General features: G+C 47.8%; 2 protein-coding genes and 1 long non-coding RNA gene across 3 annotated transcripts; 1 reads left to right on the forward strand and 2 right to left on the reverse strand.

Annotated features, from left to right (window-relative positions):
* The first annotated feature begins 2,596 nt into the window (after window positions 1–2,596).
* LOC134983994 (uncharacterized) lies at window positions 2,597–7,046 on the forward strand. The gene is made up of 4 exons (XR_010191705.1): window positions 2,597–2,696; window positions 3,039–3,089; window positions 3,891–3,933; window positions 6,894–7,046. It is a non-coding gene; the product is annotated as an uncharacterized LOC134983994 (long non-coding RNA).
* A 10,498-nt stretch (window positions 7,047–17,544) lies between these two features.
* Window positions 17,545–55,826, reverse strand: LOC134983973 (gastrula zinc finger protein XlCGF26.1-like). Its single transcript, XM_063949619.1, has 2 exons — window positions 55,759–55,826; window positions 17,545–23,554 (listed from the first exon to the last, which is right to left on the reverse strand). The coding sequence occupies exon 2, from the start codon at window positions 23,312–23,314 to the stop codon at window positions 21,824–21,826; it is 1,491 nt and encodes a 496-aa protein (XP_063805689.1). The 5' UTR covers window positions 23,315–23,554; window positions 55,759–55,826; the 3' UTR covers window positions 17,545–21,823.
* Window positions 55,827–112,273: 56,447 nt separating this feature from the next.
* Window positions 112,274–113,299, reverse strand: LOC134984003 (oocyte zinc finger protein XlCOF22-like). Its single transcript, XM_063949662.1, has one exon. It carries the CDS (start codon window positions 113,297–113,299, stop codon window positions 112,274–112,276), a length of 1,026 nt encoding a protein of 341 aa, XP_063805732.1.
* Between the last annotated feature and the right edge of the window lie 14,743 nt (window positions 113,300–128,042).

The following is a 128,042-nucleotide window of genomic DNA, read 5'->3' on the forward strand; positions in this document are numbered from 1 at the left end:
CACAGCCTCCCTGCCTGAGGGAGTTGTTGGCAAGGCAGATTTGAGGAAACGGCGGGTGGTAAATGTCTCGAATTCCAGCCTGTACCCCTGAGATACCACTTGAAGGATCCAGGGATCTACTTGTGAGCGAGCCCACTGATTGCTGAAGTTTTTGAGACGGGCCCCCACCGTACCTGGCTCCGCCTGTTGAGCCCCAGCGTCATGCGGCGGACTTAGAAGAAGCGGGGGAGGACTTTTGTTCCTGGGAACTGGCTGTATGCTGCAGCTTTTTTCCCCTTCCTCTGCCTCTGGGCAGAAAGGACGCGCCTCTTCCCCGCCTGCCCTTTTGGGGACGAAAGGACTGTACCTGATAATACGGTGCTTTCTTTGGTTGTGAGGGGACATGTGGTAAAAATGCTGACTTCCCAGCCGTTGCTGTGGACACTAGGTCTGAAAGACCATCCCCGAACAACTCCTCACCCTTATAAGGCAAAACTTCCATGTGCCTTTTAGAATCTGCATCACCTGTCCACTGCCGAGTTCATAACCCTCTCCTGGCAGAAATGGACAGTGCACTTATTTTAGATGCCAGCCGGCAAATATCCCTCTGTGCATCTCTCATGTATAAGACTGCGTCTTTAATATGCTCTATGTTTAGCAATATAGTGTCCCTGTCTAGGGTATCAATGTTTTCTGACAGGGAATCTGACCACGCAGCTGCAGCACTGCACATCCATGCTGAAGCAATAGCTGGTCTCAGTATAATACCAGTGTGTGTATATATAGCCTTCAGGAGAGCCTCCTGCTTTCTATCAGCAGGTTCCTTTAAGGCGGCCGTATCCGGAGACGGTAGTGCCACCTTTTTTGATAAGCGTGTAAGCGCTTTATCCACCCTAGGGGGTGTTTCCCAACGTGACCTATCCTCTGGCGGGAAAGGGTACGCCATTAGCAACTTTTTAGAAATTACCAATTTCTTATCGGGGGAAGCCCACGCTACTTCACACACTTCATTTAATTCTTCAGAAGGGGGAAAAACTACTGGCAGTTTTTTCTCTCCAAACATAATACCCTTTTTTGTGGTACCTGGGGTAACATCAGAAATGTGTAAAACATTTTTTATTGCCTCAATCATGTAACGAGTGGCCCTATTGGACATTACATTAGTCTCTTCGTCGTTGACACTGGTATCAGTATCCGTGTCGACATCTGTGTCTGCCATCTGAGGTAGCGGGCGTTTTAGAGCCCATGATGGCCTTTGAGACGTCTGGGCAGGCACGAGCTGAGAAGCCGGCTGTCCCGCATTTGGCATGTCGTCAAATTTTTTATATAAGGAGTCGACCCTTTCACGTAATTCCTTCCACAAGTCCATCCACTCAGGTGTCTGCCCCGCAGGGGGTGACATCACATTTATAGGCATCTGCTCCGCCTCCACATAAGCCTCCTCCTCAAACATGTCGACACAGCCGTACCGACACACCGCACACACACAGGGAATGCTCTGACAGAAGACAGGACCCCACAAAGCCCTTTGGGGAGACAGAGAGAGAGTATGCCAGCACACACCAGAGCGCTATATAATACAGGGATTAACTAAATTATATCCCCTTATAGCTGCTATATATGTATATTGCGCCTAAATTTAGTTCCCCCCCCCCTCTCTTTTTTTACCCTTCTGTAGTGTAGACTGCAGGGGAGAGCCAGGGAGCTTCCTTCCAGCGGAGCTGTGGGGGAGAAATGGCGCCAGTGTGCTGAGGGAGATAGCACCGCCCCTTTTTCGGCGGACTTCTCCCGCTTTTTTCAGGAATTCTGGCAGGGGTAATTTATCACATATATAGCCTCTGGGGCTATATATTGTGATGATTTTGCCAGGCAAGGTGTTTATATTGCTGCTCAGGGCGCCCCCCCCCCCCCCCCCCAGCGCCCTGCACCCATCAGTGACCGCAGTGTGAGGTGTGCATGAGGAGCAATGGCGCACAGCTGCAGTGCTGTGCGCTACCTTGTTGAAGACAGAAGTCTTCTGCCGCCGATTTTCCGGATCACTTCTTGCTTCTGGCTCTGTAAGGGGGCCGGCGGCGCGGCTCCGGGACCGAACATCAAGGCCGGTTCCTGCGGTCGATCCCTCTGGAGCTAATGGTGTCCAGTAGCCTAAGAAGCCCAAGCTACCACCAGTTAGGTAGGTTCGCTTCTTCTCCCCTTAGTCCCTCGTAGCAGTGAGTCTGTTGCCAGCAGATCTCACTGTAAAATAAAAAACCTAAAATATACTTTCTTTCTAGGAGCTCAGGAGAGCCCCTAGTGTGCATCCAGCTTTGCCGGGCACAAGATTCTAACTGAGGTCTGGAGGAGGGTCATAGTGGGAGGAGCCAGTGCACACCAGGTAGTCCTAAAGCTTTCTTAGTTGTGCCCAGTCTCCTGCAGAGCCGCTATTCCCCATGGTCCTTACGGAGTCCCAGCATCCACTTAGGACGTCAGAGAAAGCTCAATAGATGTTAAAATAGAGTGCAATGTAGTCATGACACACAGTTAGTAATGAGTATGCTCAGTTTTTAATGTAAGCACGTTTTTAAATGTTTGTAACAAGAATTTTCACATCATGTTGTCAGGTTGCTAAGCAACAGAAAATGAATGGAACCCTAGCTTGGCGCCGCCTGGTGACGTCGGGAGCCAGTGACGTCATTGGTCTGCGCGCGGACCCGGCTGCATCGAGCGGCGTGGAGCAGGTGAGTGAGTTTACCAATTTGTGCACATGTTAGATAGGGTATAAATGTTTGTAATTTTGTATGTCATTTGTGTATGATTGTCCCTGACGACGGGCGAGAGCCCGAAGCGTAACGTAGGAATAAAGGACGCTATGGAAATTTGAAAAAGCCTGGAGAGTGCCGCCCGTTCATTTGCAAGCTATATATATATATATATATATATATATATATATATATATATATATATATATATATGTAACCCTTTTTGTAGTGCCTCCACCCAAACTTTTAGTAGGTATTATACTACTTATTAGGATATGTTTGGGAAACCTTATGTGTAATGCTTGGTATTTTTTCTTTCAGGTACATATATATACATTTATGATTCGGATCCAGTGATCTCCTATGATCAAGGTAAGTCAACGCCACACAGATAACATTCCCTTTGTTTTAAATAACCAGCTTTACTGAGCATTCATATATGTATAGATATTAAATTATACAATACAACAATTTTGTTTATGAACAAAGTATTGTACTATTACAGATACCTATCTAGATGTAGGTCTATAGCCCTTCCGTTACTCTCTAAAGACACATAGATTATACGATATAGAGGACTATAGAATTATACTAAATTTACCCTATATGCATTACTCATATTCTGACATATAACGCTTCAATAAATATTAAAACGAATTCTCAATATTCTTTACACTTTAATATCCCCAAAACTACACTTTACCATGTACATATTATAATAATATAATCATTCAAAATATTTATCTTTATATCATAAATATCATATATTAACTGTCTTTGTTTCAGATAGGGTCTATGTATGTATATATATGCATATACCGTATATCGGGATGGTATTCTTACTCCTTCCTTAGCAAACTGTGTAAAATAGGATATATATATATATATATCTCTTCACTTTAGAGCATCACCATTGGACTAAATTTGTGTCCTCTGTATTGAAATTGTAATCCTGGTTGGTGAATTGGAATAACCTGAAGGGTTTTAAATAGTAATAGTTACTTGTATCCCAAAAGCTTATTTGGACAGATAAGTTACAGTTTTGTATCCACTTTAAATAAATAAGCTGTTACTAAGTGTTTGCTGTCTGATGATATGACTGAAATATCTTCCAGATGTCCCTGTAGTTCTATTTCCTTTCCTGAGATTTATATAACCTTTACACTTTCATAGGAGGAATTTGATCTAATCAGGAATTGCACAGTCTATTCTGAAGGTAATAGTATATTCCTCTTTTTGTTAATTATATATATATATATATATATATATATATAATAAGGTAATTTCACTGTTGAATAAAGAAATTAGATAATATCTGTATCATTAGCCATCCACCTCCTTGGCGCGTTATTACTATGGACAGTCTCTGTTAATGTCACTATGTTTTCCTGGTGACAGTTATTGTAATGAATGTTCCTCAATGGTATAGTATCTGGTGAGGTTAAAGGAGGTCTCTATTTTATCCAATTACTATATGTCACCTTGTATTATAGGAGTGTTATGTTAGGTGCAAAGTGTCACAGACCTTAGATGTTTTCACTAGTGACACCTGTCACTAGCTGGAAGACTTGTAGTTAGTTGAACTCATCACCATTTGGACGTTCTCTTTGGCTCAGGGCTGACCTTATAGCTGAGGTCTCTCTGTACGGGCTGGTTCTGGGTATTGCTGCCGCTGCTGGAGCCGCTCCGTCGGCTATGGTTCTCCCCCAACCTGGCACTCAGATTGCAGCTCTGCTTCTCCGTACCTCCTCAGCGCTCCCCGGCCGGTCACTCTGTACGCCGCTCCGCCTCCTCTTCTAATGATGCCGCCGTCCTCGAAGTCCCAGCGCTCCCCCGGCCTGTCACTCTGGGCGCCGCTCCTCCTCGCCGGACGTGGTCAGCTTCAGGACGCCTCCTCCTCCCGATCTCCGCCTCTTGACTCGCCGGTGACGGATGGGGGACAGCGCTATTCAGTGCCCTACCACCAGTAGCAGCGGCACCCTCTCCTCTCACGCCCGCTGGTAACTACAGCTCCGATCAGCGGCGCAGAGGAGGGGAAACCACTCCCATGGCTGAGCACTCGAGTCCATCTCCCGAATGGTGCTGCTGCTCCTCTATTTATCCTCCTCCCTGCTGGGTCGCGTGGAACTGTTCTTCCCGCCGAGGTCTCGAGAGCCACCTGTCACAACATGTGTCCAGTGTTACCTCAGGTGGCACCCCGTCCAATCAGGTACTTTATCATTTCAAGTCAGTACCTGAGCTGAAGGTCCCCTCACTAACAGTTTTCTTGATGAGGCAGTACATACACTGTGCCCCTATATTACCGAGGTTACTCCATTCATTTCCAAGGCATATAAACCTATATACTGACGTGAATTGCCTCTATAAATAAAAATACATATATACATATATCTTTGACTCTGAACTAGCAATCCTTATTAAAATTGGTACTTATACACCTATATTCATATACTTAACATGGCTGGATTAGTAGAATATTATTACATTTATATATATATATATTAGTGTGGCAGAGACAGCATTTTTCCATTTGAAAGTAATGTGGGGGATCCAGACCAAGTTTTGGAAGCAGTAGCAGAATCCCCGGTGTATGATCAGCAGCACCTGGGATATAAGGGTTTCCAGGGCAGAGTCACCTTGTGATTGACGGTGGAATAGCTACCCAAGTGATAGACTGGGTTGTGTGGGTTAGACTAGGGACCACTGGAGCCTATCAAGAACCTGCTATGAGAGTGCCTGTATGCTACTGCCTGTAATACTGACTGCATATGGATTTAACTTGCCATGTGTAGACCTGCTGTTCAAAATAAACACCGAAAGTGTTCACCTGAGTCCCCGTGTATGTGATCCTTGTCACAATATATATATATATATATATATATATATATATATGACAGCACTTAGTGAAAGATATAACAAACAAAAATATGGTGAAGCAAGGTCAAAAAAGGGTTAATATTAACACTCACTTTTCCCAGGTAGTGAAAAAAGAGATACCAGCACTCACTTTTGGAGATGAAAAACGATTATTTAATCTTCATAAAGATTCCATTGCATGTGGACCGACAGCTGTTTCAACCAGCACAGAGTGGTTTTCTTCAGTTGGGGTTGAGGGGGGCAAGAGCATGTGGTAGTTTAGGGCAGGGACAGTGTAAGTGTCCAGGATATGAAACATCAAACACAGACCCCTGTAGGCTTTCTGGGTAGACCACCGGGATGTTATAAGTGCATCAAATGTACTACCTGCGAAAACATGATAACTGGTTCCAACTTTACCAACCCACACCGGGAGAAAAACTACAGGATCAACTTTGTGCTCACCTGCACCACCACACATATTGTGTATCTTATAAAGTGCCCATGTGGACTCCACTATGTGGGCAAATCAATAAGAACACTGAGAGAGAGGATGGCTCTCCATCGCTCGGCCATCAAACAGGCTCTTGCGGGTAAGGAATCAGAGCAACCGGTGGCAAGGCATTTTGCGGCAGCCCACCACACTATGAATGACCTGCGACATATGATCATCGATCATGTCCCCAAGCACATTAGGGGAGGGGACAGAGATGGCAGCCTCTTGCGATTAGAAGCTAAATGGATTTTTGAGTTAAATACCACCAGCCCCCACGGTCTGAACGAGAAACTAAGCTGGAACATCTTCAAATAAAACACCAGACGTTTAGAATAAGTGACTCTGTGATACCGTATAAAGCTAACACTGTATTGGAAGGTTTGAGTCCAGCCGGTCATATTTTAAATAGTAATTGTTTCCCCTTATTTTGATAAGGATGATGTCTGAAGCATCCTAGCCGACTTCAACCGGGATAAAACCTAGACAGCAACAGAATATATTCCCACTACTGTCTTTTTGATAGTCTAAAGATTTCTGTCACTACTGTATAACATTTTTTCATTTTCAGTTTCAATCATCATCTTCTTAAAAGCTAGGTTCATCTCAGCGAGGGCATGACCCCAGCAGATAAACAAGCTATGCCACTCTCCTCTTTATCTATATGTTTTTTCTTAAATCTCAGTTTTGTCTAGTTGCACTGTTTACTGCGGATGTATCTGCAGTCATCACTTTAATCAAATTTAACATTTATTTTCACCATTTATTAGTTTGGTGTGGGGTTCTGTAATGTTAATATTTGTGCACGATATGTCTTTGTTTATCAGCGCCGCAGCCCGGCCGCTTCCAGCGTCGGGTAACCAAGACGACGACGTATGCACGGAGCGCACTGTGCATGACGTCATCCAGTTGAGACGGAAGAAGGGACGGACCACAGACGGCCGGGCGGGCGTGATCAGGACACTTGGCGGGTTTTCTCTTCTGATATAAGGTATGAATTTTATCATGTATGTTATTGTTCACCTTGACAAAGGGGCGCTTGGACCCCGAAACGTCGGATCATGTTTTGTGTGTAATACACTTAAATCTTCAACAGACTTGGAGTGCCGCCTGATTTTGTTGTCCATTATATATATATATATATATATATATATGACAGCACTTAGTGAAAGATATAACAAACAAAAATATGGTGAAGCAAGGTCAAAAAAGGGTTAATATTAACACTCACTTTTCCCAGGTAGTGAAAAAAGAGATACCAGCACTCACTTTTGGAGATGAAAAACGATTATTTAATCTTCATAAAGATTCCATTGCATGTGGACCGACAGCTGTTTCAACCAGCACAGAGTGGTTTTCTTCAGTTGGGGTTGAGGGGGGCAAGAGCATGTGGTAGTTTAGGGCAGGGACAGTGTAAGGGTAGATTTCAGTTGGGGCTGTACTTATGGAAAGGAGGGGGTATCCCAGACCCTCCGTTACCGAACACCACACCACACCCCAATATTGTCAGAGCAGGGGTCATGGAATAATAGCCAAATATTGCCAAATGGGCAGGTGAAAGGTACCTGAATATTGTCAGGCCAGGATGAGGGTGGGGCACGTTATTGATACCCTAATACTGTCAAGTAAAGGGGCAGATATGTACCGCACTATTGACAGGCCAGGGGATAGGCCAATGTACAAGATATGGTGCTTCCCCCACGCCCGTCCCCCCCCCATTAATTTTTAAGATCAATCTATCTGTGTTCTTGACGAAGCCCTTATGCTATAGCACGTAAGTGCGACTTTTGGGATGTGTGCATATGCCGGGCAATGAGTGGGCATGGGAGTTCAAGTATGCTGGGCACTGCGTATGGGCTGTGTGTATGCTGGGCACTGTGCATGGGGTGTACATATGCTGGGCACCATGTGGGTATGAAGGACGTATATTGGGCACTGTGTGTGTCTGTGTGAGTGGGTATGGGGGTGTACATATGCTGGGTACAGTGTGGGTATGGGGGAGTGTATGATGGACATTTTTTGCATCGTCAAGCTGCCCTCCATGTGCCCTATTATTACTTACATGAATCCTCGAGGCCAGGGGCTGCTATTGAAGTCCAGCAATGCAAAGACCAGCTGTGGCTGCAGCGCTGACTACCTAGTGCAGGGGGTGGGGGGCGCGCTTAGCACATATAAATGTGTAGATATGTGTTATATATGTGCTGGCAGTGTATCTGGGATTGGCAGTGATGCTGTGTAGCGCAGCTATCGTGCAGAACCCGGGACTCGGCATTAGGCATCACTCTCATAAACCCGCCCCCAGACTCCTGTGAAACTAGCCAATGATAGTCTGGGGGTGGGTTTAGGAGAGCGAAGCCTAATGCTTGCTGAGTCCCAGGTTCTGCACAGTGGGTGTGATATACAGCACAGCTGCTGGTCCCGGATACACTGCCAGCACATATAGGGGGTAATTCTGAGTTGATCGCAGCAGGAACTTTGTTAGCAGTTGGGCAAAACCATGTGCACTGCAGGAGGGGCAGATATTAAACCTCCTAATGATAATGTGTGGACCCCTTATTCAAAAGTAAAGCATTCAGTACCTTTAATACCAAGAAATAATGACACGGAGACTTGAATTTGGCAGAAAATTGTTAGCTATTTATTGTACCCTAACCATTAGAAAACCTGTAAAATGAAAATTTTAGTTAACATGCCGATTCAGCCGGCATATGGTGGCAGAAAAAAGAACGGCTATGTTCAACTGACGATAACCTCAAAACATTAAATTTCCAAACGATCCTAATTTAACACAAACTATAAAATAGGTAATAGGTGCCCGACTCAGACCCCCACGGTGACTACCCACCCTGATGGGTGATGACGCTGCCCCCGGACAGGTGGTCAAGCGGCCTTAAAAGTCAATGGAGGCGAGTGCACCTAAACCACACCAAACTGTAAATCACTGCAACTAACAAGACAAACTACAACCTGCCGTTCTTTTCCGCCAACAGCGAAAGACTCCTCCCCAGAGTCTTCGCACCGCCACCATACCCTCAACCTAACTCCTGCAACACCAGAAACAGATCCTCCAGGAAAAGCATCATCCCCTCATTGGACAGATGCACACCATCAGGCCGAAAAAGGTGACTGTCACGAAACCGAATCCTAGGGTGGCGAACCACTTTGCCTCCGTGGGTCAACACCCACTTCGCCACCGCCCCATTCACCTTTTGCCTGGCCTCATCAATCAGGCGACCGTCCGCCACACCTCGCCACCTCAACCTTGGCACCATCATAGAGAACACCAAGACACAATTGGTCCACGCTGCGGCCACACTGGCCAGATCCTTCATCATGGCCCACCGCAGCTCCAAAGATGTCCTCTTCCCCAGGTCGTTGCCACCTAAATGGACAACCAGAACCCTAGGGACTCCATGCTCGCTGACCTGACTGACCAATCTATTCTTCAGATCTTTCCACATCATCCCCCGCCAACCAAGCCAACGAACGCCATGAGCCCTAGGAAACATCTGTGCCCCCTCCGAGGCCAAAAACCTGGCTGCCCAATACACATAAGAGTGGCCAACCACCCAGATTGCCAAATCATCTTCTACCCAACCTGAAGAGAAGGAAAGGGGTAAAAAATCGGTTAATAAGAATCTAAAGCAGAGTTTATCAAACGCATTAACCTGAAGGATCTGCCAAAAGAAAAAATGGGGTTTTCGTGTCTTGCAGAAGTCACGGCCTAGCCGATCTGCACAAGCTTCCAGCCAATTGAAGCAGAACATAAACACACAACGGGAAAAAGCAAAATAATATAAGGAAAATAAACGGGGGGGGGGGGGGGGGTATAAAATGGGAACAAACATGTAAGAACTCAGCTGGAGGTGAAAGCGTAAAAACCTGCTGAGGGACTTTGATTTGAACTGATCAGCCGAATTGTAGATTAGAATTCAGTCCGTCAAGTCAGGCAAAAAATCGCAAAAGAACTCCAGACCCCCACTGTCAGCAGCTGCGAGTAGCTAATCCCTGAGTAGGATAAACAGGGGAGACAAACAGACACACTACACAAGGACGTTCTGAACTTTACGACATGAACTTATACAACTACAGTTAAACAGAACCGTTAGTCAAACAAACAAATCATGTAACGGGGCGAATATATCGTCTGTAACTCGACGACTTCCATCGCCCCACGGCCTGGATTTCCGCCACGGAAAGCCCTGCCGTCACAGCCCCGATGCGGAAGGAATGTGTCCCGAAAGCAGCGGGTGGAAGCCCAAGCTCGCCAGACAGCGACCCAGCATCCAACAAAACTGATATTTCGTCAAGGGCAGACCGTCATAATGCAGCAACCACGACCCCCGCCCACCGGGCCGAACTGCCGCATATTTCGATGCCAACCTCACCGGGCAAATGCTCTCCTCCAGCGACGAAACCAAGGTGACCCATCGACCTCTACCTACTTGGTCCGTCTTAGAGCAACGCAATCTGCACAGCAAGGACCTCTCACCCACTACCACGTCCTCGAGAAGCATGCGCGAATCTGCCCGCTTAGATGGCGCTACCAGCTCCGAAACCCGAAAGGCTCCGTGGTAAGCCATGGAGAACGCCAACCGGAACAGAAGCGATTCAAAAATAGACGACGCGATACCGCCAACCGCCTTGATGTCAGCCGGTAGCAAGGCCGCATCGATGGGCCGCCGCCTATCAGGCGGCATTGGCGCCATGCGTGCCCACCCCTTCATCGCCTTAAGCAGAAGCCCGCTCTTAGTCACGTCAGGGACACCTTTGATTTTATTAAAGAACGAAATTCCGGCTAAGTACCGGGACACCACCGCTCTGGACCTACCCGTAACAAACAGCTGCCAAATAAAAGAAAGCATCATCCGATGCCCGCTCTTACCTGCTTGACTTCGTCCTCGGACAAACTCCTCCCACTCGCTCCAAGCTTGTCCGTAAGCCTTGAGCGTGTTCGGAGCCACTGACCGCATCGCTAGACCCTCCAGTCCGGTCCGATCACCTGCCAGACATAACCGGGACATTGAAACCCCTGCTCATCGGCCTCTAGTGCCAACAAACGAAATCTCTCCCACTGACCTCTGGACAACGCGTCGGCAATTCCGTTCTCCAGACCAGGCACATGCTGCACGCGGAACCATACATTCTTATGTAAGCATGTGAGCAGCAACCGCCCCAGCACCCTCAGAACCACCAGCGCCTTCGCCCTCTGGTTATTGATCGCATGCACCACGCCCAGATTGTCACATCTAAACAAGATGCTGCGATGAGCCAGACGATCGCCCCAAACCTCCAGCGCCACCATAATGGGGAAAAGCTCCAGCAGCAAAAGGTCCTTAGTTAAACCCTCGCGATGCCATTCCTCCGGCCACGAGGCTACGTCCCAAGATCCCTCAAGGTAGCAACCGAACCCAGAGGAACCCGCCGCGTCGGTAAACAGCTGCAGCCGAGCGCTGTCGACCGTTGGGGCCTGCCAGATATGCACCCCGTTGAAGTCCCCCAGGAACGAGGCCCATACGGCCAAATCCCTCTTAATCTCGGAAGACAAGCGAATGAAATGATGCGGCCTGGCACACCCCGCAGTTGCCCTCTCCAGCTTCCGGCAGAACACCCTGCCCATCGGGATTACCCGACAAGCAAAGTTCAAAAGGCCCAGCAAGGACTGCGCCTGCCGCAGCGTGACTTTGCGCGACCTTACGAACTGGCAGATAGCCTCGTGGAGCTTCGCAACCTTGGCCTGAGGCAGGCGACACGATCCCGCTACCGTGTCGATTTCGATCCCCAAGAATGACAAACGGGAAACCGGCCCCTCCGTTTTATCCTCGGCCACAGGAACGCCAAAGTGAAAAAACAGAGCTCGGATGCTGAACAGCAAGTCGCTGCAGCGTGGCGAATTCGCTGGACCCACACACAGGAAATCATCGAGGTAATGCGCAACTCCATGACCCCCTGACGAAGACTCCGCACACCAATGTAAAAATATGCTAAACCGTTCAAAAAACGAGCAGGAAACGGAACATCCCATCGGCAAACATTTGTCGATGAAATACTCCGCTCCGATCCGAAAACCCATAAAACGGAATGAGTCTGGATGCAACGGGAGCAACCGAAACGCGGATTCCACATCGATCTTAGCCATCAGGGCCCCAGGGCCGTAACTACGGACCAACTCTAGCGCCTCATCAAACGACTGGTACACCACCGAGCAATGAGCCGGTGGTATCGTGTCGTTGACCGATGACCCTGACGGGTAAGAAAGATGCTGAATGAGCCGAAAGGCACCTGGAGTCTTCTTGGGGACTACCCCCACTGGGGAGATGACCAAGTCATCCACCGGGGGTGAGCTAAACGGGCCCTCCATCCTACCCAGCCGTACCTCCTTATCCACTTTCTCGCACAGAACCGACGGCAAGGTGCGAGCAGACTGGAGGTTCCGGTGAGCCCGGACCGATACCTCGCTCACAACAGGCAAGCGAAAACCAAACTGAAAACCCTGAAACAAAAATTGAGCATCTGCACTATTTGGATACCAATCCAAATTAATTGGCGTTGGTGCCCTGCAGAGCGCTCGCGCCGGGTCTTGCGTAACTTTGGTTACCCCGCACAGCCTGGCAACTGCCTTTAAAACAGGTAGAGGCTGGGTGGGAGCCGCCACATTGCAAGCACAAATGTCGAAACCGACACTGCTTGCCGAAGGAACAGGACGCATTGTTAAATGCGAAGCACTTCCCCTTCGCGGCGGCCTCCCCCCCCCCACGGACGGCCAATCTACCTGTCTTGCCCGATCCGCCGTCCGCGCCGGTCCCTTGGGCGGACGATCCTGCGCGGTGCTCGTCCGCCCCCGGATTCCGGGGCTCCCTAGCGGGTTGAGAAGTCCGGGTGACCTGGAGCCAGACTTCCACATCCTTGCAACCAAAGTCAATCACCAGCAAGCAGTCCTGTTTCTCCCGGAATTTCTCGTCATATATCCGCCATTCGATGCCTGATGATGTGCGCTGCATATCGTGTATTAAGTGCAGGTATCTAATGACGTTCATATGTTCGTCAGGCCTATCTTCTAGGTAACAAGCCGCAAAGACGCAAAAACCGGCCAGCCAGTTGTCGAAGGTATGGAAGCCTCAGCTCCGATGCCCTTCTTAGCTGCCGCTGACTTATAGTCCTTCTTTGCGTCCTTCGTCAGGACGAACATATCAACGTAATCACCCCTGCAGATCTTCCTACGGCAGCTATCCCGCAACCCCCGCAGCACGGCAGTCTAATCGCAGTGGACTACCCCAGGCAAATCGCGACGCTTCTTGGCCCTGCGAGCGTCCTCGCTAAGCCGCTTACGTCTTTTCCACCTCTCCTGCTGCCCCGCCGCCCTCTTGGCGTATTTTGTTGCGCGCTTTTTCGCCCTAGTTGTGCTACTGACTTCGGATGCCGGCGACGACAGGGAAGAAGAAGAGGAAGAACTGAGAGAACTGGAGCGCGTGCTAGAGCCAGACACCGACTGCTCAACCTCACCTAATGCTGTCGACTACGTGGACTGGGAATCCTCCGGTGTGGAAACTGCGAAATCCTCCTCGTCGCTCCCAACCACCTCAACTTCACCGCGATCACCTGAAGAAGAAGACGGAGCAAAGGACGCAGAAACTACTCGGGGCGCATGCCTAGCACTCTGGGGCGAAGGTGTCCCCACCTTGCGCCCCCGCTCGTCCCGCACGGGACGGTGTCCCAGCTGCGCCGCGGCCGCCCCCGGATCACGGCAAGCGCAAGCAATTCGCTGAGCCGCCGACCCCGGCCGCGCACCGGACATGCCCACTACCGCGCGCGTGCCGGAACGCCTTGCCGCCCCCGGGGATGCGGCAGCGGCCAGCGGGCCCAATGCCGCCACCACCCCGTTGACAGGGCCGACGCCAACTCTCCGGAGGGGTCCTGACCCCCCCAAAAGTCACTGCCGGCACCCGCGGGAGCCCCCGCAGATGCCGGCGCGCGCCTCCTTGCCCGGCACCCGGCAGGCGCCAACACGGGGCTTGATGGCCAAAGCTCCGACTGGCCCCCTGGGGAACCGCTGGCGCCCCTGACCACAAGCGGCGCGGTCCCCCACCAGTCATTGCCCCCAACTTGTGCCTGCTGCTCGTAGCTAGCGCTGCTCCTGCCGCTATCGGCCCCCCCGCGCGCGCCCTCCCTCCGCAGGGAGGGCGCCTCGGCGGGGCTCCATGCTGCCTTGCTCGCCCCCGTTACGTCCCCCCCGCCGCCGCTCCCCGCCGGGCTCCGGCTGCAAGGGAGGCAGCAGGGGAGATGAGGATACCAGTGGCGCTGCTGCGCGCCCACGTGCGCGAACGGCGCCACCTGTTGAGAGCGCGGGCGTGCGCGCACCCTGTGTGCGCGGCCCGCCGCTTACCGCCACTAACCCTCCACTACTGGGCCCCGCTGAGAGGATCGTCGGACGAGACCCCGCGACAGGCCTCGTCCGACTCGCCGCCGCCGTCTGCCCGCTCCGCCCCCCTCGCCCGGCACCACCTCGCGGCCACGACAAGGGGGAACAGAGGGGAGGCGAACCGGCAGCGTCCCGAAACCAGCACCGGAGCCGCGAACACTGCACCCGGAGGTGAGGGCCGAAGCCCGGGCACCTCCGGGCGTCCTGCCCGTGCCCCCAGCCCTCCCCGTCGCCCGCGCCCGGCTGGTAACACCGGACCGGAAACCAGCGGCAAGGAAGACCGAGTCCGCCGAGCCACGGCCGCACTGGCGCCCGCATCGGCCCCGGAAGATGGGTAGCCGGCAGCAGGGCCAGCCAGCCCATCCTCGGGCCCAGCCCCACCGCCTGATGAGCGGTAGCGAGCTGGGGTCCCGGCGGCACAGCGAGGGCGAGAGGGTAAAAGAGAAAACAGTGCAATGCAAAGCTAAAGTAAAACTAGCTAAAAGTCTAGTGATTCTGCAATGCAGCACTCACCAGAGGCAATTCAGCAGCAAGAGAGACCAAGCTGGCCTAGCAGTCCCTATATATATACTGAACCCTCCCCTCTCTAACATGTGCTGTACTTTTCCTCACAGTTAGGTCCACCCCTCACAGGAGGTTTAACTCTCTCTATTCCTATGCAGTCATTTCGCTTTCCATCTGTATTTTGAAATTTTGGATATGGGAGACACAACCTGTATAGGCCTACCATAAAACATGCACATCTGGGTAAATCCAAGGAAATATTTAAAAAAAATAAGGGGGTAAATTTACTAACTGTTGGTTTGGTTTCTTAAGCTGTAAGCCACAATCAGATTTATAACAAATAAAGACTTGAAATATCTCATTTTGCATGGAATGAGTCTCTATATAATATATTAGTTTCACCTTTTAAGTTGAATTACTGAAATAAATTAACTATTGCACAATATTCTAATTTTCTGAGTTCCACCTGTATATAGGAGACTCAACCTGTATAATGTTTTATATATACAATATTTTATAATATGTGTTCCTAAAGCTGACGGTAGTATCCGCCTTTGTGTAGACTTCAACAAGAAACCCTGGTTTCCATGTTTAATGTATCTTCTATGCCACTGGTAGATAAACCTCATGATCAGCTGGGCTCTGGCAGATATACTCTCACCCTTGATCTTACAAAAAGCTAAAGGCAGATTGAATAGATTGGGAAGACCAAGTGTACTATGACGTGTTTTACTTTTTTACATTTGCAACTTAGCGCCTAATTCAGACCCCGTCACTGATGTGCGAAAATCACTATGAAGCGATTTATATACATCTGCGCATGTGCGTACGCCGGTACGTCATGTACAAAGTCCTAAACCTTGGAGGGGGGCAGGAACTGGGTGTTGACACTGCATTTTGTGTGTGTGTTGATGCTCTGTTTAAGTGGCGCAGTCCGGACAGCGGAGACTGTATGCACACCCCTTGGGATGCAGTCCCTGTGCAACTCTGTATACACACCCCGTGGGACGCAGTCCCCGTGCGACTCTGTATGCACACTCCATGGGACCCAGGCCCTGTGTGACTCTGTATGCACACCCCGTGGGACCCAGGCCCTGTGTGACTCTGTATGCACACCCCATGGGAAACAGGCCCTGTGTGACTCTGTTTGCACACCCCGTGGGACCCAGGCCCTGTGTGACTCTGTTTGCACACCCCGTGGGACCCAGGCCCTGTGTGACTCTGTATGCACACCCCGTGGGACCCAGGCCCTGTGTGACTCTGTATGCACACCCCATGGGACCCAGGCCCTGTGTGACTCTGTATGCACACCCCGTGGGACCCAGGGCCTGTGTGACTCTGTATACACACCCCGTGGGACGCAGTCCCCATGCGACTCTGTATGCACACTCCATGGGACCCAGGCCCTGTGTGACTCTGTATGCACACCCCGTGGGACCCAGGCCCTGTGTGACTCTGTATGCACACCCCATGGGAAACAGGCCCTGTGTGACTCTGTTTGCACACCCCGTGGGACCCAGGCCCTGTGTGACTCTGTTTGCACACCCCGTGGGACCCAGGCCCTGTGTGACTCTGTATGCACACCCCGTGGGACCCAGGCCCTGTGTGACTCTGTATGCACACCCCATGGGACCCAGGCCCTGTGTGACTCTGTATGCACACCCCGTGGGACCCAGGGCCTGTGTGACTCTGTATGCACACCCCGTGGGACCCAGGCCCTGTGTGACTCTGTATGCACACCCCATGGGACCCAGGCCCTGTGTTACTCTGTATGCACACCCCATGGGACCCAGGCCCTGTGTTACTCTGTATGCACACCCCGTGGGACCCAGGCCCTGTGTGACTCTGTATACTCACCCCGTGGGACCCAGGCCCTGTGTGACTCTGTATGCACACCCCGTGGGACCCAGGCCCTGTGTGACTCTGTATGCACACCCCGTGGGACCCAGGCCCTGTGTGACTCTGTATGCACACCCCGTGGGACCCAGGCCCTGTGTGACTCTGTATGCACACCCCATGGGACCCAGGCCCTGTGTGAAGTTTTAGCTGCTTATACACATGTGCACTTGAAAATCATTGATAATTTGCACAATTATTTGCATTGCGTCTGACCCAGAATCAGGCCCTGCAGATCGCCATTGCTTACTGCAAGTGATTGCTACGCCTCAGCTGGTGTCACAGTACCAGGTGCCGCTTCACCCAACAGTAGCACTGTGTCCTGTAGTAACGCCAAGCGATAAGTCAGGAATATTTGTGATGCCCAATACAAGGGTAACAGCAGTAGTAATGGCCAGTACAGTGCACAGTAGTAGTGGAGCTGAGTAATGTGTCAGTGATAACCGTAATAGATATAGAATATAGTCATCAGTGCCGCAGCTTCCCACTACCGGACTACGGACTTGATAAATCTGGGCCATAATGATATATAATTAAGGAGGTCACCCCCGATCCGATGATGATGATGAGTTGCTAAACAGACGACACATCCAGCAAGTCCAACACTTCCTCCTATCTGTTAGTGAAGGTTCTACGTCAGAGCTCAATGACAGAGTAGGTCAATGGTAAATACGTTTTATTAATTTTTTTTTCACAAAAGAAATAAATGGTGTGGCAATAGCAGCAACAGTAATAGAAGGTGAGTACACAAGCAGGTAATGGGGAACCACTGGTAACAGTAGAAAACAGAAGTAATATAACAGCAACATTTCTTTAATGCTATGTGTTAATGCTGGAGCACAGAACAGATGATATAGTATTACAAAAAACAAACAGAAATAAATAAAAAGGCACGTTCAATCAAGATGCCAGGGTTGAAGACAAAAAGACAGCAAGAATTAATATGAGCATCAAGCATATAGGTCAATGACCCAAAAATAGCGGCATAAACATGGTAACGCTAAAATAGAATGCTTCAGATTATCACTTTTTCCAAACATTTCTTATCAAGCAAACTAACGGGGGAAACCAAGGAACATATTGGTGCTTCATGACAACATAAGAGCACAAGGAGTAAATGGACAAGCATTAGCAATACATATGCACTAAAAGGCCCTCTAAGTGATGGAGAAAGGGAGGCAGGTGGATAAGTAGTTTATTGTCCTCTATGATCAGTCATATGAATGTGTACGGAACCTTGTCAGTGGCTGAGTATAGGTTAGGACGCCAGTCCTTTAGGATGCTAGGGTGTCTAGTATATGAAGTGTCTAGTTATAAAGGGCCAGTTTAAAGTCAATAGTAACGTGTTATTAATTAGATCTTCAACTGATTAGTTATATCTTCATCTGTTATCGATTCTGAATTGATTCCTCCTCTCTCCTTCTCATCAACAAGTAAACGTATTCAGATCACTATTGCAGACTATCTCACCTGCTCGTACTGAAGTATTACTAGGCATATGTATTCAGATTGCTGTCACAGACTATCTCACCTGCTTGTACTGGAGTATTACTAGGTGTTTTGATCAATTACTCCTTTCATTGGGTTTAAGTGATCTGTGCTTTTATAGCATAGCAGTGATTACATTACATAGGAAGCATTTTAGGAAGCTGTTATAAGCACAAGTATCAGTTTTCCCATGTATGCATTGGGCCGTTGTTTGACTCGCCTTCCACAGTGTATCCTTCGTAGTGCACCCAACATGGCTGCCTCATCTGGGTCGCTTGTGGATGGGATGAAAAATACATGGACCTGACTTTTGTTGACCCTGTTCTGAGCGTTAGGATGCTGCAACTACCCCATTTTGTACCATCTCTTCTAGGTGTAGACTGTTTCACCCAGGGTAATCCTACACAGTGCACCCAAGATGGCTGACTCACCTGGTGCCTTGTAAGGGTGAAAAACACAACTTGTGGAAGTTATTACCCAAAATTCCTACACCAAATACTGCATTATGCTTTCTGTGCGATCTAGGTTTACTTTTTAGGTCTGTGTGGCTTCCTCTATTGCTGTATTACATTGTTTTTGATGTCTGTAAAGCGCCTTGAGTCCTGTTGGAGAAAGAGCGCTATTTTAAATAAAACTATTATTAGTATTATTAGTCTAAAAATGTTGCACTCACAAGACAAAGTCTGCAATAGCCTGGCCTTCTCTCAATTGATTGGTAAAAAGCTTTGTAGTGCGCCTAGCTCAACAGGTAGTGCCAAGCTCATGTACGAAGTAGTATCAAAAAAGTCAAAAAGGATCTGACTTAAGATAATGTAAAAAAACAAAACCCTACAGTAAGTAAATTAGTACTGCTGAGGAAAGGGGACAATGCAGTCACAGGGGCGGCTACTTATCACTGGAAGTCCAACAGGCAATTTTCACTGATGGAGAAGAGAAATGCTATAGCTCTGGAACACCTCCAGGTCTTGAGCAGCTGGAAGAACCTCCCGTCAAAGCCCTTACATGAGCCGCCGCTCTGTCCATCTAGGACACAGGTTCTCAAACTCGGTCCTCAGGACCCCACGCGGTGCATGTTTTGCAGGTCTCACAGAATCACAAGTGACATAACTAGCTCCACCTGCAGACCTTTTAAAATGTGTCAGTGAGTAATTAATATGCCTGTGCACTTGCTGGGTTACCTGCAACACATGCACTGTGTGGGGTCCTGAGGACCGAGTTTGAGAACCACTGATCTAGGATATCTGCCCATCAATAGTCAACAACAATGTTTTTATGGGGAAAAAAAGTGTGTGGTGGGGGGAGCAGGAAGATTGTGTAATCAACTTTGAGGGGGAGATAGCTAGCTTACATTTGGTCATATTAAGTTTGAAGTTGAATTGGGTAAATCAGGTGGGGTGGCAGAGGAGCAGTTGGACACATGGCTGCAAGAGAAGGAGAAAGGGCAAGGTATAGTAATCAGGTGGTGTAGCAGTGACCCACCAAAACCATTGAGGCCCATTATATTCTGACTCTACTAATGGCACCAGTATCCGATAAGTATCAGTGGTCATTTTACTAAGAAATGGACACTATAATATGATCTTGCCATGTATTTCTAAAATAAGTGAAGGAACAAGAGTATAGAGCCTGGACATATTCGTGTTCAGACCGATCTCCCTTCCCAGGATGCGAAACTGGTAGTGATTCTCTCAGCGGTAGGCAGGAAAGCTATACTTCAACAATGGATCCACGACTCACGTCCCACATTACCTTTAGTGACCTCTAGGCTCCTTTTCCTGTTCACAATGGACTGGTTGGAAACATCTCTCAATAAGGAAATACTGACTCCTGCACTATTTCAATGCTGGGGTCGATTCATACACAAGCTACCTACTCTGACAAAATTAGCTATTCAGCAGTGTTTCAGCTGCACCGCATGGTATGGCCTACAACTCCTGACTGATGACCCCCCGATCTCTCTCCCATAGCCACCTCGCTCCCTCTGCTCTCCCATCTTTCCCCCTTCTTCTTATCAACTTCTTATCCCTTTCACGCACTGGTCTCCACTACCCACCGTTGCCGTATACACCCCTCTTCTCATCCCGTTTTCTGTTTCTCCGTCAACCTCATATTTTCTCTGGCTCTGATGATGTCTCCATGGATGGGTCGGCGGTCCCTTAGCCTAGGCAGGTACTATTTTATTTTATTTTAATTTTTCTGTTTGTTTACGGGTTGTTGTTTTTTTGTGTTCCCTGACGAGGACACATTAGAATGTTATACTGTTTGTATTTTTGTTCTATTCTTATATCTGATGGGCGATTGTTTATACTGCAAAGTAATTTTTATACGATTTTTATAATTTTATTGTCCACAATTTTGGTATGTTGTATCAGAAAATGGAAAATGTGAGGTTTTACCTCGGGCTCCACCATTTTTGCTTATGGTTAATCTATGGTGTAACTGGGATTGGTGTATTGACTGGACCCCATGCTATTTTTTGCTACTTCCTTTTTCTTTCTCTGTACTTTGCAAACCTCAATAAAATATATATTGGGGGAAAAAAAAAAAAAAGAGTATAGAGCCTGGATGAAGCTTCTTCTGAAGAGGCCGGGTGATAACCTTGGTCAGTGTATTAAGTCCTTCATCTGATTGAAAATAGCATGTCATTTGTTGGGCTATAATCATGTAGCCTGGAACAGACCACTGTGACTGTTGACATCTTGATCTGTAAGTCTATACATTATCCAAATAATCAGAGAGCCAGAAACCCCTGGGTGTTTTCAGATGAGGCTTCTTCTTTTCCTGGGACAATGGCAGAATCTTATTCCTGTCTCTGAAATTAGAGAGTAATAAGATTCTGGTGACCTGGATGATGTTCTCAGAGCAAAGATAAGCTGGCCACACTCAGCCCAAACCTGCCTCTCTGGACAGCTACAGTATCCAATGTGGCCCAACAAGTAGAACATCTGGTGGTTCGGCAGATGCAGAGAATGTTTCTCTGGTGACCACCTGAATTTTAGACATGAACATCACATCACCAGGTAAGTCTATGGGGTGTCTAATACGCGCAGATTTTTGGGAATCTTTTCATCTAAATTCATGGTAATAATTCAACAAGGCTCAATACAGAAACATCTACTTCTGCAGATTTTAACCTAATATGGGGAGAAAATTACCCAGATTCCATGTTAAATACGGGGAATACAATAGCCTCAGCCTCGCAGGACTTCAGACTGCAGTATATAGCTGATGTTTATTGTGTGACTAGCCAGATGTCAGAAGACAGCTAAGGCTCGCTGGGAACCACACCTTATTAAACAAAGCTGAATGAGATGTATTGTCTGAATAGTATATGTAGCTAAGTATTACTCTGCTTCTAAGAATACATAAAGTGTAAGCTGATTTTATTCATTACACTGGTCACATGTATCTCTATTCACTTCAATAAAGAAAGTCCCACCATTAACAAGATCACTCAACCTCTTCTCCAGAGTGAGTCTTCATGTGAGCCTTGAGAAAGCAATTCAGTCGGAAACTTTGACCACACTCAGAACATGGGAACGGCTTTTCCCCTGTGTGAAGTGTTTGGTGTAACTGAAGATTGAATTTATTGGCAAAATAATTCCCACACTCTAAACACAAGTAAGGTTTGTGCCCTATGTGCGTTTTCTGGTGCTGACGTAAACCTCTCTGATCGTGGAAGCATTTTCCACACTCAGAACAAGAAACCGGTTTCTCTCCAGTGTGGATTAATTTGTGACGACGTAGAGTTGAGTTGTCTGTAAAACATTTCCCACACTCAGGACATGAGTACGGTTTCTCACCAGTGTGGGTCTTTTTATGCCGGTTAAGATGGGACATAAATTGGAAAGCCTTGTTGCACTCCGAACACTCAAATGGTTTCTCTCCAGTGTGAGACCTCTCATGCCGAATGAGATTTGATGTCATACTGAAGGACTTTCCACATTCAGAGCATGAATACGGCTTCTCGCCTGTGTGAGTTTTTCTGTGAACACGAAGATTTGACCGAGAAGGGAATGATTTCCCACATTCTGAGCATATAATTGTGTTACCAGTATGAACTGCTTGATGTACTAAAAGCTGAGGACGGCTGGAAAATCGCTCCTCACACTCAGAGCATGGAAACGGCTTCTCACCTGTATGTGTTCTTAAATGTCTGTCAAGGTTTGGTCTAAGATTAAATGTTTTTCCACACTCAGAACATGAAAACAGATTTCTCCCAGTGTGATATGCATGATGTCTCGTGAGGGATTTTTTACTGGTAAAACACTTCCCACACTCAGAACATGGAAATGGCTTCTCTCCTGTGTGACTTCGTCCATGCTCCACCAATGTCTGATTACTAGTAAACTGTTTCCCACATTCCGCACAGGAGTAAGGCTTCTCGCCCGTGTGGCTTCTCTCATGCCGGATTAGAGAGCATTTCCTGGGAAAACACTTTTTGCATTCAGAGCACTGAAATGGCTTCTCTCCCGTGTGGGATCTCTGATGTCTTATTAGAAGGGCCTTACGGAGAAAACATCTCCCACATTCAGGGCATTTCATCTTTTTGTTGTGGTATCGCTCATGTGCAGTCAGCTTTGTTTTTGAATCAAAGCATTTCCCGCAGTAACTACACTTATTTGCACCTCCAGCTCTGTGCCTCTGCTTATGTCTGACAAGGTCGGAGTTGCTAGGAAACCTTACATCACAGTCAGGACACTCGTATCCTCTCTCTGTGCCCGGTCTTGCTTTAGCTGCAGTCCTCTTTCTCTGCTTAGTTACTGATGTGTTTTCGGTATCAGCATTTTGGCGGTTTCCTTCTTCAGAAGACTCTCCATCTGATGCTGTTGGACTTCCGCCTTCGTATGACCATTCCGTGTCCGAATCTGTGGGATTTTCATCTCCACATGACCTTTCTGTATCAGAGCCTGGGAGATTTTCATCTTCAGGAGAAGACATGTCTGTGAGATCTTCTACGTATGTTTCTGTGTCAGCAGAATCTCCACCGTCGATATGTGTTCTGAATCTGAGAGACCTGGGTCTTTGTGATATTGAATCCCTGTTTTTTTTATTTTCCACACACTTTCTTGTTCCTGGTTTATATTTACTATGTGATTTTGGATCAGGACTTTTGGATCAGACTATTTATAACACTCAGTGAAGGAAATGTTTCGGGTTTGTTTTTGACCTCCGATAAATCTGTTGGGAGAAGCAATCATAAAGCATTCATGTTAATGAATATATTCCATCACAGCAAAGTCACACAGCCTTCCCCTCACCTGTAACTCCTGTATCTGCTGTTACCCTTACTAACAACACCGCTGGAACACTAATACCCCTTTCAGACCGCCACCTATGAATACGAGTTAAACGCACATGAGCGCTGTGTAAATGGGAGCCGGGTAAATGCGACCGGTTTCCTGTTCACTCTCTGTGTACGGGCGGAGCTTGGAGATCATGTGATCTCCAAGCGCCGCCCCTGCCACGTCAATATGCCGGTTGCGGACAGCGGCGGCGGGGTGCACACTGGGAGCTCTCCGTGTCAGACTCCCATATGCGACCTGCCTCAGGCGGTCTGAAACGGGTATAATAGACGTTCCCATCGTCTCTCATCTTCACCATTGTATTTCTCTGCACCCTTCTAGTCCTCTAACTGGCACCTCACTGACCTTACTAACCATTTGCTGTAACCCTATATGGACATTGCAGTGTCTACACATTTCCTCCATGGAGCCCTCCACATAAAGGGCTGAATTCAATCAGCGAATTGCGGTAAATTCACAAAAGCGCCCATTCAAAAAATTTTTGCTGTGATTTTACCGCAAATATCAATACACCAACTCTGAGCAGGTGATAAACTTGGGGGAAATTCCTTTTTTAAGTAAAAAATGTCAGGATTTGGTTCTAAACCCCTAGGACACCACCCTGAATGACTAATTAAGCACATAGAAGTTTTTAATTATGTGTAATTGGCCAATAATTAAAATGTTTGGGGTGTAAAAGTGCAAAATTATGAAATTGGGAAACAAGGTATGGGACACGTATATTGGGGTGCGTTGCGAGTGGGACAAGTGTTTTTAGACTTGCAGTTGGGAGTAACCGGTCTGTTTCCTTTTTTTTAAAACAAATTCGCTAAAATGACCCAAACATATACTTTTACCCATTTTTATGTACCCCGTATTCAATTTTAGCACTTAACTTTGCTGAAATTTTATTTTGCTTTCCATCATTTTATTAAATTTAAAAAAAAATGCATAGATCAGCCATTTGACCCTATAAGTACCAGAAATATTTTTATTATAACCAATAATAAACTTTAATACCATTATCTGATGTTAGTTTAGCTTTAGGGGGTACGGACAGATTTACCAATTTTTCACTTTTAGGACCAATTTTCAGAGTAATCCCATTTTTTGCGAATTTGCAACTGAGTAGGGCAAATCGCGGGAGTGCTCTTACCCGCGAAAAAGCCAATTTTCTCTTATGTCCTAGAGGATGCTGGGGTTCCATTTAGTACCATGGGGTATAAACGGGTCCACTAGGAGCCGTGGGTACTTTAAGAGTTTAATAGAGTGGGCTGGCTCCACCCTCTATGCCCCTCCTACCAGACTCAGTTTAGAAAATGTGCCCGGAGGAGTCGGTCACAGCTAGCTAGTTTTTCTAGTTTTATTATTTTCTGAGTTTGTTAGGTTACAGGAAGGCTGCTGGCAACAGCCCCCCTGCTTCGTGGGACTTAGGTGGGGAGTAGGATCCAACCCTTGAAGTTAATGGTTCTCTACTCCGCTGACAGGACACTGAGCTCCTGAGGGTGCTGATTGCAAGCCCACGAGGCGACCGCTCACTCCCGCAGCATGGCCGCCACTCCTTAACAGAGCCAGAAGAAAGAAGAGTGGTGAGTACAGCGCCGGCGGCCCGGTTAGCGGGTCACCGGCAGGAATGACAGCATAAGGGTGGGATCGCAGCTCTGACAGGCTGCGCTCCGGCACGCTCAGCAACACACTGGGTGGGCACGTGGGGGGCGTCCCGGGCCAGCGCAATTCACCCTAAACTGGTCACTTGGCTAACAGGGGCTAATCCCTGCTGTTAGCAACAAACACCTCAGGCCAGTATAAACAACTTAGTGTGGGAAGCCGCGTGCCAACCCTCACCAGCGCCATTTTCTCCCTGCAGATCATAGGAAAGAGACGCTGACAGGGAGCGCTGCCCTCCGGCATACCTCTGTGGTACCAGGGTGTTATAGACAGGGGGGAGTGTAGTAACAGTACTAACTACCCTGTTAAGCTACTGGCGTAGGTTTAAGGCCCACCATTTATTGTGCATGGATTTCTAAAGCCATAGTAAGGTGGTCAGGCACGTTACTAGAGGACTTAGATACTATGGATAGGAGTGACATTGAATTGTTTTTGCATCACATACAGGATTCTGCAGGTTTCATGGTGGAGGCCATGAAGGACCTTGGCATGCTGAATGCAAGGGCTACTTCCATGGCGGTCTCGGCACGCAGAGGACTCTGGGTACGCCAATGGACTCAGAATCCAAGAAAAGTGTGGAGAACCTACCCTTTACAGGCTCTATTTGGGGACGCATTGGATGCGTGGATCTCCACGGCAACTTGGGGTAAGTCTACCTTTCTACCCTCAGCAGCACGACCGACTAGGAATTCTTATCCTACATCTACAATGCAGTCTTTTCGGACCGCGAAGGTTAAAAAATCCAAGCCTCCTCCCACCTTCTTTAGAGGAGGTCGGGGAAAATCCAGAAAACCTGCACCAACAGGTTCTCAGGAACAGAAACCAGGTTCTGCTTCCTCAAAATATTCTGCATGGCGGTGGACCTCCCAGCCTGCAGATCGGGCAGGTGGGAGCGAGACTAAAAGATTTCAGTCACATCTGGGCGTCATCATGCCTAGACCCCTGGGTAAAATATATTGTTACCCAGTGGTACAGACTGAAGTTTCAAGAACTCCCACCTCACAGATTCTTCAAATCAGGCTTACCAGCTTCGCTGACAGAAAGTGCTATCCTACATGAAGCCATTCAAACATTGGTATGAACAAATGTCATTGTTCCAGTTCCACCTCACCTAAAACACAAGGGTTATTACTCAAACCTGTTTGTGGTACCGAAACCGGACGGTTCGGTAAGGCCGATATTAAACCTAAAGTCACTGAACCCCTACTTGAGAGAATTCAAATTTAAGATGGAGTCTCTGAGAGCGGTGATCTCAGGTCTGGAGGAGGAGGAATTCCTAGTATCCCTGGATATCAAGGATGCATACCTTCACATTCCGATCTGGCCGCCTCACCAGGGTTATCTCAGATCTACGCTGCTGGACTGTCACTATCAGTTCCAGGCACTGCCATTTGGCTTCTCCCCAGCACTGAGGGTGTTCACCAAGGTCATGGCAGAGATGATGATGCTACTCCTCTGCAAGCAGGGAGTGAACATAATTCCATATCTGGACGATCTCCTGATAAAAGCATCTTCCAGGGAGAGGCTGTTACAGAGTATTGCTCTCTCAACTCGACTACTCCAGGATCATGGCTGGATCCTGAACCTTCCAAAGTCACATTTGGAGCTGACACGGAGACTGCCCTTCCTGGTGATGATTCTTGACACGGAAGTGCAGAGGGTATTTCTACCTGTGGAGAAAGCGTTGGTGATCCAATCAATGGTCTGGGATGTCCTGAAGCCTGCCCAGGTATCGGTTCATCAGTGCATTCGCCTTCTGGGGAAGATGGTTGCCTCCTACGAGGTGCTACAGTACGGAAGATTCCATGCACGGCCCTTCCAACTGGATTTCCTAGACAAATGGTCGTGTTCACATCTTCACATGCACCAGCGGATACTCCTGTCGCAGAAAGCCAGAATTTCACTCCTCTGGTGGCTGCAAACTTCTCACCTTCTTGAGGTCGCAGGTTCGGGATTCAGAATTGGATCATTCTTTTTTTTTTTTCAAAAATGTTTTTATTTCGATTTTATATTTAAAACATTTTAAATACAATGCCAACAAAGCAGTACTTGAAAAGTAGTTGAGAGACATTACATTACAGAATGACTATAATATAAGACATTATATTCATAATATTTAATATACAGAATATCAGCAAGGTATCTAACCAATCAGAAAAGAGCAGTCTCTTCCAAAAGAAAAAATAGAAAACAAGAAACAAGAAAATAGAAGAGGAAGAGGTATATAAAAGTAGGAAAAAGGAGTGGATGAGGGAAAGAAAGAGGAGGGGGGGAGGAGGGACCGCCTGCAGCCCAATAACTCCTAACCATTTTAACTCAGTTGAATGGGGGGGGGCAGATAGAAGTGTTGTAGTCTCATACCATAAAGTTGTACGAAAACAATTGTGAATCTGTTTCTTTATTGAAATGTTTAAAGTATCAATAAAAGATTCCCAAACATCAAAAAATGTCTTAATGCGTTGTTCTTTATGAAGTAAAGTCTCCATCCAATCCATTTTGAATACATAAAATAGTTTATCCTTAAACATTTGTAATGAAGGAGGGGATGGGTGTATCCATTGTTGTAAAATAAATTTTTTCGCCACGGCTGAAAGAATCAACAATAATTTACGACATCCCGGGGAAATTCTAGAGGTAGTTGGTAGTATACCAAAAATGGCCCATTCCGGGGACAATGGTAAAAAATTAACTAGTTCTGCAATGGCAAATTGTTTTATTTGAAGCCAGAATTTTTTTATATGGATACAATCCCACAAACAATGAAAAAGAGTAGCCTCAGGTCGCGTGCATTTTGGACATGTTGAAGTGGAAGACATCCCCATTAATTGACATCGAGAGGGTGATAGACAGCCCCTATAATTAAATTTTGAAGAACATTTCTTGGTTCATTATAGTTGGGAGAGTGCGATTGGAATGTAGAAGCGCTTTTAGAATGACTGCTTCGCTAAGATCAGGAAAATATCTCTGCCATCTAGTAATACCAGTGTCGTAGTGGCCTCCATAATACGGTGTTCGCAATATTTTGTAAAACATAGAAATAGCTCCTCTAGTATTAAATAGAGATTGAAAGGCAATATCCAACTGGTTCATCCAGTCCATGGGAGAAAGATAAGAAATCACTTTGGAAACATAGTGTTGTGCTTGCAAAAAAGCTAAATTCTGAATTTGTAAAAAGGAAAATTTAGAGTGAGCCTGAGAAAAAGTGAGAGTGCGTTGAGTAGTTGCATTAGTAAGCTGACGAACCGTCGTAAGCCCTCTTTGAGCCCACAAAGTGAAGGGAGCAGAGGCCAATCCGTGTTGGAAGTTTACATTGCCAATTAAAGGAAGAAACAAGGAATATGAAGCGTTAAGTTTCCATTTATTGCGGATCGTATGCCAAACTGACCATGCTGACATTAAGAGAGGGTTATCTAATATTTCTGGCGAGACATCGGATTTCTGAGAATGCAAAAAACAGACCAAATCTGTATTGGTAAGAAAGGATTGTTCCACTGAATAATTGGAATATAATTCAGAATGTGAAATCCAATCCTTGATGTGCCTACATATGAATTGGATCATTCTAACGACGGATGCAAGTCTCAGAGGTTGGCGAGCAATCACCCAAGGGGAAAACTTCCAAGGAAAGTGGTCAAGTCTGGAATCCATCCTTCCGATAAACATTCTGGAACTAAGGGCCATATACAAAGGCCTTCTACAAGCGGCACATCTTCTGCAAGATCAGACCATTCAGGTTCAGTCAGACAATGTAACGGCAGTGTCCTACATAAACTGACAGGGCGGAACGAACAGCAGAGTGCAAATTCAGAGGTAATAAGAATCCTCCTCTGGGCAGAAAAGCACGCAGTGGCGCTGTCATCAATCTTCATTCCGGGAGTGTACAACTGGGAAGCGGACTTCCTCAGCAGACACGATCTCCATCCAAGGGGCCTCCACCAGGAGGTGTTCGCAGAGGTGACAAGCTGATGGGGAGTACCTCAAATAGACATGATGGCCTCTCTCCTCAACAAGAAGCTTCGGAGGTACTGTTCCAGGTCGAGAGACCCACAAGTACTGGTGGTGGACGCACTGGTAACTCCGTGGGTGTTCCAGTCAGTGTATGTGTTCCCTCCACTTCCACTCTGTCACGATCCGGGTAATTCATCACCATTTCTTACCTTCCAAGTGTCTCCCGAGACTGGCCCAGCGCTCCAAGCCTGGATTCCACCTGCGCTGTCTGCGTGAAGCACACTGTGAGTGTAAAATTGCCTCAGTCTCTCACATGCTAAAGTTCAAACAGACTTTCCCTCCAGATTCAAACATGGGCGCAGCCATGTTTGGATTCATCACATGTTGCTTTACAGCCTATCAGCTGCACTCTGGACTCTGCCTGATTATCCAGCAGCTGAACTCTGGACTCTGCCTGATTACCCAGCCAATACCTGCTTCCTAGCTGGTATAAATATCCTGCATCAAGGCTGCCTAATCGTCAGTGCTTTGGTTGTCAAACCTTGTACACATGTCTCCCCTGTCTGTGGAATCTACATTTCGAGTCTCCAGATATTCCAGCCCCTGTGTTCAACTCCTGTTATTCAGCTGCACTTAGAGACCCGCACCGGTTACCAGCTTGCGGTGCAGCCTGACTTCTGCAGTGTTCCAGCTCTGCTTCTTGGTTATCTGCTGTGATACCTACATTGGCTTTCAGCTTCCAGCGTTGGACTCTGCTCCGCTTCCAGCAGTATTCTGGTATCTCTCCACTCCCGTTGTTTGCAGCTCTGCCTAGCTCCATCTGTGTTCTGCCATCGATCTCCAGCTTCATCGGTGTTCCACCATCGATACTCATCACCATCGGTACTCACCATCAGACTCTAACATCATCTGTGAGTGCTGCTACACCTTCCCGTCTGGTCCGGTTCCATCCGGCATCCCCGGCAGTTCCCCTGTTTTCTTTTCAACCGCTGTGCATCTATCTCGACTCCAGCTCTCAGAGTATAACCTGCTGGTCAGTACCTTCTTTTTCCCTCTACAGTGGTTAGTTGTAGCCAACGGACATTACAACTCCGGGTCTTGCAGTGACTTTATTACCAACTCATTCTATATTGCCACAGTATCTTTCTACCACTGTGCTAAAGGAACTGTACTGTTGTTTTCAATGCACAATCTACCGTTGAATTACCTCAACTGTGTGTTTAATAAACAGATTTGATTTTACCACGTTGTCTTCATCACACCTATGGGCTTCAGTGCTTAATTCTCTGCATGTCTAAGAACCCTATCCAACTATCCCGGTTCACTTACACTCCAGCCCCTACAACTGAGGCCTCCCCAGGTCTACCTCAGCCCTCAGTTGTGACGCACTCATCCCAAACTAATAAAAAGAACAAGAGTTCAGGCGATCCTCATTGCTCCGGACTAGCCAAGAAGGGCTTGGTATGCGGATCTTCTGGAATTACTGCTGGAGGATCCGAGGCCTCTTCCTCTTTGCAAGGACCTTCTTCAACAGTGGCCGTTTGCCTATCAAGACTTACCGCGGCTACGTTTGACGGCATGGAGGTTGAACGCCAGATCTTAGCTCGGAAGGGCATTCCGAACAAGGTCATTCCTACCCTGATACAGGCTAGGAAGGGAGTAACGTCTAAGCATTACCATAGGATTTGGAAAAAGTACATTCAACTGGGACGGTTTCTCCTCTTTCTGCAAGCAGGTGTGGTTGTGGGCCTACACTTGGGCTCCATAAAGGTCCAGATTTCGGCCTTGTCTATTTTCTTCCAGAAACAATTGGCTGCTCTCCGGGAGGTTCAGACATTCTTGAAAGGGGTTCTGCACATCCAACCACCTTTTGTGCCTCCTACGGCACCTTGGGATCTTAATGTGGTGCTGCAGTTCCTACAATCGGATTGGTACGAGCCTTTACTGGAGGTGGATGTCAAGTTTCTTACATGGAGGGCAGTCACGCTGTTGGCATTGGCATCTGCTAGATTTGTGTCAGAATTGGGGGCATTGTCCTGCAAGAGCCCCTACTTGATTTTCCATGAAGACAGAGCTGAACTTAGAATGCGTCAGCAATTTCTTCCAAAAGTTGTGTCAGCTTTTCATATCAACCAACCTATTGTGGTGCCAGTAGCTACTGACTCCTCACTTCCCTCAAAGTCCTTGGATGTTGTGAGGGCTTTGAAAATATATGTGAAGAGAACTTCTCGTCCCAGGAAGTCAAACGCTCTGTTTGTCCTTTATGATCCCAATAAGGTTGGGTGTCCTGCTTCTAAGCAGACGATTTCACGCTGGATCAAGTTTACTATCCAGCATGCATATTCTACGGCAGGCTTGCCATGTCCAAAATCTGTTAAGGCCCACTCTCCTCGTAAGGTGGGTTCTTTCTGGGCGGCTGCCCGGGGTGTCTCGGCTATTCAGCTTTGCCGATCGGCTACTTGGTCAGGGTCGAACACGTTTGTTAAGTTCTACAAGTTCGATACTTTGGCCGCTGAGGACCTAAAGTTTGGTTAATCTGTTCTGCAGGAACCTCAGCACTCTCTCTCCCGTACTGGGACCTTTGGTACATCCCCATGGTATTAAATGGAACCCCAGCATCCTCTAGGACGTAAGAGAAAATAGGATTTTAATTACCTACCGGTAAATCCTTTCCTCGTAGTCCATAGAGGATGCTGGGCGCCTGCCTAGTGCTTCGTTCTCCTGCATTGTTTCTTGGTTAAGTATTGTTGGTTCAGTCATTGCTGAATCGTTTCGAGTTGGCTAGCTTGACTTCCTTTTTGTTATGTGTGAGCTGGTGTGAATCTCACCACTATGTGTATTTCCTTCTCTCGAAGTATGTCCGTCTCCTCGGGCACAGTTTCTAGACTGAGTCTGGTAGGAGAGTTCATACTTGACCTTTAGCATCTGACTCCCCTGTCCCTGCACAGCGCTGCAGTGTTAACCGGAAGTGCTCAGCATTGGTGGCGTGAACACTTACACCCTTTACAATGAGCAGTACACCCCTGGCCACCAGCATGAGACCCAGAGCATGAAACCCCTGGCAACGAGCATGACCCCCAGAGCATAAAACCCTTGGCACAAGACACCCAGAGCATGAAACCCCTGGCAACGAGCATGACACCCAGAGCATAAAACCCTTGGCACAAGACACCCAGAGCATGAAACGCCTGGCAATGAGCATGACACCCAGAGCATGAAGCCCCTTACAATGAGCATGACACCAACAGCATGAAACCCCTGGCAACGAGCTTGACACCCAGAGCATGAAACCCCTTAAAATGAGCATGACACCAACAGCATGGCAACGAGCATGACACCCAGAGCATGAAACCCTGGCAATGAGCATTATACCCAGAGCATTGCAACCCTGGCAACGAGCATGACACCCAGAGCATTAAACCCCTGGCGACGAGCATAAAACCAAGAGCATGAAATCCTTGGCAACAAGCAAGACACCCAGAGCATGAAACCCCTGGCAACAAGCAAGACACCCAGAGCATGAAACCCTTGACAACAAGCATGAGACCCAGAGCATGAAACCACTGGCAATGAGCATTACACTCCTGGCAATGAGCATGACACCCAGAGCATGAAACCACTGGCAATGAGCATTACACCCCTGGCAATGAGCATGACACCCAGAGCATGAAACCACTGGCAATGATCATTACACCCCTGGCAATGAGCATGACACCCAGAGCATGAAACCCCTTGCCATGAGCATGACACCCAGAGCATGAAACCACTGGCAACGAGCAGAGGGCAGGTAATTTAAAAGTAATTAAAAGCCTTACTGTAGAGCAGGGATGGGGATTCTTCGGCCCTCCAGGTTTTGAGCTACAATTACCAGCATAAAGTTTAGCTATTTGGCCATGCTAAAACTGTTGCAGGGCATGTTGGGATGAGCAACAGCTGGAGGGCCGAAGGTTCCCCATCCTTGCTGTAGGGCATAGTGTATCAGGGGCATTACGATGTGTGGCATAATGTGCCATGGGCATTACAGTGTGAAGCATAATGTCAGGTGTCCGAATACTTTTGTCCATATAGTGTATATCCTTCCCTCAGCATAGCATCGATGGTAAGGATCCCTTTGGATCTGCTGTCAGTTCTAACCTTGCTATGTAACCTTGCATGCTGTGTGCTAAAGCATCTCACTTGTGCGAACGCCTCTGCCAAATTGACAGGGGGAGGAGGCATCACGCCCAGCGTTAAAGGTGCGTTACGGCTGCGTTTTGGGCGGGGTCAGGGCAACGCAGGCGTGTCCAGATTGTCTGCGGGGCTGGCCGCTGCAGCTTCGTGATGTCACACGCAGCCGCTGCGACTCGAAACATGGGTAGCCGCTTGCCTTCGCAGCTAGGCTGCGTGGGTAGAGGGCTACCCTAAACAGGCCAAAGCATTGCCGCCGTGTGATACTTTTGCATGTGTGTTGGGGGAGAGGGCGGGGCCCGGCATGCGGACCCGATGGTTTGAGTACAAATACGATGTTTGGGGGTCTGTGCAGGCGAAAGACCTGTTCTGTGCATGAGCTTATGCTGGCTGACTGGTGCCTGTAACAGATGGTCACGATGGTGATCCGAGGCTATGTCCTCAGAGGCAGCACTTGGATCCTTGCTAATGCTAACATGAGGTGTCTATCCCCTGCAGACGGAATTGCACAGACGCTTCCTTCCTGCTCTGCAGTTCCATACAAACATGAATCGGGCCCAATATTTTTCCACGATCATCTGCTCATATATTGAAAAAGTTCCAGAAAAAATATTATGACAAAGCAGACTCTGGGGTCTATGTACTAAGCCTTGGAGAGAGATAGAGTAGACGGAGATAAAGGGGGTCATTCAGACCCGATCACACGCTGCACACGGGCCGCAATGCGCAGGCGCGTCGCCGGGCAGCGATGAAAATAATGAAGAAAGCCAATCACAGCGGCGAACGCAAGAAGATTGACAGCAAGAGGCCGTCCGGGGTGTGTCAAGTCACCGTTTTCTGGGAGTGTTGACGAAAACGCAGGCGTGGCCGGCCGTTTCCAGGAAAGGGTTCTTGACGTCAGCTACAGCAAGGATCATCACAGCGGGTGAGTAAGTCTTGAGCTGCGCAGAGACTGCACAAACTTTTTGTTTGTGCAGCTCTCTGCACAAGCGAACGCACCACTGCAAAGCCATTACCCCCCCCCCCCCTGTAGGCGGCGACTACCTGATCGCAGCAGTGTAAAAAATAGCCTGCGTGCGACCAGGTCTGAATTAGGCCCAAAGTACTGCCATGTTACAGGCTGAGTTTGAAAAATGATAGGAGCTGATTGGCTGGTACTTTCTCTCCAAAGCTTAGTACATAGACCCCTTAGACAAAGCAGGGCATCAAGGATGATTGACAAACTTAAATTACACAGGTCTGACCTCTGTCCTTGCCCTGAGGGCGAAAGGACAAAGTCCGAGGCTGCGTAGAGGCGAGCTGTTTTAGAGTTGCCAGGTTATTAACAATCTTGTCCAATTCTGGTACAAAAAGAAATTGTATGGAAGTGCTTCCAGGGCTTTCTTAGCATCAGAGACCGGCTTCCAAGAACAAAGCCAAACAATGCGGCATGCTACTACATGCTGACAATTAATGACAGGTGTTCCTTGGTCGCCTCCAAAAGGAAAACTGTTTTCAAGGGCTTCATCCCAGTCTTAAATGGCTTTAGCCACTCAGGCCGTAGCCGTGGCAGGTCTGGCTGTGGCAGCTGTAAGTGATTATAAAGATTTGAGATACGTGTCCAATTGCTTATCAGGAATGTCCCTAAGGGAGGAAGAATGGAACTTTTTTCATGAAACGTCACATGAGAATCCACAGTAGGTGGATTTTCCCATTTTGTACAATCAGCCATTGGTAACGGATAAAAGTAGTGTAGCCATTTATGATAAGTAAACTTCTTGCTAGGAGTTTTCCATGCCTCATTCATAGCATCAGAGAAATGGTCAGAGTGTGGAAACTCAGCCACAACCACTTTCTGGTGTTTGCACAGAGGATCTTTACATTTTGGGGCTGATTTAGTATCCTCCAGCTGAAGTGACAATTTAACCGCCCTAACTAAAGCAGCCACATTAAATTTGGACTGCTCCTCGTCTTCCCCCGAGGGGGAGTCTGTATCAAAGACCTCTGCCTGATCTGCTGCAGCAGATGATTCCTCAGAAGCTGAGAGTGGCATAGACTGTGAGGAGGGCACAGCGTGCTTAGCAGCATTAGGTGTAGGTAGTGTTACCTGGCCCTGTAATATGTTATGAAATGCAGCAGATGAAGCTGCCAGACTCTGTAAAGAGTTAGAAAACATGGCCACGGAGGGAGGAGGGACAGGTGGGACTGTAATAGGCTGATAAACAGGCTGTAATGGCTGTGGGAGACTCATAGGGGGAGAAAAGCATAGACAGCAGAACTAGCATAAGCATACCACCCAACCTTAACATCTTAGAAAGAGGGACCACTGCTCAGCGAAGCCGTCTGAAAAAGGGGAGTGGCTTTAGAAAAGGGGACGTGACTTCAGAAAAAAGGGGTGTGGCTTTGAGGTAATGCCGCGATCGCCAGCCACGGCCCCCGTTTCTCGTCACTATGGGGTCATGGCCAGTGCTAAGTGAGCTGCTGGCATGTCCCCAGTCCCTCTGTCTCCGTGAGTAGATGCTATGTGCGCATACGCACAGCGTCTGTTTACCGCTGCACTGCTAAGCAGGGCAGCGAGTGCAGGAGCCTCCCAACTGCCCCCCACTGCGGGATACTGCTGACCGTGGGTGGGACAGCGGGACAGTCCTAAAAAAATGGGACTGTCCCGCGAAAATCAGGACAGTTGGGAGGTATGGCAAAAGTCACATACAATGCAGAAAATACAATTGAACTGCAGTGGGCACTGATATCAACTATCCAGCTATTAGAGCTGGCAGGATGCAGCGCTGTGTATAACTTGACTCCAAAGAGAGGTATACAATGAGACCAAACCCAGCGTTCCTGTAGACCTGCAGAGCTTCTCTGTGAGGAAGGAGGGTGAGCAGCCCAGGGTGGGAAGACCTCAGTGCAATGGCGCCCTGGTCTCGGGGAGGGGCCGCTGAGGAAGTGCTGTCTCCCCTTGCTGACATCCATCATTGGTTCCCTGGCCTTATGAAAGTGTCTCTCAGCACCAGTAAAATTAAGCCCTGGTGGTCTAGTGAAGCCCAAGGTCACGCCATGGTCTTGGTCAAGGTCAACACCGCTGGCTGTCTCCATGGACTGCTGCGATCGCAGGTCCCTCAAGCAGGAACCTGCCTTCCCTGAGTGATGAGTCCAGTTTGAAGTCTGGGGTGCCCCTGTGTGTCCCTGCTAGTAGAAGGCTGTCGGGTTCCACCAAAATCTACTGGGGGTGATGGAGCAGCAGCTCAGGCATCCAAGGGACTGCCTAGTGCTGCTTGCTCATTGTTAAAAATAAAAATAGAGGTAAAAATAAGATTTTAAACCTACCGGTAAATCTTTTTCTCCTAGTCCGTAGAGGATGCTGGGGACTCCGTAAGGACCATGGGTTATAGACGGGCTCCGCAGGAGACATGGGCAGAGGCGTATCTAGCACAGGGCGAGCAGGGCACGTGCCCTGGGCGCTGTGGAAGCCCCAACAGAGGGGGCGCCACCGGCACGGCCCGCTCACCCCATGCAACAGGGATTCCGCCGACGCTACCTGCGGCGCTCTCCCTGTCTTCCCGGCTGCTGTGCCTGTCACACTGGACAGGCAGCGGCAGCCAGGAGCCTCCGCTCATCTCCCCCCCCCCCTCCTCCCTCCCTCTCCCCCCCTCCCTCCTCCCTCTCCCTACACAGTCACATTGTACTGTGCGCGATCGCGCGCGACCGCGACGGTACGCGCGTGCGCCTGCGCGGCTTCAGTGAGCGCCGAGCGGGTTTAACAACCAGGTGAGCGGAGTGGACTTTAGTTTTTTTTCCTGTCGGGAGAGGGGGTTGCGGGACAGTGTGTGTGTGTGAGTGTGTGTTAATTGTGTGAGTGTGTTAATTGTGTGTGTGTGGGACAGTGTGAGTGTGTTAATTGTGTGAGTGTGTTAATTGTGCGTGTGTGGGACAGTGTGTGTGTGTTAATTGTGTGTGTGTGGGACAGTGTGCGTGCGTGTGTGTTAATTGTATGTGTGTGTGTGACAGTGTGCGTGACAGTGTGTGTGCGTGTGTGTTAATTGTGTGTGTGTGACAGTGTGCGTGTGTTAATTGTGTGTGTGGGACAGTGTGCGTGTGTGTTAATTGTGTGTGTGTGTGGGACAGTGTGCGTGTGTGTGTTAATAGTGTGTGTGACAGTGTGCGTGTGTGTTAATTGTGTGTGTGACAGTGTGCGTGTGTGTTAATTGTGTGTGTGACAGTGGGCGTGTGTGTTAATTGTGTGTGTGGGACAGTGTGCGTGTGTGTTAATTGTGTGTGTGGGACAGTGTGCGTGTGTGTTAATTGTGTGTGTGTGTGTGTGTGGGACAGTGTGCGTGTGTGTTAATTGTGTGTGTGTGTGGGACAGTGTGCGTGTGTGTTAATTGTGTGTGTGGGACAGTGTGTGTGTGTGTGAGACAGTGTGTGTGTGTGAGACAGTGTGCGTGTGTGTGTGTGTTAATTGTGTGTGTGCGTGTGTGGGACAGTGTGCGTGTGTTAATTGTCCCGGCGGTGATTGGTGTCTGCAGTGTGCGCCCCCGTCCTCCTCCGCTGCTGCTGACAGGAGCGGTGTTGTGCGGCTCTCCCCCTGCTCCGCCGGCTCCGTCCTCCCGTCGTGGCCCTGCAGTGTGTGCCGGTCTCCCCAGCAGCAGCAGCAGGTTAGTCTCTCTCTCTCTCTCTCCTACCCCCCCCCCCCTCTCTCTCTCTCTCTCTCTCCTCCTGTGGATTGAAGTTTGTAAGTATCATTTTCATTTTTACAGGTACCCCTATTGGATTCTACTGGACAAGTGGACGTGACCGGCGTGGGATGTAGGTAAGTAATCTGTCTCTCATTTTTACAGATTCCCCTATTGGATTCTACTGGACAAGTGGACGTGACCGGCGTGGGATGTAGGTAAGTAATCTGTCTCTCATTTTTACAGGTGCCCCTATTGGATTCTACTGGACAAGTGGACGTGACCGGCGTGGGATGTAGGTAAGTAATGTGTCTCTCATTTTTATAGGTACCCCTATTGGATTCTACTGGACAAGTGGACGTGACCGGCGTGGGATGTAGGTAAGTAATCTGTCTCTCATTTTTACAGATTCCCCTATTGGATTCTACTGGACAAGTGGACGTGACCGGCGTGGGATGTAGGTAAGTAATCTGTCTCTCATTTTTTTTTAATTCAACAATTTTTATTAGATTTTTATATAGAAATACAAAAATTAGAAAAACAGGGGAGACCTTCATGGTAAAGACAAACCAAAGACCGGAGAGAAACCGGTATAGTCACAGTTTTCCAACATTAAGTGCTTTTAGATCACATCAGTGAAATCAACAAATACATATAAGGTTAGTAGCTGCAGGCTTGGGTAAGAGGCAAAGGGTGTACAATCTTAACTTGCGTGAGTTCTAAGAAATGATGAAAACAGTACTCGTGTGCGTCTCTGCACACCAAGTCATCATATACCCAAGGTCCAGCACCTAATTTTACCTTAGAGTTCACAGTACATCAATATACCCAAGAGGTCAATGAAGAAGACAGACAGGAGAGAAAAAAGGGGGGGGGGAAACAAATGGGGAAGACAATACAAGTATGATCAGTTCCTGAATGAGTAACGGCCAAAGACATCTTAGTTAAGACTAATAAAATTAAGAAGGCATTTCCGGCATGGTTATCCACTCTAACCAAAGAGAAGGTTCAGTATCTACTTGTCCTCGGACTAAACATACAGCGTGGGGTATTAAGATTAGTTAGATTACCTTTCCTAGAATAAGAACAGGAGGTCTCAAAGGAATAGTACATAGTCCTAGGCTAACAATATGCCCTATCGATTTGTCTATTTAGGTACCACTTTGTGGTCTCAAAAAGTTTATAAATGAAAGATTGTATGTCCGGCTCTAGAGTATCAATGTACCTCTCCCACTTCTTGGCAAACCGCCTAACCCCCATTTCTATATCAGGAAGAGTAGCACGCCTCTCAAAATAAATAATTCGGAGGGTCATGTGTTTTACAGCCATCAAAGAAGGGGTAGACGGTTTGATCCAATTATTAAGAATTTGTTTCTTGGCAATTGTCAAAATGACAGAGATTACCGGAACAATATCTCTATCCTCAGGCCCAAGAGACCATTCTCTAAAATCAAGTAACAGGCAGGCCTTAGGACATTTTATTAACTGTAAATTAAATACTGTGTTGAGATAGGCGACCACCTTATACCAAAACTTAGATATTTTCCGGCAAGACCACATATTGTGGTACAAGGTGGCATTCTGCGCAGTACATTTGATGCAACGGCCAGTGTCGTCTGGGACCATGTGTGCCCTCTGATTAGGTGCTATATATGCCCTTTGGAGCGTTTTCAAGTGTACCTCTTGCAAAGAGGCAGAGTATAAGGACTTAAAAATGGGGAGAATGTTATCTAATAAATCAGCGCTCGATCCCATATTGGGGATATCTCTGGACCATGAGGACAGCGCGGGTTCCCAGAGCCGGTCTCTATATGAGACTCTAAAGGTGTTTCTGAAATAATTGAGATGGTAAGGACAATCTTTGGTGAGTACCATTAGGGTGCGCAGCGGGTCTGTGGTAGCCTCAGAGATCATAGGATGAGACTGGGATTGAGCAAAGTGCCTAGCCTGTAGGTACATAAAGAATTCCCGATGGGATATACCAAACTTTATCTGGATATCAGAGAAAGAAAGCACTGCATTGCCTCCTGGGTCATAAATGTCCCTAATAGCTGCGATGCCCTTTTCTCTCCACCTCAAAAAATGTGTGTTATCGAGGCCAGGAAGGAAACATGGGTTACCCCAGAACGTAGTGTGAAGAGAGGTGTCAGGTTTTCTCTGTGCTTTAGTGTGTGTAACCTGCCATGCTCGATATGTATGCCAAAACAAAATATTCTGTTTTATCCCAGCTGGGAGGCGGGAGTTTGGGGTGTGTAAAAGTGCGGCAGGGGAGAAAGGATGAAATACGGCCAGTTCAAGTGTCAGGTTAGTAAATACTGATCTGCCCCAAAGCCAGTCTGTGATATACCTGTACATTGCTGCTCTGCTAAATAGGACTGGATCCGGGATTCCCATTCCTCCCTCTTCACGTAATAGTTGCAATCTTGCATAAGGGACTCTTGGTCGTTTTCCGGCCCATAGAAATCTAGTGAAACATTGCTTAAGGAAAAGGACATCTTTCTCAACAAGGGCAATAGGGAGCATGAGCAGGAAATAGGCAATCTTGGGGAATATCACAGATTTAATAACCTCTGCACGACCCATAAGAGATAAGGGCAGGGACGCCCAGTCAGTAAGTGTTTTAGACACTTTGGACAAAATAGGACCAAAATTAATCGCATATAGATCCGGGAGGGAAGTAGGGATCTGAACTCCTAAGTATTTAAGACTATCTCGGGTAACTGGGAATCGGGACAGGACAGGGTGTGATGGGAAGAGGGAGGAGTCCCCTGATAGGAGGAGGAGCTCGGATTTGGATATATTAATCTTGTATCCCGCAAAAGAACCAAATTGTTCAATCAGGGAGACAATCGCAGGGATAGACGTATCAGGATGGGAAATAAATAACAGCATGTCATCGGCATACAGTGACAACTTTACCGTAGTGTCCACGACCCTTATGCCTGCAAATTCGGAAGAGTTTCTCAGGGAAACAGCTAAAGGTTCTAATGCTAAGGCAAATAATAAAGGTGACAAGGGGCAGCCCTGTCGTGTACCACTCTGGATAAGGAAAGGGGAAGAGAGAATACTATTCCCCAAGACTTGGGTGGAGGGAGATTCATATAGACGGGAAATAAGAGAGACAAAGTCCTCAGGTGCACCAAAGCGATGTAGCGTTTCATACAGGTGGTCCCAGGTGACTAGGTCGAACGCCTTTTCGGCGTCAATGGATAATAATACATTAGTATCCGTGGGTTTGGAAAGCTGAAAGGCCTGCATAACAGTCAAGACCTTTCGGATATTGCTCACTGATTGTCGACCCCAGACAAATCCAGTCTGGTCCGTGTGCACTATGTCCGGGACTATGAATTTGAGTCTATTTGAGAGGATTTTAGTGAATAATTTATAATCCGTGTTTAAAAGGGAGATCGGGCGATAAGAGCTGGGAGACTCAGGATCCCGGCCAGGCTTCGGGATAACTTTTATGACGGCTGAATTAAAATATTGGGGTAGGGAAGCACCCTGCATAAAAGAAAATAAACAATACAGAAAGAGGTTCACTCAATCTAGTAGATAGAATTTTATAGTAGTCATTGGCGAAACCGTCAGGACCCGGAGTCTTCCCAGTCTTCAGTCCAGCTATTGCTAGAGAAACTTCCTCAGTGGTGATGGGTGCAAGGAGAGAGGTACAATGCAACTCAGACATTTGAGGCAGATCAGTAGAAGACCAAAAGCTAGACTTGTGTGTCTGGTTGATAATAGGACGTGAATACAGATTGGAATAAAAAGACTGCAGCACCTCAGCAATCTCGGCCGAGGTCCTCACTCTGTCCCCACCCTGGGTGAGCAGAGAGTGAATGACCACTTTAGGGTGTCTGCCCTTTAATAAACGTGATAACAGTTTGCCAGACTTGTTGCCATATCTGTAAATGCTACAGTCTCTTGAAAATGAATATTTCGCTTCCAATTGAGAAAGGAGGGTATCGAATAGTGTTTTTTGTGTAAGGTACCGTTCTCTAGTAAAAGGGGAGGGGGAGGACTTAAATTCCTGGAAAGCGAGAGTAAGAGTCGCCTGAGCTTCCAAATATTGTGAATTTAAATCTAAATCCCTTTTTTTACTGTAGGAAATAATGTGTCCCCGGATAACTGATTTTGACGCCTGCCAGAAAAGAGCAGGATCGTCGCTCAGAGTTTCTCCATTGTGCATATGATAATCCAGCCACGCTGCGTCTAATGAGGAGCGGAATTTCAGAGAGCCACTTAAGTGAGAGGGGAAGTGCCAGGAGCGGAATGGGGGTTTCTCTGGGAGGAGCATCAATTTCATCCAGCATAAAGCATGGTCTGAAATACAGATATTCTCAATTTTTGAGTCAGCCACTTTTGAGAAAAGGGATTCAGATAACAGCAGATAATCAATCCTCGATAGTGTGTGGTGCGCAGCAGAAAGACATGTGAACTCCCTTTCTAATGGATAGCATGCGCGCCACACATCCACTAAGGACAGCTGCGAGCAAATATAGGGGATACCAATACGCAGTAACGAGGGGGGAGTGCGGGGGGGAGGGGATTTATCCATGGTTGGAGAAGAATATATATTAAAATCTCCACCCATTATTATGGGAATTTCAGAGTAACTTAGTAGCTTAGTGACCATGTTCGTATAGAATTGCTTAGAGTACTGATTAGGGGCATAAATATTACAAAGTAGGAACCTGGTGGCATGCAAAGTGACATCTGCCAATACATATCTACCCTGAGTGTCATCTATAATAGCTTGGACAGAGATAGGGACCGTGTGTCGTGCTAATATAATCACTCCTCTAGCCTTAGAAGAGAAGGAGGAAGAGGCTACCACAGACCAACCCAGAGTGTTCAGTTTCACCACCTCATTTGGCATAAGGTGAGATTCCTGGATGAAAACTACATCCATCTCCACCTTCCGAAGATAGAGTAAAATCTTTCTGCGTTTAGCTGGGGAGTTGATCCCTCCCACATTCCACGTGCCTATCTTCAGACTAGCCATGCATCAAATGACTTGGGAGAACCTGAAAACATGCATAGTAACCATAATATCTACAGCCGTCGAAAAATAAACACCAAACATACCTGGGTGGACACAAAAGGAAAAGAAGGGGAGGGGGAGAAGATAAGAAGAACAACATCAAAGAAAACACACAGAATATAATATTAAAATTGTGAAAGAAAGTCCTGCTAAGGACGATCATAACTTCAGAAAACAAGAACAACCGGTTCGAGCAAGCACAGAGGCCGTCAAAGACCACCACTGAGCCAGCCAGAATTTGATAACCTGAGAGAAAAAGAAAAAATGAGGGAGGGGGCGCCCCCACCCACCCTCGGCAACATATTATATAAAAATATATATGAGAAAATTAACCAGAAAATATCAGAGCACACAGAGCATGTTACAGAAGAAGACAAATGCAGCCTGTCACATAAATAATAGGATGGAAATATCTCTTCTAAACATATGTGAACATTCCAGAAGGATTCCATTTCCAGGTGAAAACAGCAGATGTATAAGAAAAATCTAAAACATAAAGCAAAGTAAAGTGGTTCGGTCCTTTGTATATGACCAATTGCTCTTTTATGGGAAAAAAAACACCTGCTGCAGCTTCTACCGCAGTAATTAAATTATATTAGATTGACGGGCATCGCCAGACACAGAAAAGTCCAGAAACAATACTCAGTCATTCCTCTCCCGGGTGTCGTCCGCCTGAGAGGAGTAGTCATCTGCCTGGGAGGCCTCGGAAATATAAGCCTCTGCATCTGCAAGATTTGTAAAGTCTCTAAAATAATTTCCATCGAACAGACGCAGTCTTGCAGGGAAGAGCAGAGCAAATTTCTTATTCGCCTTTACCAAACGAGAACAAAGGGGGGTAAATTCTCGACGGGCCCGGGAAACCTCCGCGGAGTAGTCCTGGAAAATGGCCAAACGAGCTCCCTCCCATTGTAAATTTCTATGCTTTCTGGATGCCGACCATATTGCTTCCTTATGGAGAAAGTTCAGACATTTAAATATGACCACACGTGGTCTGCTATTAGGTGCAGAGCGCGGGGGACCCAGTCTGTGGGCTCTCTCAACAACCAAGCCGGTGCATTCATCTTGGATATGCAGTAAATCAAGGAGGGACGTTTGCAAAAACAGAGTCAAATCAGGACCTTTCAGTGACTCAGGGAGCCCCAGTACCCGAAGATTCGATCTCCTCGATCTGTTTTCAAGATCATCAACCTTATTCAGCAGTTGAAAGTGAGATTTCTGGAGCTCATCATATCTGTGCTTAAGATCCCCAACATCCTGAAAAGTCTCCCCCAGCCTTTGTTCATTTGTTAGAACAGTTTTGGTGAGTTGCTTCATTTGGGATTTTAGATCTTTTACTGCCTGCTGCATTTTAACAGCATGTGCATCCATGATAGGCTCCATGGCATCCCTAACAGCCCTTACTACATCAGCATAAGTCACTGGAGAGACAGGGGTACAGTCAGGCTCACCTGAGGGAGAAGTGTGTTTTGCAGAAGCCTGTTTGGTGCTGCCAGCAGCTTGCAGACACGTTTGTGTGTCAGATGCGGCGGCCATCTTGGATTCTCCAGCCCGTTTTTCTGACCTTGATCTTTGCATTTTAGGGGGCATAGGGGAGGACAGAAACTTCTCCATCCACGTCTCTACACCTTCCCACTGGTATTGTGCGACCGGCGCGGAGAAAAGCCGCGAATTGGAGGCGCTGTGTGCTCCGGTTGCCGAGGGTGCAGGAGAGCTGCAGCAATCAGCTTCTCCTCACATGGGCGCCGGAACCGGAAGCCTACTGTCTCTCATTTTTACAGGTGCCCCTATTGGATTCTACTGGACAAGTGGACGTGACCGGCGTGGGATGTAGGTAAGTAATCTGTCTCTCATTTTTACAGATTCCCCTATTGGATTCTACTGGACAAGTGGACGTGACTGGCGTGGGATGTAGGTAAGTAATCTGTCTCTCATTTTTACAGGTGCCCCTATTGGATTCTACTGGACAAGTGGACGTGACCGGCGTGGGATGTAGGTAAGTAATGTGTCTCTCATTTTTATAGGTACCCCTATTGGATTCTACTGGACAAGTGGACGTGACCGGCGTGGGATGTAGGTAAGTAATCTGTCTCTCATTTTAACAGGTACCCCTATTGGATTCTACTGGACAAGTGGACGTGACCGGCGTGGGATGTAGGTAAGTAATCTGTCTCTCATTTTTACAGGTACCCCTATTGGATTCTACTGACAAGTGGACGTGACCGGCGTGGGATGTAGGTAAGTAATCTCTCTCTCATTTTTACAGGTACCCCTATTGGATTCTACTGACAAGTGGACGTGACTGGCGTGGGATGTAGGTAAGTAATCTGTCTCTCATTTTTACAGGTACCCCTATTGGATTCTACTGGACAAGTGGACGTGACCGGCGTGGGATATAGGTAAGTATGTGTGAGTGTGTCAGTGTGTTTTAAGAAATTTTTACTGTCACGGAGTGTGAGTTGTGTTTTTATTTGGGTATTTTTTCTGTTGTAGAACTACAGGTACCGGCGGGCCCGTTATTTCCCTGCATGTTGGTACTTGAGGTTCTCCAAGTACCAGCAAGCAGGGGAGGCTTTCTGGGCCTTGTAGTTCCACAACAAAAAACAATATTCTTTTTTACTTACATGGCTATCAGCCTCCCATCCACAGCCCACGGATGGGGGGGACAGCCTCGGGCTTCACCCCTGGCCCTTGGGTGCCTGGAGGGGGGGTGACCCCTTGATTTAAGGGGTCCCCACTCCTCCAGGGAACCCCGGCCAGTGGTGACTAGTTGGGGGGGTAATGCCACGGCCGCAGGGACCTACATAAATGTGTCCCCCGGCTGTGGCATTATGTCCCTGGCTAGTGGAGCCCGGTGCTGGTTTTAAAAATATGGGGGACCCCTACATCTTTTGTCCCCCGTATTTTTGGGACCAGGACCGGACTAAGAGCCCGATGCTGGTTGTCTAAATACGGGGAACCCCTGTCCAATTTTTTCCCAGTATTTAAACAACCAGGACCGGCTCAAAGAGCCTGAGGCTGGTTATACTTAGGAGGGGGGACCTCACGCAGTTTTTTTTGGACATTTTTAACCCATTCAGACCCTTCTCCATTAAGTTAATGGAAGCCCTGGACAACAAAATTGCATTCATGTCCTCCTCCCACTCCCTTCCCAGTCCCAAACACTAATTATTATTTTTTTCTATATAATTGTACAATATATCACAAGTATGATGAGCAAGCATGCAGCGGGCATTGGCGGCTTTGGACTGAGTTGCAAATTAGTGGCGGAGGGCTGGGTCAGTTGATGGTGGGCCAGTTTGTAAGCCATTGGTGGTGGCAGTGGGCATCGGCTCAGAGGCAGTGGCGGGCATTGGCTCGGTGGCGGTAGGGCTCATTGGCAGGATTCGGCAGACATTATGCTGTAGTGCCTCACCGCACGCCACTGGTGTGTGGGACAGTGTGCGTGTGTGTTAATTGTGTGTGTGGGACAGTGTGCGTGTGTGTTAATTGTGTGTGTGGGACAGTGTGAGTGTGTGTTAATTGTGTGTGTGTGGAACAGTGTCAGTGTGTGTAAATTTTTGCAGTCCAGTGTGTGTGTGTGGGGGAGAGGAAAGTATGAGAATGTGTGTGTGTGTAGTCTGAGTGGGTGTGTGTAGGATTTGGGGGTGGCCAGTCTGTGTGTGTGTAATCAGTGTGTGTGGGATGTACTAATGGCCATTTACCGAAGAGAGATATGTATTAAACCACGGGCACTGAGATGCCCTTCTCACTCACCATCCAGCTGGGTGGGCGAGCCGGGCGGGTGGAAAGCCAGCAGCAGGGGCAGTATGCCGGATATCAGCAGCCGAGGGTGGGGGCTGTAATGCACGTGCGGAGCCCAAAGCCGGAGATCAGCAGCACGTTGACCGGCAATAAGCAGCTTCTGCTTCCGCGTTCAACATGCTGCTGATGTCCGGCTTTGGGCTACGCAGGGTTCGGAGGATGGGTGTCCTCTGCCGGTGTACTGCAGCTCCGGGGGTGCGGGCTCCGGAGGCTTTCAGCACTGTTGAATATCCAGCTGCCTCAAGTATGTACAGCCCGCACCCTCTGCTGCTGATATCCGGCATGCTGCTGCTGGCTGTCCCCCCGCCCGGCTCGGCCACACAGCTGTATGGTGAGAAGGGCATCTCAGTTCCTGAGGTTTAACACATATGCCTCAGAAAATGGCCTCTGCGGTAAACGATACTAATGCTTACCGTGACAGTAACAGCGGGGAGGAAGGTGCACATCGGAATCCTGCAGCATGAAACAAGAACCCCTTCAGAGCGCAGCAGACCACACTGAAAAGGGTGCATACCCGGTGCGGTGCTCTGCATCCCGGGTGGTGCCGAAGATGTGGAGTGTCGGAGGTGGCAGAAGCGCCGCAGCTTGGGGTGAGAAACCGCTGCAGCCCTTCCGCTGCTAAACTCTGCAATTAGTCTATTAAGGGGGTGGGCTCCCTCATCATAGTGCCCCACAGGCCATGTTAATTCTGGGGGTAGGATCCCCTAACTCTATAATGGGAATTTTGGCTCATATCATGTGCTGTAACGTGAATTTTGGCTCATACCGTGTGCTATAATGTGAATTTCGGCTCATACTATGTGGGGTAATGTGAATTTTGGCTCATTCCGTGTGCTGTAATGTGAATTACGGCTCATACCGTGTGCTGTAATGTGAATTTCGGCTCATACCATGTGGGGTAATGTGAATTTTGGCTCATACCATGTGGAGTAATGTGAATTTTGGCTCATACCATGTGGGGTAATGTGAATTTCGGCTCATACTGTGTGCCATAATGTGAATTTCAGCTCATGTCGTGTGGGGCAATGTGAATTTCGGCTCATACTGTGTGCTATAATGTGAATTTCGGCTCATACCGTGTGCTATAATGTGAAAGGGGCACCAGTACTAGATAGTATAAGGGGTCCTAATACACTGAAGGACACGCCCCTTTTGAGTGACCGCGACCCTTTTCCGGAGCGCGCGCATAATTTCTATCTAAACTCTTTCATTCCACCTTCAAAATTCTACTTCGACCACTGCACCTACATACACATACATACACACCCTGACATCTTTATATGCAGTGACACCGATGGCGTCTGCACATACTTTCCTTTTGTATTTTTTTTTTTTTATTATCATTTTATTAATTTATTCTTTTTATTAAAATTTTTTTTTTTTTTTTTTGGGGGGGGGGGGGGGCGCCATTATTGATCTTGCCCTGGGCTCCAAAAACCCTAGTTACGCCTCTGGACATGGGCACTATAAAGAACTTTTAGTATGGGTGTGCACTGGCTCCTCCCTCTATGCCCCTCCTCCAGACCTCAGTTAGAGAAACTGTGCCCCGAGGAGATGGACAATATGAGGAAAGGATTTTGTTAATCTAAGGGCAAGATTCATACCAGCCCACACCAACCACACCGTATAACCTGGAATATACGCAGCCAGTTAACAGTATGAACAAAAACAGTATCAGTCAAAGACCGATCTCAACTGTAACATAACCCTTATGTAAGCAACAACTATATACAAGTCTTGCAGATTTAGTCCGCACTGAGACGGGCGCCCAGCATCCTCTACGGCTAGGAGAAAAAGATTTACCGGTAGGTTTAAAATCTTATTTTCTCTTACGTCCTAGAAGATGCTGGGGACTCCGTAAGGACCATGGGGTTTATACCACAGCTCCAAACCGGGCGGGAGAGTGCGGATGACTCTGCAGCATCGATTGAGCAAACGCGAGGTCCTCATCAGCCAGGGTATCAAACTTGTAGAATTTTGCAAAAGGGTTTGAACCCGACCAAGTAGCTGCTCGGCAAAGCTGTAATGCCGAGACGCCTCGGGCAGCCGCCCAAGAAGAGTCCACCTTCCTAGTGGAATGGGCCTTTACCGAATTTGGTAACAGCAATCCAGCCATAGAATGAGCCTGCTGAATCGTGGTACAGATCCAGCGAGCAATAGTCTGCTTAGAAGCATGAGCGCCAACCTTGTTGTCTGCATACAGGACAAACAGAGCCTCTGTTTTCCTAACCCTAGCCGTCCTGGCTACATACATTTTTAAGGTCCTGACTACATCCAGGGACTTGGAGTCCTCCAAGTTAGCCGTAGCCACAGGCACCACAATAGGGTGGTTCATATGAAATGAAGAAACCACCTTAGGCAAAAATTGAGGACGAGTCCTCAACTCTGCTCTATCCACATGAAAAATCAAATAGGGTCTCTTGTGAGACAAGGTCACCAATTCGGACACCCGCCTTGCAGATGCCAAGGCCAATAACATGACCACCTTCCAAGTGAGACATTTTTATTCAACAGTTTGAAGAGGTTCAAACCAGTGGGATTTTAGGAACCTTAACACCATGTTAAGGTCCCATGGTGCCACTGGGGGCACAAAAGGAGGCTGGATGTGCAGCACTCCCTTCACAAAAGTCTGGATTTCTGGGAGAGAAGCCAATTCCTTCTGAAAGAATATATATAGGGATGAAATCTGTACCTTAATGAAGCCTAACTTCAGACCCATATCCACTCCTGTCTGTAGAAAGTGGAGAAAACGGCCCAGATGGAAATCTTCCGTAGGAGCATTCTTGGCTTCACACCAAGATACATACTTCCTCCAGAGACGGTGATAATGTTTCGCCGTCACCTCCTTCCTAGCTTTTATCAGAGTAGGGATGACTTCCTCCGGAATACCTTAGCGTCTACCGCTACTGCCTGAGGGTCCCTTGACCTGGCACAATACCTCTGAAGCTTCTTGTTGAGGCGTGACGCCATCATGTCTATTTGAGGAAGTCCCCAATGACTTGTTATCTCTGCAAAGACTTCTTGATGAAGTCCCCACTCTCCTGGATGGAAATCGTGTCTGCTGAGGAAGTCTGCTTCCCAGTTGTCCACTCCCGGAATAAAGACCGCTGATAGAACGCTTACGTGATTTTCCGCACAGCGAAGAATCCTGGTCGCTTCCGCCATTGCCACTCTGCTCCTTGTCCCGCCTTAGCGGTTTACATGAGCCACGGCTGTGACGTTGTCTGATTGAATCAGCACCGGTAGGTCGCGAAGAAGATTCTCCGCTTGTCATAGGCCGTTGTATATGGCCCTCAATTCCAGCACGTTGATGTGTAGACAAGCCTAGCGGCTTGACCATAGTCTCTGAAAATTTCTTCCTTGTGTGATTGCTCCCCATCCTCGGAGGCTCGCGTCCGTGGTTAACAGAACCCAGTCCTGAATGCCGAACCTGCGACCCTCTAGAAGGTGAGCACTCTGCAGCCACCAAAGGAGAGACACCCTGGCCCTGGGGGACAGGTTTATCTTCTGATGTATTTGTAGATGGGACCCGGACCACTTGTCCAGAAGGTACCACTGAAATGTCCTAGCATGGAACCTGCCGAAGGGGATGGCCTCGTAGGCTGCCACCATTTTCCCCAGAACTCGAGTGCATTGATGAACAGACACTCTTTTTGGTTTTAGCAGGTCTCTGACCATGTTCTGGAGGTCCTGGGCTTTTTCCATTGGGAGAAAAACCCTCTTCTATTCTGTGTCCAGAATCATGGCTACGAATGATAGTCGAGTCGTTGGAACCAATTGTGACTTTGGCAGATTGAGAATCCAACCATGCTGTTGTAGCACTCTCAGGGAGAGCGACACGCACTTCAGCAATTGATCTCTCGATCTCGCCTTTATCAGGAGATCGTCCAAGTATGGGATAATTGTGACTCCCTGCCTGCGCAGGAGCACCATCATCTCCGCCATCACCTTGGTGAAAATCCTCGGTGCCGTGGAAAGCCCAAACGGCAACGTCTGAAACTGGTAATGACAGTCCTGTACAGCGAATCTCAGGTACTCCTGATGAGGGGGATATATGGGGACATGAAGGTATGCATCCCCCCCTTCCAGACTGGATATCACAGCCCGAAGCGATTCCATCTTGAATTTGAACTTTTTCAAGTACAGGTTTAGGGATGAATAGATAAGATGGATAGAAATATGTGGATCTGCTTTCTACGTGTCGGTATCAGTGTCTGCTGTTTGGGATAGGGGACATTTTTGAGACCCTGAAGGGCCCTGTGACACAGTCAAAGCCATGGATTGACTCCCTGCGTTTTCCCCGGACTTTGCTTTGTCCATTCTCTTATGTAATAAGGTCACATTTGCATTTAAAACATTCCACCTGTCCAATCAATCATGAGTCGGCGTTGCCGACGGAGACACCACAATCATCTGCTCCACCTCCTCCTTAGATGAGCCTTCCACTACAGACATGCCAACACACTCGTACCGACACCCCCACACACACAGGGATATATCTATAAGGAGACAGTTCCCCAACAAGGCCCTTTGGAGAGACAGAGAGAGAGTATGCCAGCACACACCCAGCGCCAACTGACACTGGAAATAAATTCCCAGATAATATAGCGCTTTTACATATATAATTACAGTGTAATACACTCACTGCGCCTTACAAGTGCCCCCCCCCCCCCCTCTTTTCAGCCCTCTGTCACCGTGTTCAGCAGGGGAGAGTCCGGGGAGCCAGCTTTCTCTGCAGTGCTCTGTGGAGAAAATGGCGCTGGTTAGTGCTGAGAGACCAAGCTCCACCCCTCCAGCGGCTGGCTTCGGTCCCGCTCAATTGTTTAAACTGGCGGGGGATTTTTATAATTACTGCCTCCGCAGCCCATATACTCATCAATGCCAGATTAGAGGTTTATATTGCTGCCCAGGGCACCCCCCCTGCGCACTGCACCCATCAGTGCCTGCTAGTGTGTGTAGTGTGTGGGAGCAATGGCGCGCTTACCTCAGGGAAGATCTGAAGTCTTCCGCCGCCTTGAAGTCTTCTTTTCTTCTTATACTCACCCGGCTTCTATCTTCCGACTCTGTGAGGAGGACGGCGGCGCGGCTCCGGGACAAACGGCGAGGGTGAGACCTGCGTTCCGACTCCCTCTGGAGCTAATGGTGTCCAGTAGCCTAAGAAGCAGAGCCTATCATTTAAGTAGGTCTGCTTCTCTCCCCTCAGTCCCACGATGCAGGGAGCCTGTTGCCAGCAGGGTCCCTGAAAATTTAAAACCTAACAAAATACTTTCTTTTCAGGAAAACTCAGGAGAGCTCCATGTAATGCACCCAGTCTCCTCTGGGCACAGAATCTAACTGAGGTCTGGAGGAGGGGCATAGAGGGAGGATCCAGTGCACACCCATTCTAAAAGTTCTTTATAGTGCCCATGTCTCCTGCGGAGCCCGTCTATCCCCATGGTCCTTACGGAGTCCCCAGCATCCTCTAGGACAGGGGTGGGGAACCTTTTTCTACCGAGGGCCATTTGGATATTTATAAAATCCTTCGGGGGCCATACAAAAATTCTCAACTTAAAAAATTACCCTGCCCCCCAGTAGGTCTGCCCCTTGAGGTACTGTGTGTGCGCGCCGTAGGTGCGCACGCGCCAAAAAAAATGGGTGTGGCCAGTTAAAATGGGACGTGATACACATATGCCCCCAATAGTGCGGTGCCAGATCCACAATTGCCCCCACAGTGCCAAGTATACAAATGCCCCCACAGTGCCAGGTATACAAATGCCCCCACAGTGCCAGGTATACAAATGCCCCTCACAGTGACAGGTATACAAATGCCCCTCACAGTGACAGGTATACAAATGCCCCTCACAGTGCCAGGTATACAAATGCCCCTCACAGTGACAGTTATACAGATGCACCCAAAGTGCCAGGTATACAAATGCCCCCCACAATGCCAGGTATACAAATGCTCCCCACAGTGCCAGGTATACAAATGCCCCCCACAGTGCCAGGTATACAGATGCCCCCACAGTGACAGGTATACAAATGCCCCTCACAGTGCCAGGTATACAGATGTCCCCACAGTGCCAGGTATACAGATGCCTCCACAGTGCCAGGTATACAAATGCCCCCCACAGTGCCAGGTATACAAATGCCCCCCACAGTGCCAGGTATACAGATGCCCCCACAGTGATAGGTATACAGATGCCCCTCACAGTGCCAGTTATACAGATGCCCCCACAGTGACAGGTATACAGATGTCCCCACAGTGCCAGGTATACAGATTTCCCCACAATGCCAGGTATATAGATGTCCCCACAGTGCCAGGTATACAGATGCCCCCACAGTGCCAGGTATACAGATGCCCCTCACAGTGCCAGGTATACAAATGCCCCTCACAATGCCAGTTATACAGATGCCCCCACAGTGCCAGGTATACAGATGTCCCCACAGTGCCAGATATATAGATGCCCCCACAGTGCCAGGTATACAAATGCCCCTCACAGTGCCAGTTATACAGATGCCCCCATAGTGCCAGGTATACAAATGCCCCTCACAATGCCAGTTATACAGATGCCCCCACAATGCCAGGTATACAAATGCCCCCACAGTGCCAGTTATACAAATGCCCCCACAATGCCAGGTATACAGATGTCCCCACAGTGCCAGGTATACAGATGCCCCCACAGTGCCAGGTATACAGATGCCCCCACAGTGCCAGGTATACAAATGCCCCTCACAATGCCAGGTATACAGATGCCCCCACAGTGCCAGTTATACAGATGCCCCGACAGTGCCAGGTATACAAATGCCCCCACAATGCCAGGTATACAAATGCCCCCACAGTGCCAGGTATACAGTTGCCCTCCCCTCTCCCCTCCGTGCTGCTTACCGTGGGACACGGAGGAGAGCGTGGCTGTCGGGTCAGGGCGAGGAGAGCGCGGCTATGTCAGGCTGCGGCGGCGTGTAGTACTTCAAACCAGCCGCCGGTTCGAGAGCCAATCAGAGCTCGCGGATCGGCAGCTGTGGCTCCTGATTGGCTGCCGGTCTGCGAGCTCTGATTGGCTCACGGATCGGCGGCTGGTTTGAAATACTACACGCCGCCGCTCCCACCCGACAGCCGCGCTCTCCTCCTGTTCTGGCAGCTGAGGCACGCTGCCGCCGGACTGAGCGGCAGCGTGTCTCACTGACACAAGCTGGTGGGCCGGACCAAACGGCTTCGCGGGCCGTATATGGCCCGCGGGCCGGAGGTTCCCCACCCCTGCTCTAGGACGTAAGAGAAAAAATTTAAACTTGGGCTGCAGCATGCAGCCCCACTGTTAAACGGTGACCAGCTCCTGCTGGCACCAAACCAAAACTGAAGAGCCTAAGTTGTGGGTGGGATATGAGGCGAGGGGGACCCACTGCATCCTGGGAGGCTCAAAAGCATTGCCGTTCGGTGCCTGAATTCTGGTCTCCACCAAGCATACTCTGAGGTTACCCCTGTGGAGACTATGGACCCTGATGAAGAAAATGGAGTTTCATTTTAGAACCGCCCTAAGGAGACTTCTGATATTGAGCGCTGTTATAAAGAGCGCACATTCCTTCTGACACAGAGGCTCCCAAACTTGGATACAGGTGACTTAATTAGTACATCAATCAGATTTAACCATCCGTGCTCACCCATGGATAGCCTTAAAACCTGGCCTGTTAGGGTTCCTTGAAGACAGAGGGGGTTATTCAGAGATGGACACAGCGGGCACGTTCATCTGGTCAGCACATGCACACTGACCGCGGTGTGTGCATGACCTTACACATTGCGGCCGCATCCAGTAAGGTGTGATTGACAGCGGTGGCCGTTGGAGGGGCAGCATTGGGGGGGCGGGACATACCGAAACGGGGGCGTGTTGGGACCGTTTTCGGGGCGGCTGCGTGATGTTGCACACAGTCGCTCTGAATTTTTTTTGCAGCTGACCGCCTGACAGCACAGCCAGGGGTCAACCCTAGATCCTATGCGTTCGCAATTAGATTGCGGACGCATCGGGAGGCGGCCCCGGACATGCTAGGGGGCCTTGCCTTGTGCTGGGTGACCCTCAGCATGTGCAGAAATGAACGCAGATCAGGCTGCGTATATCTCTGAATAACCCCCAGAGTTTGGGAACCTCATTCCTGACATAACAAAAACTTTCTATCTGACTTTAAGGAAGTAACAGTTGTACCACAGACTTCCTCTCAGCTCCCCCGTCCTCCCTCCGTGCCGTGTGCTGCCATCCCTCCTGCGTTCCTCACTGATTTGGGCAGAGGATTAGGTGGGCACTAGCTGCCTGTATTGCTGAGATGCCCAACGCAATTGGCGGAGTTCAAGCTCAGCGATACGCGGCGGGTCACGTGACCAGTTACTCATGCTCAGTAACTAGTTCTGCTGAGACGCCTAAGAGTACATCCTGGTGTCAGAGCACGCAGATTACACGTATGTACATTTACACTCATTATGTATAAGCAATTGTATAATTACCACACATACAGGTCTGAGACATGCTCTGCTATGTCATGTGGCGCACCATGCCTACAATATACTCATTAAAAGATAAAAATTACCCTGTTCCTCCCCGCACTGCCGTGACGTCCCCTCCCCCCCTAGAGGGAATAGCAGAGCTGCTGACATTGAGGAAATATATATACACAGCTATACAGGAAGGCTGCACTGATATGCTGTATATATATATATATATATATATATATACACACACACACACACACACACACGGCTATACAGGAAGGATGACTATGAGGCACACAGTGTGACATGGGCTGCGCTCAGCTGTATGCACCACATTCCTGCTACAGTGACAGAGAATAGTTATTACTTACTGTACGCTCTGTTCTCAGGCGTCTCTGTACAGTGACCGGGAGGAAGAGAGATGCAGCTGCCCCGATAGTCAGGGGGTGGCCACACCTCCTCCCCTCATGCTGATTGGTCAGTGCTACACCCCTGTCTCCTTCCTATGCTAGGATATTGCCACCCTCATCATATACAGCTGTGAGCTCTGTGCTCAGGATAATAGCAGTGACTGTACAGAGCGTACATCAGGGGTGGCCAGACTTTTGGAGTCGGTGATCTACTTTGAAAGCTGAAAAGCTTTTGTGATCTACCTAGGTGGGTTAATAGCACGCCCCCCCCCCCCCCAAAAAAAAAGGGGCGTGGCATAACAAAAAGTGGGCATGGTATAACAAAAAAAAGGGATGTAGCCTTGCTGTACAGAGTGTAATAACTGTCTCGCACAAAATAACACATTGGCACACACAGGTAAAAACCTCAAACACATATGCCCCCACAGTACCAGATACACATATGCCCCACAGTGCCAGTTATGCCCCCACAGTGCCAGATACACATATGCCCCCACAGTGCCATGTGCCCACAGTGCTAGATATGCCCCCACAGTGCCACGTATGACCCCACAGTGCCAGATACAGATATGCCCCCACAGTGCCATGTGCCCACAGTGCCAGATATGCCCCCACAGTGCCACATATGACCCCACAGTGCCAGATACAGATATGCCCCCACAGTGCCATGTGCCCATAGTGCTAGATATGCCCCCACAGTGCCAGATACAGATAAGTCCCCACAGTGCCATGTGACCACAGTGCCAGATATGCCCGCACAGTGCCAGATACAGATATGCCCCCACAGTGCCAGATATGCCCCCACAGTGCCACATATGACCCCACAGTGCCAGATATGCCCCCACAGTGCCAGATACAAATATGACCCCACAGTGCTATGTGCCCACAGTACTAGATATTCCCCACAGTGCCACATATGAACCCACAGTGCCAGATATGCCCCCATAGTACTGTCAAAAAAAATGAAACTCGTTAAGGCACAGGAACCAACTGTGTGCTCAGAAATGTCACAAATCTCTGAGGAGAGTCTAAGTTTGTCCATAGGTGCCATGTGTGAGCCTTACCTTTCCAATACTGTATTCAAAGAGGAGCCTCCTTCCACAATTTGTGTACCTTCTGCAAATGTGGGGATGAGCAGCACACGTCAACATGCTGACATAGATATTGAGGATGCTTCTGTGGAAGTGCACCAGGATGTTGTTGATGAGGATGTGTTTTGTGTAAATCAGGTACCAGTGAAACCAGTTGTTATCCATGGTATGAAAAAGCCCATTGTCATGCCTGGGCAAAAGACCAAAAAATCCACCTCTTATGTGTAGAATTATTTCTAACCAAAACTGGACAACTGTCAAGCTATCTGTACCCTGTGTAAAGCCATAGCAAGTAGAGGTAGGGACCTTAACCATCTAGGAACCACTTGCAGCACATTCATCAAAAGTTTTTGACAAAATCAGAAACTTTGGCTAAAAACGTAACAGCAACCAGTCCACCTAACTCCCTTCTCTCTCTTAGATCCAAGCGCCTGCAATCTCCACCATCAACACTTTCATCGTCAATATCCTCAATCATGATTGGAAGTAGTCCTGACCCCAGTTTCACAAGCATGACTGACTACTTTCCTTTACAGGCTTCCTCAGAAGCTGTCATTACTGTTTGTTTTGTGAACCCGAAGTCTGTGTGGGTCACTGGAGGACTATGTGTGGAGTTGGCTGGTTTGAAGGGAACCGTGCGATGGAGAGATAAAGAGCAATCCCTGACCAGGAATCGAACCCGGGTCTCGGCAGAAAGAGCCATATCCTGACCACTGGAACACCAGGGACTTTGGTGTTGATGAGAGGATGGTGAATGTAATAGGGAGGAGTGTAGTAGTGGACTAACCGGCTGAGTACTGGATGGATACTGTGGGTAATAATATAACACTCTCTTTACTTGGTAAGAAACACGGCAGGGTGATGAGCAAGGGTTAACAGGACCAATGTTAAGCAAGGTTCGGCTGGAACCAATGATGATACTTCTGGATAAGAACAAAACTGGAGGGCTGACCGGCTGGAACTGGGAGAACTGGACTGGAACTAGATTGTAATGCAACCGGACTGGAACAGGACAAACCAGATTGGAATGCAACTGTACTGGAACCGGACTTGAGTACAACCAGACTGGAGTGCAACCGGACTGGAACAGGACAATCCGGATTAGAATGCAACTGTACAATGGATTGTAGGTATTAAGGTAATATCTGTAACTCTGGGGAGCTCAGCTACTAGGATCACACACTGAGTTGTGTTGCTCATGGAACTGGCAGATTCTGAAACTCAGGTCTCCTTACTTATACCCATTGGTGCTTGATGATTGGTGGATAGAGTCAGGTGATTCAAGGGCGTCTCTGTCTGGCTCAGGAGTGGATGAATCATGGTCAGGTGATCAGAACCTGTCACAGCAGTAATCCAGGTTAGGCTCTGATGTGGACTGAGGCCCAGCAGGCCAGGAAAAACTGAAGCCTAAACACCAGTAAGCAGAGCACTATGGAGAATCATATGCTGAACAGAGGAATTCTCACACAGGTGACTTGATTAGGAGTTTACACTGCAGCTTGTGTACTTGAACTGTGAAGCAGGTGCAGGTTTGCAAAATATACTGAACTTCAGAGCAGATGCAGGCTTGCAGGAAATATTGAGGTAAGTCACAGAACATGAGTGATTTAGTCAGGACCGTGACAGGAGGATCCTTGAGTGCTACACGCCTGTTGCTGCCGTGAGTGGATCTTCAGCCCAGAAGGGGACCAGAAAGACTACTTGTAGTAGTTTAACAAAAACAATTGACTGTTAAACAAACCTTTACAAGGGGGAGCAGTATGACAGCAGTCACCCAGTTGCAGAGTGGATTACTGCCGCCATAACAGCAGCATCTAACAAATGGCAGCTCAGAGGCAGGCTACTCTGTGTATCACCGGTTTCACTCAGAGGCATACCGCTGACAAAGTCAGGGGAATTATTGCAAAGTAGCTTGCCCCACTTGGACTCTCCTCAGGATTTGTGATTTCAGACAATGCCACCAATATTGTTAGAGCATTACGGCTGGGTGAAATCCAACACATCCCCTGTTTTGTTCACACAATTAATTTGGTGGTGCAATTTTTTTTTCTTTTTGAATGACAGTGGCGTGCAGGAGATGCTTTCTGTGGCCCGAAACATTTTGGGGCATTTTCGACATTCAGTAAGTGCATGTCAAAGATTGCAGCACCTGCAAGTACTGTTTTGCCCTGCCATCAGCTGAAGCAAGAGGTAGTAACTAGGTGGAATTCTACCCTTTATATGGTTCAGCGGAAGGAGGAGCAGCAAAAGGCCATTCATCCAATACCGATTTTGGTGCCCCTCACTGTGGATATTGGGGGTCATTCTGACCCGATCGCACGCTGCAGTTTATCACAGTGGTGCGATCGGGTCAGAACTGAGCATGCGCTGGCGCCGGTACATGCCAGACGCCTGAAGGCCATCGCTGCGCTACGATCGCCTCTGCCTGATTTACAGGCAGAGGAGGTCGCTGGGCAGGGGGGCAGAATGGCGGCATTTGGCCGCCGTTTCGTGAACGCGGTCCAGCCAACGCAGGCGTGGTTGGACCCTGCGGGCCGCAGCGGCTGTGTGACGTCACATGCAGCTGCTGCGAGCCGGGGAGCGACGAGTAACTCCCGGCCAGCACGCTAAAGCTGTGCTGGAGGGTAGGTACTCCTAAAGTGCAAAAGCATCGCGCTGTGCAATGCTTTTGCACTTCTGCAGGGGAAGGGGGGGGGGGGCTTGCACTGACATGCGGGGCGGGATAGCCCTGTGCTGGGCGTCCCCCCGCATGTCTATGATCATGATCGTAGCAGGGCTACGATCAACTCGGAATCACCCCCATTGTGGGTGGAGATTCAACGTGGGTGGGGCATAAATTGGTGCATAAACCTGTTGAAAAAAAAAGTTTGGGCTGTGAGGGGTGGGTGTTATTATATCATGTCAATGGGGTCAATTCAATTTGCCGACAGTTGAATAGCGTTGGGAATTAGCTCCCGTCGCTATTCAATTCTGCTCATGTTAAGTCGGCGAACGCCCGTTCTCCCGGACTTAACAGGTTGATTTGTCGGGAGAACAGCCATTCTCCGACGTAACTGCCCGGCGCAATGCTGATTCCCGACAGAATCAGCCTCACGCCAGCCGCGCACCAGCACTTTTGTCAGATTTCTGCTCGCACCCCTCGGGGGTGAGAGAAGAATTCCGGACAATTAAGTGTCACATGGCGCTGTATTGAATAGCGCCGGGAACTAATTCCCGGTGGTATTCAATTGTCGGCAAATTGAATTGACCCCTATGTATCAAAATATATGAAACTATACAAATACAGAAATATACATTAGGAAAGACAACTGCTATAAATTCACACACAGAAAACCCAAATCTATGCTAAACACACAGGGAAAGCAACATCGAATATATATATCCAGATCCACATTAAATGCTCAGAAAAAGCCAGATCCATATAAGTAGCATGCAGGCTGTATTATTTGGGATCCAGTCTTTAGGTCGACAGTAACTAGGTCAACACTATCTAGGTCGACCACTATTGGTCGACAGTAACTAGGTCGACAGGGTTTCTATGTCGACATGTTCCAGGTCAAAAGGTCGACATGAGTTTTTCACATTTTTTTCCTTTTTTCAACCTTTTCATACTTAACGATCCACGTGGACTACAATCAGGAACTGTAACCTTGCCCGAAGGGAACACGGTGCACTAATTGGGGTTCCCGGTCACTCTACGAAGAAAACGACACAAACCCCCCATTAAAAACTCATGTCGACCTTTTGACCCGTCGACCTAGAGACCCTGTCTACCTAGTTACTGTCGACCAATAGTGGTCGACATAGACACTGTCAACCTAGTTACTATCTACCTTCCATACCACACCCGTATTATTTCCCCCCAGACTTCCATCATGAAGCCTTCCTCAAACACACTCCCAGCACCGGCCATGGCACAGACACCACCAACATTTTTTGGCATTGTTTTCTCCAACACCCTGATGGTCCAAGCACTGTTACTCCTCTCACCCACCATGCTGCCAGCCTGATGCCACACAGTAGCACAATCACATGAGGGAGGGGAGGGGAGGGCAGAGAGGTGTGTCGGCACCAAAAAGCCTTCAGTGACGCTGCCTCAGTCTGGTACCGCTGCCTGTCTGTTATACAGCATGACAGGTGCAGCCGGGAGGGAGGGACCCGACACGGGAGCCGGGGCATAGCTAATAACTTGTGGGGCCCAACAGAAATTTTTTAAAGCCACCCCCCCCCCCCCCCAACTTCTAGAGAGACACCTCCCTCTGCAGTGCGCTGCCAAAGTGGTCACACCTAGTGCTGCTTAGGTGGGCTAGTCCGCCTGTATATTAGCCCCCTGTGCTGTTGGTAATGTAATATATACCGGGAAAGGCCCCTGTGATTATTCCTTGTCATGCCAGGGCAGGCCAGCACCATCCTGAATCAATAGGCACGTAAGGTGTTAGCTATGTATTTATCGCCATTCTCTCTCTTCTCCTGTAACCACGCCGTCCCCGTCTGCTGCAGTGTTGCCTAGTGCCTACCATGCACTGGACGTCCCAGTCTCCTGCCCGTGGGCACTGCAGTTGCTGGCTATGTTTTTGTAGTGCAGCGTAACTGGGTGCAGGGGAGTGGCGGGCCCTGGAGGCAGCCCAGGCTTTATAGCAGCTGCATCCCCTACACCAGAGGTGGCGAACCAGGCAGAGAGCCCCAAAATATCTATAGGCAAGTCAAAGAGCTGGCGCGCGCAAAAACGCGGCGTGGCCTAAATGGCACAAGGCCACGCCCCATTTTTGTGCGCCCGCCTTCAGTATGACGATCATAGCAGCATGACCATGTGTCACACCTCCATTTTTAGTTATACTGGGGGGCGAAAAACACTGAAAAAAATCCAGATTTACATAAAATACATTGAACCAAGCCATCCTCCCCTCTTCTCTCTGCCTCTCAGCAACCCACCTCTGTGTCTTTCAGCCTGCCCCCCTTTACTCTGTGCCTCACAGACTCACCCCTTCAATATGTGCCTCTCACCCTCCCATCCTTCACTATGTGTCTCTCAGCCTGACCCCCTTGACTCTGTACCTCTCAGCATCCCACCTGTGTCTTTCAGCCTGCCTCGCCTTTACTCTGTGCCTCACAGACTCTCCCCTTCAATATGCGTCTCTCAGCCTCCCATCCTTCACTGTGTCTCTCAGCCTGACCCCCTTCACTCTGTGCCTCTGTCTGTCCCCCTTCACTCTCTGCTTCTCAGCCTCCCATCCTGCGTCTCTCAGCCTGTCCCCCTTCACTCTGTGCCTCTCAGCCTGTCCCCCTTCACTCCGTGCCTCTCAGCCTGCCCCCCTTCACTCTGTACCTCTCAACCTGCCCACCGTTCACTCTGTGCCTCTTAACCGCCCACCCTTCACTTTGTGCCTTTCAGCCTGCTCCCCTTCACTCTGAGCCTCTCAGCCTGCCCACCCTTCACTCTGTGCCTCTCAGCCTGCCCCCCTTCACTCTGAGCCTCTCAGCCTGCCCCCTTCAGTCTGTGCCTCTCAGCCACCCACCCTTCACTCTGTGCCTCTCAGCCTCCCACCCTTCACTCTGTGCCTCTCAGCCTTCCACCCTTTACTCTGTGCCTCTCAGCCCCCACCCTTCACTCTGTTCCTTTCAGCCTCCCACCCTTCACTCTGTGCCTCTCAGCCTCCCACCCTTCACACTGTGCCTCTCAGCCTCCCACCCTTCACTCTGTGCCTCATAGCCTGTCCACCTTCACTCTGTGGCTCTCAGCCTCCCACCCTTCACTCTGTGCCTCTCAGCCTCTCCCCCTTCACTCTGTGCCTTTCAGCCTCCCGCCCTTCACTTTGTGACTCTCAGCCTGCCCCCCTTGACTCTGTGCCTCTCAGCCTGCCCACCCTTCATTCTGTGCCTCTCAGCCGGCCCACGCTTCACTCTGTGCCTCTCAGCCTCCCACCCTTCACTCTGTGTCTTTCAGCCTCCCACCCTTCACTCTGTGCCTCTCAGCCTCCCACCCTTCACTCTGAGCCTCTCAGCCTTCCCCCCTTCACTTTGTCTCTCTCAGCCTCCCGCCCTTCACTCTGTACCTCCCAGCCTGCCCCCTTAACTCTGTGCCTCTCAGCCTGCCCCTTTCACTCTGTGCCTCTCAGCCTGCCCCCCTTTTACTCTGTGCCTCTCAGCCTCCCACCCTTCACTCTGAGCCTCTCAGCCTTCCCCCTTCACTCTGTGGCTGTCAGTATCCCACCTATGTGTCTTTTAGCCTGCCCCCATTTTCTCTGTGCCTCACAGATTCCCTTCAATATGTGCCTCTCACCCTCCCACCTATCACTCTGTGTCTCTCAGCTTGACCCTCTTGACTCTGTACCTCTCAGCATCCCACCTGTGTTTTTCAGCCTGCCCCCTTCACTCTGTGCCTCCCAGCCTCCCACCCTTCGCTCTGTGCCTCTCAGCCTCCCACCCTTCACTCTGTGCCTCTCAGCCTTCCACCCTTTACTCTGTGCCTCTCAGCCTCCCACCCTTAACTCTGTGCCTTTCAGCTTCCCACCCTTCACTCTGTGCCTTACAGCCTCCCGCCCTTCACACTGTGCCTCAGATCCTCCCACCCTTCACACTGTGCCTCTCAGCCTCTGTGAGAGTAATATTGATTAAAATGCTTTTGCTGTATTATTGTTTCACTATATTCTAAAGACTGTATATATGTCCCTTTACATATATACAGGTCATTGTTGCTTGTATTGTATGTGTGAGACAACAGGTGGTTTCCTTAAAATACTTTACAAGATAAGAATGCGAAGCCAGGAGACAGAGAATAACAGAAATAGAGATCTTCAGCAATCGCTCATTCTTTGACAAGACAGACTCCAGGAATACTTTGGAACTGTGTCTTCTGAATATTACCTTCTATGTCACTGAAACTTGTAATATATATATGATTAGCTAACTTTATACTTCACTGTGATTGGAGGGCATGTAAAAGCCCACTTCTCTTTTGGTATAAATAAAAGCTCTCTCTGTCATAGGACAGAGCAGTGTTATACTTGCATTGTGTCTAGTGTGACTTCTTGCCCTCCGGCCGGCTGTATCCAGAACCATGAATCTCCAAGACAGAAGGGCTACTAAGGCGTTGAAGTTAAGGTGTAAGCCTATTACCCTAACACCTCCCACCCTTCACTCTGTGGCTGTCAGCTTCCAACCCTTCACTCTGTGCCTCTCAGCCTTTCCCTCTTCACTCTGTGCCTTTCAGCCTCCCACCCTTCACTCTGTGCCTCTCAGCCTGCCCACCCTTCACTCTGTGCCTCTCAGCCTGCCCACCCTTCACTCTGTGCCTCTCAGCCTCCAACCCTTCACTCTGTACCTCTCAGCCTGCCCCCTTCACTCTGTTCCTCTCAGCCTGCCCCCCTTTCACTCTGTGCCTCTCAGCCTGTCCCCCTTTCACTCTGTGCCTCTCAGCCTCACACACTTCACTTTGTGCTTCACAGCCTCCCACCCTTCACACTGTGCCTCTCAGCCTCCCACCCTTCACTCTGTGCCTCTCAGCCTGTCCACCTTCACTCTGTGGCTCTCAGCCTCCCACCCTTCACTCTGTGCCTCTCCCCCTTCACTCTGTGCCTTTCAGCCTGCCCACCCTTCACTCTGTGCCTCTCAACCTCCCACCCTTCACTCTGTGTCTTTCAGCCTCCCACCCTTCACTCTGTGCCTCTCAGCCTCCCACCCTTCACTCTGAGCCTCTCAGCCTTCCCCCCTTCACTCTGTCTCTCTCAGCCTCCCACCCATCACTCTGTACCTCTCAGCCTGCCCCCCTTCACTCTGTGCCTCTAAGCCTGCCCCCCTTTCACTCTGTGCCTCTCAGCCTGTCCCCCTTTCACCCTGTGCCTCTCAGCCTCCCACACTTCACTCTGTGCCTCTCAGCCTCCCACCCTTCACTCTGTGTCTTTCAGCCTCTCACCCTTCACTCTGTGCCTCTCAGCTGCCCACCCTTCACCCTGTACCTCTCAGCATCCCACCTCTGTGTCTTTCAGCCTGCCCCCCTTTACTCTGTGCCTCTCAGCCAGCCCCCCTTTCACTCTGTGCCTCTCAGTCTGCCCCCCTTTCACTGTGCCTATCAGCCTCCCACACTTCACTCTGTGCCTCTCAGCCTGCCCACCCTTCACTCTGTGCCTCTCAGCCTGCCCACCCTACACTCTGTGGCTCTCAGCCTCCCACCCTTCACTCTGTTCCTCTCAGCCTGTCCCCCTTCACTCTGTGCCTCTCAGCCTCCCACCCTTCACTCTGTGCCTCTCAGCATGTCCCCCTTCACTCTGGGCCTCTCAGCCTGCCCCCCTTCACCCCTGAGACTCTCAGCCTGCCCACCCTTCACTCTGAGCCTCTCAGCCTCCCACACTTCCAGAGGGGGCCCACACCGCACACACTGCACACACTGCACTCATTTCTTCTATACTTACCTTTCCGGCGTCCTTCGGTGACTGTCTGTGGGCCCCCTCCTCTCCCGTAGCCGTCACCGCCGCTGCTAGCGCACTGAGCGCTAGAGACTCTGGCACAGTGACAGAGTATACAGCGCATGCGCAGGACTCCGGAAAAATGGCGCGGTGGCCACTTTTTGGAGTCCTGCGCATGCGCTGTATACTCTGGCACTGTGCCAGAGTCTCAGCTCTGAGAGCGCTAGCAGCGGCGGTGACGGCTACGGGAGAGGAGGGGGCCCACACACGGAGTCTGCACATGGGTCCCCTCCTCTCTAGAAATGCCACTGGTTCTCAGCAAACGTCGTACTGCATGCATCATAAATATATATATATATATATATATATATATACACACACACACACACACACACACACACGCACACACACATATAATTGTTTTTTTGTAACTGCCCCACGTTGCAAATGGATAGCAGAATGGGCTGTTTTCAGAAAGCCTTGTTCCATTTTTATATTATAGTATTATTGCTGAAACTGACCACACAGCTGACTGTATCCCCCAATCAATGAAATGCAATGTTGCAGAACATAACCCACTATAACCCCCTCACGATAAAAGAGCCATTAAAAAATAAGAATTTACTCACCGGTAATTCTATTTCTCGTAGTCCGTAGTGGATGCTGGGGACACCGTAAGGACCATGGGGAATAGACGGGCTCCGCAGGAGACTGGGCACTCTAAAGAAAGATTAGGTACTATCTGGTGTGCACTGGCTCCTCCCTCTATGCCCCTCCTCCAGACCTCAGTTAAGGAAACTGTGCCCGGAAGAGCTGACATTACAAGGAAAGGATTTTGGAATCCAGGGTAAGACTCATACCAGCCACACCAATCACACCGTATAACTCGTGATAACCTTACCCAGTTAACAGTATGAACAACAACTGAGCATCACTCAACGGATGCCTCATAACAATAACCCTTTATCAAGCAATAACTATATACACGTATTGCAGAAAATCCGCACTTGGGACGGGCGCCCAGCATCCACTACGGACTACGAGAAACAGAATTACCGGTGAGTAAATTCTTATTTTCTCCAACGTCCTAGTGGATGCTGGGAACTGCGTAAGGACCATGGGGATTATACCAAAGCTCCCAAACGGGCGGGAGAGTGCGGATGACTCTGCAGCACCGATTGGGCAAACACAAGGTCCTCCTCAGCCAGGGTATCAAACCTGTAGAACTTTGCAAAAGTGTTTGAACCCGACCAAATAGCAGCTCGGCAAAGCTGTAATGCCGAGACCCCTCGGGCAGCCGCCCAAGAAGAGCCCACTTTCCTAGTCTTCCTGACTCCAGCCGTTCTGGTTACATAAATCTTCAAAGCCCGGACTACGTCCAGCAACTTGGAGTCCTCCAAGTCACGAGTAGCCGCAGGCACCACAATAGGTTGGTTCAAATGAAAAGATGACACCACCTTTGGCAGAAATTGCGGACGAGTCCGCAATTCTGCCCTGTCCATATAGAAAACCAGATAGGGGCTTTTACATGACAGAGCCGCCAATTCTGACACACGCATAGCCGAAGCTAAGGCCAACAGCCTGACCACTTTCCACGTGAGATACTTTAGCTCTACGGTCTTAAGTGGCTCAAACCAGTGGGATTTTAGGAAATCCAACACCACGTTAAGATCCCAAGGTGCCACTGGTGGCACAAAAGGGGGCTGAATATACAGCACTCCCTTAACAAACGTCTGAACCTCAGGCAGTGAAGCCAGTTCTTTTTGAAAGAAAATGGATAGGGCCGAAATCTGGACCTTTATGGACCCTAATTTTAGGCCCATAGTCACCCCTGACAGTAGGAAGTGCAGGAATCGACCCAGCTGGAATTCCTCTGTAGGGGCCTTCCTGGCCTCACACCAAGCAACATATTTTCGCCATATACGGTGATAATGCTTTGCTGTCACGTCCTTCCTAGCCCTTATCAGTGTAGGAATAACTTCATCCGGAATGCCCTTTTCTGCTAGGATCCGGCGTTCAACCGCCATGCCGTCAAACGCAGCCGCGGTAAGTCTTGGAACAGACAGGGCCCCTGTTGCAACAGGTCCTGTCTGAGAGGCAGAGGCCATGGGTCCTCTGTGAGCATCTCTTGCAGTTCTGGGTACCAAGTCCTTCTTGGCCAATCCGGAACAATGAGTATTGTTCTCACTCCTCTTTTTCTTACGATTCTCAGCACCTTGGGTATGAGAGGAAGAGGAGGAAACACATAGACCGACTGGAACACCCACGGTGTTACCAGTGCGTCCACAGCTATCGCCTGAGGGTCCCTTGACCTGGCGCAATACCTTTTTAGCTTTTTGTTTAGGCGGGACGCCATCATGTCCACCTGTGGCAGTTCCCATCGATTTGCAATCTGCGCGAAGTCTTCTTGATGAAGTCCCCACTCTCCCGGGTGGAGGTCGTGTCTGCTGAGGAAGTCTGCTTCCCAGTTGTCCACTCCTGGAATGAACGCTGCTGACAGTGCTTGCACGTGAATCTCCGCCCAACGAAGAATCCTGGTGGCTTCTGCCATTGCCACCCTGCTTCTTGTGCCGCCCTGGCTGTTTACATGGGCGACTGCAGTGATGTTGTCTGACTGAATCAGCACTGGTTGGTCTCGAAGCAGAGGCTTCGCTTGACTCAGGGCGTTGTATATTGCCCTTAGTTCCAGTATATTTATGTGCAGACAAGTCTCCTGACTTGACCACAGCCCCTGGAAGTTTCTTCCCTGAGTGACTGCTCCCCATCCTCGGAGGCTTGCATCCGTGGTCACCAGAACCCAGTCCTGTATGCCGAACCTGCGGCCCTCGAGGAGGTGAGCACTTTGCAGCCACCACAGAAGAGACACCCTGGCCCTGGGGGACAGGGTGATCAGCCGATGCATCTGAAGATGCGATCCGGACCACTTGTCCAGCAGATCCCACTGAAAAAACCTTGCATGGAACCTGCCGAAGGGAATGGCTTCGTATGACGCCACCATCTTTCCTAGGACTCGCGTGCAGTGACGCACCGATACCTGTTTTGGTTTTAGGAGGCCTCTGACCAGAGTCACGAGCTCCTGAGCCTTCTCCTTCGGGAGAAACACCTTCTTCTGGCCTGTGTCCAGAATCATGCCCAGGAAGGGCAGACGTGTCGTAGGAATCAGCTGCGACTTTGGAATATTCAGAATCCAGCCGTGCAGTTGCAACACTTCCTGAGAGTGTGCTATGCTGATCAGCAACTGCTCCCTGGACCTCGCCTTTATAAGGAGATCGTCCAAGTATGGGATAATTGTAACTCCTTGCTTCCGAAGGAGCACCATCATTTCCGCCATCACCTTGGTAAATATTCTCGGTGCCGTGGACAGGCCATACGGCAGCGTCTGGAATTGGTAATGACAGTCCTGTACCACAAACCTGAGGTACTCCTGGTGAGGTGGATAAATGGGGACATGCAAGTAAGCATCCTTGATGTCCAGAGATACCATAAAATACCCCTCCTCTAGGCTTGCAATGATCGCTCTGAGCGATTCCATTTTGAACTTGAATTTCTTCAGATAAATGTTCAGGGATTTTAAATTCAAAATGGGCCTTACCGAACCGTCCGGTTTCGGTACCACAAACATCGTGGAATAGTAACCCCTTCCTTGTTGAAGGAGGGGAACCTTTACTATCACCTGCTGAGGGCATAGCTTGTGAATTGCCGCCAGCACTACCTCCCTTTCCGCGGGGGAAGCTGGCAAGGCCGACTTTAGGAAACGGTGAGGGGGCGTCACTTCGAATTCCAGCTTGTATCCCTGAGACACAATCTTCTATAGCCCAAGGATCCACCTGTGAGCGAACCCACAGGTGGCTGAAATTTCTGAGACGCGCCCCCACCGCCCCTGGCTCCACCTGTGGAGCCCCAGCGTCATGCGGTGGATTTAGTGGAAGCCGGGGAGGACTTTTGTTCCTGGGAACTAGCTGCATGGTGCAGCTTTTTTCCTCTACCCTTGCCTCTGGCAAGAAAGGATGCACCTCTGACTTTCTTGCTTTTCTGAGAACGAAAGGACTGCATTTGGTAATACGGTGCTTTCTTTGGCTGTGAGGGAACGTAAGGCAAGAAATTTGACTTCCCAGCTGTAGCTGTGGACGCAAGGTCCGAAAGACCGTCCCCAAATAATTCCTCACCCTTGTAAGGCAAAACCTCCATGTGTTTTTTAGAGTCGGCATCCCCCGTCCATTGCCAAGTCCATAAGACCCTTCTGGCAGAAATGGACATTGCATTTATTCTAGAGCCCAGCAGGCAAATGTCCCTCTGGGCATCCCGCATATATAAGACGGCGTCTTTGATATGTCCCAGGGTTAGTAAAACAGTGTCCCTGTCCAGGGTATCTATCTCCTCTGACAGAGTATCTGTCCATGCTGCTACAGCGCTACACATCCAGGCCGAAGCAATGGCTGGCCTCAGTAGAGTACCAGAATGTGCATAAACAGACTTCAGGATAGCTTCCTGCTTCCTATCCGCAGGATCCTTTAGGGCGGCCGTATCCTGAGACGGTAGGGCCACCTTCTTAGACAAGCGTGTCAACGCCTTGTCTACCCTAGGGGGGGATTCCCAGCGTAACCTTTTGGCGGGAAAAGATACGTCATCAGTAGCTTTTTGGAAATCACCACTTTCTTATCAGGAGAACTCCACGCTTCTTCACATAATTCATTTAATTCATGTGAAGGGGGAAAAGTCACTGCTCGTCTTTTCTCCCCAAAAATATAAACCCTCTTGTCAGGGACAGGGTTATCCTCTGAAATGTGCAATACCTCCTTCATTGCAATAATCATGTAGCGGATGGCCTTGGTAATTTTTGGCTGCAAATTTGCCTCATCATCATCGACACTGGAGTCAGACTCCGTGTCGGCATCTGTGTCAACCATCTCAGATAGTGGGTGCTTATGAGACCCTGACGGCCTCTGAGTTGCAGGGTCAGGCACGGGTTGAGCCCCCGACTGTCCCAAGGCTTCAGCTTTATCAAACCTTCTATGTAAGGAGCTTACATTATCATTTAAGACCTTCCACATATCCATCCAATCAGGTGTCGGCACCGACGGCGGCGACACCACATTTATCTGCACTTGTTCCGCCTCCACGTAACCCTCCTCATCATACATGTCGACACTGACGTACCGACACACTGCACACAAACAGGGAATGCTCTGACTGAGGACAGGGCCCCACAAAGGCTTTTGGGGAGACAGAGAGAGAGTATGCCAGCACACACCACAGCGCTATATATCCCAGGGATTTACACTGTAATTAGTGTCCACCCAGTAGCTGCTGATTATAACGTTTTTGCGCCTAAATTTATGTGCCCCCCCCTCTCTTTTTCCCTTCTTGTACCTGGATACTGCAGGGGAGAGCCTGAGGAGCTGCTTCCAGCGGAGCTGTGAAGAGAAAATGGCGCTGGTTAGTGCTGAGGAAGAAGGCCCCGCCCCCTCAGTGGCGGGCTTCTGTCCCGTTTTCATGTGTAAAAAATGGCGGGGGCTCGGACATATATACAGTCCCAGACTGTATATATGTCTAGTTTCTTGCCAAAAGGTACTTAATTGCTGCCCTGCGGAGCCCATCTATTCCCCATGGTCCTTACGGAGTCCCCAGCATCCACTAGGACGTTAGAGAAATGAGACCTCATCTTGGGGGCAGCCCAATACATTTACTCACCTTCCTTTAATGCTGCTGCACCGCGGTCCCTTCCATCTCTGGCTGCGGCTCTCCCTGCAGTTTAACATGATTGGTGGATAGAACCAGCCATCCACCAATCAATGTTATGATACTCCCACGACTGTGACTGGTGGATGGCTGGCACATCCACCAATTGACACTGCTAGCACCCAGCAGTACAGCTGCAGCGTGACCGAGGAATCTAATGTTGTGGCCAGGGAGCATCCTCTGCCTGTCTCCTAGCTGCGGCCCATAATGCCTGAAAGTATACCGGCCCGGAGGGGGCAGATGGCACCCTGCCCCCCCCTCTCCCGGCCAAGTCCGCCTGTGGTTCTAAATCAGTCAATAACAGAATAGATCAATTTGAAACATCTTTTTATTCTGTTTTGATTTTTTTTTTAAAGAAACAAAGAAATGGCACAGCAAGATTGGTAACAGTACAAAATGACGTAACCTATCAACAACATTTCTTTAATTCCATATGTATTAATGCTGGAGCACAAAGCAGACGGTAGGGTCAATAAACAGCACAAGATAAAAAGGCACGTTCAAACAGGATGCCAGGGTTGAAGACAAAAGCAAGAAATAATATGAGCATCAAACATATAGGTCAATGACCCACAAATAACAGCACAAACATGGTAAAGCTAAAATAGAATGCTTCAGATTATAATTTTTTCCAAACATTTCTTACCAAGCAAACTAATGTGGGGAACAAAGGAACATATTGTTGCGCCATTGCCACATAAGGAATAAATGGACAAGCATTAGCAATACAAATGCACTAAAAGGAGCTATAAGTGAAAGAGAAAGGGAGGGAGGTGGATAAGCAGTTTATTGTCCTCTATAATCAGTCGTGTAAATGTGTACAGGACTGTTACGATCCTGATGCTCAGGACAGGGAAGGTCTTATACGGTGAGACCTGAGCAGCAGGACGTTATGCTGGGAGAGGGAAACGGAATGGGAATAGCCGCTGGCACCCTACCTCCGTTGTTTTACCCGTGCTGTCAATTCACTCTTGCGAGACTATGGTTTCTTGGGCCCATGGGAGCCGCGTTTGAAGGGCGGATTAAGTCTGCCCAACTCCGATGCCTCCTCAGGTCTTAAGGAGAGACAAAGAGTGAACTGAGACAGGGTAATAACAAGGGGCCCTCTAACTGAACAACAAGGCCAGGGGCTACTGGCTAACTTAAAACTAAAAGTATGCGCGGCACGCCGCCAAAGGAAAAGGACTACAAAGAAAACCACTGTCCACTTCCCCACACGGCACCGCCGAGCTCCGGGGAGGACAGTGAAAGCGGAAACCTCCGCAAATGCACCAATACAAAGAAGTAACATAGTATCTGAGGTTGAAAAAAGACAATTGTCCATCGAGTTCAACCTATTTGTGGTCTCCTATGCATGATGATTTGACTAAAATTTCTGACTGATGCTGCTGTCAGCCATTGCATTTTATCCCTATTTATAGTAACTATAATGCATGACTATGCACCATACCCCTGGATATCCTTTTCCAATAGGAATTTATTTAACCCATTCTTAAAGGTGTTGACAGATTCCGCCATTACAACTCCCTCGGGCAGGGAATTCCAAACACGTATTGTCCTTACCGTGAAAAAGCCTTTACGCCGTATTGTGCGGAATCTCCTCTCCTCTAACCTGAGCGAGTGTCCACGAGTCCTCTGTGTTGATCTAACCAAAAACAGGTCCCGCGCAAGCTCTGTGTATTGTCCCCTTATATATTTGTAGATGTTGATCATATCCCCTCTTAGTCTCCGCTTTTCCAATGTAAACATGCCTAGTCTTTCAAGCCTTTCCTTGTATTCCATCGTCTCCATGCCCTTAATTAGTTTGGTCGCCCTCCTCTGTACCTTTTCAAGCTCCAGGATATCCTTTTTGTAGTACGGTGCCCAGAACTGTACACAGTATTCAAGGTGTGGCCTCACTAGTGATTTATATAACGGGAGTATAATACTCTCGCCCCTAGCATCAATACCCCGTTTTATGCATGCTAATATCTTATTAGCCTTCTTTGCTGCAGTCCTACTTTGGATACTACTTCTTAGCTTGCTATCTATGAGGACACCTAAGTCCTTTTCCAGTACAGAATCCCCTAATTTTACCCCATTTAGTAGGTAGGTGTAATTTTTGTTCTTGTTACCACAGTGCATTACCTTACACTTGTGTTACGATTCCTGTACTCCAGTCAGAAACAATATCAGTGGGTAACCCATGGAGTCTGAAAACATGACGGAGGAACAAGACTGCCAACCCCTGGGCAGATGGCAATCGGGGAAGACCAATAAAATGAGCCATCTTACTAAAACGGTCCACTACCACCCATATGACTGTGCATCCAGCTGACAGAGGGAGATCCACCACAAAATCCATGGAGATATGCGACCATGGTCTAAGGGGAACATTCAATGGCATAAGTTGACCAATAGGCAAAGAACGGGGAACTTTATGCTGTGCACAGACCTGACACGAAACAACAAACTCTTTAATGTCTTTAGAAAGACCAGGCCACCACACTGAGCGGGATACCAATTCAAAAGTTTTAGCGACTCCCAGATGCCCTGCAACTTTGCTATCATGAAATTCCTCCAAAACAGTTGCTCTCAAAAACTCAGGAACAAAAAGACGGCCAGCAGGAGTATTTCCCGGAGCTTGATGTTGAAGCAGCTTCAATTGAGAAAAAACATCCTGTGTGAGACCTGCCTGAATGACTGAAGGCGGAAGTATGAGAGTAACCGGACTGTTGTCTTGAACGGGAAGAAAACTGCGTGAGAGGGCATCTGCCTTGGTATTCTTGGAACCAGGTCTGAAGGTGATAATGAATTTGAAACGAGTGAAAAATAAAGCCCAACGAGCCTGTCGGGCATTCAGTCGCTTAGCTGATTCAATGTATTGAAGATTTTTGTGATCCGTCAAAACAGAAATGGTATGGGTCGCTCCTTCAAGCCAATGTCTCCACTCCTCAAAAGCCCATTTAATAGCCAGCAACTCCCGATTACCAACATCGTAGTTGGATTCAGCAGATGAGAATTTCCTGGACATAAAGGCACAAGGATGTAACTCAAGGGAATCTGGATCCTTCTGAGAAAGGATAGCCCCTACACCAACCTCCGAGGCATCTACCTCAACGATGAAAGGCAATTCTGGGTTGGGGTGTCTAAGGACAGGGGCTGAGACAAAGGCTTGTTTCAAGGCCTGAAAAGATACTTTAGCTTCACATGACCAATTGGTAGGATCTGCTCCCTTCTTAGTGAGTGCCACAATGGGAGCAACTATGTCAGAGAAAGAGTGAATAAACCTTCTATAGTAGTTTGCAAACCCTAAAAAGCGCTGAATTGCTTTTAAGTTGGTGGGTTGCGCCCAACTCAGGATGGCTTGGAGCTTCTTAGGTTCCATTCGGAATCCCCGAGGGGAAATAATGTACCCTAAAAAGGATACCTCCGTGACGTGAAATTCACACTTCTCCGGTTTGGCATACAAGTGATTTTCACGTAATTTCTTAAGTACCTGACGCACCTGGGTAACATGTTGTTCTATAGAGTCAGAATAAATCAAAATGTCGTCTAAATAGACCACAACGAATCTTCCCAGAAACTCACGGAGCACATCATTAATGAGATCCTGAAAGACTGCCGGAGCGTTAGATAGGCCGAATGGCATGACCAGATACTCATAGTGACCTGATTGAGTACTGAATGCCGTTTTCCACTCATCCCCTGATCTGATTCTAATGAGATTATATGCTCCTCTCAGGTCAATCTTAGAAAAAATAAGAGCCGAACGTAGCTGATCAAAGAGGACAGAGATCAGAGGCAGAGGGTAAGTATTCTTTACTGAGATTTTATTCAGGGCTCGAAAGTCAATGCAGGGTCTGAGGGAACCATCCTTCTTCTCTACGAAGAAAAAACCTGCACTTAAAGGGGATTTAGATGGCCTGATAAACCCTTTCTCAAGACTTTCTTTCACATACTCATTCATGGCCACAGTTTCAGGACCAGACAATGCATATAACCTTCCTTTAGGCAACGTGGCACCAGGAATTAACTCAATGGTACAATCATAAGGCCTATGGGGAGGCAAAATATCCGCATTGCCCTTGGAAAACACATCCAAAAAATCTTGGTATTCTCCAGGAATATGTGCGGACCTGGCAGCAGCTACTCGGATAGGAAGTGTAATACATTCTTTATCACAGATGGTACTCCATTGTAGGATCTCCTCAGACTGCCAATCTATGATGGGATTATGAAAGGCCAGCCAAGGGTGACCCAGAACCACAGGAACTGCTGGACAATGGGTAAGAAAATACTCAATCTTTTCAGAATGTAGAGCTCCCACCGAGAGCAAAACAGGAGGTGTACATAGAGAAATAACCCCATTGGATAAGGGACTCCCATCGAAACCATGCATGGTGATACACCTACTTAAGGTTAACTGAGGAATACCTAAGGCCTTGGCCCATGTTAAGTCCATAAAGTTTCCTGCAGCTCCACTGTCCACAAAAGCAGAGACCGAGGAACAGAGGCTGTCATAAGAAACTTTAGCAGGAACCAATAGTGAATTATTTGAGGAGATGAGCTGTAGACCAAAGTGAACCCCCTCACTATTCACTTGGTCAGGAAGTTTCCCGACTTGTTTGGGCAACTACGGGCAAAATGTCCCTTACCTCCGCAGTACAAACACAGACCAGAATTTTGCCTCCTGGTTCTTTCTTCCGGAGACAATTTGGAGAGACCAATCTGCATAGGCTCCTCCATGTCTACCGGAACGGAAGAAACACAGGGAAAAGAAACTACAGATGCCCCTTTCTCAGTCCTCCGCTCTCTGAGCCTACGATCTATTTTAATAGAGAGCTCCATGAGTTTATCAAGGTTCTCAGGAGCGGGATACTGAAGGAGGCTGTCTTTTATAGATTCAGATAAGCCGAGGCGAAACTGACTGCGCAGGGCAGGATCATTCCAGCCACAGTCGTTCGACCAACGGCGAAACTCTGTACAATAATTCTCTGCAGGATTCCTACCCTGTCTTAGAGCACGCAACTGACTTTCTGCGGATGCCTCTCTATCAGGGTCGTCATACAATAGCCCTAAAGATTTCAAAAAGGCGTCTACAGACGATAAGGCCGGATCGTCTGTCTTTAAACCAAAAGCCCAGGTCTGAGGATCCCCCTGAAGCAGAGAAATTATAATTCCAACCCGCTGAGCCTCCGTACCTGAGGAAACTGGTCTTAAACGAAAATACAGTTTACAAGACTCTTTAAAATTAAAAAACTGTTTTCTATCCCCAGAAAAACGGTCAGGCAGATGCATTTTTGGTTCAGGGATGACCCTCGGGGAAGTCCGTAACAGATCTTCCTGTGAGCTTACCCGGAGGGACAGATCCTGAACCATCTGGGTAAGTTCCTGAATCTGACTAACCAAAAACTGGCCAGGATTTGGCCCAACACCGGTGGGATTCATGAGGCCGACAAAATTCTCCCAACTGGATAAGTGAAAAAATTAACTCCTGTTGAAAATTTTTTCTTTTGTCTGGCCGGTGATAATGTTACGATTCCTGTACTCCAGACTGGAGAAGATCTTATGGCAGAGATCTGAGTACAGGAATGAAATACAGGTTGTGGGAGCTGGAGAGCCTAGTAACCCCTGGCGCCCTAACTCCGTTGTCTCGCCCGTGTTATCAGAAATCCCCTGCGAGACTATGGTTGCTTGAGCCCATGGCAGCCGCGTTCGAAGGGCGGATTATGTCTGCCCAACCCCGATGCCCCCGCAGGTCTTAATGGGAGACAAGGGGAAGTCCGAGACAGGGTGATAACAAGGGGCCCTCTGACTAAGCAACCAAGCCAGGGGTTACAAGCTAACTAAACTAAATCAAAAGGTATGTGCGGACTAGCCGCCAGGGAAAAGGACAACCAAAGATCCACGGATCCGACACTCCTATCCGGCACCGCTGGACACCAGAGTGGATCTTGTGGAAGCGGAATCCTCCGCAAAGCTCCAGAACTCAAAATAAACACAATAATAAATAGTAGCGGACAAGCCGCAACACACGGCTGCGCCGCGACTCACGAACGCCACCAGATGTTAAAGGTGCTCGATCAGACTCCAGGAACAGATGGTAACTTCCGAGTACAGGATCACTGAGAACAGGAACAAACGAACAGACCGGGACTGGGAACTCTCTCTGCAGCAGAATCAGGCAAACAGGAAGCTATCACCGGCGTCTGTGAGGAGTCCTGGGAGTGCTTTTAACAGAGAGTCTTCCAATCAGCTGCTTGGAGGCTGATTGGATTAAATGCCATGCAGCTGACAAGCTGCATGGCCAGGGAAACAGATGAGTGATAATTACAACATGCCGTGCAGCTGCATGCTACACAGCCAGGAAACCAGTGATGATATAAACTTAGACCCAGCAACGGGGAACACGATCCGACAGTGGCGTCCCCGTTGCTAGGCGCCGGCCGCACTGATGAGCGGACCCTCGGCGCCTAACAACTTGTCTGTGTTGAAGCGCATTCTCCATTTGGCTGCCCATGCTTCTAATTTAACTAAGTCGTTCTGAAGAGACTCGGCATCCTCCTCTGTATTTATAGCCTTACACAATTTGGTATCATCTGCAAAAATTGACACCATGCTCTCTAGACCTTCTGTTAGGTCGTTAATGAAAATATTGAACAATAGCGGTCCTAATACTGAGCCTTGCGGCACACCACTTAGCACTTCAGTCCAAGTTGAAAAAGATCCATTAACCACAACGCGCTGCTTCCTATTATCTAACCAGTTTTTGACCCAAGTGCATATTGTGCTTCCTAGCCCTGATTCTTGTAGCGTGTATATAAGTCTCATGTGTGGTACAGTATCGAACGCTTTGGCAAAGTCTAAAAAGATTACATCCACGTCTTTACCCTGATCTAGGTTTGCGCTTACTGTTTCATAAAAGCCAAGTAAGTTGGTTTGACAGGATCTGTCCTTCATAAACCCATGTTGATTCCTTTTAATGACCTTATTGGTTTCAAGGAACTTCTGAATACTATCTCTTAGAATACCTTCCAATACTTTCCCCACTATAGATGTAAGACTAACTGGTCTATAATTACCTGGTTCAGCTTTACTTCCCTTTTTGAATATAGGCACTACTTCCGCTATACGCCAGTCTTTGGGAACCATACCTGATATAACTGAATCCTCAAAGATCAAAGATAGTGGTTTTGCCAGTTCAGAGTGAAGCTCCATTAGAACCCTTGGATGAATACCATCGGGCCCTGGTGATTTATTAATCTTTAAATGTTTTAATCGGTCACAGACTACTTCCTCGCTTAAATAAGTACCTATCAGTGTGATATTGTCATTATTGAGATTGTGTGTCAGTCCCTGAATTAGGTCCTCTGTAGTGAATACTGTTGAAAAAAACTCATTTAGTGTGTCCGCTATGTCATTATCATTTTTGCTTAAGACTCCCAACTTGTCTTTCAAAGGGCCTATACTCTCCTTTTTTAATCTCTTGCTATTAATGTATTTAAAGAATTTTTTGGGATTCGCTTTGCTTTCCTTTGCTACTAGTTTTTCAGTTTCTACTTTAGCCGCTCTTATTTCCTTTTTGCAATTTTTGTTACATTCCTTATATTGCTGAAATGACTCTGCATCCCCGTCAGATTTGTATTTTTTAAATGCTCGCCTTTTCTTGCCCATAAGTTCCTTAATCTTTTTGTTAAGCCACATCGGTTTATGATTTTTATTCCCTTTTTTGCTACTCATAGGAATATATTTGAGTGTATTTTTAGCTAGCAGGAATTTTAGTACCTCCCATTTCTCCGTAGTATTTTTTCCTAAAAACAAACCTTCCCATTCAATATCCCTGAAAATTACCCTCATCATTTCAAAGTTGGCTTTGCTAAAGTTTAAAGTCCTAGTTGAGCCAGTATAGGGCTGTTTGTAGAAACTGATATTGAATGTGACCATATTGTGGTCGCTGTTTCCTATGGGTTCCCCTACTATAATACCCGATACCAAATCCTGATTGTTTGTTAATACCAGGTCTAAGATTGCATTGTACCTAGTTGGTTCCTCAATTAGTTGGACTAGGTAGTTATCATTTAGTGTGTTTAAAAACATACTGCCCCTAGCAGTATCACATGAATCGTTTTTCCAGTTTATCTCTGGATAGTTAAAATCTCCCATCACTACTATGTCTCCTACTCCTGCTGCTTTTTCAATTTGCTTTAGTAACAATTCATCATCAGATGCGTTGATACCAGGCGGCCTATAGCATACACCCAATACTAACTTTTTTGTTCCTTTTTCCCCGCATGCAATTTCTACCCATAATGTCTCAACAGTGTCTACAGTCCCCTCCTGACGATCTTCCCATATATTAGGTTTTAAAAACGGCTTTACGTACAGACACACCCCTCCACCCTTTTTATTTAGTCTGTCTCTCCTAAACAGTGTATAGCCCTCTAGATTGACTGTCCAATCATGAGATTCATCCCACCAAGTTTCAGTAATGCCTATAATATCATACTGTACTGAACTAAAATAAACACGGCAGGATAAGAAGCGCTGGGCGGGCGCCCAGCATCCTCTACGAACTACGAGAAAAGGATTTACCGGTAGGTATATAAAATCCTATTTTCTCTTACGTCCTAGAGGATGCTGGGGTCCATATTAGTACCATGGGGATGTACCAAAGCACCCAGAATGGGCGGGAGAGCGCGTAGGCTCCTGCAGAACTGCTTGACCAAACTTGAGGTCATCAGAGGCCAAAGTATCAAACTTGTAAAACTTAGCAAACGTGTTCGACCCAGACCAAGTAGCCGCTCGGCAAAGCTGCAAAGCTGAGACACCCTGGGCAGCCGCCTAGAAAGAACCCATTTTACGAGTAGAGTGGGCCTTAACAGATTTTGGACATGGCAATCCTGCCATAGAATGTTGGATGGTGAACCTGATCCAGCGAGAAATCGTCTACTTAGAAGCAGGACACCCAGTTTTCTTGGGATCATACAGGACAAACAGAGAGTCCGATTTTCTGTGACGAGCGGTCCTCTTCACATAGATCTTCAAAGCCCTCACAACAACCAAGGCCTTTGAAGCAATTGAGGCAGTAGCCACTGGCACCACAATAGGTTGGTTGATATGAAAAGCCGACACAACCTTAGGGAGGAACTGTTGACGTGTCCTGAGTTCCGCCCTATCTTCATGGAAGACCAAATAGAGACTTTTACAGGACAAGGCCCCAATTCCAACACACGTCGCGCAGAAGCTAAGGCCAGCAAAGTGACAGCCTTCCACGTGAGAAACTTGACCTCATCCTCCTGTAGAGGCTCAAACCAATCCGATTGCAGGAAATGCAACACCACGTCCAAATCCCAGGGTGCCGTCGGCGCCACAAAGGGAGGCTGGATGTGCAGAACCCCTTTCAAAAAGGTCTGAACCTCAGGGAGGGCAGCCAATTGTTTCTGGAAGAAAAAGTATAAAGCCGAAATCTGGACTTTGAGGGATCCCAATCCCAGGCCCATATCCAAACTTGCTTGCAGGAATAGGAGAAAACGTCCAAGTTGAAACTCCACCACAGGAAACTTCTTGGATTCACACCAAGACACATATTTTGTCCAAATGCGATGGTAATGTTTAGACGTTACCCCCTTCCTAGCCTGTATCAGGGTAGGAATAACTGCGCTCAGAATACCCTTCCGAGCTAAGATCTGGTGCTCAACCGCCATGCCATCAAACGTAGCCGTGGTAAGTTCTGATAAGCGAACGGCCCCTGTATTAGAAGATCCGAACAGGCAGAGGCCTTGATCTTCATGTAGTAGATCCAGCAGATCCGCGTACCAAGCCATCCTTGGCCAGTCCGGATCAATGAGGATTGCTTGAACCTTTGTTCTTCTTACAAGCTGTAGAACTCCTGGAATGAGAGGAAGTGGAGGGAACACATACACTGACGGGAACACCCACGGTGTTACCAGTGTGTCCATCGCCACTGCTTGTGGGTCTCTCGACCTGGAACAGTACATCCGCAGCTTCTTGTTGAGGCGGGAGGCCATCATGTCTATGTGAGGAACCCCCCACCAACCGGTTACCTCCTCGAACACCTTCGGGTGGAGGCCCCATTCTCCTGGATGGAGATCGTGTCTGCTGAGGAAGTCTACTTCCCAGTTGTCCACTCCCAGAATGAAGATTGCCGACATCTCCACCGCGTGTCTTTCTACCCAGAGGAGGATTCTCGTCACCTCTGACATTGCGGCTCTGCTCTTCGTGCTGCCTTGTCGGTTTATGTAGGCCACTGTGGTCACGTTGTCCAACTGCACCTGAACAGCTCGATCCTGTAGAAGGTGTGCTGCTTGAAGAAGGCCATTGTACATGGCTCTTAGCTCCGGGATGTTTATTGGAAGGGATTCCTGACTTGACCACCTTCCTTGGAAGGTTTCCCCTTGAGTGACTGCTCCCCAACCTCTGAGACTTGCATCCTGATAAAGCTGAATTATTTATCGTACTTATAATCCTTTATGAGGCCTAAGAACACTGTACGCTGTTTACTTAAGAAGTACCGTAAGGGTACGCTACTTGCGTAACGATCGCTCAGCCGTAGGCGAGACGCTCAAGCGTCACGTTCGCTCACGGCCCAGAGATCACAGGCAGTCACGCTATTGGCTACAGACAAACGTAATGATTCGCTATGGCGTAGCGGACGCTCGAGACCACGAGGAGATCACCAGCGGCACAGACGCTCACAACGCTATACCTTGATATCTATACCTTTAACAATGAGAGACACAGTATACCTTTATGTAGAGACAATGTGTAAGTGCAACCTGGTGTAACCTGATTAACTACAAAGCTGCTTGAGCGTCACCGACGCTCTGTGAACACTTAACACTATAAATTACACAGATACTTGTTTAGGGTCCAAAGCCTATTATATGTATTATAACTAATATACTTGCAAAAGGAATCACAGTACAAATGATACACTACAGTATAACAGAGACTTCCTAACCAGATAACTAACTAAGAAATATAATGCAATACAATACAATTTACTTGCGAGAATTATATGAGAGAAAAGGAAGGGAGAGAGTAAGAGAGAGAGAGAGAGAGAGATGAGAGAAATTGGCTCACAGTAAGACAATATGATTACGGAGAGAAACTTACGCACAAGGGGAAACGATCGCAAGCGCTTCTGGACATCCAGCTTCCCGATTATCAGCAATGAGAACCGTTTGATGAGAAGTGCAAGCTGGATGCCACAGGCCCATCTTTTATGCTACTCACACAATGCAATCCAATGGTCCCTACAATCTCATTGTCCATTGGACGCAGGAATTCGGCTTCGCATCATAACAAAAGGTCATAGGGTGATTCATACAGGTGGGCTGTGACGATTTCAAACAGCTCAGGTGGGTGGGAAACTAGGTTTCCCGCCGCATACCTGAGTAAGAGTAAATAATAGTAATGGACATAAACTTCTTATGTCCATAACTATTCGCACGAGCGATTAATATGCTCCAAACCAACACCGGAATATTGCTATTTAAATCCTCTTCCGATGGGTACCAAACACTGCTGTATGACTCCTGTTAGACCCTTCGCACAATACAAAGAGGGATTCCTCCGTTCAGGGACATTCTATATTAACCAAACTTTCAGAATCTATCAAAGGGACCATGATCTACAAACTACATTAATTGTGAAAATATGTAACGAATGAGTCGTACGCTACGATTACATAAACTCTACCGTAAATACGCATACCGTGCGCCTGCGGGTGCACGCTATTGCGGGTATGCGCCTTCACGGGAGAGCGTACGCATGCGCAGCGCGGACCAGTGTGAGGTGCAAATATGGCAGTGTGCATAGAGATATTTTTCTGACTTTGACAGTCCACCCTTTGTCAGTCAATAATAACTGCCACCTTCAAAAACATTTCAACAAGGAGAAAAATATAAGTCAGGGGTTAATTCATTTCCATGGTTGGGTAAGGAAGAAGAGAGGAGTAGGTGTGAAGAGGGTATGACCTAGTGAGATAGCAGAAGCATGTGTGTATGAGTCCATGTTTGGGGGGTCATGTATCATCGTGCCGTACTTGTTGTAAATCAAGCTTCGAGGTATTGCGAAGTATACATTTGAATTCCTTCTTATCCCGTATCAAGGGTCTGTGGATGGGCTGTCAAACTCTACCGAGCTCATTTCGGCTGTGGTTGTAACAAAATGGGGAAGCACATTTTAGTTGATGATACACGAATAGGGGAGGTATGTGGTTGCTGATATCTGTGCCTGTATTCCCTATCGACTATGTGTGTCATTACCTGAGGGTTGTAGAGATGAAGATAAAGAACACTTATGGAAAAATGCAATGATATTCTATGTCAGGTAAATGTACATCTGTCGTCGAAGTTTTGTTCGGTATCAGTTGAAAGTCGTCTTCTTTGCGCTGTTTTGCTCCTTAGGCGTGAGCAATAAGCTTTGTCAGTGCCATTAGATTTACAAAAAATGTTGGGCTAGCGTGAGTTTAAAAATACTAGGGAAACTGGGGATCCATGGCAAAGTTCATCAAATGTCCATTTCTCAAGTGGTCAAAACTTCTTCTTTGGTCCATCCGTTGTCTGTATAGCGTCTCGTCAACTTCCTCGTCCAAGGGGGGTCTTTTTATCTTGGAGAAAAGCAGAAAAAACAGGTGAAAGAAACGGACCGTATAATCGCATTTTCATCACATCATGGTTTCTATCATTGGGTCATAAATCAAATCCAGGTTAATTACAGTTTCCTCGCTCCTCAAACTCATCACTCTTGTGCTTTGTTTGCACCTCATTAAAGCCTGCCCGCATCTAAATATCAATCCAATAAATATAACAACACCTAAGATACATAGGAGAAACTTTCCAACATCCATTATGACTCCTTGAGCCCAGTCTCCCAAACCGGAGAACCAATTTCGCGGGTTCAACCATGACACCCAACCAGTCAGCTCATTACCTACAGCAGCAAGAGTGAGATTGTGTTTTCGGCGAAATTCCCACTTTAACTGGAGAATATCGTCCATCTTTTGGTCTATGACCTCTACCGGATCCTCGGTGCTATTCGTGATATACGTGCAACACTTCACGCCGTACTGTGTTGCCAATGTAACACAATATCCGCCTGTCACTGCTGTGAGGTAATTAAGAACCATTCTATGCTGTACCAGTTCTGTTTTATAGGCTTGGAGTTCTCTTCCAGTGTATCTAAACGTGTCATCATACATTTCAGTGATATTATCTAACAAATTGGCGAGTGCGGAAATGTATCTATAATTCATCACTCCTCGAGCGGTGCGAGTGAAATCTAACGCCACCAGAACCTGAATCCCGGTGGATTCATGGATCAGATCAGAGGCCGGATGCTCTAACCTTTCTGACAGTTGTCTTTTAACTCGGTGCTCGTAATGAGTGTGAGTATAAGGAGCTTGGGCACCACGGTGTATGTCTTTCATTTTGTCATGTGTTACAGTCATCACTTCAGGCAATACTTTTCCAATATAACACAATCCTTCAGAGTTTGGGGCAAGCCACTTGTACGCCTTTCTCCCGCATATGAAATATGCATCATCGGGGAGAACATAAGGGACGGAGAAGGACATGACCATATTACACACCTTCCAGGTGAAATCTCCTGACCCTAATTCTTCCATCTGCTTAATGCACGTATCAGGCTGTACGATATGTGCACAGTATCCTGGTGATACTTCTCCAACTCTAGTAATCCTATTTCCTAAGGTATATCTATACCTGAAAGATTTTCCTCTACTGGCTATGTGGCGTACAAGCTCTGTATCTGTAGGCATTCTATCTGCTCTATGCGAGAAGGTCATGGTCAGGTTGCTCCATGACACTTCCCAATTTCCCGGTTTTCGGGGATTGGAGATGTTAAAACATAACAGGGACCTATCCACATGGTATTGGTGGAGCTTCAAGCTAGGAGGGCTGGAGATATTAAACCTCCTGTCCACCGGTCTCCCACCATTTAACTCAAGTACCTCCCCTATCGTTAAAGGAAATGGTACTAGCCCTGATTTGTTATGACCCTGAGGTACTTGAGAGCATACCCAACAATCAGTTTTGTTTAACACATTACCCACTAAGGAGTGATAGTCACTCAATGGATGCCGGTCCATATGGATATTAAAACTGGATTGGCATTTCTTTATGCACCCATCCTCAACCAAATTGTCACAGAGCCTACAGATACAGTTTTCTTCAGCTAACAATCCATCACAATTTCTTCTATCGGATCGTTTTCTGATACTCGCCTTTGCTTGTTGGTTAGGTTGATCTTGGAAAACTACGCCTACATCATCATAATCGGAACCCATTCCAGAACCTCTCTCGACCTCTATGGTACTCTCGCCGGAACAGACTGCTCTGGTCAACATCATGGTTAACAGTAAAATCCGGATCACAGTCTCTTGGGGCAAGTCCATCTTTGAGGAGGAAATAGAGAAGAATGAGAAGGGGGAAAAAGAAATTTCAAGGGAGAGGGGATGGGAAGTGGAGAAAAACAATAAAAGGGAGAAGGGAGTCGACAACTGCTTTCGGTCTTCAAGGCTCAGGTGCCGCCTCAGTCCTCCTGGAACAGACACTCCAGTGATACAACCTCTACCGTCTGTTCCTTATCACGGGACTTCTCTGGATCAGCAACTTTCTTGCAGTGGGATGAATGGACCCAAGTCTCTCTCTCAGCAACCTTCAATGCTGTGGTGCTAGTCAATAAGACCTGGTATGGTCCTTCCCATCTATCAATAAGACAACCTGAGCGTAGAAAATTTCGTATCATTACATAATCCCCAGGTTCAATGTCATGACAATTACTATCTGGTAAATCAGGAATCACCAACTTCAGATTTTCATTTTGATTCCTCAACTGTTTACTCATGTTAATCAAGTACTTTACAGTTACTTCATTGTTACATTTCAGATCATCCTGAGGGTTAATCATGACATGCGGTTGTCGACCAAACAAGATTTCAAAGGGGGACAGATTAAGAGGGGACCTGGGAGTGGTTCTGATGCTATACAAAACAATGGGTAAAGCTTCTGGCCACGTCAATCCTGTCTCTGCCATTACTTTACTCAATTTATTTTTAATAGTGCTGTTCACTCTTTCGACCTTCGCACTCGCCTGTGGACGGTACGGAGTGTGCAGCTTGCTATCAATTCCCATCAACTTACACATTCCTTGAAAGACGTCACCTGTAAAATGGGTACCCCTATCACTTTCAATGATTCTAGGGATACCATATCTACATACAAATTCCTGCACAATTTTCTTAGCTGTAAACATAGCGGTATTTGTAGCCGCTGGAAATGCTTCGACCCAATTCGAGAAAACATCTATAAAACAAGTACATATTTCAAATTCCGACATGGGGGTAATTGAATGAAGTCAATTTGTATTACCTGAAAAGGGCCGCCGGCCGGTGGGATATGGGATGGTTCTGTAGGTATTGCCTTTCCAATATTCTTTCTCAGACAAGTAAGGCAGGACATTGCTCTTTTACTCGCATGAGAGGAGAATCCTGGGGCGCACCAGTATGCTCTTACCAATTTGCACATTCCCTCCTTGCCTAGATGAGTCAGCCCTTGAGCTGCTTCAAAGAAAACTAAAAAGAAAAATAGCAGCGCTACCAACAATGCATAAAATTCTAGAGAAGAGGATTGAGTGAAAAAAAGGAATACAATTTAATAAAACATAAATTAAGGCCTCAATAAAACATGGGATCTCAGATCCATATATAACAATTTAAAACATATCAATGATATAATAGCAAGTGTGGGTCAATATCTTGTGGCTGCCTATCACAATACTATCCGTTCCTAGTGTATAACTGGACTAGATGGCAGATGGGGACAGACTAATGATATAGTCACACCGGTACACGTTACCCAACGGCCGCTAGAGGAGTAGTCCCTTAAGAGCGTCTTTGTTGTTATCGCTCACAAACCAGCCAGGTTCGGGATCCTCATTTGGTGCGGTGTCCTCCTCATAGAGATGGGGTGAAAAGGTGTCTCTGGTGATTAAATGATCGTCCCGTAATTTCTCTCCTGCAGTTAGCAAAGTCCAGTTTTTGGTCCGGATAGATGAAAAAGCGGCAGCAATAACACGCTTGGTGACCCAGGTAGCCTCCTCCTGACGCGTTTCACTGCAGGCAATGCAGCTTTATCAAAGACCTTTGATAAAGCTGCATTGCCTGCAGTGAAACGCGTCAGGAGGAGGCTACCTGGGTCACCAAGCGTGTTATTGCTGCCGCTTTTTCATCTATCCGGACCAAAAACTGGACTTTGCTAACTGCAGGAGAGAAATTACGGGACGATCATTTAATCACCAGAGACACCTTTTCACCCCATCTCTATGAGGAGGACACCGCACCAAATGAGGATCCCGAACCTGGCTGGTTTGTGAGCGATAACAACAAAGACGCTCTTAAGGGACTACTCCTCTAGCGGCCGTTGGGTAACGTGTACCGGTGTGACTATATCATTAGTCTGTCCCCATCTGCCATCTAGTCCAGTTATACACTAGGAACGGATAGTATTGTGATAGGCAGCCACAAGATATTGACCCACACTTGCTATTATATCATTGATATGTTTTAAATTGTTATATATGGATCTGAGATCCCATGTTTTATTGAGGCCTTAATTTATGTTTTATTAAATTGTATTCCTTTTTTTCACTCAATCCTCTTCTCTAGAATTTTATGCATTGTTGGTAGCGCTGCTATTTTTCTTTTTTTTTTTCTTTTTAGTTTTCTTTGATGTGTAGTTGGGGTGTGACTATCCCCAATCAGTATAGCAGCAGCATTAGAGACACAGCACCTGAAAGCGCCCGATCTTCCATTTGCTTGGTATTTTTTCGTGAGCTGCTTCAGCCAGACATGGAAGATATGCCCTGGGGGCCACTGGTTTACCATGTCCATCCGTCCAGAGCCCTGAGGACTCCTGGCCATATCCCTTTGCCTTCCAGACCGCTCTTTCCTGTGTGGAACACAAATTCTGCATTTCACACAACTTTTGTGTGTTGATGGTATTGAATACCATCAGTTGTGTGGTGTCTGTCTGTATGGGGGTAGCAGCTGCTAACTTAGCAGCTTCGTCTGCTCGGCTGTTACCAAGTGATACTGGGTCTTGACTATATGTATGTGCTTTACATTTGATAACAGCCACTCTGTCGGGTTCCTGTATTGCTGTTAGAAGCCTTTTTATATGAGCTGCATGCGCTATCGGTGTACCAGCTGCCGTCATGAAATTTCTGAGACGCCATAGGGCTCCGAAATCATGGACTACCCCGAATGCGTATCTAGAATCGGTGTAGATATTGGCTGACTTACCCTTAGCCAATTCACATGCTCTGGTTAGGGCGACCAGTTCAGCAACCTGGGCTGAGTGAGGTGGGCCTAGCGGTTCCGCTTCTATGGTGTCTTGGTCATCTACGACTGCGTATCCAGTACACAAGTCTCCCGAGTCTGACTGTCTATGACAACTACCGTCCGTGTAGAACGTGAGTTCTGCATCTTCCAGTGGATTGTCACTGATGTCAGGCCTTGCGGTAAAATTTTGGGTCAAATATTCCATACAATCATGTGTATCTTCCTTTGTATTAAATCCTCCTTCCCCATCACTCTCACCTTCCACCCTTTGTGCCTGTCCAGGCACACCTGGGAGATATGTTGCAGGATTTAATGCACTGCATCTCCTTATGGTGATGTTTACTGGGGCCATTAGTGCCAATTCCCATCTTGTAAACCTCGCTGATGAGACGTGTCTGGTTTGGGCAGAATTCAATAAGGCTGATACTGCATGTGGCGTATGGATTGTGAGGTTGTGGCCTAGCACGACATCTTTGCTTTTTGTCACTAGCAATGCTATCGCAGCAACGCTTCGCAAGCATGTGGGGAGGGATCGCGCTACCGTATCTAGCTGAGCGCTGTAGTATGCAACTGGCCTGCTGGCATCACCGTGTTTTTGGGTTAGTACACCTGCTGCGCACCCAGCACTTTCTGTTCCGTATAGTTCGAAGGGTTTCCCATAGTCTGGCATACCTAGTGCTGGCGCCTGCGTTAGGCACTGTTTGAGTCTCTCAAATGCTGTTTCGGATTCGTCGGTATGCGAAATCCGATCAGGTTTGTTTGAGGAGACCATTTCCTGCAAAGGTAACGCCAATATGGAAAATCCTGGGATCCAATTACGGCAATACCCACACATTCCTAAAAACGTTCTGATCTGTTGCTGGGTTTGTGGCAGTGTCATGTCTCTAATTGCTTGGATTCTATCAGCGGTCAGGTGTCTCAGTCCTTGTGTTAGACAGTGTCCCAAATATTTTACCTTAGTTTGGCATAATTGCAACTTGTCTTTGGAAACCTTGTGTCCTGTGTCTGAAAGATGAAACAGGAGCTGTTTCGTATCCTTCAGAGAAGCTTCCAGTGAATCTGAACACAGCAGTAAATCATCCACATACTGTATCAATACTGATCCACTCTCCGGTTGGAAAGACTGTAAACAATCATGCAAAGCCTGAGAAAATATACTTGGACTATCTATGAAACCTTGGGGTAATCGAGTCCACGTGTATTGGACTCCTCTGTATGTGAATGCAAACAAATATTGTCTGTCAGGGTGCAGAGGTACCGAAAAGAAAGCGGAGCAGAGGTCAATAACAGTGAAAAATTTGGCAGTGGGAGGAATTTGCATTAGGATGACAGCTGGATTTGGCACTACGGGGAACTGACTCTCAACTATTTTGTTAATCCCCCTTAGATCCTGCACTAGCCTGTAACCCCTCCCCCCACTCTTTTTAACAGGGAAGATGGGACTATTGGCTGTGCTGGACGTTCTTACCAGAATGCCCTGTTGTAGCAAGCGCTCTATTACTGGGAAAACTCCTAACTCCACCTCTGGCTTCAGAGGATACTGTGGGATTTTTGGAGCTATCCTACCATCTTTTACTTGTACAACTACTGGAGCTACGTTTGCCATTAATCCAGTGTCCTGTCCGTCTTTTGTCCAAAGTGACTCTGGTATCTGAGATGTCATCTCTTCTACTTGGGATGGATTCCTATTTGTCATAATGGAATGTGACATTAATTTTGATGGGGAGTCTAACATGTCTCGCACTTCCTGAGCGTGATTCTCGGGTATATCCAAGAATACACCTTCAGAAGTACAATAAATGACGCACCCCATTTTACATAGTAGGTCTCTACCCAGGAGATTGGTTGGTGCAGATGCAGCCAGCAAAAAGGAATGCTTGGTATGCAAAGGCCCTATTGTAATCTCGGCTGGTTTGCTAACAGGGTAATGCTGGACTACTCCTGTTACTCCCATGGCTGGAATTGTCCTACCAGTGGTTCTCATGCCCACTGTCGAATTTATCACTGACTTGGCCGCCCCTGTGTCTACAAGAAAGTTTAAAGTTTTACCAGCTACATTGATTGCAATCTCTGGTTCACTTCCAAGACTGGCAATCAACTTAACTGGCTGCAGATTACAGGTATGGCCACACCCCTATTGGGTATGCTGACCTCCCTGAATCCCGCTGGCAGCAACTACTTGTGAGGGAGTTAGTTGGGAACTACCAGAGGCATGCCAATCTCTGTTTGGGGGGTATCTTTTTGTTTCCCCTGTATGTGGCTCATAACTCCGCCTCTGTGGATCCTGATCCCAATGTCTTGTGTTGTGTCGTTGTCTAGGGGGTTGGTATGATTTTTGTACATTTCTTACTCTACAGTCTCGTGCATAGTGTCCCTGTCTGTTACAAGAATAACATGTTATCACAGTTGACTTACTTACAGGATTTGATGGTACATACGCAGGCTGCTTTGTGGTCAGCGCCTGTATACTTACTGACATTAACTTATCACTTTGAGACTCCCTATGTCTGGTGATGTTTCTGTCGTGATCAATAGCAGCCTCTCTCAAGGTGGACACTGACAGACCTCGCCAACATGGTTGCGTGGTCTGTACCCTAGCCTTTAATGTTTCCTTTAAACCGTCCATCAGTACAGATACTGCTACTTCTTGATGGTTTGGGTTGGTCCTGATGTCTTCTATACCAGTGTACTTTGCCATTTCTAATAATGCCCGGTGAAAATATTCTGCTGCCGTTTCGGACTCTTTTTGTCTAATGGAGAATATCTTGTTCCATTTAACAACGGCTGGGAAATACTCCTTTAGCTGTAAATTTATTATTTTTACGTTATCTTTGTTGTACACATCTGAAAGCGGTACATCTTTATCTAGTCCACAATCAGCTAAGAATTGAACTGAGTCGACATTTGAAGGTAAACAAGCTCTTAGCAGTATCTGCCAATCTTTGTTGTTGGGCTCTACAGTGTTCCCTAGATCCCTGATGTATTTTTGGCTAGCAACTAAGTCTTTCCTGGGGTCAGGAAATTCGGACACTATGGTTCTTAATTCCATTCGGGAAAATGGTGTGTACATGGCAATGTTCCTTATGGGAGTGGCTCCTGATACATCTGTTTTCCCATTGGGAACTGCTATTACTCTAACAGGGTTAACTCTAACAACCTCATTCTGTGTAGATTCTACAGCTTGTGGTGAAATTGTTTCTGTATAATGCATGGTGCCGTACTTACCCGTTGACACGACCTCACCTATCCCTCCGCTAGGGGCCTTCACTAATCTCGTGAGTGGTGCAGTTCCTACTGTGGTTTCTGATATGGTGGCCGCTAGAGAGAGCGCTGAAATTGTTGCCGAATCGTCTTCTTGATCACACTCCTGAGGAAAGTTCAAAACAGGGTACAACTTGCACGGGTTAATAATTGCATGGGTTACTTGGTTAACATCATTAACATTTACAGGGTTGCTAAGAGTTTGTGTTTTACACCCCAGTGCGTTTTTCTCCGCAATCAACTTCTCTCCTGCAATGTAAGGTGGTGGCGGGGCTGTGGCTATCAGTTTCCTGACTGCCCCAGATCCCGCCGCCAGAGCCAAGCCTCTCTGTATCTCACCTTCCTGTTGCCACAACTGTAAATAATCATGATGCTGAATTCGTCTCTTTGTTGATTTTACGAGACATATCCTCCTCCTTAAATTTTGTAACACTTCTGGACTGAAGCTACCTATTCTTGGGAATTTCTCCCTGTCTTGTACAGTCATTCTCTCCCATTCATCACATAAAACCTCTGTGTGACTTCCGTATTTCTCACACATGATGTACCTTGCCGACCCGACTGGTCGGTTCTCTGAATCAACCCGAACCGAGGTTGATCGCCCCCTACCTGAACAACTGGCCCCCATAATCTGCAGGTGTTGCTTACTACTCCTTTGATCTTTATATCACGGTCTTCAGCGAACCCTTACAGCAAACCAAATTATTCAAAATAGGCCGGCGGTGGCGGTTTACCGAGTACCCCACTCACTCGCTCACGTCGACCAATACGACCTGGTCACACCGATATGGTGCTGGCGTACTCGACCTAGAGCACCTACCAAAAACCTTCTGTTTACTGGAACATGTGAGGGTTACCCGCAGGACACTTACTCTTTCCAGTAAAGGTGGGGTTGTTAGATAGTTCCTGAGTGACCAGCGAACTTCCCTTCCAAAAATAAAAAATTACACAAATCACGTCAGAATGTACAACTAGCGTTTATGACCTTTGTACGCAAAATGATACTAGTCAGGTTTACTAATGCACACAATGACGTGCGGTACAATCGTTCAGTACATAAGCACTACTTGTTATGTACTGAGAGATCAATGGAATCGAAAATTTCGGCTGCGAATTCCTTCAGCCAGAGCTTATATGGCCTATATGGGTTCTGCACCAACCCCCGGGGTTGTGCCTCTTACCTTTATAGCGGACTTCCTTGTCTATTGTATGACCTCCTGGTCTGTTACCTTGTGGTCCGCTATACTCTAATGCTCAAATATTTTATTTAACCAAGGATGCCTCCCTAGCCACCGTATATGTCACTTACACGTATGTCCCTTACGAGTACCCGATTTCTTTTTTGGTTCAACCTCTAAGTTATATAAACTTATGTGATAAAAACACACTCACTCAACACATGTACACTTTCGTTTCTATATCTATTTCTGCGCAGAAATTTTCTTTAGCCCAGCTGTGTTACCAATTAGGAGCAGGATCTGTTAAACTAAATTTCAGATTTTCCAAAAATAGACTTGCGTTATTTATCGCCTGTTGCGCTATTTACCGCTTTGCGCTAATTATCGCCTTTGCGTTAATTCTACTTATCGTGACTTGAGCTACGTGGGCGTAGCCGGACACTCCGTTGCGTAATGTACGCTGCGTGCGTCTGCTTTTGGATTGCGTACACAAGTCTTTTGTTAGGGACACGTGTACGCAAAGCAAAGATCCACCGTAACACAATTTATACTTTTATCAATGTAGATGATCCCTGATCATCCACCGCGTACCCCACTGGCTTTGCCTTATCTCCCAGGCAAACCTGTGTGTTTGTCTACACTTTTAACTATTACCTCTATTCTTAAACTATGAAATAACAGCAAGTCTCTTTTAGCACTTTTCTATCAACTATAAAATTGGCAAACAGGATAATGATATACGAAAAAATGAAATACACAGATGAAAAAGAAATGCAGATGTATTTATGCGTGCGTGTGTACGCAAGACAGAAGACAAATAAACAGTTTTAAAAGACACAAGCGTTTTGTTCTTACCTCCGGTTCCCGGATTCCTTCAGCACTCTTTATCTAAGCGAAGCAGACGCTTATCCCGTCAGCACTGCGAGACAACCTCCCACCCTTTGCTGAGGGATAATGTCTGCTGATCTACCTAGTGCAGATATGTGAAGGACAGGACGAGCCGCCAATTGATAAAGCTGAATTATTTATCGTACTTATAATCCTTTATGAGGCCTAAGAACACTGTACGCTGTTTACTTAAGAAGTACCGTAAGGGTACGCTACTTGCGTAACGATCGCTCAGCCGTAGGCGAGACGCTCAAGCGTCACGTTCGCTCACGGCCCAGAGATCACAGGTAGTCACGCTATTGGCTACAGACAAACGTAATGATTCGCTATGGCGTAGCGGACGCTCGAGACCACGAGGAGATCACCAGCGGCGCAGATGCTCACAACGCTATACCTTGATATCTATACCTTTAACAATGAGAGACACAGTATACCTTTATGTAGAGACAATGTGTAAGTGCAACCTGGTGTAACCTGATTAACTACAAAGCTGCTTGAGCGTCACCGACGCTCTGTGAACACTTAACACTATAAATTACACAGATACTTGTTTAGGGTCCAAAGCCTATTATATGTATTATAACTAATATACTTGCAAAAGGAATCACAGTACAAATGATACACTACAGTATAACAGAGACTTCCTAACCAGATAACTAACTAAGAAATATAATGCAATACAATACAATTTACTTGCGAGAATTATATGAGAGAAAAGGAAGGGAGAGAGTAAGAGAGAGAGAGAGAGAAAGATGAGAGAAATTGGCTCACAGTAAGACAATATGATTACGGAGAGAAACTTACGCACAAGGGGAAACGATCGCAAGCGCTTCTGGACATCCAGCTTCCCGATTATCAGCAATGAGAACCGTTTGATGAGAAGTGCAAGCTGGATGCCACAGGCCCATCTTTTATGCTACTCACACAATGCAATCCAATGGTCCCTACAATCTCATTGTCCATTGGACGCAGGAATTCGGCTTCGCATCATAACAAAAGGTCATAGGGTGATTCATACAGGTGGGCTGTGACGATTTCAAACAGCTCAGGTGTGTGGGAAACTAGGTTTCCCGCCGCATACCTGAGTAAGAGTAAATAATAGTAATGGACATAAACTTCTTATGTCCATAACTATTCGCACGAGCGATTAATACGCTCCAAAACAACACCGGAATATTGCTATTTAAATCCTCTTCCGATGGGTACCAAACACTGCTGTATGACTCCTGTTAGACCCTTCGCACAATACAAAGAGGGATTCCTCCGTTCAGGGACATTCTATATTAACCAAACTTTCAGAATCTATCAAAGGGACCATGATCTACAAACTACATTAATTGTGAAAATATGTAACGAATGAGTCGTACGCTATGATTACATAAACTCTACCGTAAATACGCATACCGTGCGCCTGCGGGTGCACGCTATTGCGGGTATGCGCCTTCACGGGAGAGCGTACGCATGCGCAGCGCGGACCAGTGTGAGGTGCAAATATGGCAGTGTGCATAGAGATATTTTTCTGACTTTGACAATCCGTGGTCAGAAGGATCCAGTCCTGACCCCCGAACCTTTGGCCCCACAGAAGGTGAGGCAGTTGCAGCCACCAGATGAGTGAAATCCTTGCTTTCGGCGACAGACGTATCCTCTGGTGCATGTGTAGGTGAGATCCCGACCACTGGTCCAGGAGATCCAGTTGAAAGGACCGAGCATGAAACCTTCCGTATTGCAGAGCCTCGTAGGAGGCAACCATCTTTCCCAGAAGGAGGATGCACTGATGAACCGATACCCGGGTAGGCTTCAAGACATCCCGGACCATTGTTTGTATCACCAACGCTTTCTCCACCGGGAGAAACACCCTCTGCACCTCCGTGTCGAGGATCATCCCCAGGAAAGACAACCTCCTTGTCGGTTCCAAATGAGACTTGGGAAGGTTCAGGATCCAACCGTACTCCCTGAGTAGATACGTCGTGAGAGCAATGGACCGTAACAACTTCTACCCTGGACGACGCTTTGATCAGCAGATCGTCCAGATATGGAATTATTTTCACCCCCTGCTTGCGGAGGAGAACCATCATCTCTGCAATCACCTTGGTGAAGACTCTCGGTGCTGTGGAGAGACCGCATGGCAGTGCTTGAAACTGATAGTGATTGTCTAACAGTGCAAACCTGAGATAATAAGATTTTACTTACCGATAAATCTATTTCTCGGAGTCCGTAGTGGATGCTGGGGTTCCTGAAAGGACCATGGGGAATAGCGGCTCCGCAGGAGACAGGGCACAAAAAGTAAAGCTTTTCCGATCAGGTGGTGTGCACTGGCTCCTCCCCCTATGACCCTCCTCCAGACTCCAGTTAGGTACTGTGCCCGGACGAGCGTACACAATAAGGGAGGATTTTGAATCCCGGGTAAGACTCATACCAGCCACACCAATCACACCGTACAACTTGTGATCTAAACCCAGTTAACAGTATGATAACAGCGGAGCCTCTGAAAGATGGCTTCCTTCAACAATAACCCGAATTAGTTAACAATAACTATGTACAATTTATGCAGATAATCCGCACTTGGGATGGGCGCCCAGCATCCACTACGGACTCCGAGAAATAGATTTATCGGTAAGTAAAATCTTATTTTCTCTATCGTCCTAGTGGATGCTGGGGTTCCTGAAAGGACCATGGGGATTATACCAAAGCTCCCAAACGGGCGGGAGAGTGCGGATGACTCTGCAGCACCGAATGAGAGAACTCCAGGTCCTCCTTAGCCAGAGTATCAAATTTGTAAAATTTTACAAACGTGTTCTCCCCTGACCACGTAGCTGCTCGGCAAAGTTGTAATGCCGAGACCCCTCGGGCAGCCGCCCAAGATGAGCCCACCTTCCTTGTGGAATGGGCCTTTACAGATTTAGGCTGTGGCAGGCCTGCCACAGAATGTGCAAGTTGGATTGTGCTACAGATCCAACGAGCAATCGTCTGTTTAGACGCAGGAGCACCCATCTTGTTGGGTGCATACAATATAAACAACGAGTCAGATTTTCTGACTCCAGCTGTCCTTGCAATATATATTTTTAATGCTCTGACAACGTCCAGTAACTTGGAGTCCTCCAAGTCACTTGTAGCCGCAGGCACTACAATAGGCTGGTTCAGATGAAATGCTGACACCACCTTAGGGAGAAAATGCGGACGAGTCCGCAGTTCTGCCCTGTCCGAATGGAAAATCAGATATGGGCTTTTGTAAGATAAAGCTGCCAGTTCTGACACTCTCCTGGCCGAAGCCAGGGCTAGAAGCATGGTTACTTTCCATGTGAGATATTTCAAATCCACCTTTTTTAGTGGTTCAAACCAATGAGATTTTAGGAAGTCCAAAACCACATTTAGATCCCACGGTGCCACTGGAGGCACCACAGGATGCTGTATATGCAGCACTCCCTTAACAAAGGTCTGGACTTCAGGGACTGAAGCCAATTCTTTTTGAAAGAAAATCGACAGGGCCGAAATTTGAACCTTAATAGATCCCAATTTGAGACCCATTGACAATCCTGATTGCAGGAAATGTAGGAATCGACCCAGTTGAAATTCCTCCGTCGGAGCACTCCGATCTTCGCACCACGCAACATATTTTCGCCAAATTCGGTGATAATGTTGCACGGTTACTTCCTTCCTTGCTTTAATCAAAGTAGGAATGACTTCTTCCGGCATGCCTTTTTCCTTTAGGATCCGGCGTTCAACCGCCATGCCGTCAAACGCAGCCGCGGTAAGTCTTGAAACAGACAGGGACCCTGCTGAAGCAAGTCCCTCCTTAGAGGTAGAGGCCACGGATCTTCCGTGATCATCTCTTGAAGTTCCGGGTACCAAGTCCTCCTTGGCCAATCCGGAACCACTAGTATCGTTCTTACGCCTCTTTGCCGTATAATTCTCAATACTTTTGGTATGAGAGGCAGAGGAGGAAACACATACACCGACTGGTACACCCAAGGCGTTACCAGCGCGTCCACAGCTATTGCCTGCGGATCTCTTGACCTGGCGCAATACCTGTCCAGTTTTTTGTTGAGGCGAGACGCCATCATGTCCACCATTGGTCTTTCCCAACGGGTTACCAGCATGTGGAAGACTTCTGGATGAAGTCCCCACTCTCCCGGGTGAAGATCGTGTCTGCTGAGGAAGTCTGCTTCCCAGTTGTCCACTCCCGGGATGAACACTGCTGACAGTGCTATCACATGATTCTCTGCCCAGCGAAGAATCCTTGCAGCTTCTGCCATTGCCCTCCTGCTTCTTGTGCCGCCCTGTCTGTTCACATGGGCGACTGCCGTGATGTTGTCCGACTGGATCAATACCGGTTTTCCCTGAAGCAGAGGTTCTGCCTGGTTTAGAGCATTGTATATTGCTCTTAGTTCCAGAATGTTTATGTGAAGAGACGTTTCCAGGCTCGTCCATACTCCCTGGAAGTTTCTTCCTTGTGTGACTGCTCCCCAGCCTCTCAGGCTGGCGTCCGTGGTCACCAGGATCCAATCCTGTATGCCGAATCTGCGGCCCTCCAATAGATGAGCACTCTGCAACCACCACAGAAGAGACACCCTTGTCCTTGGAGACAGGGTTATCCGTAGGTGCATCTGAAGATGCGACCCTGACCATTTGTCCAACAGATCCCTTTGGAAAATTCTTGCGTGGAATCTGCCGAATGGAATCGCTTCGTAAGAAGCCACCATTTTTCCCAGGACTCTTGTGCATTGATGTACAGACACCTTTCCTGGTTTTAGGAGGTTCCTGACAAGCTCGGATAACTCCTTGGCTTTTTCCTCCGGGAGAAAAACCTTTTTCTGAACCGTGTCCAGAATCATCCCTAGGAACAGCAGACGAGTTGTCGGCATTAACTGGGATTTTGGAATATTCAGAATCCACCCGTGCTGTTTTAGCACTTCTTGAGACAGTGCTAATCCCATCTCTAGCTGTTCTCTGGACCTCGCCCTTATTAGGAGATCGTCCAAGTATGGGATAATTAATACGCCTTTTCTTCGAAGAAGAATCATCATCTCGGCCATTACCTTTGTAAAGATCCGAGGTGCCGTGGACAATCCGAACGGCAGCGTCTGAAACTGATAGTGACAGTTTTGTACAACGAACCTGAGGTACCCCTGGTGTGAGGGGTAAATTGGAACGTGGAGATACGCATCCTTGATGTCCAAGGATACCATAAAGTCCCCCTCTTCCAGGTTCGCTATCACTGCTCTGAGTGACTCCATTTTGAACTTGAACTTCTTTATGTACAGGTTCAAGGACTTCAGATTTAGAATAGGCCTTACCGAGCCATCCGGCTTCGGTACCACAAAAAGAGTGGAATAATACCCCTTCCCTTGTTGCAGAAGAGGTACCTTGACTATCACCTGCTGAGAGTACAGCTTGTGAATGGCTTCCAACACCGTCTCCCTTTCGGAGGGGGACGCTGGTAAAGCAGACTTCAGGAAACGGCGAGGTGGATCTGTCTCTAATTCCAACCTGTATCCCTGAGATATTATCTGCAGGATCCAGGGATCTACTTGCGAGTGAGCCCACTGCGCGCTGTAATTTTTGAGACGACCGCCCACCGTCCCCGAGTCCGCTTGAGAAGCCCCAGCGTCATGCTGAGGCTTTTGTAGAAGCCGGGGAGGGCTTCTGATCCTGGGAAGGAGCTGCGTGTTGCTGTCTCTTCCCTCGACCTTTGCCTCGTGGCAAATATGAATAGCCCTTTGCTCTCTTATTTTTAAAGGAACGAAAGGGCTGCGGTTGAAAAGTCGGTGCCTTTTTCTGTTGGGGAGTGACTTGAGGTAGAAAGGTGGATTTCCCGGCTGTAGCCGTGGCCACCAAATCTGATAGACCGACTCCAAATAACTCCTCCCCCTTATACGGCAAAACTTCCATATGCCGTTTTGAATCCGCATCGCCTGTCCACTGTCGCGTCCATAAAGCTCTTCTGGCCGAAATGGACATAGCACTTACCCGTGATGCCAGTGTGCATATATCCCTCTGTGCATCACGCATATAAAGAAACGCATCCTTTATTTGTTCTAACGACAGTACAATATTGTCCCTGTCCAGGGTATCAATATTTTCAATCAGGGACTCTGACCAAACTACCCCCGCACTGCCCATCCAGGCAGTTGCTACAGCTGGTCGTAGTATAACACCTGCATGTGTGTATATACTTTTTTGGATATTTTCCATCCTCCTATCTGATGGATCTTTAAGTGCGGCCGTCTCAGGAGAGGGTAACGCCACTTGTTTAGATAAGCGTGTTAGCGCCTTGTCCACCCTAGGAGGTGTTTCCCAGCGCTCCCTAACCTCTGGCGGGAAAGGGTATAATGCCAATAATTTCTTTGAAATTATCAGCTTTTTATCAGGGGTAACCCACGCTTCATTACACACGTCATTTAGTTCTTCTGATTCAGGAAAAACTATAGGTAGTTTTTTCATACCCCACATAATACCCTGTTTAGTGGTACCTGTAGTATCAGCTAAATGTAACGCCTCCTTCATTGCCAAAATCATATAACGTGTGGCCCTACTTTAAAATACGGTTGATTCGTCACCGTCACCACTGGAGTCATCGCCTGTGTCTGGGTCTGTGTCGACCGACTGAGGCAAAGGGCGTTTCACAGCCCCTGACGGTGTTTGAGTCGCCTGGACAGGCACTAATTGATTGTCCGGCCGTCTCATGTCGTCAAACGACTGCTTTAGCGTGTTGACACTATCCCGTAGTTCCATAAATAAAGGCATCCATTCTGGTGTCGACCCCCTAGGAGGTGACATCCCCATATTTGGCAATTGCTCCGCCTCCACACCAATATCGTCCTCATACATGTCGACACACACGTACCGACACACAGCAGACACACAGGGAATGCTCCTAATGAAGACAGGACCCACTAGCCCTTTGGGGAGACAGAGGGAGAGTTTGCCAGCACACACCAAAAGCGCTATATATATATATCAGGGATAGCCTTATAATAAGTGCTCCCCTATAGCTGCTTTGTTATATAAAAATATCGCCATAAATTTGCCCCCCCTCTCTGTTTTACCCTGTTTCTGTAGTGCAGTGCAGGGGAGAGACCTGGGAGCCGTCCTGACCAGCGGAGCTGTGAGAGGAAATGGCGCCGTGTGCTGAGGAGATAGGCCCCGCCCCTTTTCCGGCGGGCTCGTCTCCCGCTATTTTGAGAAATCAGGCAGGGGTTAAATATCTCCATATAGCCTCTAGGGCTATATGTGAGGTATTTTTAGCCTTTATAGGTACTCATTTTGCCTCCCAGGGCGCCCCCCTCCCAGCGCCCTGCACCCTCAGTGACTGCCGTGTGAAGTGTGCTGAGAGGAAAATGGCGCACAGCTGCAGTGCTGTGCGCTACCTTTAGAAGACTGCAGGAGTCTTCAGCCGCCGATTCTGGACCTCTTCTGTCTTCAGCATCTGCAAGGGGGCCGGCGGCGCGGCTCCGGTGACCATCCAGGCTGTACCTGTGATCGTCCCTCTGGAGCTTGATGTCCAGTAGCCAAGAAGCCAATCCATCCTGCACGCAGGTGAGTTGACTCCTTCTCCCCTCAGTCCCTCGCTGCAGTGATCCTGTTGCCAGCAGGAATCACTGTAACATAAAAAAACCTAGCTAAACTTTCTCTAAGCAGCTCTTTAGGAGAGCCACCTAGATTGCACCCTTCTCGGCCGGGCACAAAAATCTAACTGGAGTCTGGAGGAGGGTCATAGGGGGAGGAGCCAGTGCACACCACCTGATCGGAAAAGCTTTACTTTTTGTGCCCTGTCTCCTGCGGAGCCGCTATTCCCCATGGTCCTTTCAGGAACCCCAGCATCCACTAGGACGATAGAGAAATGCCTGATGCAGCGACCAAATCGGAATGTGGAGGTACGCATCCTTGATGTCCAGGGACACCAGGAACTCCCCCTCCGCCAGACCTGAGATCACCGCTCTCAGAGACTCCATTTTGAACTTGAACTCCTTTAGATAAGGGTTCAACGACTTCAAGTTCAAGATTTGCCTGACCAAACCATCCGGCTTCGGTACCACAAAAAGGTTTGAATAGTAACCCTTGTTCAGCTGATGAGGCGGAACTGGAACAATAACTTCTGACAAAACAAATTTGTTTATGGCGTCCAGAAGGATTTCCATGTCTGCCAGCAAAGCCGGTAGGCCTGACTTGAAGAATCGGCGAGGTGGAAGAGATTGAAACTCCAGCCTGTACCCCAGGGACACAGTACCCAGCACCCAGGGATCCAGGCCGGACGACATCCAGACGTGGCTGAAATGTCGGAGTCTTGCTCCCACCTGACCGACCTCCAGGCTGGGCGGTCCACCGTCATGCGGCGGATTTATTAGGCACCAGAACCAGGCTTCTGGTCCTGGGAACCTGCAGGTGCAGGTTTCTTGGATTTGGCTCGACCACCTCTAAAAAAGGTGTGAGGTGAGCGGGCTTGTTCTTTCTAGTCCTAGCGGGCCGAAAGGACTGTGATGTGTTGGGAGTAAATGGTTTCTTCGTAGCCGGTGCAGCTGAGGGAAGAAAAGGAGACTTACCTGCTGCAGCAGTGGCAATCCACGCATCCAGCGCCTCCCCAAACAGAGCCTGACCTGTATAGGGTAGGTTCTCCACACTTTTCCTGGATTCCGCATCCGCAGACCATTGGCGCAGCCAGAGACCCCTGCGAGCCGAGACAGACATGGCGGAGATCCCCGCAGCCATGGAACCCAGATCCTTCATAGATTCTACCAGGAACCCTGCAGAATTTTGTACGTTACGTAAAAACAGATCACTGTCACCGTTATCCATCGTAGTCAAGTCCTCCTGCAGAGTGATAGACCACTTTGTTATTGCTTTTGAAATCCATGCACAGGCAATAGTGGGTCGCAGGATTGCCCCCGTAACCGTGTAAATGGATTTGAGCGTAGCATCAACCTTGCGATCCGCCGGGTCTTTCAACGCGGTGGATCCTGGGACAGGTAAGACCACCTACTTTGAAAGTTTGGAGACAGACTCGTCAACTATAGGCGGGTCTCCCATTTTTTTCTATCTTTCTTTGGGAAGGGAAAAGCAACCAGAACCCTTTTAGGGATCTGGAATTTTTTCTCCAGGTTTTCTTAGAATTTTTCAAATATAGCATTTCATTCCTTAGATGCAGGGAAGGTGAGCGGGGCTTTCTTACTATCCGTAAAAAAAGCCTCCTCCACCTGCTCATGGGTTGTGTCAGTAATATTCAACACATCCCGCATGGCCTCAATCATCAACTGTACCCCCTTGGCTAGTGATGCCGTCCCCCTCGACACATCCCCGTCACCGTCTGCATTGTCAGAATCGGTATCCGTGTCATCCTGCATAATGTGGGCAAGATCACGTTTATGAGAATGTACCCCGTGGGAACAGGACCGGCCATACAACCATTGAGGACTGTAATACCGAGTGGCAGTTTCAGTCCTAGCTACCCTTTCAAAAATCTGAGAAATAGTCCCCCTAAGAGAGGCTAACCACTCCGGTTCCCTAGCCGGGATCTGCGCTACAATGACATTGCAAATGGCATTAAAGGGAAAGTATGCCTTTTTGCAGATGACACAAAGGTATGCAACAGGGTAGACACACCAGGTGGGGTAAAACAAATGATTGAGGATCTAGGTAGACTAGAGGAATGGTCAAGAGTCTGGCAATTACAGTTTAATGCCAAAAAATGCAAAATCATGCACTTGGGTCTCAAAAATCCTAAAGCTAAATACAGTATTAATGGCACTATACTGGAAACTACTGAGGAGGAAAGGGATCTAGGAGTCACTATTTCAGATGACTTAAAGGCAGGTAAGCAATGTAACAAGGCAATGAGGAAGGCTAGTCAGATGCTTGGCTGCATTGGGAGAGGAATCAGCAGCAGAAAGAAAGAAGTAATAATGCCACTGTATAGGTCATTGGTACGGCCTCATCTAGAATACTGTATTCAGGTCTGGAGGCCATATCTTCAAAAGGATATTAATACATTAGAAACTGTACAAAGGAGGGCAACTAAAATGGTGCATGGCCTACATCACAAAACATACCCAGAAAGACTAAGAAATCTCAATATGTATAGTTTGGAGCAGAGAAGGGAAAGGGGGGACATGATAGAAACTTTCAAATATATCAAGGGTTGGGGCGTGGCTTGGATCGGAATGGAGTAGCAGTGTGCAACTCTAGCTCTCCATAATAATCCTGCTAAAACATCCTTTTTCCCCTAACCCGTGACTCCTGGGACATACCTGCGGGCATAGGAAGGTGTGCTGCCCCTGCTGTCATCCGCGCTGGCCGGGAGCGTGAAGCGGCTCCTTGTGTCAGACCCCTCCAGTGTGCTGGCCCGGCTCCCTGCCTCTCTGCGTGCCGGAGCTGGAGAGAAGACGCGTGGGACACGCGACAGCGCTCCTGACGGCGGCCCTGCAGTGATCCCCCAGCTGGGGATCGGAGACTGAGGAGTTCCTGACTGACGGCCGGGAGTAGCGGTGACTACCAGAGGACCCGGCGGGCGGGTGAGTGCAGGGAGGAAAGCCCGCGAAGCCGCCATCCTCTTTTCTTTTCTCTAGTCTGCACATGTGAAACTGGTCTCTCAGCGCCATCTGTTGGTGCAATACAGTAAAGTGAGCTGTGGCTGGAGCTTCCTCTATATCTCCCTCCTGGGCTTAATAAATAACCAAAAGTGTGGTGCCCCAATAAAACGGAAGGGGGAAGAAGGGAAAAAGAAAATATATATAAAATACAAAATTATTGCTCCCCCTACATCCACTGAGGAGTTCCTGATTATACAGAAGAAGAAGGGGAATAGAGAGCAATAATAAGGAAGGAAACAGCACAGTCCTTATATGCTCCCTGCAAACCTGCAATAACCACATAGTTTTGCTCTTGGGCTGAATCAGCTAGTCTCCTATTCTCTGCATACAACCTATTTTGTGGTGTGCTCATAGGCCTGCTCTACTTTGCTACATTATTATTTATCATATCTGCCCGATCCGAGCGGCTCCAGCACCTGTGCTGACCTGATACTGCTCAGAGACTTTTTTGCTGTAATATCCTTGGAGTCCTGACTTCGCGTCCAGTGCTGCAATGGTGAAAGGAGGTCAGAGCGCGGCGAGCGCCGCCGCCGCCGCTGCAAAACTGGAGAAATTCGCTAGGTCGCAACAGGCAACTCATTCGGCAAAGCAGGGTGACACTGACCCATCCCCGCCTGCGGCTGAGGTCGCTGCCCCTGACCCCACTGAGCAGGTTCAGTCTACCCAGCAAATACTACAGGCCATTTTTGCGTCTGAGCAAAGGGTCACAGACAGGATTGGGCAAGTCCAGGCGGACGTCTCTCTCTTAAGACAGGATCTACAAAAAATCCGGGAAAGAGTGAGTGAAACTGAGCATCGGATATCTGATCTGGAAGACACTACATCACCCTTACAATTGAAAGTGGCCGACCTATCTACCCAGGTGATATCTATGCAGAGTAAAATGTCCGATATCGAGGGGAGACTACGGCGCAACAACGTTCGGTTTGTTGGGCTCCCTGAGAGGGCAGAGGGCACCTCCCCGGAATCCTTTCTGGAAAATTGGCTTATTAAATTATTTGGCAAAGAAGCATTTACCTCTCAATTCGCGGTGGAACGAGCGCACAGGCTCCCGCCTAGACCGCCACCACCCGGGGCTCCGGCTAGAACATTTATTGCTCGTTTCCTACATTTTAAGGACCGTGACGCTATACTCCGCATGGCCCGGACACAGGGCCCTATCCAACTAGATGGACATAATATATCCGTTTTCCCTGACTTTGCCCTGGAGGTGCAAAAGAGTAGATCACAGTTTCTGCAGGTTAAGCGTCAACTCCGTGACCGCAATATACAATACTCTATGCTGTTCCCGGCCAAACTGAGGGTGGTGTCTGATAACACCACTCATTTCTTCTCCACTCCTCAAGATGCTGCTGCATGGTTGGAACGACAGCCTCGTCCTCCTCGTTGATGTAATATCATACATTTGTTGATCTGTTACTTTCTTATTGCTGGCTAAGACTAACTGTTCCAAATCACGATACGCTAGTCATGCTGTGGATATATATGCAAAGTACTAGGGGGGCAATGTTGAGCAGCCTAATGTTGATATTAATCTCAATCTCGTTTTTATATGTTGGGGTACGCTGCTAGATATGTTTTTCTTTTATTTTTCTTCCTTCTTTTTTTATTTTTCCAGGGTTAGGGTAATACTTCTACTGGTATTCTGAGGAGAGTTTATGCCGAAGATAGTGTAGGGGCATTTCTTTGGGATCTTAGTTAGGCCCCTATCCCTTAGATTAGTTACTTTGGTGGGAGTTATGGGATCCAGGTATACCTTATGTTCGCAAGGTGATACAGGGTGGGTGTGGGGGGGGTTAGTTTGTTTTTTTTCATGCCATCAATTTTTGACTATGTGTGTGTTCTGCTACACTGCGTTATTAGGTGATACAGGGTGGGTGCGGGGGGGGTTAGTTTATTTTTTTCCAAGCCATCACTTTTTAGCTCTGTGCGTATTTTGCAAAGACGTGTATTCTCTGCATTATGTTGCTTTGTGCTCATGTGCCTCCAGGAACGTAGGGGGACTGGTTATTCCTGTCCCTATGTACTGTTGGCTCAGCGTTGATATGCTGCGATGCCAGGCTCTGCTATATGTCTCTTTAACCTATCCTGTTATCCCTCTCCGGTATGATTTCTATGTCTACTGTTTCTGAAGGGCTCCGTCTGCTCAGCTGGAACGTTCGGGGATTGAATGAAAAAATCAAAAGATCGTTAGTCCTGACTCAGGTTAAAAAATATCAGGCAGACATAATTTGTCTTTCTGAAACACATTTGCATGGAGGTAGAGTGTTGGCGCTTAGAAAACCATGGGTCAGTCATGTGTATCATTCCACCTTCTCTAGCAATGCAAGAGGCGTTTCTGTAATGATTAAAAAGTCCGTACAATTTCATATGGATGAATGTGAAACTGACCAATATGGCAGGTACGTCTTCCTACGAGCCCATATTAACAGCCGACTGTTTAATATATTAGCAGTATATGTCCCCCCGCCATATAACAATGAGGTCCTCCGGCACGCTGCCCGTTTTCTGGCCCGGTCCCCTGCCACCCCTGTGATATGTCTGGGAGATTTTAACAATGTCATGGATGGTGGTATGGACAGGTGGAGGGAGTCGGTTGCATCTTCCCCTCCCATGGCGTCCCCTACCTCATTCGCAAGACTGGTGGGGGAGATGGGGCTGGTGGATATATGGAGATGTCGAAATCCCGCGGCCACTCAGTTCTCCTGTCAATCCGCTACCCATCACGCTTTTTCTCGTATTGATTTGGTGTTGGTCTCCCATGGTTTGTCCCCGGACGTACTGGCGGTGGATTATCTCCCTAGGGGCATATCGGATCATTCTCCTGTTTTGGTCACAGTTAATATAGGTTGGGAGCAGGGAGCAAAAATGTGGAAGCTTAATCCCTTTTGGTTGACTCTGCTGGGGAAGGGTGAGGATCTGGTGGCCGCCTGGGAAGGGTTCCAGGAAGATAATTCACTATACAATGTTCTGACAATGAAGCATGATGCTTTTAAGGCGTTTCTGCGGGGCTCCTTTATAAAGCGGATCTCTGAAGTTAAAGCGTTCAGTAAAAGGGAGGAGATGCGGTTGGAATATTTGTGTCAGCAGTTGGAATCTCAATATCTTAATACCCATTTGCGGTCTGATGAATTGTTGTGGAAGAACGCGCAGAATGAGTGGTCGGATTGTTTATTTGAGAAATCCAGACGTAGACTCCTTTTTGCGGGACATGAGCAGTATTTTCGGGCTGAGATGAATGGTAGCTATTTGGCCTTTTTGGCCCGATCTGACTCCCCTAGAACAGTAATTCAGTGTGTGAAAGACTCTGCTGGCCAAATGTGTTACTCTGGATCAAAGGTGGCGGAGACTTTCCGTAGTTACTATACCTCGCTCTATGCATCCCGAGCCGATTACTCTGATGATCAGCTGGGGGATTTTTTGGCTCAGCTGACCTTGCCATGCTTGTCCCGGGAGGACTCTGGGGCTCTGGATGCGCCTATCACGGTGGAGGAGGTGGAGGCCGCGATCCTGTCTCTCCCGGCGTCTAAGGCACCGGGATCGGATGGACTCCCGGGCGAGGTCTATAAAAAATACATTACTTTCTTTGCCCCCTATCTCCTACAACTGTTTGAACTACTCTTAAAGGGTGGGGCCCTCCCGCGTTCTATGGCCGAGGCCAATATAATTGTCCTGCTGAAACCAGGGAAAGACCCCCTGCTCCCCGAGTCCTATCGACCCATTTCCCTCCTCAACACTGATGTAAAAATATTAGCAAAAATCTTGGCATCTCGATTGAATTCGGTAATTACAACGATAATTCATCCAGACCAGACGGGCTTTATGCCGGGGAAGTCCACGGCCCAAAATTTACGTAGATTGTTCTGCCATCTCCAGAGAAATGATGAGGGGGGATCGGACGCGGTGGTGGTGTCCCTTGATGCGGCCAAAGCGTTCGACTCCGTAGAGTGGAGGTACCTATGGGGGGTGCTGGAGAAATTTGCCTTTGGTCCTCGTTTTATTGGCTTTATCCAATTATTGTATTCCTTGCCCGTGGCTCGTGTGACGGCCAATGGTTTCACGTCTGAGCTTTTTGCACTGGAGAGGGGCACTCGACAGGGCTGCCCCCTGTCTCCTGCACTGTTTGCGATGGCCGTGGAGCCGTTGGCCGCCCTGCTGCGAGGTAATGGCGGGGTCAGGGGAGTTGAGATTGGGGGTCATGTGGATGTGGTGGCGCTATACGCGGATGACATGCTACTTTTCCTGCAGGACTCTGATGACTCCCTACGTACAGCATTACATGTAGTGGAGAATTTTGGTATCTTTTCCGGTCTGCTAATTAACTGGGACAAATCCCACATTTTTCCTATCTCTGGCCTTCTTCCCGAAAACACACAGGGGGCGTATCCTTTGCAATGGACACTGCGATTTAAATATCTAGGCATCTGGATTACTCCTATGGCGAGTAGCTATATGGCCCAAAATATTGACCCCATACTAGCGACATTTAAAGAAAAGGCACATAGCTGGAAAAAATTACCGTTGTCTGTCCTGGGTAGGGTCAATTTATTTAAAATGGTGATGCAGCCAAAGTTTCTCTATGCTCTACAGAATTCCCCGGTCTACCTTCCCAAGAAGATCTTTACTGTTATTGAGGGAGTATTATCCTCATTTATATGGAGTGGCAGGCAGGCGCGGGTATCTATAAGAACGATGTGCAGATCTCAGATGTCTGGCGGAGCAAGCCTCCCAGATCTCAGACTATACTATGTGGCCACTCAGTTGGCCCATCTGAGTGAATGGACTGGGGGCTATCTGGGGGATACGATGAGGGGGTTTCTGGCTGAGTGGACGGAGTGCTCTCCTGCTTTCTCTCTCTCTCCTCTTCAACTTCTCCTTTCTGGTCTCTCAACGTCTGGCATGCCTCCCTTGTTGCGTCAAGCCTTGCTTATTTGGCGTTATGCGCACACTTTGTATGACTGGGAGGGACATGATACCTGTACTCCATTGTGGTTCAACAGTGCATACCCTGAGCTATATGAGATGTCGCTAGATAACATATGGATTGCTAGGGGAGTCGTGGCACTGGGTCAGCTATACCACGGTGGAGTGCTGAAGTCATTTCAGCAACTTAAGATCGAATTTGATGTGCCTAACACAGTTATGTTCCGATACTTTCGGCTTAGACATGCTATACAGACCCAATTCCCTCACGGCCCACCATCGATTGCTGACTCACCTGTTAAAACGCTGCTTGCTTCAATGAGCCGGAGGGGGAAGGTGTCTACCATATATGCTGCTCTAAATAACAATAGCTACCCCGATCTATTAAACAATCTCCGTACTAAATGGGAGACTGACTTAGGGCAATTGTCCCAAGAGCAGTGGCTTCAGATTATGAGTTCACTTAAATACACTACTCCATGTATAAGGTATAAGCAGGTTTTTTTCTACATTCTACACAGGTCCTATCGCACTCCGATTGGTATGCAGAGGGCTGGTCTTAGGGAAGATTCTAATTGCCCCAGGTGTCAGGCAGCTGATGCCGGATTTTGGCACTTATTGTGGGACTGCCCTGAGATTTCCCTTTTCTGGCATAGAGTTTGGGGTGATGTAGTCATGACAGCACCGTCCCTTCCTACATTAGATCCTGGCATATGTTTATTTGGGCTAGATTTGGAGGAGACGCACTCTGTTTTGCTGTACAAATATGTCCTGTGTCTCACAACGCTAGCTAAGGTGGTTATTGCTAGGGTCTGGTTCTCTGCTGATACACCTAGGGTGGAGCACTGGAGGGCGTTGGTGAACGAGGTAATTCGCCATGAGAGACATATGTATAAAATACGGGGTTCCACCTCTCGGTTTACGGAGATGTGGGGCCGCTGGGGTGGCGCAGGGCTGGGCGAACAAGTATTAAGCACATGAGCGACATTGTAAAACTATGGATATTCCTCGTCATGGATATATATATGTAACTATATATGATAAGAAATAACACGCACACCAAAATGTGATTGGAAAAACCGGTTTATTGATGGCAACTGTTAAAGTTATAGTTAAATTTCAATGTTGATGTTTTGTTTTGTTTGTTTGTGACATAAAACTCAATAAAAACTACTTGATTTAAAAAAAAAAAAAATATATCAAGGGTTTTAACAAAGTCCAGGAGGGAAACATTCTCCAAATGAAGAGAAGCAATAGGACACGAGGACATGCACTGAGACTGGAGGGGGGGAGGTTCAGGGGAAATTTTCGGAAAAATTATTTCACAGAAAGGGTAGTGGACAAGTGGAATAGCCTCCCATCAGAGGTGGTAGAGGCTAAGACAGTAGAGCAATTTAAACATGCATGGGATAGACATAAGGATATCCTTACAAAGAAATAAGGATCAAATAAGGTTAGTGATAAAAAATAATATTAAAAAAAAAAAAAAAGGGGCAGACTAGATGGGCCAAGTGGTTCTTATCTGCCGACAAATTCTATGTTTTACAACAGTGCAATCCTGAGTACATGGGATGGGATCTTCCTGTGAAGACATATCCTCTGCAGCATACGAGACAGAATCTCTAGACATGTTTGCTTGTACACCCCACACACCCAACATACACACAGGGTAAGGGCAGAGAGTTTCCCCCCCAAGAATGGCAGAGAGACACAGAGATTGGAGCCAACCCACACACAGCGCTGTCTAGCAAAGGGAGACCCCTGGTCAGCGCTGACTGTGCTCCTTAATACCACACAGTCTTATTACAGCCTCCCCTCCCTTCTACAACCCCCTGGTACCGTATACAGATAGCTGGAGTTGCTGTGGAGGGACCTGTTCTTCCTCTCAGCGCTGTGCAGGCAGGAAAATGGTGCTGGAACGCTGCTGGGTCCGCTCTGAGGAGAAGCTCCACCCCCTTAATGGCGCTTTCTTCCCGCTCTTCATGGATTATACTGGCTTGAGGAAATTGTGCTGGCTGAGATCCGTGGACCTCGACAGGCTGCTGGACCAGTGCAGGGGGTAAGCGCTGGCCCAGGGCGCCCCTCACAGCACCGCACCATGTGCCGCTGAGACTTCCCAGGAGCACAGTTAAGTCCGCGCTCCCTCCCCGCTGCCGCCATCTTCACACCGGCCCACTGCTTGCCAGGGGGGTCGATGACTCACTCACCACTTCTTCAGCTCTGTAAGGGGTTGGCGGCATGCTGCTGGGGCGAGCGGTCCCCTGTGGCGGAGAACGATCAGACACCTCTGGAGCTCAGTGTCCAGTCAGCGGATACAGTAGCTCAGACCCCGCAGGGCGGACACTACTCCCCCCTCAGTCCCTCGCTGCAGGGAGGCTGTTGCCAGCAGCCTCCCTGTAAAATAATAAACTCTAAAATACATTTTTCCAGAAAAGCTCTGTAGAGCTCCCCTAGCTGTGACCAGCTCCTCCGGGCACATTTTCTAAACTGAGTCTGGTAGGAGGGGCATAGAGGGAGGAGCTAGCCCACACTATTAAACTCTTAAAGTGCCAATGTCTCCTGGTGGATCCGTCTATTACCCATGGTACTAATATGGACCCCAGCATCCTCTAGGACGTAAGAGAAATCTAGATAACTGGAGAGCCTGATACACCTGGGTGTTTTCAAAGGAGGCTTCTTCTTTTCTAGTGACAATGGTTGAATGCTGGTCCTCTCTCTGAAATTAGAGTGATAAGAGTCTGGCAAACCGGATGATGTTCCCAGAGCCAAATATAAGGTGGCCGCACACTGCCCAATCCTGTCACTCAGGACATCTCTAGTGTCCTATTTGGCCCCACAAGTGGAAAATCTGGTTGTTTAGTAGTTGCAGAAAATGTTTCTGTGGTGACCACCTGAATTATAAACAAGAAAATCGCACCCCCAGGTAGGCGTATGGGTGTCTAGTACGCACAGATTTTAATTTTATACATTTTCTTGATATTTTCATCTTAATTTATTGCAAGAATTTAAGAAGGCTCAATACAGGGCCATCTACATTTGCAGATCACTCAACCTGCTTTTCCCCTGAGTGAGTCTTCTTGTGAGCCTTGAGCGCCTTCTGCAATCTGAAACTTTGACCACACTCAGAACATGGGAACGGCTTTTCCCCTGTGTGAATCATTTGGTGTGATTGAAGATTAGATTTTCTGGCAAAATAATTCCCGCACTCTAAACACAAGGGCTTCTGCCCTATGTGAGTTTTCTGGTGCCGACGTAAACCAGACCGATTCTGGAAGCATTTTCCACACTCAGAGCAAGAAACAGGTCTCTCCCCCGTGTGGATTAATTTGTGACTGAGGAGATTTGATTGAACTGTAAAACATTTCCAACACTCAAGACATGAGTACGGTTTCTCACCAGTGTGAGACCTCTGATGCTGGACAAGATGGGTCTTAGAGCGGAAAGCCTTCTTGCACTCCGAACACTCAAATGGTTTCTCTCCAGTGTGAGACCTCTCATGCCGAATGAGACTTGATCTAACACTGAAGGACTTCCCACATTCAGAGCATGAATACGGCTTCTCGCCAGTATGAGTTTTTCTGTGCGCACGAAGATGTGACCGAGAAGAAAACGATTTCCCACATTCTGAGCATTTAACTGTGTTACCAGTATGAACTGCTTGATGTACTAAAAGCTGATTACAGATGGAAAAGCGCTCCTCACGCTCAGAACATGGAAACGGCTTCTCACCCTTATGAGATCTTACATGTATGTCAAGGCTTGTTCTATAAATGAACGTTTTTCCACACTCAGAAGATGAAAACAGATTTCTCACAGTGTGATATGCATGATGAATAGTGAGAGATCGTTTGTTGGTAAAACACTTCCCACACTCAGAACATGGAAATGGTTTCTCTCCTGTGTGAGTTCTTACATGCTCCACCAATATCCGACTGCTAGTAAACTGTTTTCCACATTCCGCACAGGAGTAAGGCTTCTCGCCTGTGTGGCTTCTCTCGTGCTGAATTAGAGTGTCTTTCCTGGCAAAACACAGCTCGCATACAGAGCACTGAAATAGCTTCTCTCCCATATGGCTTCTCTCATGCCGGATTAGAGAGGATTTCCTGGGAAAACACTGCTTACATTCAGAGCACTGAAATGGCTTCTCCCCCGTGTGGGATCTCTAATGTCTTATTAGATAGGCCTTATTGGGAAAGCATCTCCCACATTCAGGACATTTGATCTTTTTGTTGTGGTATCACTCATGTCTGGTCAGCTTTGGTTTTGAGTCAAAGCATTTCCCACACTTATTTGAACCTCCGGCTTTGTGACTCTGCTTATGTCTGGCAAGGTCAGAGTTGCTAGAAAACCTTACATCACAGTCAGGACACTCGTACCCTCTCTCTGTGCCCGGTCTTGCTGTAGCAGCAGTCCTCTTTCTCTGCTTAGTTACTGATGTGTCTTTGGTATTAACCTCTTGGTGGTTTCCTTCTTCTTCAGAAGAGTCTCCACCTGATGCTGTGGGACTTCCATCTTCGTATGACCACACCGTGCCCGAATCTGTGGGTTTTTCATCTCCACATGACCTTTTGGTGTCTGAGCCTTGGAGATTTCCATATTCAGGAGAAGACATGTCTGTCCGATCTTCTACGCATGTTTCTGTGTCGGCAGAATCTCCGCCGTCCGTGTTCTGAATCTGAGAGACCTGGGTCTTTATGTGATAGTGAATAACTGTTTTTATTTTCCACACGCTTTCTTGTTCCTTATTTATATTTAATATGTGGCTTTGGGTCTGAACTGTTGGATCAGACTATTGATGACACTCGGTGAAGAAATAGTGGTGGGAAATGTTTCAGGTTTATCTTTGACCTCCGAAAAATCTGTTGGGAGAAACAATCATTAAGCAATCATGTTATGGATTATATTCCATCACGTAAAAGCCTTCCCCTCATTTGTATCCAGTGGGTAGTCCATTTTCCCGGTGTTTCGCGCATACAAAGTAGAAAAAAATCACTGGGAAAATAGCCACCACACCATTTTCCCAGAGATTTGGTGAGCACATGATAAGGGGGGCAGCCACACATCATGCCCCCATTTAATGTCACACTAGAGGTGTGTATATTGCTTCCCTAGCCTCACACAACAGGTGAGAGAGTTCCATCCCAGATTTGAAAATATTTATGTGAAGGACAGCTCTACCGATAATAGCATTGTGAGGACTTCCAGGTTCCATGATCCGGGAGTCCTACTGTGTATGTGCGGCTGCAGGAGACACTGTAAGGGATCTGATAGGATCCCTATTGTAGATGTATGCAGAAGGAAGCCCATACCTATCAATGCCTATTTGCCTATAGAGTGTAAACTTGTGAGCAGGGCCTTCCTACCTCTATGTCTGTCTGTACCCAGTTTTGTTCTACTACAGTTGTTCCAATTGTAATGCGCAACGGAATGCTGAACCATACAAGAAACTGATAATAAATAAATATAGACAATGCCATCTATAGAAGGTGTTGCATATATATATATATATATATATATATATATACATACACGGACTGATCCGGCACTCAGTATCAACGAGGTCTCATGAAGTTTCTTGCTCTGGTGCCCTCCCTGGGTCTGTGACCCTGTGATAGCTTGCAAATGAACGGGCGGCACTCTCCAGGATTTTTCAAATTTCCATAGCGTCCTTTATTCCTACGTTACGTTTCGGGCTCTCGCCCGTCGTCAGGGACAATCATACACAAATGACATACAAAATTACAAACATTTATACCCTATCTAACATGTGCACAAATTGCTAAACTCACTCACCTGCTCCACGCCGCTCGGTGCAGCCGGGTCCGCGCGCAGACCAATGACGTCACTGGCTCCCGACGTCACTAATCTTTTGGATAGGTACTGAGGAGAATCTAAAAAATTTACTGGATGATCATAATAGATCTGCAAGTAATGTAAGATTTACATACAAAACTAGTACCAGCAACATCCAATTTTTGGATGTGGAGATACATATCGAGGGTAAAGAATTAATGACGTCACTATACAGAAAGAGCACAGATAGGAATACTCTTCTTCAATATGAGAGTTTCCATCCTCTACCATTGAGAAAAAGCCTGCCTTATTCGCAATTATTAAGGGCAAAAATAATTGCAACAAATCCAGAACATGTGGAACCATCACTCAACACTATGGTTGAGCGCTTTAGACAGAGGGGATACAATAGGAATGAGCTTATACAGATTAAAACCTGAGTACTGGATATCCCCAGATCCACATTGTTAGAACCTAAGATTAAACAGACACAGCATATGGAAAGAATACCATGGCCCAATCGCTATCACATACATAGTGAGAATCTCACTAAAAAAGCCAAAAGTTGGTGGCCCATTGTCAGTACTGACAAAGAGCTGCCATCACTCCAGGGTTCAAAATTGATGCCTAGTTACTTGAGAAATCGTAATTTAAAGGACAAAATTGTCAAATTAGACATTACAGGCATGGAGAAAAAGAAGCAGACACATTTTTTGAGCAGGAAACTGGGGTGCTTTAAGTGCCTCGGATGTACAACATGTAGGTCCATGGTAGCTAGCCCCACTTTCTCCCATCCGCACACTGGGAAAAAAATTCCAGATAAGGCATGCAGTCACATGCACAACTACATATGTCATATATCTCCTGCCCTGCCCCTGTGGGCTGTCCTATGTGGGCAAAACTCAGCGGCAGTTTCGGGAGCGTATGGCTATGCACCGCATTGCAATAAGACAAGCACTAGAAACAGGTAGTAGTGATCAACCTGTGGCCAGACACTTTGCCACAGCTAAACATAGTATGGCCACGTTAAGAAGTATTATTATTGATCACATACCAACCTTACCCAGAGGAGGAAATCGAGCTAAAATCCTGCTCAAACGGGAATGCAGGTGGATATTTATGCTCAATACATTGGCCCCAAAAGGGTTAAACGAAACTCTGGATCTACAATGTTATCTATAGGGGTGTAATAACAACTATATGTACAAAATGCATAGTAAAAAATCAATGAGAAACTTGTTCATGATTTAGTGAATAGATTGCCATACTACAAGGGACGTAAGCAGCGAACTAATAATTTACAATTGAGTTGCGCTGCATTAATTATATCCATAGAAGATAAAATAAGTTTTTACTCACCGGTAAATCTATTTCTCGTAGTCCGTAGTGGATGCTGGGACTCCGTAAGGACCATGGGGAATAGCGGCTCCGCAGGAGACTGGGCACAACTAAGAAAGCTTTAGGACTACCTGGTGTGCACTGGCTCCTCCCACTATGACCCTCCTCCAGACCTCAGTTAGGATACTGTGCCCGGAAGAGCTGACACAATAAGGAAGGATTTTGAATCCCGGGTAAGACTCATACCAGCCACACCAATCACACCGTATAACTCGTGATACTATACCCAGTTAACAGTATGAACATAACAGAGCCTCTCAACAGATGGCTCAACAATAACCCTTTAGTTAACAATAACTATATGCAAGTATTGCAGACAGTCCGCACTTGGGACGGGCGCCCAGCATCCACTACGGACTACGAGAAATAGATTTACCAGTGAGTAAAATCTTATTTTCTCTGACGTCCTAAGTGGATGCTGGGACTCCGTAAGGACCATGGGGATTATACCAAAGCTCCCAAACGGGCGGGAGAGTGCGGATGACTCTGCAGCACCGAATGAGAGAACTCAAGGTCCTCCTCAGCCAGGGTATCAAATTTGTAGAATTTAGCAAACGTGTTTGCCCCTGACCAAGTAGCAGCTCGGCAAAGTTGTAAAGCCGAGACCCCTAGGGCAGCCGCTCAAGAAGAGCCCACTTTCCTCGTGGAATGGGCTTTTACAGATTTAGGCTGCGGCAGGCCAGCCGCAGAATGCGCAAGCTGAATTGTGCTACAAATCCAGCGAGCAATAGTCTGCTTCGAAGCAGGAGCACCCAGCTTGTTGGGTGCATACAGGATAAATAGCGAGTCAGTCTTCCTGACTCCAGCCATCCTGGAAACATAAATTTTCAAGGCCCTGACCACGTCCAGTAACTTGGAGTCCTCCAAGTCCCTAGTAGCCGCAGGCACAACGATAGGTTGGTTCAAGTTAAAAGCTGATACCACCTTAGGGAGAAACTGGGGACGAGTCCTCAATTCTGCCCTATCCATATGGAAAATCAAATAGGGGCTTTTACATGACAAAGCCGCCAATTCTGACACTCGCCTAGCCGAAGCCAAGGCCAAAAGCATGACCACTTTCCACGTGAGATATTTTAAATCCACGGTTTTAAGTGGCTCAAACCAATGTGACTTTAGGAAACCCAACACCACGTTGAGGTCCCAAGGTGCCACTGGGGGCACAAAAGGAGGCTGAATATGCAGAACTCCCTTAACAAATGTCTGAACTTCAGGCAGTGAAGCCAGTTCCTTTTGGAAGAAAATCGACAGAGCCGAAATCTGGACCTTAATGGAACCCAGTTTTAGGCCCATAGTCACCCCTGACTGTAGGAAGTGCAGAAATCGACCCAGCTGAAATTCCTCCGTTGGGGCATTCCTGGCCTCACACCACGCAACATATTTTCGCCATATGCGGTGATAATGTTGTGCGGTTACATCTTTTCTAGCTTTAATGAGCGTAGGAATGACTTCCCCTGGAATACCCTTTTCCTTTAGGATCCGGTGTTCAACCGCCATGCCGTCAAACGCAGCCGCGGTAAGTCTTGGAACAGACAGGGCCCCTGCTGTAGCAGGTCCTGTCTGAGCGGCAGAGGCCATGGGTCCTCTGAGATCAATTCTTGAAGTTCCGGGTACCAAGCTCTTCTTGGCCAATCTGGAACAATGAGTATAGTTCTTACTCCTCTTTTCCTTATTATCCTCAGCACCTTGGGTATGAGAGGAAGAGGAGGGAACACATAAACCGACCGGTACACCCACGGTGTCACTAGAGCGTCCACAGCTATCGCCTGAGGGTCTCTTGACCTGGCGCAATATTTTTATAGCTTTTTGTTTAGGCAGGACGCCATCATGTCCACCTGTGGCCTTTCCCAACGGTTTACAATCAGTTGGAAGACTTCTGGATGAAGTCCCCACTCTCCCGGGTGGAGGTCGTGCCTGCTGAGGAAGTCTGCTTCCCAGTTGTCCACTCCAGGAATGAACACTGCTGACAGTGCTAACACGTGACTTTCCGCCCATCTGAGAATCCTTGTGGCTTCTGCCATCGCCATCCTGCTTCTTGTGCCGCCCTGTTGGTTTACATGGGCGACTGCCGTGATGTTGTCTGACTGGATCAGAACCGGCTGGCTTTGAAGCAGGGGTTTTGCCTGACTTAGGGCATTGTAAATGGCCCTCAGTTCCAGAACATTTATGTGTAGGGAAGTCTCCTGACTTGACCATAGTCCTTGGAAGTTTCTTCCCTGTGTGACTGCCCCCCAGCCTCGAAGGCTGGCATCCGTGGTCACCAGGACCCAGTCCTGTATGCCGAATCTGCGGCCCTCTTTGAGATGAGCACTCTGCAGCCACCACAGCAGACACCCTGGTCCTTGGAGACAGGGTTATCAACCAATGCATTTGAAGATGCGATCCGGACCATTGGTCCAACAGGTCCCATTGAAAGGTTCTGGCATGGAACCTGCCGAATGGAATTGCTTCGTAGGAAGCTACCATCTTTCCCAGGACTCGCGTGCAGTGATGCACCGACACCTGTTTTGGTTTCAGGAGGCCTCTGACTAGAGATGACAGCTCCTTGGCTTTCTCCTCTGGGAGAAACACTTTTTTTCTGGACTGTGTCCAGAATCATCTCCAGGAACAGTAGACGTGTCGCAGGAACCAGCTGTGACTTTGGAATATTTAGGATCCAACCGTGCTGGTGTAGCACCTCCTGAGATAGTGCTACGCCGACCAACAACTGCTCCCTGGACCTCGCCTTTATCAGGAGATCGTCCAAGTATGGGATAATTAAAACTCCTTTTTTCGAAGGAGTATCATCATTTCGGCCATTACCTTGGTAAATACCCTCGGTGCCGTAGACAGGCCGAACGGCAACGTCTGGAATTGGTAATGACAATCCTGTACCACAAATCTGAGGTACTCCTGGTGAGGATGGTAAATGGGGACATGCAGGTAAGCATCCTTGATGTCCAGTGATACCATGTAATCCCCCTCGTCCAGGCTTGCAATAACCGCCCTGAGCGATTCCATCTTGAACTTGAATTTTTTTATATATGTGTTCAAAGATTTTAAATTCAAAATGGGTCTCACCGAACCGTCCGGTTTCGGTACCACAAACATTGTGGAATAGTAACCCCGTCCTTGTTGAAGAAGGGGCACCTTGACTATCACCTGCTGGGAATACAGCTTGTGAATTGCCTCTAGCACAGCCTCCCTGCCTGAGGGAGTTGTTGGCAAGGCAGATTTGAGGAAACGGCGGGTGGTAAATGTCTCGAATTCCAGCCTGTACCCCTGAGATACCACTTGAAGGATCCAGGGATCTACTTGTGAGCGAGCCCACTGATTGCTGAAGTTTTTGAGACGGGCCCCCACCGTACCTGGCTCCGCCTGTTGAGCCCCAGCGTCATGCGGCGGACTTAGAAGAAGCGGGGGAGGACTTTTGTTCCTGGGAACTGGCTGTATGCTGCAGCTTTTTTCCCCTTCCTCTGCCTCTGGGCAGAAAGGACGCGCCTCTTCCCCGCCTGCCCTTTTGGGGACGAAAGGACTGTACCTGATAATACGGTGCTTTCTTTGGTTGTGAGGGGACATGTGGTAAAAATGCTGACTTCCCAGCCGTTGCTGTGGACACTAGGTCTGAAAGACCATCCCCGAACAACTCCTCACCCTTATAAGGCAAAACTTCCATGTGCCTTTTAGAATCTGCATCACCTGTTCACTGCCGAGTTCATAACCCTCTCCTGGCAGAAATGGACAGTGCACTTATTTTAGATGCCAGCCGGCAAATATCCCTCTGTGCATCTCTCATGTATAAGACTGCGTCTTTAATATGCTCTATGTTTAGCAATATAGTGTCCCTGTCTAGGGTATCAATGTTTTCTGACAGGGAATCTGACCACGCAGCTGCAGCACTGCACATCCATGCTGAAGCAATAGCTGGTCTCAGTATAATACCAGTGTGTGTATATATAGCCTTCAGGAGAGCCTCCTGCTTTCTATCAGCAGGTTCCTTTAAGGCGGCCGTATCCGGAGACGGTAGTGCCACCTTTTTTGATAAGCGTGTAAGCGCTTTATCCACCCTAGGGGGTGTTTCCCAACGTGACCTATCCTCTGGCGGGAAAGGGTACGCCATTAGCAACTTTTTAGAAATTACCAATTTCTTATCGGGGGAAGCCCACGCTACTTCACACACTTCATTTAATTCTTCAGAAGGGGGAAAAACTACTGGCAGTTTTTTCTCTCCAAACATAATACCCTTTTTTGTGGTACCTGGGGTAACATCAGAAATGTGTAAAACATTTTTTATTGCCTCAATCATGTAACGAGTGGCCCTATTGGACATTACATTAGTCTCTTCGTCGTTGACACTGGTATCAGTATCCGTGTCGACATCTGTGTCTGCCATCTGAGGTAGCGGGCGTTTTAGAGCCCATGATGGCCTTTGAGACGTCTGGGCAGGCACGAGCTGAGAAGCCGGCTGTCCCGCATTTGGCATGTCGTCAAATTTTTTATGTAAGGAGTCGACCCTTTCACGTAATTCCTTCCACAAGTCCATCCACTCAGGTGTCTGCCCCGCAGGGGGTGACATCACATTTATAGGCATCTGCTCCGCCTCCACATAAGCCTCCTCCTCAAACATGTCGACACAGCCGTACCGACACACCGCACACACACAGGGAATGCTCTGACAGAAGACAGGACCCCACAAAGCCCTTTGGGGAGACAGAGAGAGAGTATGCCAGCACACACCAGAGCGCTATATAATACAGGGATTAAGTAAATTATATCCCCTTATAGCTGCTATATATGTATATTGCGCCTAAATTTAGTCCCCCCCCCCTCTCTTTTATTACCCTTCTGTAGTGTAGACTGCAGGGGAGAGCCAGGGAGCTTCCTTCCAGCGGAGCTGTGGGGGAGAAATGGCGCCAGTGTGCTGAGGGAGATAGCACCGCCCCTTTTTCGGCGGACTTCTCCCGCTTTTTTCAGGAATTCTGGCAGGGGTAATTTATCACATATATAGCCTCTGGGGCTATATATTGTGATGATTTTGCCAGGCAAGGTGTTTATATTGCTGCTCAGGGCGCCCCCCCCCCCCAGCGCCCTGCACCCATCAGTGACCGCAGTGTGAGGTGTGCATGAGGAGCAATGGCGCACAGCTGCAGTGCTGTGCGCTACCTTGTTGAAGACAGAAGTCTTCTGCCGCCGATTTTCCGGATCACTTCTTGCTTCTGGCTCTGTAAGGGGGCCGGCGGCGCGGCTCCGGGACCGAACATCAAGGCCGGTTCCTGCGGTCGATCCCTCTGGAGCTAATGGTGTCCAGTAGCCTAAGAAGCCCAAGCTACCACCAGTTAGGTAGGTTCGCTTCTTCTCCCCTTAGTCCCTCGTAGCAGTGAGTCTGTTGCCAGCAGATCTCACTGTAAAATAAAAAACCTAAAATATACTTTCTTTCTAGGAGCTCAGGAGAGCCCCTAGTGTGCATCCAGCTTTGCCGGGCACAAGATTCTAACTGAGGTCTGGAGGAGGGTCATAGTGGGAGGAGCCAGTGCACACCAGGTAGTCCTAAAGCTTTCTTAGTTGTGCCCAGTCTCCTGCGGAGCCGCTATTCCCCATGGTCCTTACGGAGTCCCAGCATCCACTTAGGACGTCAGAGAAAGCTCAATAGATGTTAAAATAGAGTGCAATGTAGTCATGACACACAGTTAGTAATGAGTATGCTCAGTTTTTAATGTAAGCACGTTTTTAAATGTTTGTAACAAGAATTTTCACATCATGTTGTCAGGTTGCTAAGCAACAGAAAATGAATGGAACCCTAGCTTGGCGCCGCCTGGTGACGTCGGGAGCCAGTGACGTCATTGGTCTGCGCGCGGACCCGGCTGCATCGAGCGGCGTGGAGCAGGTGAGTGAGTTTACCAATTTGTGCACATGTTAGATAGGGTATAAATGTTTGTAATTTTGTATGTCATTTGTGTATGATTGTCCCTGACGACGGGCGAGAGCCCGAAACGTAACGTAGGAATAAAGGACGCTATGGAAATTTGAAAAAGCCTGGAGAGTGCTGCCCGTTCATTTGCAAGCTATATATATATATATATATATATATATATATATATATATATATATGTAACCCTTTTTGTAGTGCCTCCACCCAAACTTTTAGTAGGTATTATACTACTTATTAGGATATGTTTGGGAAACCTTATGTGTAATGCTTGGTATTTTTTCTTTCAGGTACATATATATACATTTATGATTCGGATCCAGTGATCTCCTATGGTCAAGGTAAGTCAACGCCACACAGATAACATTCCCTTTGTTTTAAATAACCAGCTTTACTGAGCATTCATATATGTATAGATATTAAATTATACAATACAACAATTTTGTTTATGAACAAAGTATTGTACTATTACAGATACCTATCTAGATGTAGGTCTATAGCCCTTCCGTTACTCTCTAAAGACACATAGATTATACGATATAGAGGACTATAGAATTATACTAAATTTACCCTATATGCATTACTCATATTCTGACATATAACGCTTCAATAAATATTAAAACGAATTCTCAATATTCTTTACACTTTAATATCCCCAAAACTACACTTTACCATGTACATATTATAATAATATAATCATTCAAAATATTTATCTTTATATCATAAATATCATATATTAACTGTCTTTGTTTCAGATAGGGTCTATGTATGTATATATATGCATATACCGTATATCGGGATGGTATTCTTACTCCTTCCTTAGCAAACTGTGTAAAATAGGATATATATATATATATATATATCTCTTCACTTTAGAGCATCACCATTGGACTAAATTTGTGTCCTCTGTATTGAAATTGTAATCCTGGTTGGTGAATTGGAATAACCTGAAGGATTTTAAATAGTAATAGTTACTTGTATCCCAAAAGCTTATTTGGACAGATAAGTTACAGTTTTGTATCCACTTTAAATAAATAAGCTGTTACTAAAGCCCAGTACTCACCAGCCGATGTCAGAGAGATGTGTGCTGAGCGAACCGCTCAGCACACATCTCTCCTGCCGCTCAGCACAGCGCGATCTGTGCTGAGCGTGCGGGGGGAGACGGGGGGGCCGCTCACTTCATCCAGCGGGTGAAGTGAGCGACCCGCTAGATTGGCCTGCATGCAGGCCAATCTAGCAGCGGCGATAGCGATGTGCGGGGCCGCGCATCGCTATCGCCGAGGGGGCTACACACGGAGCGATCCTGCCGATATTCTAAGCAATCTAGTCAGATTGCTTAGAATATCGCTCCGTGAGTACCCCCCTTAAGTGTTTGCTGTCTGATGATATGACTGAAATATCCTCCAGATGTCCCTGTAGTTCTATTTCCTTTCCTGAGATTTATATAACCTTTACACTTTCATAGGAGGAATTTGATCTAATCAGGAATTGCACAGTCTATTCTGAAGGTAATAGTATATTCCTCTTTTTGTTAATTATATATATATATATATATATATATATATATATATATATATAATAAGGTAATTTCACTGTTGAATAAAGAAATTAGATAATATCTGTATCATTAGCCATCCACCTCCTTGGCGCGTTATTACTATGGACAGTCTCTGTTAATGTCACTATGTTTTCCTGGTGACAGTTATTGTAATGAATGTTCCTCAATGGTATAGTATCTGGTGAGGTTAAAGGAGGTCTCTATTTTATCCAATTACTATATGTCACCTTGTATTATAGGAGTGTTATGTTAGGTGCAAAGTGTCACAGACCTTAGATGTTTTCACTAGTGACACCTGTCACTAGCTGGAAGACTTGTAGTTAGTTGAACTCATCACCATTTGGACGTTCTCTTTGGCTCAGGGCTGACCTTATAGCTGAGGTCTCTCTGTACGGGCTGGTATTGCTGCCGCTGCTGGAGCCGCTCCGTCGGCTATGGTTCTCCCCCAACCTGGCACTCAGATTGCAGCTCTGCTTCTCCGTACCTCCTCAGCGCTCCCCGGCCGGTCACTCTGTACGCCGCTCCGCCTCCTCTTCTAATGATGCCGCCGTCCTCGAAGTCCCAGCGCTCCCCCGGCCTGTCACTCTGGGCGCCGCTCCTCCTCGCCGGACGTGGTCAGCTTCAGGACGCCTCCTCCTCCCGATCTCCGCCTCTTGACTCGCCGGTGACGGATGGGGGACAGCGCTATTCAGTGCCCTACCACCAGTAGCAGCGGCACCCTCTCCTCTCACGCCCGCTGGTAACTACAGCTCCGATCAGCGGCGCAGAGGAGGGGAAACCACTCCCATGGCTGAGCACTCGAGTCCATCTCCCGAATGGTGCTGCTGCTCCTCTATTTATCCTCCTCCCTGCTGGGTCGCGCGGAACTGTTCTTCCCGCCGAGGTCTCGAGAGCCACCTGTCACAACATGTGTCCAGTGTTACCTCAGGTGGCACCCCGTCCAATCAGGTACTTTATCATTTCAAGTCAGTACCTGAGCTGAAGGTCCCCTCACTAACAGTTTTCTTGATGAGGCAGTACATACACTGTGCCCCTATATTACCGAGGTTACTCCATTCATTTCCAAGGCATATAAACCTATATACTGACGTGAATTGCCTCTATAAATAAAAATACATATATACATATATCTTTGACTCTGAACTAGCAATCCTTATTAAAATTGGTACTTATACACCTATATTCATATACTTAACATGGCTGGATTAGTAGAATATTATTACATTTATATATATATATTAGTGTGGCAGAGACAGCATTTTTCCATTTGAAAGTAATGTGGGGGATCCAGACCAAGTTTTGGAAGCAGTAGCAGAATCCCCGGTGTATGATCAGCAGCACCTGGGATATAAGGGTTTCCAGGGCAGAGTCACCTTGTGATTGACGGTGGAATAGCTACCCAAGTGATAGACTGGGTTGTGTGGGTTAGACTAGGGACCACTGGAGCCTATCAAGAACCTGCTATGAGAGTGCCTGTATGCTACTGCCTGTAATACTGACTGCATATGGATTTAACTTGCCATGTGTAGACCTGCTGTTCAAAATAAACACTGAAAGTGTTCACCTGAGTCCCCGTGTATGTGATCCTTGTCACAATATATATATATATATATATATATATATATGACAGCACTTAGTGAAAGATATAACAAACAAAAATATGGTGAAGCAAGGTCAAAAAAGGGTTAATATTAACACTCACTTTTCCCAGGTAGTGAAAAAAGAGATACCAGCACTCACTTTTGGAGATGAAAAACGATTATTTAATCTTCATAAAGATTCCATTGCATGTGGACCGACAGCTGTTTCAACCAGCACAGAGTGGTTTTCTTCAGTTGGGGTTGAGGGGGGCAAGAGCATGTGGTAGTTTAGGGCAGGGACAGTGTAAGGGTAGATTTCAGTTGGGGCTGTACTTATGGAAAGGAGGGGGTATCCCAGACCCTCCGTTACCGAACACCACACCACACCCCAATATTGTCAGAGCAGGGGTCATGGAATAATAGCCAAATATTGCCAAATGGGCAGGTGAAAGGTACCTGAATATTGTCAGGCCAGGATGAGGGTGGGGCACGTTATTGATACCCTAATACTGTCAAGTAAAGGGGCAGATATGTACCGCACTATTGACAGGCCAGGGGATAGGCCAATGTACAAGATATGGTGCTTCCCCCACGCCCGTCCCCCCCCCATTAATTTTTAAGATCAATCTATCTGTGTTCTTGACGAAGCCCTTATGCTATAGCACGTAAGTGCGACTTTTGGGATGTGTGCATATGCCGGGCAATGAGTGGGCATGGGAGTTCAAGTATGCTGGGCACTGCGTATGGGCTGTGTGTATGCTGGGCACTGTGCATGGGGTGTACATATGCTGGGCACCATGTGGGTATGAAGGACGTATATTGGGCACTGTGTGTGTCTGTGTGAGTGGGTATGGGGGTGTACATATGCTGGGTACAGTGTGGGTATGGGGGAGTGTATGATGGACATTTTTTGCATCGTCAAGCTGCCCTCCATGTGCCCTATTATTACTTACATGAATCCTCGAGGCCAGGGGCTGCTATTGAAGTCCAGCAATGCAAAGACCAGCTGTGGCTGCAGCGCTGACTACCTAGTGCAGGGGGTGGGGGGCGCGCTTAGCACATATAAATGTGTAGATATGTGTTATATATGTGCTGGCAGTGTATCTGGGATTGGCAGTGATGCTGTGTAGCGCAGCTATCGTGCAGAACCCGGGACTCGGCATTAGGCATCACTCTCATAAACCCGCCCCCAGACTCCTGTGAAACTAGCCAATGATAGTCTGGGGGTGGGTTTAGGAGAGCGAAGCCTAATGCTTGCTGAGTCCCAGGTTCTGCACAGTGGGTGTGATATACAGCACAGCTGCTGGTCCCGGATACACTGCCAGCACATATAGGGGGTAATTCTGAGTTGATCGCAGCAGGAACTTTGTTAGCAGTTGGGCAAAACCATGTGCACTGCAGGAGGGGCAGATATTAAACCTCCTAATGATAATGTGTGGACCCCTTATTCAAAAGTAAAGCATTCAGTACCTTTAATACCAAGAAATAATGACACGGAGACTTGAATTTGGCAGAAAATTGTTAGCTATTTATTGTACCCTAACCATTAGAAAACCTGTAAAATGAAAATTTTAGTTAACATGCCGATTCAGCCGGCATATGGTGGCAGAAAAAAGAACGGCTATGTTCAACTGACGATAACCTCAAAACATTAAATTTCCAAACGATCCTAATTTAACACAAACTATAAAATAGGTAATAGGTGCCCGACTCAGACCCCCACGGTGACTACCCACCCTGATGGGTGATGACGCTGCCCCCGGACAGGTGGTCAAGCGGCCTTAAAAGTCAATGGAGGCGAGTGCACCTAAACCACACCAAACTGTAAATCACTGCAACTAACAAGACAAACTACAACCTGCCGTTCTTTTCCGCCAACAGCGAAAGACTCCTCCCCAGAGTCTTCGCACCGCCACCATACCCTCAACCTAACTCCTGCAACACCAGAAACAGATCCTCCAGGAAAAGCATCATCCCCTCATTGGACAGATGCACACCATCAGGCCGAAAAAGGTGACTGTCACGAAACCGAATCCTAGGGTGGCGAACCACTTTGCCTCCGTGGGTCAACACCCACTTCGCCACCGCCCCATTCACCTTTTGCCTGGCCTCATCAATCAGGCGACCGTCCGCCACACCTCGCCACCTCAACCTTGGCACCATCATAGAGAACACCAAGACACAATTGGTCCACGCTGCGGCCACACTGGCCAGATCCTTCATCATGGCCCACCGCAGCTCCAAAGATGTCCTCTTCCCCAGGTCGTTGCCACCTAAATGGACAACCAGCACCCTAGGGACTCCATGCTCGCTGACCTGACTGACCAATCTATTCTTCAGATCTTTCCACATCATCCCCCGCCAACCAAGCCAACGAACGCCATGAGCCCTAGGAAACATCTGTGCCCCCTCCGAGGCCAAAAACCTGGCTGCCCAATACACATAAGAGTGGCCAACCACCCAGATTGCCAAATCATCTTCTACCCAACCTGAAGAGAAGGAAAGGGGTAAAAAAAATCGGTTAATAAGAATCTAAAGCAGAGTTTATCAAACGCATTAACCTGAAGGATCTGCCAAAAGA

This window comes from Pseudophryne corroboree (genome assembly GCF_028390025.1).
Source record: "Pseudophryne corroboree isolate aPseCor3 chromosome 3 unlocalized genomic scaffold, aPseCor3.hap2 SUPER_3_unloc_3, whole genome shotgun sequence".
Lineage (NCBI taxonomy): Eukaryota > Metazoa > Chordata > Amphibia > Anura > Myobatrachidae > Pseudophryne > Pseudophryne corroboree.

Coding starts and splice junctions, on each gene's coding strand:
- LOC134983973 (XM_063949619.1), bottom strand. CDS start 23,314: ATGTCTTCTCCTGAAGATGAAAATCTCCCAGGCTCTGATACAGAAAGG.
- LOC134984003 (XM_063949662.1), bottom strand. CDS start 113,299: ATGGGAGAGAAGCTATTTCAGTGCTCTGTATGCGAGCTGTGTTTTGCC.